The 121,896-nt window shown below is 38.4% G+C and overlaps 11 protein-coding genes across 12 annotated transcripts; 7 read left to right on the top strand and 4 right to left on the bottom strand.

The window, feature by feature from the left end:
• Positions 1 to 527: 527 nt before the first annotated feature.
• LOC141658468 (histone-lysine N-methyltransferase ASHR2-like) lies at positions 528 to 3,101 on the bottom strand. The gene is made up of 2 exons (XM_074465415.1): positions 2,898 to 3,101; positions 528 to 1,803 (listed from the first exon to the last, which is right to left on the bottom strand). The coding sequence occupies exon 2, from the start codon at positions 1,755 to 1,757 to the stop codon at positions 681 to 683; it is 1,077 nt and encodes a 358-aa protein (XP_074321516.1). The 5' UTR covers positions 1,758 to 1,803; positions 2,898 to 3,101; the 3' UTR covers positions 528 to 680.
• A 1,646-nt stretch (positions 3,102 to 4,747) lies between these two features.
• LOC141658467 (transcription factor DUO1-like) lies at positions 4,748 to 7,575 on the top strand. Its single transcript, XM_074465414.1, has 3 exons — positions 4,748 to 5,066; positions 6,005 to 6,251; positions 7,034 to 7,575. Exons 1-3 carry the CDS (start codon positions 4,816 to 4,818, stop codon positions 7,457 to 7,459), a joined length of 924 nt encoding a protein of 307 aa, XP_074321515.1. The 5' UTR covers positions 4,748 to 4,815; the 3' UTR covers positions 7,460 to 7,575.
• A 4,049-nt stretch (positions 7,576 to 11,624) lies between these two features.
• LOC141585966 (uncharacterized) lies at positions 11,625 to 15,037 on the top strand. The gene is made up of 5 exons (XM_074407052.1): positions 11,625 to 11,712; positions 11,948 to 12,183; positions 13,590 to 13,704; positions 13,916 to 14,034; positions 14,671 to 15,037. The coding sequence occupies exons 2-5, from the start codon at positions 11,960 to 11,962 to the stop codon at positions 14,720 to 14,722; spliced, it is 510 nt and encodes a 169-aa protein (XP_074263153.1). The 5' UTR covers positions 11,625 to 11,712; positions 11,948 to 11,959; the 3' UTR covers positions 14,723 to 15,037.
• Positions 15,038 to 15,550: 513 nt separating this feature from the next.
• On the bottom strand, positions 15,551 to 17,638 carry LOC141585965 (transcription termination factor MTEF18, mitochondrial-like). Its single transcript, XM_074407051.1, has one exon. The coding sequence runs from the start codon at positions 17,488 to 17,490 to the stop codon at positions 15,766 to 15,768; it is 1,725 nt and encodes a 574-aa protein (XP_074263152.1). The 5' UTR covers positions 17,491 to 17,638; the 3' UTR covers positions 15,551 to 15,765.
• A 4,981-nt stretch (positions 17,639 to 22,619) lies between these two features.
• LOC141586871 (homeobox-leucine zipper protein HAT4-like) lies at positions 22,620 to 23,873 on the top strand. Its single transcript, XM_074408268.1, has 3 exons — positions 22,620 to 22,936; positions 23,102 to 23,181; positions 23,585 to 23,873. Exons 1-3 carry the CDS (start codon positions 22,649 to 22,651, stop codon positions 23,871 to 23,873), a joined length of 657 nt encoding a protein of 218 aa, XP_074264369.1. The 5' UTR covers positions 22,620 to 22,648.
• Positions 23,874 to 23,914: 41 nt separating this feature from the next.
• Positions 23,915 to 26,090, bottom strand: LOC141658466 (nucleoside diphosphate kinase 1-like). Of its 2 annotated transcripts, none has more exons than XM_074465412.1 (4): positions 25,976 to 26,090; positions 25,640 to 25,688; positions 24,807 to 25,038; positions 23,915 to 24,173 (listed from the first exon to the last, which is right to left on the bottom strand). In XM_074465412.1, the coding sequence occupies exons 1-4, from the start codon at positions 26,024 to 26,026 to the stop codon at positions 24,038 to 24,040; spliced, it is 468 nt and encodes a 155-aa protein (XP_074321513.1). In that variant the 5' UTR covers positions 26,027 to 26,090; the 3' UTR covers positions 23,915 to 24,037. The 2 variants fall into 2 exon arrangements, with proteins under 2 accessions (XP_074321513.1, XP_074321514.1); XM_074465413.1 differs by having other exon boundaries at positions 25,640 to 25,790; positions 25,900 to 26,063.
• Positions 26,091 to 30,017: 3,927 nt separating this feature from the next.
• Positions 30,018 to 43,889, top strand: LOC141585964 (protein ARABIDILLO 1). The gene is made up of 12 exons (XM_074407050.1): positions 30,018 to 31,632; positions 31,839 to 31,997; positions 32,091 to 32,171; positions 32,276 to 32,407; positions 32,834 to 32,961; positions 33,187 to 33,274; positions 38,774 to 38,868; positions 39,544 to 39,607; positions 39,940 to 40,115; positions 40,967 to 41,182; positions 42,302 to 42,386; positions 43,158 to 43,889. The coding sequence occupies exons 1-12, from the start codon at positions 30,232 to 30,234 to the stop codon at positions 43,332 to 43,334; spliced, it is 2,802 nt and encodes a 933-aa protein (XP_074263151.1). The 5' UTR covers positions 30,018 to 30,231; the 3' UTR covers positions 43,335 to 43,889.
• A 1,969-nt stretch (positions 43,890 to 45,858) lies between these two features.
• Positions 45,859 to 55,610, bottom strand: LOC141586859 (uncharacterized). Its single transcript, XM_074408255.1, has 12 exons — positions 55,233 to 55,610; positions 53,417 to 53,533; positions 52,540 to 52,604; positions 52,245 to 52,350; positions 51,408 to 51,479; positions 51,002 to 51,061; positions 50,754 to 50,900; positions 50,093 to 50,277; positions 49,868 to 49,995; positions 47,887 to 48,029; positions 47,227 to 47,467; positions 45,859 to 46,586 (listed from the first exon to the last, which is right to left on the bottom strand). Exons 1-12 carry the CDS (start codon positions 55,494 to 55,496, stop codon positions 45,967 to 45,969), a joined length of 2,148 nt encoding a protein of 715 aa, XP_074264356.1. The 5' UTR covers positions 55,497 to 55,610; the 3' UTR covers positions 45,859 to 45,966.
• Positions 55,611 to 57,029: 1,419 nt separating this feature from the next.
• On the top strand, positions 57,030 to 61,346 carry LOC141585963 (uncharacterized). Its single transcript, XM_074407049.1, has 6 exons — positions 57,030 to 57,222; positions 57,479 to 58,124; positions 58,675 to 58,988; positions 59,445 to 59,501; positions 60,287 to 60,690; positions 60,909 to 61,346. The coding sequence occupies exons 2-6, from the start codon at positions 57,700 to 57,702 to the stop codon at positions 61,173 to 61,175; spliced, it is 1,467 nt and encodes a 488-aa protein (XP_074263150.1). The 5' UTR covers positions 57,030 to 57,222; positions 57,479 to 57,699; the 3' UTR covers positions 61,176 to 61,346.
• An 863-nt stretch (positions 61,347 to 62,209) lies between these two features.
• Positions 62,210 to 64,793, top strand: LOC141586851 (G-type lectin S-receptor-like serine/threonine-protein kinase LECRK3). Its single transcript, XM_074408247.1, has one exon. It carries the CDS (start codon positions 62,210 to 62,212, stop codon positions 64,697 to 64,699), a length of 2,490 nt encoding a protein of 829 aa, XP_074264348.1. The 3' UTR covers positions 64,700 to 64,793.
• A 13,080-nt stretch (positions 64,794 to 77,873) lies between these two features.
• Positions 77,874 to 80,790, top strand: LOC141586846 (G-type lectin S-receptor-like serine/threonine-protein kinase LECRK3). The gene has a single exon (XM_074408233.1). It carries the CDS (start codon positions 78,108 to 78,110, stop codon positions 80,595 to 80,597), a length of 2,490 nt encoding a protein of 829 aa, XP_074264334.1. The 5' UTR covers positions 77,874 to 78,107; the 3' UTR covers positions 80,598 to 80,790.
• Positions 80,791 to 121,896: the final 41,106 nt, after the last annotated feature.

The following is a 121,896-nucleotide window of genomic DNA, read 5'->3' as shown; positions in this document are numbered from 1 at the left end:
ATAGGACAACTTAGATTACAAGCACATGTCTCGTTGCTGACCTTAGACCTGATATTCGTGATTCACATGCTATCTCGTATGTCCAATTAGTGCAATATCTAACGTTACAGGAAAATGTCTTTTAAATTGTTCAGTTTTCTCTTTTTATCAATCTATTAAGTGAATATGCTACACATGTCTCGTTGCTGACCTTAGACCTGAAATCAGTGATTCACATGCTATTTCGTATTCTCAAGGTCCCATTTCTTCAATTTATCAATTACCAATTGAATATGTTGTGACAAGGCAGTCTAATAACATGTTCAAAAGGTTTTCAAAACCGGGACCCATATCCTATCATTCGTTCTTGTTTGCTAGTCCAATGTTAGATTTGAGTTATTGAGTACCATTTGCTACAAAAACTAAGTTAAGGGGGCTTAATTGTCTAGTAGAACCGAACCTCTCAAATTCATTTAACGGTCCTGTGTTGTGAGATAACACCATATTGTAAGAGGAACTAAAACTCAATTTTCCGTTTCAATGTGCTCTTTATCAATAACTGATAACTCGATATAGTAAATTGAATAGTCAAATATGCTAAAAGCGTTAATATGCCAAAAGGTTCTCGATATGACATTTACCAAACAGGACCAAAATGTTTGTAAAACTACTCACAAAATGAATGCAACCATCCTATAGCCCTATAGCTTGTGATTCTTCAAACTGCCACAGTAGTTACACTCCATATAATCAGATGAACACCCATCAGCAGAAGTAGGCAAAGGTGCCAAAGTACCTCCACAGTTTTCCTTGTCACACACAAATTTCATACCGAAATCAAAACAGTTCGATTCATCTTGAGACGAGTTGGCCTCGACTTTACACCGGTCACAAACACAGACGAATCCAAAATACTCTAATAACCTCTTTTTCCTGTCAGAGTAAGTTCTATTGACCCGAACATAACTCAAACAAATTTCCTGTCCTTCAGGAACATCATGCATCATTCTGATAATTATATCAGTATTATTTCCGTCAGTTTCGCTATCAATGTACTCAAAACGACAGGCATTAGGCATGCAACTGTGATTGAATAACGAAACATTTGGATATAGAGCATAAGCTCGAATCCCCCTTTTCCCACTTTCCTGACGCGGCTCCATTAGATTAAAGGAGTTACTCATTTCCTTGTCCAGGAGACCCGCTGACATTCCTATCGACAATATATCAAATCCCTTTGGAAACGGAAGTGATGAGATGATCGGGTGAAGAAATGTCGCGATATCCATATACCTCGCTCCATTACCATGAAGCGACAGTAGAGTCTGAAAGGCAGAGGGAGAGATCATAGCAAGATTGTATGCTGTCACTAGATACCGAGCCTGAACTTGTCGTTCTTCAGGTTGATTATCCGACAACAAAGGACAATTTCTCAAGTAATTAAGCGATTCGCAGACAAACGGTGAATGTGTTGAACTGAGGGCTAAAGACTGACAGTTACGACTGCAGAAGCTGGCATAGTCAGGATGAGAACATGACAGACATGTCAATGCTGTACAGTCACCAGCAGTTCCGCTAACAAGGCTTTTGTAGCAATGAGCACAGTATCGGGAGTAAACTGAGCCGAGTTCTTGATGTTCAGAACGTTTCAGGGGATAGGCTGAGTAGACGAGTATGGGAGACTCGCGGAATATTACTTGGCCTCCCTTTAATGGCTCGGTGGCTACATATCCTCTTCCCTTTCCCTCGATTTCTACCAATCTCAAAGGGTGTGACATTGCTTCCCGAGTTTTGGGTACGCGGTTCACACCTTAAATATAATCACTGCAAAAGGAATAGCTCATGTTTCATGAAAACAACAGATAAAAGCATTCGACTTACATTTCCTAAGTAATTCTAGCCAGTGGCGGAGCCAGGATTTGAACCCAGAGGGAGCGGAAAATTTCAGCGGGGGTGAATGGGTTATGGTATAAGGGGAACTCGAATTTTTTTCGCAAATTTCAACTAAAATTTTTGCGATTTCCATCTGCCAGCGGGAGCGAGCGCCCCTGCTAGACCCCCTAGCTCCACCACTGATTCTAGCTGAAGCAATTCCTCTCACTTTCTTCATTCTTTCCATTTGTTATCCAAACAACGGATTTGGAAACCGTCTCTTCTTTTCCTCTCCAATTTTCTCTATGTAAGCAAAGTTTAAGGCTACAAAGACCAAAATAACAACACTAGTAGTCTAGTAGGGTACAATTGTACAAAGGTACTTGCCCCCTTGTTCGAATAGGGTTCAGATGTATGCAGCCTTAAACACGTGCAGTGAGTCATTTTACATTATTCCATCTGTTCCGAACACCCAAAGAGTAACGCGTTTTGTTCGGATAGGGTTCAGATGTTCATTTTACAATAGCATAGCCTAGACAAGCACTAGTACAAACAGTTCAAGATAAACACTTTCATCATCCAATGTTGTTTTTAATTAACACAAATTCTCATTTGTGACGGACAAAATCCGTCACAAGCTTGTGACATGAGAAAAGGGGCAAGTGGGAGGAGCAAGTGGGAGAGGGTTGTGAGAGGTCACAAGCAGACTGTTCAATTAAATCCACATATTTGGTCAAATGTAGTGAATTGGACCGAACTGAGGCAGACATCAATGAATGCCCAACATATTATCAACAAAAGATTTTAAAAATCTAAACGAGGATGTTCACCGACGACAACAGTCATTTAATCAAAGGTAAACACAAAGTAAAGGAACAGCAAAATAAATGAATCAAAGTATGTAGCCATAAAGAACATCAGTAAGTCTTGCTTGTGACGGCTCACAAACCCCCCTTTTTTTTAACATTATTTAAATCGGATTTGAGTCATCACAAGTTTGTGACCGTCACAACCAAGAATTTGTGGAACAACATGTTGACATTTACCTGGTACATAAAGCTACCAGACGTTCGTACGTTTTTCCTGTTAACTTTCAGGTGCAGTATTACTGTATTACTCCATGAGAATTTGTGATCTTCTTCTACTTTGTTAATGGTGCTTTCTCCATTATTTTAATATTTCAGTGCTTATCCTGAGATTCTTTGTTGACGGTGCGATCTCCATTATTGTTTTTTATATTTTGGGTTTTCTACAAAGTACCTCGTGTTTTTCCTAAATCTAATTATTTAAATTTGAGTTTTTTAATTTAATGGTGATATACCGAAGATGTCTGAGTCTAGTGGTTAAGACGGAGATATTGTGGATAATAGGTTCCAGGTTCGAATCCCCCTTCTCCTTTATTGTAATGCGACTTTGTGCGCGCTTTAATTGACAAAAAAATAAATAAATAATGGTGATATATTGTCACAAAAAAATGTACATTGATGATTAAATAAAGTTTATATTTATTGGTTTACGTTTTTTGGATGCGTAATCAACTAAAACCGTCCAAATATAGTACTCCGTATTTAAAATCGTAAAATTTCAACATTTTGGGTCTTTGTAGGACAATTTATTAAGTTTAGGGGTATTTTGTGTGATTTTGAAAAACCGAATGTATACCGCAGAATTCGAAAAAACACAGAGGTAAATCATAGAAAAACATAATTAATTTTATTCGATGGATATCATTTTGAGAAATAAGTTTGATTCTAAGCTGAGACAATAAATTTTTATTTTTACTTTTAAGTACGGAGTATTATTTAAATAAGTTTGATTTGTATGATTTTACCATTAAAATCGATCCGTCTGTCTAAAGTATTTTGTTTAGCTTTGATTAAAACTAATTACTTAAGACGTCCTTCAAAAAGAAAAAAACTAATTAATTAAGACGAAATTATTTTCTATTGTAAACTAGTGTTGGAACGAGAGGGTAACAAGGAAGGTCAATACCCGAGCAATGAAAATTCACAAAATCTCATTGAAGACGGCACGTATCTGTCACTTTGGAGTGACGGATACCATTTTCTCTCACAAATGACCCAAATAGAGGAGAGAGGGAAGCACATGGGGTGCCCCCACCTTGTCCCCCCTATCCGTTTTGTGAGTGACATTACCCGTCACTTGCTCCGACCCGTCTTCAGCAAGACTAACTGATGAAAATTTTGCCTTCTATTAAAATTTTGATTTTCTTTTCTATACTACTCGACTGACTATTTATCCGCCCTTATATATAGTTTCTTAACAAATTTAAGAGTACGGTGTAAAATTAACATATACGTGAACCGTTTTATATAAGATTAAGGTCCTGTTTTTTTGAATTGAAACTGTGTAAACTGAACTTTATAAAATTGAACTAAATTAAACTGAAGTGAATAGTTTCTTAACAAATTTAAGAGTAAAGTGTAAAATCACATTTACGTGAACCGTTTTATATAAGACCAACTCTAATTACGTTTATCTTTTACCCAAATTAAACTCGGGTTCCGTCACCTATTTTAAAATACAAAAACTTTTTTTGAGGAAAAAATACAAAAACTTTTGAGAGACCTCTCACATGATAAGAGGAGAGAGTTACTTAATTTCTATTTTTAATGTTATATTTCCCACTAATTTAGTGGAAGACGGTCTTTTACAACCTACCCATTTTAAAAAGCGTGGGTCTCAAGTCATAACCAAAAAAAAAATGTAATTGTATTTTATGGGACATGGGTAAATAAATGGTAAAACATTCGGTTGAAATGGGGGAGAAAAAATAGGAAAATGGGAGAAGTGACGGTTATTAGTGGGGTAATGGGGTAAAAACTAAAAGTTACTACTTAAATAACCGTCAAACATAACTTCCAACAACAAAAATTCCCCTAAAAATTTACCACCAAACGACAAAAAACACAGTGAAAACCCAAAAAAAGACAGAGAAGTTAGATGGAGGAGAGTAGTTACAGTAGCGGTAAAAATTACTGTTATGGTAAAAGTAAAAGAAGTGTTACTAACAATGATCAAGGGTTACTTAAGAAAGGTCCATGGAAGCCAGAAGAAGACCAAGTTTTGATTAACCATGTTAAGAAATATGGGCCTCGTGATTGGAGCTCCATTCGATCCAAAGGTCTTCTTTTACGGACCGGTAAATCGTGTCGTCTCCGTTGGGTTAATAAACTCCGCCCCAACCTGAAAAAGTAAGTTTTTACCAATTTTACCCACCGTACTTATATCATCGTGTGTTTTACTTGAGTCTAGTCTTAATCCTTTGTGTTACCACAAATTCTCATGTTACAAAATGTTATACATTGTGACTTGTTCTTATACACTATAATTGCATCATCGGATGTTTTACGTGAGTCGGGTTTTGATGTTGATTTTATGTTTGATGTTACAAATTAAATTTCGCGTTATTTATCATATTCGAGTCAGATAGAATTTTAAAATACAAATTTGCAATTGAGAGCATCAATGGGGTTGTCATGACGAAAATTTAGCTTTCAATGATTTAACTGCTAGTTTTTTTAAAAAAAATTAATTCAGTCATAAACATAAAACGAGTCAAATAGGATAAATGAGACGAAAACATAATTCCTTAAATAAGGTGTTATTATTTGACCTGCCTAAATCTTATACACCATAATTGTATCATCGGATGTTCTACGTGAGTCGGGTCTTAATACTTTGTGTTACATGCTTATGTCGCGAAATGTGATACATTGTCAACTATAATGGCCACCAAAATCTTTTGATGTTGATTTTATGTTTGATGTTACAAATTTCGCGTTATTTATCATATTCGAATCAGATAGAATTTTAAAATACAAATTTGCAATTGAGCATCTAATGGGTTGTCATGAACGTCCAAAATTTAGCATTCAATGATTTAATTGCTAGTTTTTTTAAAAAAAAATAATTCCGTCATAAACATAAAACGAGTCAGATAGGATAAATGAGAAGAAAACATAATTCCTTAAGTAAGATGTTATAATTCAACCTGTTCAAATCTTAAAACGGATATGTTCGCGTTAAAAGACACGAATTGTTCTATTTAATATTTTGTTATTTGAGATTTGAGACTCGTGTTAATATCGTATACTAACGATTTAATTTGTTGGTTGCGTTATATGCGAAGTGGCTGCAAATTTACGGCCGAAGAAGAAAGAGTGGTGATTGAATTACAATCACAATTAGGTAACAAATGGGCAACAATTGCAACACATTTAGTAGGACGAACTGATAATGATGTCAAGAATTTTTGGAGTAGTAGGCAAAAAAGATTGGCTAGAATTTTCCATTCTCAGTCGCCTCAACCTCGTAAGAGAATTAAATTGTCTTCTTCAAGTGATACTGCTCCAAGAAATCGTTCTTTCTTCATAGAGGTATTCCCCAAAAAAACTTAATATTATATGAGTTGTGTAAAATTATTATGTTTTGATAACACGTTACCTAAAGCAGATGTCAAGTTGTCAACTAGCTTAGTTGGTAAGACCTGACAAAAACAGCCCGACCCAATTGACCCGATCCGAAAAGACTGATTCGAGACCCGAAGTAACTCGAACTACATCACTCGAATGTGACCCGAAAACCTGAATTGACCCGACCCGAAAAGACTGATCCGAGACCCGAAGTAACCCGAACCATATCACTCGAATGTGACCCGAAAACATGAATTGACCCGACCCGGCCCGACCCGAGCTTTCTTGACCCATAACGGACCCGACCCGAAAATGACCCAATTCGAAACCACCAAACCTGAAAATGAACCGACAAAATATAACTCTAATTAAACGAAAAGACTTGAAATGACAATTTATCTATTATTCATTGACCTTAAGATGACCTGACTCGATACTACCCGACCCGCTTGACCCGAACTAGACCCGACCAACAAACCCGAAACAGACTTGAAACCCGAAATGACCCAGCCTGACCCGAAATCAATGAGAGACCCGAACTAACCCGACTCGTTTGACCCGAACTAGACCCGACCAACAAACCCGAAATAGACCTGAAACCCGAAATGACCCGTCCCGACCCGAATTAACCCGAAATCAATGAGAGACCCGAGCTAACCCGGCCCGAATTGGCCCGACCCGAACCCGACCTGTTTTGCCAGGTCCAGGTAAATTCATGAGACATGTTCTGTTCTGTTCTTAAGCAGGTTTCCAAGACTTCTTTAGTCACAGGAGAAACATCATCAAAACTGCAATGTTCTAGCTCCTCATCATCTGCACCAAACAAGGAGTTCGTGCTCGACGCGATTCCTCTAAACCAGTATCCATGCAACAACCAAGTGCACCTCGACGAGGTGATGTCGTTTCCTGCAATTCCTGCCCTGCAAACAGACCTTGCATTTCCTCCAGAAACACAGGAACTCATTGACAGGCTCGACTCCGGTTTCCTGCAGCCATTTGGGTGTACAGATGGGCCTGTATTTGCTGATGATGGGTTGCAGTTTTCTGGTCAAATGAGCGGACCATCAGTCGGTGTTATTGATAATCCAGTCACCTTAGACGGTTTTTTTGATGATTTTCCTTCTGATATGTTTGATCAAATCGAACCTTTACCTAGCCCTTCCAGCTGGTAGATTAATGCTAATTTGTAGCTGCTGTAGCTCATTAATCTAACAGATGATTTATGTAATTTGAGTAATTGATTAGTTTGTGTTGTAAGACATTTTATAATTAAGTTAACTCGGGTTCGACTTAATTCAAGTTCGCGGTTTTGCGTTTTAATCGGATATGTCGAAATAATTTTAATTTTGGTTTAGTTCATAGGAAAAAATAAGATTTTGGGTGCAAGCCAAGCTCGTCTTTGATTTCAATACTCCGTATTAAACCATATTTTGGGTATAACTTAACGAGTCGGGAGTCTCGAGAATTATGTAAAATGACGATCAGGAATGAAATACGGTAGTAGATGGGATATATACCATGTAATGTAGGTGGTAATTTGTAATAAACAAAATATAAGGTGCTATTTTGTAAAATACAGTAAATAGTAGGTGATAAATGACAATTTTCACTCAATTCTTATACCCTACGGCCTACACCCAGGTGTAGAGTACTTCATACTTCCCCTATTAAAATAATATAAAAATAAAAAAATAAAAACCCCCAACATTCCCACTATTAAGTAGTTACCATCTACCATAAATAACCATTCTTTTTCCTATTTCAAATCTACAGCTTCTATATTCACAAAATAAATTATGCACAAATTTAATTTTCCATCCATCCTATTAGTTTTGTAATCTCGTTTTCTGTTTTGATCAATTATTTAATCAGGTAAGTGTTGAAATTACGTTAAAACCCTAAAAATCGCATATACTATTAATTGAATTGATTTTTTCCGTTTTCTCTTTCATTATTCATGGTTAAATTTGTGATTTCGGGCGTGATATTTATCATATGATACTATCATATTCATTTTCAGTTTAGTGAATATGGTAATTTAGTTTGATGAATATATGTTATCTAGTGTGACTGTGTGATATTCATCATATGTAACTATTATATTCACTTTCAGTTTAGTGAATATGATAGTGTAACATAATGAATATGTATTAGGTACTATGATATTCATCATATAACACTATTATATTCATTTTGAGTTTAGTGAATATGTCAGGGTAATTTGATGAATATATATAACTTAGTGTGATATTCACCCTAAGACGCAATTACATTCACTTTAACTTAAATGAATATGATGATTTATTTTGATGATTATGATTCATAAACTTGATAAATTTGAGTACAAATAGATTAAAATTATAAATTTCATGAATTTGATAAGATTTTAGTAAACTTGTAAATTGAGTAATTAATTTAAAAAGAAGAACAAACGTGGTAAGTACTGTATATATGAAGATGTAGTGGGTAGTTATTATTTTTTTTTAATTTTTTTTTTCCCCTCTATAACTACCATGAGAGTATCTGCTTCCTACTCCTGGGAGTAGGATATAATTTACCATTTTCACTTTTTTTATTTATTTTTAATATATTTCGTATTAAACCAGATAATTATAATTATAAAAATTGAGAATCAATATATATATATAATAGAAGCTTTTTTCAGAACACGTGGTAGTCTCCAAGTTTTTAAAAACACAAAAAATAAAATTTTATCTTGAAAAAAAAAAATCAATCTTAACAAATATATAGAAGATAATATATTAAAAACACAAAAAATAAAATTTTATCTTGAAAAAAAAAAATCAATCTTAACAAATACTCCTATACAAAAAATAAAATTTTATCTTGAAAACAAAAAAAAAAATCAATATGGAGATATTAATTATCTTAAAAGATAATGTAAATTACAGTAACCTAATGAACACGTAGAAGACTGAATGACAACTACAAACCTATCCTATATAAGTACAAAATTAAAACATGGAAGAAAGGTAATTATAGAAGCATGGACATCTAAGGTCATTCTACTGCATTATCATACTGCTACTTCTACGACTAATGATGTTTTATTTGTTTGGTGTTTTTAGTTTTTTTTGTTGCTATCATCTATACATATGTACACGGATAAATCTTGAACGATCCGGCATCAAGCGGATTACACCATGATTCTAATTATTAAACTATTTCGTATTGTTATGGCAATTCATTTTGAACCTAACTTTTGGAGTTTGATTTTCATTTAGACAAGTTCTATGACTATTTGCTTTGTTCTCCTAAGTAAATATCTTGAGGTTTTGGCGAAGGAGAAGACATCAGCAGCAATTGCCAAGCTCATGGACTTGGCACCATACCTGAGGCAACAACATTGTGGACTCTTGACCCGAATGGTAATATCTTGACTGAAATTAAAAAAAAATCAGAAATTGTACTTTCCCAAATTGCACGGTTGGTTGAATCAACTCAGGCGGCTAAAGCACCTGTCCAGAAGCCTGATATTGTATATAAATTATTTAAAGAACATACGAATGTCCATTATCTGATTTCGAAGCCTGGTATTGTATATAAATTAAATGGGAAATTGTATTGTCTTTTGTTTCATCAGAGCACTTTAAACAACTTATTCTCAAAGCCTATAAGCAAAGTCAACACAAATTATGCATTCAAATAGTGGAATATTAACTTTGCAAACTACTCTTATTCTCTTATTTTGCTATAGTCCTCATTGTCTTTGTCCTTTTACTGATTGTTGTCTTGTTGTGACAATCCTTTCAGAAATTCTTTTTTGAAGTTGGTCAAAAGTTTCCACCGTCATACCACCTGGCCTTAGTGTTGATTATTACTATTATCATTTATTTCTATTGTATTTTTCTAATGTTCGACAGGTTCTCACCACATTAAGCCAACTGATTTCGAAAAGAAATCTATTATGTTATGGTACTCCATATTCTAGACTTAATTATCTGCATGTTTAATCTTATAAGAATCATAATTGGATAATACTTAACCTTTTACACCATGAGCGAGATTGTTATGCTGGGTTAATTTAAATGTGACGTTTCGTTATAGCTCAATAGATCAGACACAGACGATGAGCATGTATTTTCGGCGACCCAGTCTATAACTTACTTTTTTCTTAACAATTGTTGTCTTTTATTTTTTCATAGATCATATAGTCTGGTATATAAAACCAATTTGTACGTAGTATGCACACACTACATTGTAAATCATTAATTAGCTTAACAAATTACATGTTTTTCACTATCAAACACGACTCGATTTACAAAATACTTACTATAATACGTAGTAAGATATTACATAGTTACATATCGAGTATGTGCAAAAAAAATCAACTCAAAAAAATTGACACTACATATTTTCATAATCTGTACAACCAATAAATATAGCTTTGTAAAATGTATTGAACCATTTAACATTATTCATTTTATAGCTGTTTTTCATCTAAGAACTTTCACTAAGAGCAATAGCAATAGTAGTTCTTAACATTGGGGTTATCATTAAGAACCTTGTTTTTAAAGTTCTTCTATTGCATTGAAAAGTTGTTCTTATTTTTAAGAATAAAGTTCTAAAATGTGTATAAGCTTTGTAAAATGTGAAAAACACTCCAACATTGTTCATTTTTAAGTAAATTTCATTTAAGAACTTTTATATTAAGTTCTTCCATTGTAAACAAAAGTTCTTAAGTATTGAAATTGACGTAATATGACATGGCATAGAAAGAACTTTATATAAAGTTCTTCTATTGCTATTGCTCTAAGAATTTTATATAAAGTTCTTCTATTCCATTTAACATATAAAGTTCTTCTATTGTGAACAAAAATTCTTAAAAATTGGGGTTGGTGTATTATGACATGGTATTATTTACTACACTTATTTTCAAAGTCATTATTTACTTTAGGTAACAATAATACCCTTCTCACATTCAAGAACTTACTTATTTTACAACTTCGGTTAAAAATAAATGAATTTATCCTTCTCACATTCAAGAACTTACATATTTTACCATTCCCGTTAAAAATAATTATCTATTTACGTTTTTCACAAGTTCGCCTAAATGCATTATCTATTTACGTTTTCTACAAGCTCACTTAAAAACTGAACATTTTAAATACCCGTGCAACGCACGGGCACAAAATCTAGTAACTACTAATTACGTATATGTTTATGGCTAAAATTACTAAAAATAAATATACGGAGAAAAGTGTTAATTTGACTGATTTTTAACCCTATCCCGACTCAAAACCCGTATTAACATGACTCGTACAAATCCGAATTAAATATTACCCGTATTTTAACCGAATCCGAAACAGGTTTACAGTTGTACTTCTGTTGTTTGTCACAAACACAAATCATCTCCAAGTCTCCTGTGAAAAAAGATTCAAACTTTCATCCTAGAAATTAACAGGTAAGTCTCAATTCTTCATTACATCAAACCAAATTCATAAATTTAATATCTTTTAAACAAACAAAACCCTTACAAATTAGGATCGTAATTTATTACTCTTTTCGTCTTAGTCATTTGTTTACCTTTTACCTTCATCGTATTTTAATCAAAGGGTAAATAAACCACCGAGACGGTGTATAATCATAATGAAGGTGCAATTCAATTTAATTATATAATGGATTTTGTTATTTTGTAGAATTGAGAAAAAATGCAGTTTTTTGGGGCAACAGAGATAAACCCGTCACCACCAGCAATAACAGCATCAGGAAACAATGCACATATGATATATATATTCAACAGAAATGGTATTTGTTTACTTTATAGAGAATGGAATCGTCAACTTCACACTTTAGATCCTCAACAAGATCATAAACTTATGTTTGGTCTTCTTTTTTCTCTCAAATCTCTCACTGCTAAGATGGACCCCACCTGGTATCTATCTTCATATTTTTCTGAATTTTTTTGGGTTTTTTTTGTTGGGTTTTGAAGGAATTATGAGTATTTGTTTGATTTGATGAGTGTGTGTGATTGATTAATTTGGTTGGTTAGGGAATTGTGCTTAGATTTTTGTGTAATGGGGTTGTTTCTTGACGTAATTTTCATCTTGGGTTATTCGGAAATAAATAACCTCTTTATGTTGCTAACATAGAGGTAAACCTGCGTAAACCGCCCCCTCTCCCCTATCCCAGATTTGCAGGAGCCTTTTGAGGCATTGGGGTAATGTTGTTGTTGGGTTGTCATGTATCAATATGAATTTTCGGCCTAGGATCATTCGGATACAACCCCTTTATGTTGCTAGCACAGGGGTAAGCCTGCGTACGTCTGATCCCCCCTTACCCCGCAATTTGCAGGAGCCTTTGAGGCATTGGGGTAATGTTGTTGTTGGGTTGTCATGTATCAATATGAATTTTCACCTAGGATCATTCGGATACAACCCCTTTATGTTGCTAGCACAGGGGTAAGCCTGCGTACGTCTGATCCCCCCTTACCCCGCAATTTGCAGGAGCCTTTGAGGCACTGGGGTAATTCAGTTGTTGGGTTGTCAATTGTCATGTATCAATATGAATTTTGCTGGGCAAAGTTTTAATTTTTTTGATGATGAGAATTGTTGATTTTGGATGATTAGATTGATTAGGAAGCTCTTAGAAGAGTATAATATTGGAAATTTGTTAGAACGGAAATTAATTCCTGTGTCATCTTGGGTCATTCGGAAACAGCCTCTTTGTGTTGCTAACACAAGGGTAAGGCTGCCTACATCCGACCCCCCCCCCCCCGCAATTTGCGGGAGCCATTGAGGCACTGGGGTTGTTGTTGTTGTTGTTGTTGGAAATGAATTCCTGTGAAGGAAGTTGTGATGATGCTTGGTCTGTAAAGAAAGTGTTGATTATGTTTTAGAGGACGGTGTTGGCTTGTATGTTAGAACTTTCATATACCCTTGGGTTGTTGGTGGAAATTCGTTGTAGAAAGTTAGTATTCGCTTAATGTGAGAAAATCATGAAGATGATCTAATCAAGTCAATGTGGATAGTGATTTACACACGCGGTTCATTTTTACGCTCCCTTAGTGAGAGCATATTTCTCTATGCGTCTGTTATAAAGCAGAGTTAAGTGAAAAAAATTTGAAGGGATGTAAATGTTGCACTCCCCTTTTGTTTTTCACTTTTTCTTTTCTATATTTTTGCATTTTGAGGTGTGCGATCACCCATGGACGGTTCTAAAGGATGATTCATGTCAGCCGACCCCAAATCATTTTGGGATTAAGGCTCTAATGTTGTTGTTGTGTTGTTGTTGGGATAGATGGACTAATAATGATGTGTACGTTTTGTGATAATGATACAGTGTGGACAAGGTTAACCTTGGAGTACCTCAGTTGCCAGGCCAGGGATGTTCTTTTCATAGTTTCCGTACTAATACTTATAAGCTTAGTTTCATGGAAACGCCATCAGGGATAAAGGTTTGTTCTTCCTTCTGCTTCTGCTTCGTATGTACACTTACTTGTGCGTTCATTGATAGATACGTATCTATTTATGTACACCTTAATATGCTTGTAGATCAGCTTAACTCCTGATTCCGTCTTCTCTGTATAGCCTTCTATGTACCCATTACCATTACCCATAACTGGTTTCGCTTCACAGGCACTAACTCTCCTTTTTGTGTGCATTCAGCTTATTTTGGTCACTCATCCTAGAACAGGTGATCTAAGAGAATCACTAAAGTATATCTACAACTTGTATGTCGAGTACGTTGTCAAGAATCCTCTTTATTCCCCTGGAACTCCTATCCGGTGAGTTACCGACTCCAGTTTTCAGTACAAATTAGTATTCTGATTCGCGTACGTTTATAGCTTAAAAGGGCTGCCCAAGAGATGTTACATGATGAAATTATGCTCTATTGCTCTGTCAACTTCGCAATGCTTGAACTAGAGTACGCCTTTTCCGAATGTCATCCGTCACAATCACAAGCTTATAGTCTGCTAAGTGGTTTGTGTACCTACTTGCACGAGCTACGTTTGTCGTTCAAACTATTTGGCTATCAAACAATGCACATGAAATCCCAAGAGAAAATTCTTAGAGTGCCCGTGCTTCAGGCATACGTATTATGTTTCACTTCCCTTTTGTTTTCACTTTTTCTTTTCTATTTTTTTTGCATTTTGAGGTGTGCGTTCACCCATGGACGTTTCTAAAGGATGATTCATGTCAGCCGACCCCAAATCATCTTGGGATTAAGCCTCTGATGTTGTTGTTGTTGTTGCCCGTGCTTCAGGCATACGTAGTCTTTCGTATGGGCTCAAAACACAAACGAGTTGTATTTTCGTCATCAAATACTTATTCCTTTCCATTAATAGAATGCCATTTTTAATATTTTGTGCTATGAAGAGTCTTACCAAACACTAATTATGCAAATTTGTGTGCACTTGCAGGTGCGAACCATTCAACACCAACCTTGACCAATATGTTAGAGGGCTTGGCTAATTTTTCGAGACATTTTCAAGTTTGGTGTTGTGAAGCTATTTTTTTCCAATCAACAGCCTATTCGAGGGCATGTGCTATCTTGGCCTGTGTCATTGCGTTTGCGTGAAAGTCATCAAGCCGAGTTGATTCAAGAAGAGTTTTTGTATGGAAAAGGCAGATCAAGTGATAGAGTTGATATTCTGCTTGTATATCTGTTATGGTTCTTGTACTTGTCCCAATTTTCTGTCGATTTTTACGTTACTGCTTTAAACCGTATTATGTGATGCCAACTATCTTGAAAGAGTTCTACACGGAATACCAAATTGTTCACTGCTGTATTCCGCATGGTTTAGACTTTAGGCGTATGAATTATGATCGAATGCAGGCTTTGACTTGAACAGGTTCCTGAGTATTCCATGGCCATGGGCTAGTAGGCTGCCGAGTTTTTTTTTTTTTTTTTTTTTTTTTTTTTTTTTTTTTGATAGCAGTAAAGAAAGGTAAACCTACATAAAGTTCGGGCATACAATGACGAGTTAAGGGTGACTTATTGGGATCTATGCAAAATTCCGAAAATGCATTGTTCCCATTAATAGTCTTAGTTACATAAAGCAGTGATATTACATCCAGTAGTACCAGTACCCGTCCAAATGGTTCACCGCTCACCCAATGTGCCAGTATATTGTGCTCCGATTAACCAAGAAGCCACTATAATTCTCCGATAAGCCACTACAGAAATCAGATTCACAATACAACAACATCAGAGCCTTAATCCCAAAATGATTTGGGATCGGCTGACATGAATTATCCTTTAGAACCGTCCATGGGTAAACAAATCAGATTCACAATACATTTACAAAATTAGAAAACTCTATTAAAAGGCAATAATACTATTCATCTTACAAAATGTATACACAATGATTTAACTTTTGACAATACTAAGAAAATTGAATCCAAAACCAGTGAAGTCACCGGTTACTACATCAGTCTGATAAGGAAGTCGGAATTCCTTGAACAAGATGTTAGCAGCAAGAAAGAAGACGTAATGAATGGGATTTTGACGCTCCTCAATCTGGATTTTTAGTCCCATGTCGCTCCAGCCACAGCTGAGGTGCAGTCGGATGTATGCGGGAAAGTTGTGACAAGAAAACTTTATGACTAACAGCAATTATGCTTGAGAGAGTGTACTTTTTGGTACACAAGCCCTGCTCAATAAGCCACATATGGAATTTGTATCTGGGTTTAATCCGCTTTTCTAGATTATAAAATAAGTAAGCTGGGAAAACTTCCAAGTAGTCCAAAGAAAAACCTATTTCCTCGAGGTAGTTGATCTTTTCTGTAAAACTGTCAATATCCTGATTAAGTATTTTGGGTGCACGAATTATCATCTTACATAGCTTCGGAAACTTGATCCCTTTGTTCAGTAAAAAATCAAATCGCAATTGCAATTCACTTGGCGAAACATGTACATCAACTAAGAGCTTCATGGTGTGACCGTTTTCTCCAAATCCAATTCCATGAAAAAATTCCAGCTTACTAGACGAGTAAATATATGTTCTTCTACTTTTGATACGTTCCATACTTTGAACATATTTCTCATCTACACCATCGTCAGGGCTAGTCAAATCATAATTAGCAAATAAGTGATGATAACCACACTTCATTCTGTCGAAGAACCATTCATGAAGATCAATAGCTTTGAGAATATTTGGCAAATTAACCATATTATTCCGCCCAAATGCATATTTGTAGTTTTGTTCTACAAATTTTAATTTGTTCTTACACAAACCAAAATGCTCCAATAAGCTCGAAACTGAAATCACACGATCATGAAGTTGAATGCTCAATATCTCGGGATTGGAAAGAATCAACAGACCTACTTCCACCTTCTCAGAACCTAACCTAGAAAAGAACTCGACCTTCTTAACCAAAACCTCCTCTGAGAAGTCGGTCAGGATACTTCTGCCCTTAACCAGCAACTTCCCAACTTCCCCTTTCGCAACACCAAGGTCATAAAAAACCTTCATTTTTCTACAAACCTCAGACCAAACATCGGCATTCCTTTCCCAATAGCTCCCAAAATCAAAATCAACAAAAACCCTTTTCAAATCATCCAACAACGCACCATTTTCATCACTCAATCCTCGCCCTTCACCCTTCAACACACACGGAAACGTCAAACAAATGCCAACAATCTGCTGATTATCAAACCCTAACGAAACCAACCCATCTATTCTCTCACTCAAAAACTCCGCTTCCTTCCCAAAGATCGAAGCTTCCTCAAGATACAACCTCCCCAACTTATCCCAAGGAAACCCATACCCCGCAAGATAACAAGCAGCATCAAGCACAACACAATCCTCAGAGAAAAAATGCACATTTGGCTTCAAAACCCCGTTAACATCACCATACTCAATACCAATACTTTCAAAAAAGAACCCAAATTCATTTATTGGATTATACCTAAGAAACATGGAAAATTTCTTGCGAAAACTAAGCGGCGAAAAGGGCACCCTAGACATAGTTTCATAGAGACAATGTGTGGAATTCTTGCTTATAAGCTCAGCATAAGTAAAGGGCAATCCTCTAGTGCTATGTAGATAATCAGTAAGCGCTTCTCGGGCAAGCCGTGTCGCCCAAGGCCGATAGTTATATGGGACGCTCTTGATGAGATTGGGTAAAGTGTTAGCGCCTCTACCGGTATCGGAAAAATGCCGAAAAAACATCGCACGACTGAAATTCAAGGAGGAAAAACATCGTGCAAACGACGTCGTATACATGGAATTACGCATTGTGATTTCTAGGGTTTTGGGGGTTTAACTAAGCTTATTATAACAAGAAATGGTAAAAAATAAAGAGCATATTGTGTAATTAGCAAAGTAAATAGTAAATTAGATAGTAATTAATGGAATTAAAACAAGGTTTAAACTTGATTTACCCTTCGAATGGTATAGAGTGTGATTGCTTATGCTCCCCCACCTTGCCGCCATTGTTGATTGTCATTTCGAATGAAGGTTTCGATTAGGGTTTTGGTTTCGAAATAGATAAACCGCGGTTTTACCCAAAATTATTACAAGACTATTTTAGTCTTTGTAAACGACTTCAATAAGTCCACCACCGTCTTTTCAAAATGATGTCTTGTAAAGCAATTGGTCTCCCTTGTGACGGGTCACCATTTGTGGCGGATATTTTGTGAGTTAAAATGGTAACAAAATGGGTTAGTGGAGAAAGGGGACTACATGAATAGTGTTGCAGAGAGAGAAAAAATGGGTACTTTGTGAGGTAAAATGGTATCCGTCACTCCAAAGTGACGGATATTGTTGGTCACAAATGAGATTTTGTGCTTGTAAAGAAGTCTTTTCAAAATGACATGGTAAAACTGATCGATCCGAATAACCTAATTCAATAAGGCTGACTTAAAATCTAAAAATGACCCGAAATGTATAATCGAAAGTGACTCGATAGACCTGAAAAGATCCGACTCGAAAGCGACCCAACCCGAAGTGACACGATTTGAGTGACCCGAGGACCCAAAGTGACTTAATTAAGGCAAAATCATGACCTGAAATGATCCAAACAACCCAGATCGACCTGATCCCGAAGTGACCGAATAAACTGCTGGCCCGAAAATAACCTAATCTAAATGAGGTATAACCATAACACACCCACACAGCCCCCCTTGCAAAAAGTCCTTTTGTAGAAACGAAAAAGGCTACATTCAGCTCGATTCAATTTAGCTCGCTAGAGTTTAATTTAACTAAACTCGGCTAAGTTATACCCAATTTATATCAATTCTATCTAATTTAGTTAGGTTGGTTCAATTCAGCTAGACCCATATATATAGTGAACAATATATAGGCCCGTACATGTCCAATTTAGCACACTTAGGTTCAATCGTAGCTTGTTGCAAATATTGAGAAATTTCATTTTTTTTGTTTTGGACCAGTAATGTTATTTTTGTTGAACACAAACCTCACCTCCATCCATTATCTTTAATAATTGGATTTGTTGGTTAACTTATGAAAAAAAATTCGTTCTGAAAGCAGGAAGGTGGGTGTTTCAGTTTGGTTCAAATTAACAAGGCCAATTTTTAGATTTGTACAGTCGTATAGATTGTTATCTGTAAATATTTTACTTGACCTAATTTTTTTCTCGATAGTCGACTTAGTTTTTTAGTTTAATTTCACTAGGAAAGATATATAACAAATTAACAACACAATAACAATGCGATGGTAGAGACGTAGACCAATCTCTCCGACCAACGAAGCAGGGTCGAACATGACCAAGGCTATGAGCGACCCTACTAAACTTCCTACCAACAAAGGACCACTTAACCGACTCAAAACTACTACATAACGACAAGATATCACTAATGATAAGGTGAAAATCAATAATAATTTCATCATTATTGATTTACCATCTCAATGTGGACAAATATTTAACTTGTGCCCTCCACATAACAAAATCAGACGTTGGCAAAAAAAAAAGCCCAAAAATCATCCTAAGCCCATGTAGGCATGTGGTTAGGCCTTTGGCATAGGCCCGTACATGTTGCCCAGTCCGAACAACATAAGAGATCAACTTTTATGCTAACCCTTCCAAACACAATCCGGCCCGATTTATAATCAACTCTTACGCAAGTCTTTCAAACAATAAAATTCTTCGAGTTAATTTTATATAATTAAATACATGATATAATTATGTTGACTATGTTCTTTGAGTTAATTATATGTAATTAAATTCGTTTGACACAATGCAAATTAAATACAATTAACTCAAAGAATACTAATATTACATAGTCAACATAATTTGCATTAGTATTATAGAGATTTTTTTTTGGTAAAGAAGTATCATAGTAGATGATATCAAATGAATAAATCAATCTATTCGGAGCCTACACCCACCTTCAAGAATACTAGAAAACTAATTTTTTATTATTTGTATTCCGCTGATCTTATTCAAGACTGTTCTAACTTCAAACCTATAACTTTATTTGATTTTAACCTTTATTTTAATTGGGGGTAAAATCGCCCTAAGTTAAGACGATTTTAAATGAAAATTGGGAGATTTGGCATTAAAACCATAGTCATAATAGTGCGTCTTGTTTCATACGGGCCTTTTTGGTCTGAAATAATAAGACGGGATTTTGTAACCATTTTACAGTTAAATATGACCACTGTTGAAAAACCAGTTACATAAGCTGTAACACTGCCTATATCATTGTGGTTACATTTAACAATAAAATGATTATATATACCCGTCTGAAAAATAAGACGAAAAGTGTTCGTCTGAAACAAGAATTTGTGTAGTCATAAAATCTTACCCAAATCAAATCCAACTGGATTTTTAGCTTTCTCAGGTTCCCAAAAATGAAGCATTTATTGATTTGGAATCAAGCAACCTACATTTAATTTTGCTTCCTGGAGTGAAACAGCTTCCCACATACCTAAAAAAACTCAATGTTTCACTATTACTTGTGCTACTACTCGGCTACTCCTATGCCATTGTAACTTACAACTTTGACATTTGTAGTTAATACTCTTTTCATCTCCCGATAAAAACTCTATAACAATTTAATAATTACTCGTATTGTTTTAGAGGGTAAAATGATCTTTTTAACCGAGTATATAAAAACATTAAATAATGACATTTTACTTGATTGAAAAATCAGTAGATCGCCTAAAATCGATGTATAATATGCATGATTATTTAATAACTTGTACGTTGCATTCAAGGACGTAGCTAGGGTTGGGCCATGGCCCGGGGTCCTTTTTGAATTGTTATGTATCAGCAAACAGTAAATATAGCATAGTTGTTGGCTTGTTGCATTAGCACAATTGGTCATGGAAGTGGTCATAAAATGTCATGATAAAGGAAGGTCTACGGTTCAATTCCTTTTACCTTTTTTTAATCCTTTTTTTTCATCGATTAAGACTTTCCCACCCCATTGTTTTCTATTTCTTTGATTGTTTTATCCGCTGATACCATGAGTTTGACGCTACAATTTTTACAATTATTCATGTAATATTTCTTGCCCTTACACCAATTTTTTATTTGTTCCATACACATTCTTTATTAATTTCTAAATATTTTCCTATACTACTCATTTAATAATTTTTAATTTTGTATTTATACATTTTGAGACATATTTAGATAAGTGTTATCGAAAACTGATAACATGTACAATAAGAGATATGTTAAAGTATTTTAATTTCGTCGACATATTTAAGTCGAAGATGAAAGGATTAATTTCGGCCCCACCTAGGATTCGGGTTTAGCTACGCCCCTGGTTGCATTAATTATTAACAGCAACAAATAAGATATGAGTATAATCTATATTAGAAAATCGTTATATAACCTTGTCGTGTTTTATGTAGATTTGTGTAAGAAGAATGATATGGCAAATGTCGTTACAATTGTTATTCGAATTATGGTCATAACTAATGTACAAACACATTATTACACGACCACTTTCATTCCAAATAATTATTAATAAATGGAAAAAAAAAAGGGTCAACAAGTTTTGCTTATGACGATTTATATTAATGTAAAATTTTAGAGCGGCTTTTGTTTAAAAGTTTATGCATCCTATTGTGCATGACAATATCCCTTATTTGCCTTATCTACCATTTTGATTAAATGATCCTCCTATAATAAGTTTCCTTAGACCCAATACTCCAATACTTTTAACAAAACTATGGGTAGTAGTTACATCTAATTTCATTAAATTAAACTTATGGGTGTTTTAAACCAAAAACTGTCGAGAAGAAGCAAATATATGACTTAATTATGAGGTGAAGTTACAAGAATAATTAGTCAAATTAAGAGCTAAAGTGATAGGGGATCATGAATAAATGTCAAGGAAATAATTAATATACTTTGACCATAGGTTAAAATAATAAAGTTTGCATGCAAATTTCAGAACAAACGACACATTTTTCATTATGATTAGTGCTCCAAAAAACGTAGTATTTCATATTATATTAAATTAAATCTACCAAGATTCCAAAATATACCTAATAACTTATGATTGAATGTTTTATTTATTTTATTTAATAATATTTGTGATCACCTTATAAATATAAATATACTACTCATTTTTCTTACTATCTTCAACACTCATTTTCTTGAGAAAGTTTGAGTGTAAGAAGACAAATAAAATAAATAAAAATAGAGTGAAAAAAATGGGTGAGGAAGATAAAAAGAGTGATATATGGGGTTTAAGTTTAAGCTTGAGACCACCAATAAATATTACCAACCTTGATAATAAACCTTTGTGCAAGAGAGAAGCTCAATTCTCAATAGGTACATATATTTTCGATCGATTTTTAAATATCGTGTTTTTTACATATAGAATTGGTATAGTACATTATCTTTTTTTATTAGAATTATAGATATAGTTTTATATAATACGAGTTGTTCATGTATGCCTTTTAATTCGGGTCATTTTACAAAAGTGTTATTATTGTTTTTATACTTTGGAGTTTGAATATATATATAGCCGATTTTGATATGGAGGTGGTGACTCGTGAGTGTATCTTGTACGAGTATGTATTTTGTTTATGTATGTAAAATTGTTTTATAATTCAGTCATATTCCCGTGTCACATATCATTAGTAAAAAAAAAATTCTCCTTAATTAAAATAGAAGAACTTAACGAAAAATTTTGAGTCTTTTTTCCCGATTATCTATTATCATGGTTTTCTAGATATCGTTCTTCAAAGTCAAAAAATTGAACTCCAATTTAAAAAGGAAAAAAATTGATTTAATAGAAGATTATATGTTTGATAAACTTTATAAAAAATTTCCTCATCAAACATTTTTTTCCAAAGAAAATGGTAAATTTGTTGAATTAATCATTAATTAGTAAATGTATAAATATGTTGTATGTTTAATTATGCAGATGAACAAATCACAAAAATGCACAAACAAAACAAAAGATTAACGATAATGCCAAGGATGATGGAAATGGACGTAAAACCACCATTAATAATAGATTTAGAGGAAATTGAGACTAGCAAAGAAGACTCCCCAAATAGCACTTTATCAAGTTCTAATGCCAAAAGACTTGGTGGTGGTCTTAGAGGAGACAAATATGTCATTAGCGATGACGAAGAAGGCGGTAGTGGTGGTGGAGATGGCGGTGGTGAAGAAGGCGAGAGGAAAAAGCTTAGGCTTTCGAAAGAGCAGACACTGGTGTTGGAACAGGCTTTTCGGGAACACACCACTCTTAATACTGTTAGTGATCATTTCGTTCTTTTGTCTTATAGACGACTTATATAAGACTGTTCTATGCGTATATTATAATATTAGTGTCAGTTCAAGTTATATTTCTCATTTCACATTAGGGGTAACGGTCCATGTTATATATTTTTTTTTTTTTTTTTTTTTTTTGAATTTCAGAAGCAAAAGGTGACATTAGCAAGACAAGTGAATTTAAGGCCAAGACAAGTTGAAGTGTGGTTCCAAAACAGACGAGCAAGGTATGTACTTTAGAAAGACCAATCTGGATGTAGACTCAAATTCAAATTGACTCGAATCGACCAAAAAAAATGACCAAATTTAACCTGAATTGATTTTCGAACGTTTAAAAATGATCATAATTGATCTGACTCGTAACAATACCTAAAACGGTCCGTACCCTTACAACATGTAACCAAAAATGGCCCGAACGGGATAATTATTTAACATGCAATTAATTAATAAAACATCATTCAATTTAGGTATTAAAAAAAGAATTTATGGCAAAATTGCAAAAAAAATGATGCAATTAATAACAATATTAAAGATTAATTTCCTCATTTGACTTCTGAAATGGAGTACAACCCTTAGGGCTTAGGGCTGTATTAATCATTTCCCTTCAATTTATGGCTTGGTGTGTTTTAGGACAAAGCTGAAGCAAACGGAAGTAGACTGTGAGTACTTAAGGAAGTTTTGTGAGACCTTAACGGAACAAAACAGGAAGCTTCAAAAAGAGGTGCATGAACTTAGGGCATTGAAGAACCGCCCTAGCACCGCCCTCAACAAGTGTCCCTCATGCAAAACCGTCTCTCACCCTTCCACGTCTACTGCCGTGTCAGGCGTCTTGCACCGCCCTGTCCCAGTGAACTTGAAGAAGTTGTCCTTAACAATAAATAATAATATGATGTTGAAATCTCACCTTCCTCATGGATAGTGTGAATAAATTAATTAAATTTGGATGAGTGAAAAAAAATATAGAATAGTGTCGAATCAACGATTTGGCATTTCGGATACAAAATTTGAGTAATTTAATTTAACAAGCAATCAAGATTCATGAAGTATTTGAATTACTGCATACAAGCGTCGTCATTACGAAGTTTACTCGTAAATCCATGGCTGGAGGCTGCTGTGCCAGTTGACGATGCGTTCCTCCTCAGGGAACCAGAGAGCAATCTCATCTTTAGCTTCCTCCAGAGAGTCGCTTCCGTGTATGACGTTTCCATGTTGAATTTTCCTGAGAATATCGTCATTGATGAAGTGGTTTGATAGTTCGGAAAACATATTATCCGTAAAAATACAAATTCTTATCTAAGACGATTCCCAAGAATTACTAAATTGTACTCTCTGCGTTTCAGTCATTTGTTTATCTTTGATTAAAATATCGTTCAGGAAAATATAAAAATTAAACAAATGACTGATACGGAAAGAGTAATATTTCTCAAAACAAACTTGTAACATACTAACATGTACGAGTATTAGACATGTCAAATTCTGACCCGACCCGTAAACTCGACCCGACCCGTTTTTAGGGTCAAGACCCGAGAATTTCGACCCGTCAACCCGTTTGACCCGAATCTGAAATGACCCGGTATTTCAGGATCGAGACACGACACGTTGGGTCAAGGGTAAATCAAGAATTTTATTAAAATATATTATATTTGAAAAAATAGTTAAAAGAATTTCTATATTATATTTGAAAAAATAATTATTTATTGACCCGAACCTGACCCGCGACCCGCATGACCCAACATGTTACTGACGCGACACGTATTCCAATCGACTCGTATGACCCAACTCGCCCGACCCGTTTGACATCTAACGAGTATGGTACAACAACAACAACAACAACAACAACAGTGTATAATACCTGCCAATGTCGATAGAGAAATCGCCACGAATAGTGCCAGGCATTGTAGCTAAAGGGTCAGTGGATCCTATAAGCTTCCTACCGCCAGCAATAACACCTTTACCTTCCCACACCATGGCAACAACCGGACTCGAGATCATGTAATCAACCAACATGTCAAAATAAGGCTTTGCTATTGAGTTCTTATAATGCTTCTCAATCGTAGGACGGTCCGCTTTTGTAAATTTCAACCCTTAACATATACCATAATACACGCAGTATAAGTCCATTAGTCTTAAACCATACCATTTCTTTTTAGGAAAAAATGGAATCGGAGATGATTTAAGGACGGTCTCTAAACCCAAACTCGACTTCAAAAACAGAGTAAATAACTAATGGTAGTTATAACTTATAAATAAAAGAAAAATAGATCTAATAAAGCCGAATAAACAAACTATTTTAATAAGTTGACAATTTTTCACAATAAATTGTTCAATTCTTAAGACATTATTAACAATAAATTCAAACTAAAAGGCAATAATCTAAAAAATCAAGAGATTTATATTAGATGGGATGAAATACCCTTATTTTTTACAGTTTGTGTTTAACGCGACAAATTAAAAAGCGTAATTCTGTAATGTACATATAAATTTATTGGAAGAAGTTATTCTTTGATTGATTATATAAGCTCCAGAGGTCTTGGGTTCAAGTACTGTGAATACACCGCCGTTAAACCTAAGGTAAAACTTTATCGTCCCAATGGTCCTACCCAGCTGGAATATGGAAATTATTTGGCTAAATTAACCAAATACATGAATGCAAAAAAAAAAAAAAAAAAAAAAAAAAAATTATACCTCTAAGAAAGAAACCTTTCTTCTCAAACCTGCTAATGATCTCACCAACCTGCAAATTATTCAAAAACCGGGTCATAAACATTGTAACAAAAAGTAGTGATATACTCTGTTACCTTGTCTCGATGATTTGTTTACCTTTCATTAAAAACCGCTCATTTCAAAGTAAAAAACAGTACTAATTGTACCTTGAGCTAGTGATTAAGAGTTATATAACCTCTTATTACTAATGACCAAGGTTTAAACATTGGTACTCGATCAACCCTCAAAGTAAAAAACGGTAAATAAATGATTGAGACGTATCACGTATATAAACAAGTAAAAGAGTAAGGTAACAACCAGAGCTCTTTGAACACCATCAGGCTTAATTAAGATGAATGTCTGCTCCATTTTTATGAATTTTGTGAAAGTCAAAAGCACAAAAGTATGTAGAGAATAGAGATCAATTAGATGGTGAGATAATGAGATTCAACGAATATTGAGATTCCTTCCTCAAATAGAAAAAAATTGACTCTCTACAAGTAGACAAGTAGTCTTTATTATTATTATTATTATTATTATTATTATTATTATTATTATTATTATTATTACATTTCGGTCATTTGTTGTCTTATTTCATTTTGGAGTGTCTCAGTCAATTATTGTCCTTTCTATTTTACGAATGCGTTTGATGAACAACTTGATTTTATACACTCAATTTAGTCTACTAACAATTCACCTGAACGGAGGGAGTACGAAGTATTAACGTTTCCGTTAAAAAAAATTATGAACCAAAAATTATTATAATGAAAAATAAAAATTCATTTTTGAGAAGCGGGTCAAACATGTCGTAAATAAATTTGGCTGTTAATCCCATTCGAGCAAAAAATATTTTACTCCTCCTTTGCTAAAGATGTAGACCGATCAAATAATCTCATTTTTACATGAATAGTAACCCCCACCATTTTACTTGTTGTTTGTCTTATTATATAAGTGGTCACATATTTAACCCGTCTACAATAAACGAATAATATTCGTCTAAAGTTAGATTTTGTGCTCCTTTATTCCTTCCCACTCAACTAGTCAACTCCCCTTCACCGTCCTTCATGCTAGCAAAGCGGATTCTTTAATTCGGCCCAACTTCACTTAGGGTGCGTTTGGATTGAGGAATTTGGAGGAAAAGGGAGGGGAGGGAATTGGAAGGATGAGAAATCCATTGTTTGGTTAGCAAAATGAAGGTAGAAGGATTTGGAGGGGAGAGAAAATGGATCCCTTCATTTCCCTCCTACAAGGCAAATTATTTCCCCACCAACATAGGCATGATTTGGAGGGAAAATCACCTCCTCCATTCTCCCTCCCCTCCCCTTCCCTTCCCTTCCCTCCTTCCTCCTTCCTCCTTCCTCCTCCCCTCCCTTTCCCTCCTTTTTTCCTATCCAAACACACCCTTAGGGTCCGTTTGGATACAATTTTAGGAGGGAAGGGGAGGGGAAGGGAAGTGAGGGGAGGTGAAGGGAGGGGAGAGAAGGGGAGGGCTAATGGGATGTGGGTGTTTGGATAACAAAAATTATGAAGGGAAGTGGAAGGGGAGGAAGGAGGGAGATGAAGAATGGATGGAGGATTGAAGGATGTGGTGGTATAATTAGAGTCCAAATAATGTTTTCTTTCCAAATCTTGTCACCCTTGGAAAGATTATAGTTTGTTCTATAGAAGGGAAAATAAGTCCTCTCATTTCTCTCCCCTTCCATTTCCTTTCTCCCATATTTTTTATCCAAACAAAGGAAATTAAATCCCTCCTTTCCCTCCCCTCCCCTTCTCTCCAATTCCTTCAATCCAAACGGACCCTTAGGGTGTGCGTTTTGGGCCCAACACAAAAAACACTGAAAAAGCTTACTGTACCTGGCCCAATGTTCAACAAACAGCAAAAGGCCTTTTACCCTACTCGTCTTGGACAATGTGGTCGAACACAAATTTTCATATGAGACGGTTTAATATACGACTTCTTATATAATGAGTGGTTATTATTTCATAGTAACTTTTTATTCTATTCTTTGTTAGTTTTAAATGTGTTTAATAGTATACGCAAATTTAGTGTGATGGTGGTCTTCTAAGAGAATTACTGAATATTATTATTTTTTTGAATATATTTACGATTAAAATTGAGTAAATAAATTGTGTAGAGAATTAAATGAAAAAAAATTCAAAAATTCAAAAAGTTGTAAGTTTATGGAAAAAATTATGTTGGATAATGAATGCTAGTAACAAAATGTTGTATCTATATAACATTAATTGACCATCTTTTTATAAGAGAAAAGCATAATTGCTCTTTTATACTCCCTCCCAGTTGTTATATTGTTCCCATTTCATATGGGCACGATACTTAAGGAAAAATATTAAATATGAGTAAAAGAGTTGTGTGGGGTTGGTGATAGGAGAGAGATATGAATTATCAGTAGTTAAATAAAGAATTGTAGGGCCAAAATATAAAGGAAAGTAATAAAATAGGAGTAAAAGAGTTGTGTGGGATTTGGTAATAAGAGAGAGGAATGAATAAAATAAGAGTAAAAGTTACCAAAAAAAGAAATGAGAACATTAGTTGAATAATCCGTTTCGAGAAAGTGGAAACATTATAGTGACTGGAGGTATATGAAATACTAGTTTTACTCTTTCACGCATTTTTTTTTTTTTGGTAAAGCGAAGCGTGGAAAACCCTTACAGAAAATAAATAACAGAAAGGAAATCGAAATAAACTAACTACTAAACAACATGAGAAGGAACTAAACGAGGCCACACAACGCCACTCACGTCATGTTGCACTAGCTTAAACAGTTGGCTCGGCATGTTAGAAAGATCATAGCGGATCAACTGCTGGTTCTACTTTACTCCTTCATTCGCTAGCCAGTCCGTACAAATTTTTAAGAATACCCTTCATCAATCAAGCAAACTAATATAACTTTCATCCTCACTTAAAGCCTAATCAAAGTCCTCTAAATTATTTAAATATGGACATCATTTCTGAAATCTACAAGCATTTACTTCGTTTTTCATTCATAATATTGCTTGTTTAGATTAAGTTACTTTAATGATTTTTGGTTTAATTAGAGTTCAAACTTTTGACTAGAGTTTCGTGAATGGGTGATAGTATTGATAGTGGAAAAAGTGGTGTTTATGATGACAACCGTTGAGTCGGGAGGGAGAGGTCAGGTATGGGACAAGAGTGTGGTGGTTGTGAGTAAGAGGGTTGGTGGTGAGGGTCTGTATAACAACTGCTGATGGTTCGTGAAGAGACAGGGGTGGTTGGATCTAGTGTTGCGACTTGCGAGGTGGTCAGGTTCTCGATAGGGGAGGGAAGGGATAAATAACACATTATTTTGAAATTGTATTCGTTTTAAATATAAAAACGGGTCACAGATCTTATCTATTATATATTAATACAAAAGACAATACTCAATCCTCAGCGCGCCACGTCATTAATGCATTTTTTTTTTTTTTGGAAATTCATGTTATGATGGGACCCGTGAGTGTGCAATGCATTTATTTCTTCAGATTTTCGTCTTTTTAAACATGCGATAAATTCCGTCTTACAACAAATTCTATGAAATAATATTATGAAAAAATTATATGAATTAATATTATGAAATAATTTTATACATTCCGTGTAAATAAAATTAATAACATATACGCAGAATGAATTACAAATGCGAGTAAATGAAATTGAATTACATAATTTTTATAACAAAATTACATAATAATAAAATTACATAATTTCAAGAAGGAATAACATTTATATACGGGATCGAACATAAAACACAAATGAATTACATACATATGTTAGTTGATTATATTAGATTATATTTCTTTTATCCGGATGTAAAGTTTTTTATGTATGCAATTTTTATTTACAAGAGTAGATTACGTTATTTCCTTATAAACCAGTGTATGTGAACACGTGTTTTTAACAAATTTAAACATAAATTATGTAGATCGTAGATTTAGACCAACTAGATAAATACAATAGAAATGCAAAAACAAATATACATCCAAAAACATTAATATTGGCCCAAATACATACCCGTGCAATTTTGCACGGGTTTAAAACTAGTAGTTAATGGAATGAAAAACATAATGTTTTGAAAATGGCAAAAGATTGTTTCATTTAATAATGTCGGTTACTTAAACAGATATGACCGTCTTAAATGAGTTTACCCGAAAATATAACTACGCACAAAAGAACCAGCAAATCTCCCCTGTAACAGACATATTCATCAAAAATTTACGACGAGTCAAGTAGTACCCAAATACCGGTCACAAATGAGAATTTGTGCAAGAACATAGGCCTATTAAAAACACATGCACTTTGGACAGCTTTCCTTCAAAATCTCCATACACACTTGAAGGTCAATTCAATTCACTTCTCCACCACCTCCCTTCTCCTTTCTCCTTCTTCCTCCTTCACCTCTCTAAACCCCCACTCACCTCACTTAATCCCCTTTCTTAATTACATCATTAATCAATTAATCAAACTGAAACTAAAAATAAAAACGGTTTTTCTAACGCGTGTCCTAAAAACCGCTGTAATAATAATAAAATTAATAATTAATTAATTAAATAATAATATAATGAGCCGACGTGTCCGCCGGAAAATATCCAAAAAGGACAAAAACACCCTTCTACTCCCCGACATCTTTTCATCTACTACCGTCAGCTCCGCCGCAACAACCACCGTGAACTCCGCCGTCACCGCCGCATTCGACGGCGATGAGGTGGACTGGACTAAACTCCCAGACGACACAGTCATCCACCTCTTCTCTCTCTTAAACTACCGAGACCGGGCCCACCTTTCCTCCACCTGTCATACATGGCGCCACCTCAGCACCTCCACGTGTCTATGGTCAACTCTTGACCTCCGTCCTCACAAATTCGACTCCGCCGCCGCGGTTTCCCTCTCCTCACGCTGCTCATCGCTAACTCGGCTCCGCTTTCGCGGCGCCGAGTCAGCTGACGCGGTTATACTTCTCCGCGCGGCGAAACTCCGCGAAATTTCCGCGGATTATTGTCGGAAAATATCCGACGCTACGCTGTCAGTTATCGCGGCCCGACACGAGGAGCTAGAAATCCTCGTGCTCGGGCCGGATTTCTGTGAGCGGGTTAGTAGTGACGCGATCCGGGCAGTCGGTATGTGCTGCCCGAGATTGCGGAGCTTAAGATTGTCAGGCGTTAGAGAAATTGATTCCGAAGCGATTAATTCGCTTGGGAGTAATTGTGATGGTTTAATTGATGTCGGATTTATGGATTGTTTGAAAATTGATGAGGTTAGATTAGGGAATGTGTGTTCTTTACGATTTTTATCGGTTGCAGGAACGTCGAATTTGAAATGGGATTTAGTGTCTCATTGGTGGAGTAAGTTGCCTTGTTTGGTAGGGTTAGATGTGTCTAGAACGGATATTGGTCCGTCTGCTGTATCGAGGTTATTATCGTGTTGTCGGAGTTTGAGAGTGTTGTGTGTGATGAATTGTACTGTGGTTGAGCAGGATGCGGGTTTTGTGACGAGTTATGGGAATGGTGGGTGTTTTAGTAAGGGGAAGTTGTTGATTTCGCTGTTTAGTAATGTGTTTAAAGGGGTAGCTAAGTTATTTGTCGATAATTCAATGGAAGGGAGGAACGCGTTTTTGGAGTGGAGATGTTGTGAGAAGAAAAATAGGAATTTGGAGGAGATTATGAGTTGGCTTGAGTGGATTTTGTCGCATTCGTTGTTGAGGATTGCGGAGAGTAATTCACCGGGTTTGGATCATTTTTGGGTTAGTCAGGGTGCTACATTGTTGCTTAGTTTGTTGCAGAGCTCTCAGGAGGATGTTCAGGAAAGAGCGGCCACAGGGCTCGCTACTTTTGTTGTTATTGATGATGAGAGTGCTAGCATTGATGGGCAAAGAGCTGAGGCAGTTATGCATGCTGGGGGTGTGCAGCTGCTCCTTAGACTTGCAAGTTCGTGGCGGGAAGGGTTGCAGGCTGAGTCTGCCAAGGTATAATCAATCTTACTTGATTGTTTGCTACTATTGGTTTGCGGTTTTTTTTCCATTGCCAATTAAGTTAAAAGACTCATTACTCGTTGGTTCTTGCGTATGATGAACTAACTAAATTTGTTTCGTTCATAAATTGTGAAGTAGCAGTCGTTAGATACGATTTTTTATGTTAGTTTCATTGTGGTGCTGGGCTCATCTATCTGCAGGCAATAGCAAACTTGTCAGTGAATGCCAATGTTGCTAAAGCTGTAGCGGATGAGGGAGGAATTACTATCCTTGCAAATTTGGCAAGGTCCATGAACAGGCTGGTTGCGGAGGAGGCTGCTGGAGGGCTATGGAATTTATCAGTCGGAGAGGAGCACAAGGTTGTTTATCTTGATTCGTTTGCCCTGTTTCCATATTGGATGCTTTAATGCAGATGTCTTTAATTAGCTGTTTGGGAGCTTTTATTGTTTCAGGGTGCCATTGCAGAAGCAGGAAGCGTGAAGGCTTTAGTTGATTTAATCTTCAAATGGTCAAGTAGTGGTGATGGAGTCTTGGTTTGTGCTTCTGATGCTATGAAAAACATTACTCGGCCACTCGGGCTTCTGTGTGTATGTTTGCTACTGCACTTGTACTGAAGTTGTGGTATCTGGTCTTCCAGGAACGCGCAGCTGGTGCTCTGGCAAACTTGGCTGCTGATGACAAATGTAGCATGGAGGTTGCACTTGCTGGCGGTGTACATGCATTAGTGATGCTAGCTCGCAATTGCAAACTCGAAGGAGTGCAAGAACAGGTGATGCCAATATCCAGAAATATGATTTTAGTGGTAAAAGGTGTGTAAAGTGGATGGTATAAAGTGAGATAGGATATTGCCGAATTTCTGAATTAATAGGGATAGTGTGACAAGATAGACGGTATTTGTCTACGGTGTGGTGTTCATTTATGATGTTACGTCTTTGAGGGCTATTGGTGCTTTAAGGTATTCCAACTATGTTAATGTAAATCAATCTATATATAACGAGGAGGATTCTTTGTCCGTTTAGTTTCTATGCCAGAGGGGGTACGCTTACCTCCTCTATCTCTTGGCAGCTTCGTCCGTCCTTTCTCCCTAAGTTGAAGGCAAACATTGTGATATACATCTTTGACTAGTTTCTTTTCTTTTCATGCACTGCATCCAAATCCAGCTCATATCTCAGAAAGATTTTTGTTGGCATTCTAGGCTGCTCGAGCCTTGGCAAACTTGGCAGCTCATGGAGATACCAATACGAACAATTCAGCTGTAGGACAGGAGCCTGGAGCACTTGAGGCTTTGGTGCGACTGACATATTCCACTCATGAAGGCGTCAGGTTTGTTACCTTTCTCTGGTGAAGGAAACAAAAACACTTTGGCCAATGCCTGATACTGTGCCTTTTCACATTGCTGGATGAAGTAGACTCTAGCTTGTGACAATGTAGCTTTGAGATCTTGACTTTAAAGGAGTTCGGGCCTGATATTTTCTCATAGTTTCATGTTTGACAGTGAATTTGATTTCAGGATTTTTGTTTGATAGTTTTCTTTTCAACTTTCAACAGGCAGGAGGCTGCTGGTGCATTGTGGAATTTGTCGTTTGATGACCGTAATCGAGAAGCAATGGCATTAGCTGGGGGTGTTGAGGCATTGGTATGTCACTTTCCCAGAGTATCCCTAGTCCCTAATTTGCGTTTGCTGTTATTTGTTGGATATGAATATGATTCTGGAAAATTAGATTTTATCATTGTTGAAGGTAGTTGATATAAAATTTGAGTAGAATTGAAAGATATCAGGCCTCGTTTGATCTGACATACCTTTAGTTTTCTTGGCATGACTCCTATGTGAAGAACTACATATATGCGACAATGTGACCTAAAAATAATGAAATTATTTCTTTTTAAGTCTGTCGATGATCCATTTAAGATGTCAATTTTTGTGGTTGATTCTGCATTTAGAATTTGTTTGCCATATGCCAAGTCATGTTTTAAGTTTCAACTTATTTGTGAGGGTTCAGTAATTTGCAGTCCTCTTTTTGTAGGCGACTCTCGTCTTTAGGCTGGATCACTGTTTCACGGTCCTTTTGGTGATTCCATTGAAATACTTCTGATTAAACTTCTTGATGATCATTATCAGAACGTAGGATAAAATTATTAGTATTTGTGGTAACTACTATGAGCGTGCTGAGTGATGATCTATATTACTGAAAGAGACAGGCGGGGTTAATTGCAGATTCCTCCTTGCACTAACAATGAGCCTTATCTCATAGACGGCCAATTGTATAAACCCTAAGACTTTGCATTTACATGGTTCTTTCCCTAGCCAACAGTTCAGTCTCCTCTCCAAGGTTTGGTTGTCACGTGTATATGTCCATAGATTAAACCTAATTTTGGGAACTGGTACAGCCTTCTAAGCTTATTTTTCTGATTTTTTTTAATTGATTCTCCAAACCAAATTAAATAGCGGTTTAGGGCTCATTTCAAACTATTTTCTCCCAAAGTTTTAGGATAATTCGCTACTTCAACTAGTGATTTATTAGTTTATCTCTGTCACCAACTTATCTAACTTATCTCTGTAATTAATTGAGAACACAAACACCATTTTATATCTTGGTAGGGGGTAAAAGCATCCGCAAAGCTGGGGAACTTACCTCCCCAAATGCACTCTCTCATCAAATGGGGATCCTCACCATTGCACATACCTCCCCATAATATGAGGTTCCACCGTTTTTAGGGGAGGTCCCCAAAGAAAAAGTAAAGTTAATTTGTATACTTTTGGGGAGGTTTCCAAATTTTTAGGAGTAAATTAATATTGTTGGGGAGCCCCATTGTTGCATAGATGTAGATTTAAATTGGGGAGTGTAGATGGAAAAGTTAGTGGAAAATGAGGTGGACGAATAAGAGAAAGAGAGATAAAATATGGGGCACCTCAGCTTTGCGGATGCTCTAAGTCACTACTTGCAGTAGCGTCTTAGCCTTTTATATACGTAGTTGCTCATTCATGTACGACTTTTACTCAATCATGGACATTTATTCATAAAATTTCCATAAACTACCCTTCAACCTAACTGTTACTCCGTCCTAGCCTCCCTCAACTAGCGCTCACAACCCCGTTGACTCTACCCAGAATCAGCCATCCATCCAACCTATCTCTCCCCCGTTGCCGCTCGCGCTTCCCCCAACCACCGTTCGAACCAGCAGACCACCGTATTTCTATAGGTTTATCATAGTCGGATGCTCGTGGCCACAATTAGAGTCGCGATTCATGGAAAGGAATAAAAGGATTACTACTCGCTACCGCTAAATCGTAATCGTAATCGTAATAAAAGCACTGATGTAAATGAGAGGTTGATCTAATCGTTGCTCCATGGTTTCATGATTCATTTTCATTATTAATGGGAATTGGGATTTATTTGAAGTTTTTTAATGTTCAAAGTGATTGATTCGTACTGCTGCTTTTGTTTTCTATTTTCGTGCAAGGTGGTAAGGTGTGTCGATGTGAGTGGTGTATTGGTGTCCGTGGTGGCTGCGGGAATGAGTGAGGTGGTTGAGCGACGGCGAAGGGAGACGAGCGTGCGGTGGTGTATGGTGAGAGAGGATATCAGGTTGGGTTTTGGTGGAGGGAAGGAGAGAGAGAGGATAGCAGTTTAGAGAGAGAGGGTACGAAAAGTAAAGGGGTAAAATTGGAAATTACGTACATGATTGAGTAAAAGGCGTACATGAAAGAAAAGACACGTGACTAACCTCACTCCTCAATCACTCGAAAATAACCCGAAAAATCCCTAATTTTTTCTAACCCTAAAACTCGACCTCTTTGATTGTTTTTCTCAAATTTCGCCTACTTGCTAACATAATCTATACAACTTCGCCACAATCAAGTCCTCATCTTAACTAATCCAGAGGTACTTGTTATTTTAGTTGTTACAATCTTAATTATTGATTTAGTTTCTAATTTTCATTAGTGTAGATTATGGTTTGATTTTTGTAATTTAGTTGGTTGAGTTAGTGGCTTAATTTTTAGTAATCCCTTGACTTTAGTGGTGTGGTTATAGTAATAATAGAAGTAAACAATTACCCCTTAACTGCTGGTGGAATGATGAAGTAGTCGAAGATGGTGAGGATGTAGTATACAAAGGTGATTATGAAACCTTTATTAATAATAGTAACATAAGTTTTAGTGAGCTTAAGAGTGAAATAAATGATGCATTAGAAGTTGATACAAAGTTTGAGCTAAATGTGAGGATGAAATTTTCTAGTGTGAGAGGTTACTAATTGTGTTTGTTGAGTTATGATCGGGGTTTAAAAGCTTTATGAGCAAGTGGCTGGCAGTCGAAGCAGCCTTTATGGATTTGTGCATTGAGTTGGAACCATCAAGTGGAATTAGTCAAACCTCAGTGCACTCTACACCTTTCCCATTTACAGACATGCTTAGCCAGATCGAGAATCTCACACCGGCACGGCGAAACCTACAAATGTGGAAGAAAACTGATCCCTTGTAGTTGGTATTTAAGAGTCACCCAAAAGAAATGTGGCATGTGATGTTTTTGCTATTGTAACATATAAAAGCCCTCACAAAACATCTTGTGTTGTTCATAAACCATCTCTAAATCACCCTAATTTTAAGCGAGAGTCCATTAGCAGCGCTATAAAGCCTCTTGTGGATGCGGATTGAAAGTGAGTGTAGTAGTATCAGTGTACTAAGAGCAGCCATTACGGGAGAATTCAACTTCACGATCTCTTATGCTAAGGCGTGGTTGCTGATCTTTATTTGTGATTGGGAGGCATGTTTCCAGTATCTTAAATAGTCAAATCCGGGGACTTCTGTTCATTTTGTTAATAAGCCGACTACTCATCCTAACATTGAACAATTTGATCAATTTAATCGTGTATTTTGGGCATTTGGCCCGTCAATCAAAGGATTTCCATTGTAAGCCTATTATCAGAATAGATGAAACTCATCTTTAGGGGAAGTATTATGGTTTTTTATTGATTGTCATGGGAGTTGATGCGAATGATCAACTTTTTCCATTGACATTTGCAATAGTTTGAGAAAGAGAATACAATAGTTGGTGGTGGTTGTTAGCTTGCATAGGAGGGTTAGTCACATAAAGTCAAGGTATATGTGTCATCCAACCGTGTATACTAAAAATCCATGGTCGAGATGGGAAGTAGGTTGGAGGAGCCATATGCTTTTCATAGATATTGTATCCAGCACCATGCATCGAACATCAACACATTGTTCAAAGATAGTGATTTGAGAAATCAGAAAACCATTTACAAAAATTGCTTCCAAAAATCAAATTCAAAAAGTTGACGAAGGAATGGAGAGTATTGGGGCACTGAACATGCATGCTAAGGCTATGTTTATTAAGATTTCTGTTAGCAAATGGTGTTCATCGCACGATGGTGGCTTATGACATGGTTTAAAACCCATAAAACATGTGTGGAGGTTTTAATGGGGTCTTAAAGGGGGTCAGATTTTCCCTTATTCAAGCAATTGTGAAGGCCACTTTCACAATAGTGAACCAGTATTTTGTCGATAGGAGAGTGAACGCAAGAAGCCGGATGTCTAGTGGATTAAAATGAGGGGAGAAAATCAGTAAAGCTAGAGACAAATGATGAAATTGCCACACACCACGAGGTGACATGTTACAGTATCCAAGAAGGGATTTATAAAGTGATGATTAGACAAGGCCATCGTCACGGAAGCGCGGGTAGTTGTAGTCCTACATTGAATCTTTCAAAGAGAACATGAACAAGTAACAAGTGGCAAAGCCTCCATTACCTTGTGTTGTCATCTAATGGCGGTATATCCATTACGTTCGATCGACTCAAAACTGTACCTCGGCCCTTTGTATTCATGTGGGGAATACTTTGGTTCATATCGGGCAATTTTTCACCGTGTTCCTGCCGAGGGGTATTGTATTTCTTTTGCTAGAGTAATAATTGGTTTATTGTCAACATATTTGACAGACCTAAGCTAATCTGTAGAACTACAACCCCTTTTGTAACATTCCTGGCAAACTTCTGGATGACATCCTCATAGCTCATGTTAGGATGTTACAAGAGATGCAATCAATGTCTCTTCAATCTCTCCAAAAGTCCAAAACACTAAACACTAGACATGTGCATCTTCTCCAACAACAAGAGGTCGAAAATTAATTAATGGCTCTCCAATATAACTTTCGTCACTTGGAAGGAAAAACAACCCATGTACAAGAGGATGAAGCACTGCCGAGGGTTCATCTTCGCAAAGAAAGACAAAGATACACTCGTTAAGGGTCGCGTGTACGTTATTCGGAAGAGTGATCTATGAATTTGGAATCACTTTAGTTCTATGAATTTGTAATTCAAATACTTGTTTGTTATATGAATTTGAGTCTATTTTCGCTTGTTTTATGATTTTCAATTGCAAACCATGTGAATGTTGGTTTCCCATGTTGTTTGCAACCTTGCAAATGTCGGTGTTGTTGTGTTAATGTTTAATTTGTTGCAGCCGTTGTGGTTTAGATTGTGAATGTTGGTGTGGTGGTGTTTAGATCATTTTGATGCAGATTATACAAAGGAGTTCGTTACTTGAGTAGCGTCTTAGAATGATTTGCTACTCCAAGTAGCGATTTCAGCCCTTTGGGTATCCCCAACAACCAGTAGCAGTTGTGCTCAACAGAGTAAATCGCTGTTTCCAGTGCTGATTTACCCTAATTCGCTACTTGAATTAACGAGTTTACCCTGTCAGCTCTCACTTCCAGTATCTATTGGCTGTTGAGAGCAATATCCCAATGGGAGGAAATTCGCAACTTGGAGTACCGACTTACCATAACAAGTATAGAGTAGCGACTTTACCTGATATTTGCAAAAAAAAAAGAGAGAGAATAGTGATGACATGGACCCATTGGGGGAAAATAGTCTGAAATGAGGCCCTAAACCACTAATTACTTTGGTTAGAGTGTTGTTAAAAAAAACTGTTTTTCTCCTTGTATTTTGTGTAACTAAAGTTGTTGGCAACATATTTAGTGCTCTCTTGTAAGAAATGTATCAATAAGTATGTGTTGCTCATGACAATGTACGAGTAATTGATTTTCCATGATATCTAGCTCTGAATAACTGGTTCATTTTTGTGCTGTTACTCATTCTCGTGCCATATTGTGTTTAGGTTGCTCTTGCACAGTCTTGCACCAATGCTTCTCCAGGTCTTCAGGAGAGGGCTGCTGGTGCGTTATGGGGCTTGTCAGTTTCGGAAGCCAATAGGTAAATTGAGAGCTTGGTACACTATTTTGTAGTTGCAAGAATTCATCTAGGCGTGATTGTTCATTTGATTAACGTTTTACATTCAAAAGGACGTGGTTCATTTTGTAATTGAGATATACTACTATTTAGTGTTTTTGACTAGTGCTTATAAATAGAATTTGTTCGAGCAGTTTTTTGTGTATAACTTCCAAAAAAATTTTTGTCTTCAACTTTATAACTTTATTTGCAACTATCTTAGCTTGTAAAATTATTGAGTGGTGGTACTCACAACACGGGTTAGAAACCCGTTGGCATCAAAATTGCCCTTGTGACTCCAGTAAGGTTCACTTCATATGGTAATTTAAAACATTTGTTTTGAACAAAAGTCTTGTTAATGTTTCTTTATTTCCTGTGGTTACTTATATTGTAAGTTGTAATTTGTGGAATCGATACTGGTTGCATGACATCGTTTTAGTTGAGTTCAGATTAGATAAAATCCTAATAAAAAGTAGAATTTATGCAATAATAGAACTTAAAAGCAAAAGGTTATACTATAATTTCTTGTAAGTGATGCTGAATAATCTTTGTTGTAGAGCCGAGCACAGCTCTGTAAAGGCCTCTACATTGGTCTATGCTTCTGCCAACACTTATGGCTATTGAATGAGCTTATTAACATGCTATTATTCTCTCTTACAGTATTGCTATTGGACGGGAGGGAGGTGTTGCACCTCTTATTGCATTAGCGTGTTCTGAGGCAGAAGTGAGTTTGTAATATGCCATTATATATTCTTATGATATAGCTTCATCTGACTTAATATATCTTTATTATGGACCTCTAGTTCGATATGGTTATGGATTCAAACTTCGAAGTTTGTACCCAACCATATTACAACAAAAAGAACCACGTATTATATTTCTTCTACGCCTTTGCTTTACTTTTAGAATATGCAAAGGTGTGAGAGCCCATGATTGAAACAATTGCGAGTATCTTACCTGAAAGAAAGAAAGGTCCAGTTTCAGTATATTCTTGTAGAACATGCCATACATAAGATGCTTGAGTCAGCTAAGGTCTGAACTGCTGCTGTTTTCCAGGATGTTCATGAGACAGCTGCTGGAGCTCTTTGGAACCTCGCTTTCAACCCAGGTAATGCTTTACGTATAGTGGAAGGAGACGGGGTTCCTGCCCTTGTTCATCTTAGTTCCACTTCAGTCTCGAAGATGGCGAGATTCATGGCTGCATTGGCGTTGGCATACATGTTTGATGGAAGGTAAAATTCTGAAAAGAGCCTATCTAGTATCTTGGTAGATGTGCCCTTACATAACCTAAAATTCTACTCGTCTCTACCACCTTGTTCCAAATTAAATTCTTTCTGTTATTTATGGAGCTAAAACATTCGCATTCTTTGGTTCCAGATTACGATGGAATAGTGTAAAATGACTCACTAAAATGGTTACGCTTCTTTTCGCATGAAGTAGCAGCCGTTTGATGCAACTATTGGTGCAGTTTCCATTTTGGGTTATTTTTAAACAGCCTCCCTATATGAATTAGAAAAGGGTTCACCACAGGGTTACCAGATTCGCAATTCGTTCAATTCGCTTTCTTAATTCTAATTCGCGATTCGCTCAATTTAGCGAATTCAATTCGCTGGCGAATTACATTATTTTAAAATTCGGTAATTCGTCGAATCCAATTCGCAAAAGGATTATCCTTTTATACCAACAAAGCTAAAAAAAATCATCTTCCTGTCAGAAATCAAAATCAAATTAAAGCTAAATCTACAAATCTACAATAGTGAATCAAATCATTGTGCTTGGCTTCAAAGTTCAAACTTCAAAATAACCAGTATCTTGTCTATACTTCAATTTTTCCTGATTTTTTTTGGTTTTTAGCATATAATCATATAATTCGCTCATCTCGGTGAATAATTCGCGAATTGGGACGAATTAAGATGAAAATGAATTGCGAATTAATTCGTTCGAATTAATTCGCAATTCGGAGGGGGACGAGCGAATTAGGTAACCCTGGTTCACCATACCATCGGTTTCCCGTGTTTGGTGATGTTAGATGTTAGTTTTAACTTTTTCTATTAACCAGGATTTGTTGTGTAAACCTGTGCAGGATAGATGAAGTTGTGGGAAGTTCTTCGGAGAGCACGTCAAAATGCATAAGCTTGAATGGGGCAAGAAGACTGGCTTTGAGACATATTGAAGCTTTTGTGCTCACTTTTTCCGATCCACAAGCATTTGCTGCAGCATCATCATCTTCTGTTCCTGCTGCACTAACACAAATTACTGAAGCAGCTCGAATACAGGAAGCTGGGCATCTGAGATGCAGGTATGTATAAAGATTTAATGACATAAAAGAAAAGAATTGGGTACCATCTCATCTTCCTTTCATAGAAAGACAATAATACTTTACTTTTTCACGTTGCCTTTATTTGCTTGTGATTTCATAATATTTATGTGGAATGGGAACTGCCATCCTCCTCCGCTTGGTTTGAGTGTGGACTGTGGAGATGTAAATGGATAAATTCATAAGTGTCTTCTTAGCTCATGGCCTCATGCGCCCCACCCCCCTCTCCCAATTTCATAGAAGGTCTAAGCCGTGAAATTTTGGTGCCCAAAGACCATAATACAATTATAGCAATATGTCAGGCACTTATATTTATTAGCTTACATGATTTTTTGTTAATATTTTGGTTGATTTACTTGAGCAGATAATCTATCTTTTTTCTCTTCCTTAGTTGGTCAGAGAAATGTTGCATTAGTCTCTGCAACAAGATCAGACATTGTTGGTACTCTAGTATCTTTAGCTGCAAGACATTAAAAACTGTTATGTCATTATGTGTATGCTTCTTTTATGAAAGATAAGAATAGGAAACTTAATTCCTCACGTTACATAGGAAACAATGACAATGATTGTGGCCTTGTATGCTATAGTTCTCTAGTATTTCCAGCGTTATGCTGTGATCAAAATTTTGGTTTGCTACTTGAGACATAGATTTATGAATTTCAGTATCAGTTAATTGAATGACTGCGTTACACTTGGACTAGAGTGTGGGTTATCGCGACTTCTCTTTTTTCACTCTCATATTGGTGATTGGTCTATTATGGGTTTGTGTTGGTCATATATCAGTTTAGGATCAGCAGTATCACTAAGTATCATTAAAGTATTGGTCTATCAGTCAAATTTTTGCTTTAACGAGCACATATCAGCTACTCCTTATTATAAAAAAAGTCCTTCACGTATTGAAAATAATATGGCAGAAGGCAACTTTTACTACACTAGCTTTTGTTGGGAGTTAGCATCAGCAACAGAGCCATAAAAATGTTGCTTTTGTCAAATTATTCTACTCCGTAGTATTTATTTCAGGAAGCTCACAATGCTAGATTTTCACGCTATATTTGTTTTATTTCTATGAATCTTATGTCATTGATGGTTGCCCTTTGACAGTGGAGCTGAAATTGGGAGGTTTGTAGCCATGCTACGTAACCATTCTCCCATACTAAAGGCCTGTGCTGCATTTGCGCTTCTCCAGGTGAGCCATTACTACTTTTTTCTCCGAGTATCTTTAGAAATATATGTTCCAGTATCGAAGGAGAGCTCGCTAAATCGCTAATGCTCCTCATATAGGCAGTTATATCTTTTAATCAGTTTGAATATAGCAATGCTCTTGGGATCAACTTAGCTTGAGTATGATCAGCGATCTTTGCTTGGTCCAACAAAACTAACATGACCTATTTGATTTATCGTTTTAATTTATTTTTTGCTGACTATTGATAATTACCCGGTTTTTAAGAACAGAGCTAGAAGAACTCTTATTAAGTACTCCGTAATAAGCTGTAGACTTGTAGTAGGAGGAGGAACCTCATTTTTTGTTGATTGACTTGAAGCCTTCAAATATTAGCGACATTTGTGTCACGGTGTTCTGTATATGCTGTGTTCTTACATGGCTACATGAACGTGTAATAGACTAAGCTACTGGAGATTTTCAGGATTCAGGATATTATTGGTTGATATTTAAAGGAACTAAAATGAGACATCTGAAGGAGTTGATAGTACTACTCACACAAACAGTGTGTTTCTCGGAAGTAGTCTTAGGGTCCGTGATCTCTTGGAAAATTTTCCATGGTGTCCGCAAGTGGGTCAAAGTGCGCTCAAGGACCCATGTTAGTCTGTAGGGGTCAAAATGCACCCATACTCTGTAGGGTGACTAGGGTTACTACCTTATGGGTGTTTAGTTAACAGTTTAGACATCAGTTCAGTCTTTCATTGCCTATTTATAAAGCGCGGGTCTCTGATTATGCAGTTCACTATCCCGGGTGGCCGTCACGCGCTACACCATGCAAATCTCCTGCAGAATGCAGGAGCTGCACGGGTTCTCCGTGCTGCAGCCGCAGCAGCAACTGCTCCACTTGAAGCCAAAATATTTGCAAGAATAGTTCTTCGCAACCTTGAGCATCATAAAATAGAAGTTTCGCTTTAAAGATAGTCAAAGCGTATGGACCTCAGCCATTATCCTACGGTTAATACTTCCATGTTAATATCATAACAACCAAAGAAGACGATACAGTTGTATCGTTGGCAGTATGTTGCATATGAGAAGAGTCCAGAAGAAAAACCTGTAACATTGTGAAACCTGTAATTTTACCTTTCACATCCCGAACAAAGTTCTCAATGTGAGTTGTTGTAATAGGCCTGAGCCGAGCTTATTCCAGCAAAGCAAGTCCGTCAAAGTTGAAGCGCCACCATTTTTCATTCGTCCAAGTTGGTGGTCATGTATTATTCATTGTGACAATAGTATCATGTTTTTGTTGTTGAGACCCCGTCATGGGAGAGAGTTGATGACGATGAAGAATAACAAAGGCGCATTTGCCCTGTCAGTGTAAACTATTCATTTGGTATAAATCCTGTCGAATTTGTATTACTGAGTTTGTGAGCTTTGGCAAACTATATATAGAACCGAGCACCGGGTACATTTTTCAGATATCTATAGATGTAATGAGAATTAATCCTGTGGAATTAATTGTTTTTACAAGTATAGTTGTATGTAACTCTTCAATTATTAGCCAAAGAAACGTCAATATTGAACGACGTGACTTTAACAGGATTTATTCAATGCGCACCAAAGAAAGGGATGCAGGTCCTCACGTCAAAGTGTTGGTGAATGGTGGATGATGGACGACTAGTGATAAATAAAAATGAATTGTATCTTGGTAAATTAGTTCGTTTAGGTTTACATCAAAGCGTAGACCTAAACGACTAAACATGTATGCTTATGCAGTAATGCCCTATTTCAAACCTGATCGGTAGATTACGAAAGTGAAAGCGTTAATAGCCATGTCAAGTCGGGATGAATATCATGTTGGTACGTACGCTACATGCAGCCAAAATGAAATTTCGGGTAATTTCGGGAAAAAAAAAACTGTATATGCCAATTGCCAAGTTAAAAAAAAAATCTCTTCAACAAGAAAAAAACCGCATATGCCAAGTAAAAACAAATCTCTTCAATAGCACAAATTGTAGTTTGATTCAACTTCTTCAACATATTTAGCTACTCGTATCCAATAAGTCTTCTGAGAGTCCATCCCTCATTACATTATTAATGAGAAACAAACAATAAATACATTAAAAATTAATTAAAAATAAAAAGATAAAAATAAAATAAAAATATTAACTACTTATTATGGGAGAGGCCTCTCACTAACATTAATGAGACCATTTCTCTTAAGAATGATGATTAGCATAATTTTAGGAGGATCATTTATCTTTTAGCATTATCTTATGAGGATCTTCTAATCATAATTTTTATCTTTTTAACAACTAATCTTAGATTCTTAGCAGAATCTTGCAATTGCAAAATCCAATTAACAGAAGTTGATAATTACTTAAACTCTACAAAGATCACATTTAACAACACTCAAACACTCCCACTCGGAACACTATAAATACTCTCAAATTTACACTTAAAAATCATCAACAAAATTCACTACTCCATAAATCATAATCACACTCGAAAAACAAAAACATCGAAAAATGAAGACCGTCTTGGTTTTTCTCCTCGCATTCCTAGCCATATCCTCGCTTGCATTAGCACAAGAACAACAACAACAACAAAATGATGCTGAACAACAACAATATGCATTATATGCACAGCAACTGGCTAACCAAGGCGTGTCGCCGCAATGGTTCTTTCCACACCCGTTCTTTTTTCCACATCCATTTATCCGTCCACCTCATTTTCCACGACCACATTTCCCGTCTCTTCCACCAATGTCAGCACCTGAGTTTCCGTTCCATCACCCTATTAACCCGCCTAAACATCCTGACTTGAGTCCGTGTGTGGATGATTTCCGTTCGTTCTTGAAGAGTCATAAGCTGTCTTTAAGTTCTGGGTGTTGCTCTGTTCTTAAGGATGTCCAAATCCCTTCTGTTAAGGCCTTTGTTACCAAACAATGCTCTGGTTCTTCTTCCTAGTAAATGGGTGGTCATTACGCAACTCGGAAATATTTAATCTAGGACTTATTAGCTGAATAATGGGTGGTTATAACGCCACTCGGGAATATAGAATCTAGGACTTATTAGTTGAATAAATAAATCACTTAGCTTTGGTGATTTTGAGTAATTATTTTGTAGTTGCTAGACTTTGATGGCCAAAGTATCAAAACTACAAATATTATGTTTAATTTAATGCGTATGTTTAATTATTTATGTTTATGAATGTTATTTTCCTTTTTTAGTCAATTTTCGTATTCTATTAACAAATGAATTTCATCGTAAAATTAATTGAAAATAGAACAAGTAAAACAATTGAAATGATTGACTTTATATAACGATATGTGAGAGGATGGTATCGATCCTTGATACGACCCGATATTGCCCTAACATTATAAGACAATAACAATAGGAATGTCATATGTCAACCCATTATGGTAATGCAATAGTAGATGCATTTTATCATGGCAAAGGTAAACTGATTCCATATCATCACACAGGCAGAAAATGTGATATTTATAAAATGTGATATTTATAAAATGTTGATAAATTTAGTCAAAAATTATGCAGAAAATAAATACTCATTGTTCAGTACAAGGAGTCGCTCTATTAAAACCATCTACTCAATCCGAATCTGTATCTGGATCTGCGTCAACAATATCAGGAAACGAATCAGATGATTCGCCATCATCGTCTAATTTCCGTTTTTGTAAAACCTCGGAAGTATTAAAGGTAACGGCCTTTGCAACCTCAGCCCTTAGATCTGGTGCATCATTTCCTAGTGCCACATTATCAGACGAGGGATAGCCCGACACCACATGAGTGTCAACACGAAGTGGAACATTGCCGGACAGCGTCTGGACGGGTTCTGCGCAATGTGGCACATCTAGCATGACTAAATCCTTATGTCCATCTATTTTATCGTCAAAGCTCGATGGTGCGACCTTGTCCGACAAATCGTCTGAGACATTTGGCTCTCGGGGTTGGGAGATGTCTAGGGCTTCAGATGTGAAATCATCTTCCATGTTGGCGTAATCCAGAACGTCATAAACAACGGGATAAACTCCATGAACTTTACTATCCCAAGGAGTTGGCCTGTAATTTGAGCCACCAGAAGAGAAGCTATTCCCTGTTTGCGAGGGTACGTCTACAAGAGGAAGCGCCCTTGGATGTATAAGCACTTCCAAGGCTACAAGGGCTTGGGCACAAAATTCAGTAACCTTACTTCCACCATTTTGTTTACCTATTATACAAAAGTAAATATTAAGGAGTAACTTATAGTTAACGCTACGAGAGGATAGCTAATCCTCATTTGAAAAAGACAATTAAAAGAAGCCATGTAAACTAGACGTCCCAATACTGGTTTAAATTTCTTAAGAAATTAGAATACTGCGAAATCTGTCGGCAGTCTTATTAAGAATACAATCACTAAAACTTAGAAGAGACGGTCTTTCAATATATTGAGAGACTAGTTTTCCATACCTTTTTATTTGTATTTCGTGATACTTTTACGAAAAGGGTAGAGTTACACCAGGTGTAACTCTATCACCTTCCATACTTTTATTGTTGATCGTGACATAGTAATTTCGTACCTATTTACATAATAAATGTACCCATTTTATCCTTAATCATGATTTGTACCTATTTTATTACCTTTAGTACCACTTTTTCTAAAAATTGTAAAATAATCTCTCAATAAACTTATTGAGAGACCGTCTCTCAAAAGACCTACTCGGCTATTGAGAGACCGTCTCTCTGGAGTTTTTGTGATTGTTAAATCCATATTGACAATCCCAGCATCACTAGTTAGATGCTTTGAATCAATACGATAAATGATACTATAAAAATCAGAGATTTGAACAAATTTTCCACAGCTAAGTTACCTTTGAGAAAAAGATCAAGACCCTGAGCAAGGTAAGGTGGTCGAACACTGGCTGGAGAAAGGAGGGAAGCCAAGAGTGCACGTAGCGCCACAAGCTGGACATCCTCTGAAGCTCTCCTGGGCCCTCTCAGCAGGCTAGGCTTGCCAACAAGGTTCCCGAATCCTTTACAAGCATTTGTCGCAACTTCCATCAAGAGATGATCAATATCACTCCGCCAGCTGTCCGACCTCAAAGCACCCCCCTGGAGAGACACATCAAATACTGCAGGTTAGGTAGCTATAATAGGAAATCAACTGATGCTTCTTGTGTTACCAGAACTAAATCTTGCTCCGAACATTTCAAATTTAAGACATTCTCACAAATCATGTTATTAAATCTCTGTTTGAGAGAGTCCTCAGAATCGAATGTCGAGGTCAGCTCTCAGTAATTCCAGTATAATTGCCGCCAATCCGCCTCAAAATGGGGTCACACTAACGATTGAAATAGTGATAACTCGATACCACTTCGGTGCCGCGGCCCATATTAAATACCATGTACCCAATTAATGGATGTTTCCAAAAGAACCGTATATTTCTTTTGAATGCCTAATCTAGAGTAAGACACCTAGAGTAGCTAATCTGCAAGTCCGACATAACACCTAATAGGGATATCCACTGCTACCTTCTCAACCAAAAAGACACCTCCATAATACTTGAATCCCAATTCTTTTGAACATTTTTTACATTTGTACAGTATATTCCCGATAGAAGCAATATGACCCCTTCCCAACCCGGAATAGGAACACCAGATAAAAATGACCAAAGCTTAGCAAGCATTCCTTCACAAGAGAATCGATATCACACACTTGGACACTCAATGATGGCAAAGCATACAAATTAATTTTAAGCACTTATTTATCCATGAACGGTAATATTATATGCACATGATATGTAGAAATGTTGGTTCCAGGTTGAACCCCTCGAGAATTCTTTCAGAAACAGTTTAAATCCTACCACTGTCACCTACTTCCCTAATCCCTAATGAATAAAAAGGGAGGGAAAGGACATATCAATGATGCATTCTGCCGAAAAATCTGAATTATCAACATTATTGTCTGTCTCAACTTTATATCAGTTTCATGGAAAATACAAGGTCCACACTGATTATTACTCCATCTCTAAATCTTTAACAAGAAATGGAAGCGGGACCCCCAATGATATTGATGAAAATGTCGACCAAATATTATGCTATTTTCAATTCTTTACAGTTTTCAGTATTAAATATGCTTTCATAATGTCAGCCTTTTACATTTTTGCAAAGTCTGAAAAATCTTTCTAGTCAAAGTCAAAATCTTCTGGAATAATCAACAACCCATCTAATGATGGACAGAGGGAGTACTAGTTAGTAGTTATTGACTATTTTGTAGTTCACAGAGATTATTTGTGAATTATGATGTGGATGGACATAATGAAGAACACTTGTACATGAGAAATAAAATAGTACAACATGCCTATGGCACCGAGGGTTTCCTTTGTTGATCATGGAGGAATACTCTACTACTTATTTCGGCTTTTCAGCTATGAATTTGCAACTATAGGAACTGGCATTTTCTTCTCCCGGCAAACAATAACCTAGTGGGAAGCGACCAAGTTAGGAGAGGGATTAATATAATTATGCTTCAAAAAAAAAAAAAATTAAAAACTTAAAAACTTAAAAACAAAGAAGCAGAAATTCACCCAAAAGATAAATGGCAAGAACCCAAAGAATTGGCGGATAAAGTACAGTGGTGAAATCAAAGAACCCAAGAAGTAGATCACAAGCTGTGAGGAAAACATTGCAAAATACCCAAACCAGTTAGGAGGCTGGAGACTTGGAGAACAGAAAAGGTCCTTAGAGGCAGAGGAAGACCGAGACAGACATGGTTGAGAGTGATAGAGCACGATATGAGAGTTCTGGGGCTTGAGGAGAGTATGGTGACGGAGAGGGCACAATGGAGGGAAAGGATACATGTGGATTTTTAGTATTTGATGTTTTTGACAGATTTAGTGTTTTTTTATTCATTTAATTTAAAGAAATTAATTTATTTATTTTTCTCTCCTTTATTACACACTTTTTCAACAACCACTTTCTTATAGTTTTGACCTGGTTCATTCCGGATCCTTAACTCTATTTCGGTTTTTAAAAATCGCTTTAATCTTTTCTCTCGATTTAAATTTTAAGTTTTTATAAAAGAAAGACGGAATTCGATTTTAAAACCTCTAAGTTCACCTTGACTTTCCATTACATTTTCGTTCTCCCTTTTTGTTTTTCATCTTCCCTTTTTATTCGCATTTTGAGGCGTGCGTTCACCCATGGACAGTTCGAAAGGATGATTCATGTCAGCCGACCCCAAATCATTTTGGGATTAAGGCTCTGATGTTGTTGTTGTTGTTGTATAGGTAAAAGTTCCATCAACAAAAGAGAATCAATATCAATAAGTGACTAAGACGCATGCCCCCGTAAAGCTGGATATTAATAAAAGAGAATTAATATCACAATAGGTCCGCTTGTCTTGAACATCATTGGCAACTTGGACAAGACGATACTTTTGGTGACTCAAAGAGAAGAAGATAAACAATACATTCGAGACCAAATAGTTATAGTAAAACTTGCTTTAACCTACCTTCCCCCATTGAGATCAATAATGATTTAAAAATTGTGTAAGCCTTAGTCCTTAGCTCCGGCAGCTGGCATCGTTCAAAGTACTTGATTAAAAGCCATACAATTTCAGGTGCATGAGGTAACACTTGGCTGCAAAAAAGTCAAGGATACATGACAAACGAACATGACAAACAAGCATTAAGAAGTAAGAACATGAATGCCTAAACCATTTCGCACAATAGTTTACCTGTGTAAACCCATTTGAAGTGCATCAAGTATCCCCAACACATTTTGGTGTAGAGCGGGAAGGTGTAAGCAAACAAGCTCTTGTTGCATTGCAGTTGTGAATGGCTGTAAGGCTTCAGATAAAGATCCATTTACCATCAATACCCTTCCGACTATAGCCAATAATGGGCGAACAGGAACTACTACCTATGCTTGAAACAAGAGGAAAGGTGATGACTTACAGCGAGCCACAAATGTCTTAGGCAAGCCACCATACGTCAATTGGTGACTTCCCATAATAACGAGTAGAATATTATTCTTTTGATAAGAATATAACTCCCGTCATTCATTTAAATTCACTACATTTTCCATTTTAAGTCATTCAAACTACACTACATTTCTTATTTCAGAAAGTCATTCACTACATTTCCACTTTCTAAATATATCTTGACAGGAAAAAAAAAAAGACTATTGTACCATCCCAAAAGTATGTGGATACTACTATCCATTGACTTTCTTACTTGCACTAACCCTCCACTTGACAAATACTATACACTTTCGACATTTCAACTTGTCCTCATAAACTTGTGACAGAGAAATATCGTCACTCCAGATGAATGGAGGGAGGGAGTATAAATATATTATATACAGAGAAATATTTAGGAAAGACTAATAGGGGATACATACCTGAACCTGATACCTTCTTCTAGACCATCTAACGCACTATCAAAAAGAGCACTCAGGGATACTAATATCTTTTGCATCATCAGAGACCAGCTTTCTTCATCTCCCTTTGATTTTGGAAGTGATGCTAAGCAGCAAGCAAGATTCTGAAAAGAAATACCAGGAAGAAAGTAATTTGCTGTTTATTAAGTATAACATACAAAATAATCTGGTATCTTAAATAACAGCGAAATAAAAAGGTTGGCACCGTCAACAAACTGGAATGGCAGTTTCCAGACATGATTTTTGACACAATAGCAGCTTCAGCCTGCGAAATTGAGTGTGTATTGGTTAACACAATTCAACAAATATCAAACCAGTCTCCAAAACTACAGAGCAATCTCCTAGACTGAAATGAATTCTAACCCTGCTGCTATAACATTTTTAAAAGTTAAAACCACTTAAATGCAGATAATAGAGATCTCATGCTTTAATTCAAAACTTTTATGCCCTGATTCATCTCATACTTCGTAGCGAGTTAGTGCCTCAGTGGCATAGCATTGCCTTGAACATCAGCGGATGGGTAAGCAAAAAACTAAGCTCAGGCATGTTCTTTCTATATTAACCCAGCAATTGTCCTGCAAGAAGACTGATTCAGGATAAAGTGTGCTCACATTGTCATAACATCGATGAAATGAAGACGGGAAGTAGGTTAACACCGTGTATAGCAATTGGGCTGCTACTTCCTGCAAACAATATCAAATAAGTTTGGAAAATAAATCAATGTACAAATGCAAAGACAAACATTCACCATTACTGCTATAGATGCACGAGGAGGATCTCCTTTCACCAAGGACTATTTAAAAGCCTATACAAATTATGTTCCCATTCAGTAAAGTGAACAAAAAGGCCGACAATTCACATCTTGGCATCAAGCAATTAATCTCATTGGTTGGAAATTTGGATAGTGGAGTAGTTCCCCTGGTGGTGGTGGCAGTAGTGGTGGTGCTGATGAAGTTATTTAATTAATTTTAACTTTTCCTAATCTATAGCCCACTAGCCCTTTTTTTAATCTCCAATTCAGTGTTAACACAACCACCCTTCAATATCACTGTTGTGGGTTCATTACCATTCCAAAAAGAACTGAAACAAATTTGAAGTTCTTTTGTCGGCGAAAATAATAGCTAATCATTAGTTAGTCAGGAAGGACTCCAAGGAATAGGACTGACAAAACTGGCATTTTCTTCTCCTGGCAAACAATAACCTAGTGGGAAGCGACCAAATTATCTCCAATCGCTGAGGACGCATTTTAGGTCAAACCTATAATCCCCCCCTCCCCCCTCCCCCCCCCCCCCCTCCTCGTCTCTCTCTCCTTTCTTTGGAAACACTCACTTTAGTTATTTGCGCTTCCACTCATTCCAGAGTGACTTATGAGAAGCTCGAAGCTCAAAATTGCACTACAAATAATAAGATATTCAGCATTAAAGATGTGTGGAGCTCGAAATACTAACCGATATTTCCTGCGTTGCGTCCTCATTTAACATCTTTAGGATCGGCTGTACAAGTTTTCCAGCACAGGAGATCCCATCCTTCTTTATGTTAGAAAATCCCCCAAGCCTATGATCCAGGATAAGCAATCCAAGTGTCATAACTCATAAACATAACACTAAAGCATCATAAGAACTTTCAGGAATAGTCTTCCATTTTTATATACGATGTATAACCAAAATTAAAATAATGAAACATATGAATGCATATTTACAAAAATTCGGGGAAATTTTTTAACAAAGAGACACTAGCACCAACCTTGTCAACAGATCTGATGCAGCAGCGCAGGAAGCTACCCTCACAGTTTCCGAACCTCCAGATTGCTAATATCGACACCAATATCATTATATCAATATGTAAAGCTATATATCAAACTACAAATCCACTTTACGCCAACCAGTCAGTTAAGGTAGGTTCATATACAGGTGTTCTCATCATTCACACGAAACACCAAAATACACTACATTAATTGCTATTTTTTAAAAAAAAAATAGGAAAGGGTCATCATCCTTTTGATGAGACCCATATACACCTTAGTAGTTAGTACCTTACGCATAATTTTTTTTCATCGGTACCACAGGTCTAATCTAGATCTGGAACTTGGAATTTCCTTTTGCGAACATTAGAGAACCTTTTGAAAAGCAAACAGCACTACAATTAGAAAAAATGGTTTTTGATTTCAGCCTATGATTTTAAATTACAGTCAAGAGAACCTTCAAGAACGCAGGAGGCAATAAATTTGGTTTTTAGGCATGATTGGATTTGCTTCAAATAGATCGTTCGACTTTAAAATTAATTCAAACTGAACTTCTGATATTCTGCTTTTTAACTAAATTGACACCAAAATTATTGAATTTCAAAATTCAAGCAAAAGATAAGCGCGTTCAAAATGATACTCGTCTAGAAAAGCCCTTCGTCCAACTGTATAAAAAAAATTAACGAGATACAGTTGCAGTTCAAACTATAAAAAAAATCTATTTTAGAGAGCATATAAAAAAACTTGCCTTCTTGCAGTAAAATGAAAATCCTTCAACTCAAAAAGAAAATTTAAGTTTCTTCTTTCTTTGTAAGCATGTGCTTATACATGTTCTTCTAACATATTAGCGCAAATGTCATAACATAGTCAAGGCCATACCTGAATATGTGGTACGAGCACGTTAAACCAATCTGAGAATGAGGAAAGAAAGCGCTCTGAGCTACACCCGGTGCATGTCACACCCAACAGGCACACTCCAGCCCAACTTTTATCTGGCTACAAATGTTTTTTTTTAAGTCAATTAGATTTGAGGACATTACTCACTATCCAAAATACAGTGCTGAAGCCCTTAAAATATTCAAAGATCTATCTAGTTGAACTATATATGAGTACCATCTCCATCAATAATCCAACCCACTACTTCTCAACGGAATCAAAAGCATTAAATACTGGCTCGATGACGACAAAGAATCAACAACTCAAAGGCCCTTTTATGTCAAAACACACTGTCATATGGGCAACATGTTTCGTTGAATGTAATCAATAATCAAAATATATAACACAATGAATCTAATCTGAGCAAGAAGCGAAAGGGATAGATAAGAGTAGCATGTAGAGAGCGTAAACGTGCAATTGAGTATCTCTAGTCGCGGAATGCTGGTTACAAAGGTAAAGTTGACCATTGATATTGAATCAATTAACCTTAGCTACTAGCCACTCATATCTCTCCCTTCCATTTCCCGCCTTTATCTTTGCTAAACAAATACAAGCATTGTTACAGTGATAGCACCCAAAGGACCAAAAAAAACGAGTACACCCAACCAAACATAATGTCATAATCTATATAAGCTTTGCGGATTATAATTGTAATTACCGAAAGAAAAATCTTGCAAGAGGTTCTCACACTCAAAATTTATCTTGTCAGCTTTAAAGTGTCTTACCCATATAAAAACACGTGAATTTCAATTCTTCCACATATAAAAACACGTGAATTTCAATTCTTCCATAATGGAGGAAAATTGTTACCTAGCCCCCTATGTAAGTGGGAATGACTAAATGAATTACAATTCATTTACACAACAACCATTTCCCAAATTTCCATGAACTCTACATCATGTGATATATCACCTTTTAGGCATTGCAACTTACTATATGCAACCAAACGACCACTTAAACTGCATAGAGTAAACAGAAAGAGCAATCTATTAGGAAGACGCAACACCATTGTCATTTTATAACAGTATCACAGTTCAAGGAGGTTACTAATTCAGTTTCCGGCTCAATTAGTATGTACATTTACAATAATATTACCGTAAACCTATCTTATGTTTATCTCTTCTAACAGTTGGTCTACTCTTCTATAACACCATATATCCGACCTACAATTGTCTAATAACTGGGCTCATGCACCTCGTTTAATGATAGCAACATATAACGTGCATAATCTATACTAAAATCTCTCTTCTAACAATCGGTCCGGTCCTCTCTTCTGTAAGACTGTAACACCATATATACAACGCCCAATTATCTTATGCCCGAGCTTATGCACCTCGTTTAATGATATCAACAAATAAAGTGCACTCGCGGAAGTTTTTTTCTATAATTGTCTTACGACCGACCTAAATGCACCTAGCTGCGCATTAGTTATACTCCCTCCGTCTTGATCATTTGTTTAACTTTAATTAAAATATATCTGATAAACAATGTAGTTTAACTTTAATTAAAATATCTCTGATAAACAATGTAAAAGGTAAACAAATGAATGATACCGAGATTATAATGAAGGTGAACAACGTTTTCCGAGCATCAGCTTCGGAAATGTAAAAGGTAAACAAATGAATGATACCGAGATTATAATGAAGGCGAACGACGTTTTCCAAGCATCAGCTTCCGAAACATATCGTAAAATCAAAACCAAACAATACTGTAGAAAATTACAAAAACTGAAACACAGTCGAAAAACACAAACAATTACCGAATTAGAGCGAGCGAGAAGTAGAATACGATGAAGCCAGGCGTCAATGGCGGACTTCCATGAAGAAACGAGCTTCTGGTCTGAGGTAAGAAGTTCTTCGGAAAGTAATTGATGAGTTTTAATGGCGGAAACGACGTCGGCGATATCAGCAGGGTTACGAAACGGTGTCGTTTCGGTAGGGAGGTGTTCATTGACAAGGTTGCGAAGTAAGCGAGGTTTTAATGCGACGTCGTTTAGGTCTCGGATATGGTTGAAGGCTGCCATGAGGTAGAGAGTAACAGTGTTCGTGTGTGATGGACTGATGGTGATGGAGAGACGGCCACTTATGGAGTAGGAAGTGGGAAGTTGTGAACCGGTTTGACCGATAGGAGGGTTACGGTCTTGCGGATAGGGGTGGGCATAATCCGGTCCAAATCGAAAAAACGGATCGGTCCAGACCGGAATCGAGTGGACCGGAACCGGAATTAAAAATTCCGGTCCGGTCTCCGGTCCACCATTTTCCAAGATTCCGGTTTCCGGTCCGGACCGGAATGTCCAGAATTATTGTTATTTTCATTTTTTTGTTAAAATTGTATTTTTATTCCGGTCCAATGGACCGGAATTTTTGGACCAAAATTTGAAAAAGTGGGCAATTCTGGTCCAACCGGTCCGGTCCGATCTTAGACCGGAATTTTTCCGTAATCCGGTCCGGTCCCGGTCCATGAATTTTGCCTATTCCGGTTCCGGTCCGGTCTCGTCCAATTTGGGACCGGTGCACAGCCCTACTTGCGGGAACTCATTCTAAAGGCGAGTTTGGACTTAATTTCAGTTTTTATAAATTTAGGTTAAGTTCATTAAATTTAGTTTAGTACAGTTTAGATTATACCTTGTAAAATTAACCTGATTCGACACTCAAATTCAAGACCCGAACATGATTCGAACTCAAATTGACCCGACTCTGTATAACCTGACCCGAATGTTTATTGTTGCAAACTGACTATTATTCACAAATAACTTGATAATAGACTCGAGCCCGTGACCGACCCGACCCGACCCGAATCCGACCTGTTTTCCAGGTTAGTTCAGTTCCATTAAGTTTAGTTTAGTTTAGTTCAATTCAATTCAATTCCGTTTAGTTCAGTTAAGACTTGAGATAATTTCAGTCCAAAAAAATAGAGCCTAAAGCTCAGACGTAAATCTCTAACGTCCAAAATCTAAACATTGGTCTAAACGCAAATTCAAGCGAGGCTCATTTTAGTGAATTTTGGTCTAAAATGGTCTTTAATTAGACTCGTACACTAATGAGACAGTTTAATCAGAAATACTCAATCATCTAGCACTTCAACGTTTCCTTAGTTGGCCTTGTAAAAACAACAAGGTCTGATAAGGCTTAGGAAATGTGAAATTGAGATTTCATAAAAATGCTCACTCATAAATAGACCTGGCAAAATTGACCAACCCAAATGACCGACTCGAATAACCCAACCTAATAGCTGAACTTGATCCGATCCCGAATTAACCCGACTTTATATTATCCAATCCGAATATTCATTATTACAAACTTACCATTATCATTAAATAACTTAAAAATAACATACCCGAAAAATAACTATCCAAAATGACCCGACCCTCGACTTAACTTGAATTCTTGCTAACTCGTACTGGTCCAACTTGATTGACCCATTATCTAGATATTTTAACTTAAAATATACTTATTTTATTCCAATTCCAATTAATAATCAAATATCAAAACTTTACCCAAAAACAAAATAAAATTATCCCTTGAATTTTAATACTAATAAAAAATAATAAAAACACAAACAAACCATCATTAAGAACAACAAACATTTTGCAAAACAATAAAACTGGGATTTCTTCGTCTTCAAGCCTCGCGATTCTCTCTCTTTCTCATATTCATTTCTACTTCTTCAAATTTCCAATTATTTTGCTTATTATTCTCCCACTTTTTCGCCCTTTTTTCTGTCAAAAAAATAAAGATTTCATCTTTCAGGTATCTTTATTCTTCTTCTCTCTCCAATTAATTTAATTATATTTCCCAATTATTCTTCTTTTTTAATTATTTTCTATCAGTTGTTAATGAAACAATCTTTAATTCAATTAATTCAGTTAATTGTATGTAAAATTAGGATCTTTTGATTATTTTTTTAATTGAATTGAATAGTAATTTAGGGTAGTGATTGATTTTAATTGTGGGTAATTAATTTTAGTTTAATTAATTAGTTTTTTTGTGGGTTTTTGTTTTGCAGGGTTTGAAATTGAATTAATTGTTGGATGATATGAACCCAAGTTTAACTTTTTACTGTAGTTAGTGCATAACGAGTTAATTTGAGTAATTGGGTAGTGATTAATTCTGGGTATTAAGCTGGAATGCTATCTACATTGTGGTAAATTGATGTTTGATGAGTAATTTCGCGGTGGGTCGATAAATGGGCATTGGGCAGTGGTAGGGTAACTAGGGTTTGTAATCATGGGTTCTGAAATTGAGATTAGTGAGAAATTGGAGGATGTAATGGAGGTTTCTCCTAGTATGGTGGAAGATGATAAACCTTGTGTATCACCTAGGGAGGAATTGGGTAATTGCGAGAGTAATCGCGAAGATGATGTGTTTTATATGGAGGGTGTTGTAGGTGTGCATGATCATGGTGTGGGGAATACAGGAAATGGTGAGGATTTGGAGGTTGATGTTGTAGGAAATGTGGTTTGTGATGACGGTGAGGAGAGGGTAGCGGAGAGAGAATCTCAGGATGCAACGGAGTGTTCAAGTTCTTTCGGGTGTACAGATTCTGAAAGCGGCACTGTTGAGGCGTCTGGTGACATGGAGGTTGAGTCTGCAGTGCGTGATGATAATGTTGCTATGGGGTTTGATGGGTGCAGTGATTTGTTTAGAACACGGTAAGTTACTTTTGTTATAGCAGTTGGATTTGTGTTTTGTAATGTATAACCATTGCATATGTTGGATCATTTCAAAATTGTAGAGACAAATGTATTATATTGACATATTTGAGGGCTTGCGGTGAACTACCATGTTCCCTTTCCCACAATTTAATCTTACTGTTCTATTGTTGACTTTCCTGTTTAGAAGCCTTTAGAGACAGCTTGATGTCAGTACTTGTTAAGATTGAAGTATCTAAACCCGTTCCCATAGGAACTCGTCAGCATTGCTAGTCGCCAAAGGGTGTGGTAACACTTCTCGGTTCATCCTCATGTCTGTCTATCTGGCCAGTAATACATTTGTGTAGTCTGTATCCTATTACACTGTTAATGCTTCGGCAAGTTGGCAAGAGAGCGAGCCTTGTAGTTATTTGTGAATCTGCTTTACGTAACTTATAATATGCAGATATGTCTCTGTCTCTCATTTTGATAATTTTCACCATTAGACAACATTTTTTTTGGCATTATTTATTGTCCTATTTTGTTCTTTATTCATATGTTACATGCTCAGGAAGAAGAAATTGGCAGATGATTGGAGGAATTACGTGCGTCCTCTTATGTGGCGGTGTAAATGGGTGGAGCTTAAAGTTAGGGAACTGCAGTGCCAAGCATCCAAGTATGCTAAGGAACTAGCAGAATGTGACAAAAGAAAGCACTGCGAGTTGGAGAATTTTATAACTGAAGACCATGCAATTAAGGCAGCCCCTTACATCAATCAGAACCGGTCAGTAAAGTTGATGAAGAGGAAGAAACGGAAAAGAGTGGAGGAAACAGTCGACTTAGCTTCTTATACTTCATGCCATAGCTTGTTCTCACATTTTGATAGTACGTGACTTTAATTTTATAATCAGCGATAATTTGATAGTCAATGGTAGACGCTAGAGTTCTAAATGTCTCATGTTTGAGGGTTTGATGGTAATCACTCTTAATGTCATGGCCGAGGAGATTTTGTGAAGTTTGATTTATTTTTTACGCTAATCTAGAATAGGGTGTGGCTTTTCTGGTTAACCTTGCCCTCCCCGTGGCCCCCTGAGAACATATTAGTACTAGTTATGAAAAGGGAAAATTTGCTCTTTATAAGTGGGTGATAACGATTAGAGACGATACCCACCAGTGGTCAAGGTTATATTGCATGTGTAACCTGTGTTCTGTGGGTTTTGTGACTTTAAACACTGTTTCAGTCAACTTTCAGCCATAACACATTGCGAGCTTCTTGATTTGGGAAGTCGCATTTTGTTATTGAAATGACTCGTTTCTTATATGATCTATTTTTCTTTGCAGAGAAGAAGAAATCTGGTGCGGACACTGCTTTTGTAAATAATGACCACTGTCTTGCTGGTGAGAACCGAGCTTCATTTTATGATCTATACATGATTATACTTTGGTGCTTGCATCTGGAGATTTGCAAATCTCTTTCCTGTCAAGTTTCAGAATCCCTCTGTTTATGAATTCGTTTTCCATTTTGTATACGTATGTTTTTCTGGTATGTTACCTATGGTCATTAGGAATCGTGACCCCGTTCATGATCACACTACATCTTTGATCAACTTGCGCTTATTCATCCAAATCTTACTATGCTCCCTAATTTTTGTTCAAAACAAACAATGATGTTTATTAATTATTCATGATGGAGAAAGTATACTACAGCCTATGAGTTAGTCTTGCTCGAGGCCGTTTTAAATTTACAACATATTCATTCAAAGGTCTATTTATATAAACCATATAGCATTGAAATAAAATGAAGTTTAAGACGGTTTCAAATGAGAATTCGTAATGGCTTCACTACAAGCATAATGAACCATATGTTGGCTGTCATAGTGGTTCTGACTTCTGACTTCTGAGTAACCTTTTAATGGTTCTTCAGTATCTAATGTCGTGTTCCGTCAGAAACCAATTGTTCTTCAGTGAGTAGGTATCTGTTTTCATCCTTCGACTTTAGATAGTTTTATGATTAATGAGGTGATTTGGAGTCGGCGAATTAGATTGTACGGAAGTTGGAACTCTAGCCTCTACCATTATCTGCATTAGGTTTCTAGAGATTGTGTTTCTTGTTTTCGTTTTACTCGTTTTTCCTCATCGGAATGCTGCTAACTATAGCCTTTTAACTGGTACACCTCTCGCAGGAAACGTATCTTCTGGGAACGGTGAATTCAGTTACGATGACGAATTACCATCGCTGCATTTCAAGGATAGTGATGCTTTTGAAAGTATCCTTAGAAAGATTGAGGAGGCCCAGGTACATGTTCGCCAGTTGAGGATGAGAATGGATAAAGTGGTGAAAGAAAATGCTGGAAAGTTCACTTCAGAATTCTCGAGATCTGCTCCACGTGGCCAATCAACCAGCTTTGACCCAAATTCAGTGCGACCCAATGTAAATGGTGAAGCTCATCCTTCGGGGTCTATGCCTACCTCTAGTCAATGGTTATTGAAGAAGCCGGTCTTGCCTGGAATTACAGGTTCTATTTCAAAGGAAGTAACCCCTCCTGAGACCATTGATGACACAAAAATCGGGAGGAAATGTAACAAAGTAAGCTGTCTACATAACTGTCAATTGTCATCCTTGATTTTTCCGGCTTATCGTCTACATTATCTTGCATGTGGATTATGATGAAATAATGCCAAATGATCGTCTGAACTGGTTACACTTCATTTTATTGTGAAGTAGCAACTATGCCGTGAAATTCTTCAATATGGTTGCACGCCTCAGTTTTCATCTAACGAGTATTTTCAATTTTTTTTGTGTAGATTGGCAATGACATCCTAATCTGTAATCGACCTGTGAAGAAAGAGCGTGAGACGACTGAAGACATTCATGTTCAGCTTCCTGCAGAGTTCTCATCTGAACCAGTACGGAAAACTGAAATCATTGACCATGTTCCAAATCCCAATCTTCCCGGTAACATGAAAATGTCACAGGATCAACCAACTGTGAAAACAGAGTCCTCATCCAAGAAGAAGCGTGGTAGACGTAAGGCTCTAACTGGCAGGTGGAGCAAGCGATCGTCTGGATAGCACATACTGGCTTTTATTTTGAATCATATCGTAGATCGTAGATCGTAGATTTCTAGATGACATGACATAAGACTTGATGTAATTAGTGGACAAGGTGAAAAACAATGTCTAATATCTTACTGCATTTACCTTGAGTCTAATGCACTTGTACTGTTGTACATGCTTTTAGCTTATGTAAATGTATGGAGTAACATTTTCGTCCGAAACATTTTTCTTTCAGCATAATTTGTCGTGTCACGGGTTCAAGTCCTTGGAACGGCCTCTTGCCAAAATGGCAAGGAAAGGCGTGCCCCAATTACACCCTTGTGGTAGGACCCTTCCCCAGACCCTCGTCTAGCGGGGATGCCATCGTGCACCGGGCTGTCCTTATTTATAATTTGTCGTGTCTTGAATCCTTGCAAATTTCATTCGACGTAACTAAAAATAAGTTCCCACTTCGAAAACTTTAACCAATATTAACCGATATTTTATACAAATCATTATTTCATAGAGCATTTTTTTTTTGTGATATTTTGTTTCCAAATGTCCTCTTTACTAAGTATTTGAAATTTGAAATTATATTTTTGCATTTTTATGTAACCCAATGATTTGTATGCCTAAAATTGGCCTAAACACGAATAAGCTGTCCTGAAATAACCAAAAGCGTGCAATACAACAAAACTAACGTGTCCAACACTTCGTCTCAATAACTCGTTTATCAGGTCTAGTCCAGCGTACGCCGTGTGTATGGTGGAAGATGGGTAATCAACTATTCATGACGAAGACTTTATACTAATGCAAGTTGGCAAATTCTGTGGAAGAAGACTTGGAAAAGTCTCAACTCTCAAGTCTAGGCTCAAGTCCAAATAACACGGTCCGCTAATCCTCTGAATCAACAAACACTACTTAAATCTCAATTATTTGTTTACCTTTGATTAAAATATGTCATTTAAAGAATAAAAAAGTAAACAAATAACCATGACGGAGATAGTACTACATAAATCTTTCACTTATGTATGAGAAAATCGGCAAAATCTGAAAATACATGTTGAGAAATGGCTTGGCCTCTTCCTTGTACCTTCATCTTCAGCTTATCATCCTTAATCCTGCTTCAATCATCACCAGTTTCTTCCGAAAATGACGGGAAAATTTCAGTTAACCAACCTCTCTTAGCCACCACATCCACCACCAAAGCCACTTCATTGCTTTCGCCTTCAGGTGATTTCGCCTTTGGCTTTCATCCAATTCCCAACAACAGTTATGCCTTCCTGCTTGCCATTTGGTATGCCAAGATACCCGACACCATTGTCTGGTACGCTAATCAAGGCAACCCGGTCCCACAAGGATCGAAGCTGAAAATAACAGTTTCCGAGGGGTTAACCCTCACTGACCCTCAAGGGACTCAGCTATGGAATACCAGTTCCGAGTTAAATGGGGTTGGAGCTGTCAGCTATGGTTTTATGAATGATACCGGGAATTTTGAGCTCAAGAGTAGCGACAAAGGGGACCCACTTTGGCAGAGCTTTGATCATCCAACCGATACCTTACTTCCGACACAAGTTATGGTACAAGGACAGGCAATTTATTCTAGATTATCAGAAACTAATTTTAGTACAGGAAAGTTTCAGCTTAAATTGCAGACTGATGGAAACCTCATCCTCAGTACCCGGGACCTGACGACTGGCTACGCCTACAGACCTTACTATGCAAGTGGCACTTACGACTTTACCAACCGTCTAAGTCAAGGTCAAACCCTGGTTTATAATGAGTCAGGAGGCATGTTTATAGTTTTTGGGAACGGTTCCACTGTTGATGTCATTTCAGATAAGCCGGTATCTGTTAATACTTTTTACCAGAGAGTTACATTGAATTTTGACGGAGTGCTGACCTGGACCGCCCATCCAAAAACATCATCAGGCAGCTATCTTCTCCCGAATTGGTCTACGTCTCATTATATACCAGATAATTTATGCAGGGCGACACCATCGGATCAAGGAGACAGTGGAGCCTGTGGATTTAACAGCATCTGCAGGCTCGATGAGAATCATAGGCCGATATGTGGGTGCCCTACAGGGTATGCTTTAATTGATCCAAGTAATACTCAAGGCGATTGTTTACCAGAATTCAAGCTAGATGGTACTAACCAGGATGAATATAAGTTTGTCGAGCTTGAGGAAACTGGCTGGTATAATACCGATATTGATAATTATGAACAGCTCGATCCTTGTAGTGAGGAGCTGTGCAAAAGTTCTTGTCTAAATGATTATTTTTGTGCTGCTGTTGTTATGGTCCCAAATAATACCTGTTTAAAGAAGAAGCTTCCACTGTCTTACACAGTACAGGATAGCGGGCTTGGGATGACGACTTGGCTCAAGATCGGGAATATTAACAGTTCTGATGACCTATTTCCTGTGAAAGGTAAAAACAGGATTAATAAAGTAACTAAAGCCTTGTTTGGTAGCTCTGTAAGTGTTAACCTCATCCTTGTAAGTGCCATTGGTTTGATACTTATCTTCGTCTGCAAGAAAAAGTCTCGAAAAGGGGATTACGACCACTTGAGTCAGACTCTTCACGAATTCAGTAGCACCCATTGTTTTACTTACAAAGAGCTTGTAAACGCAACAAACGGGTTCCAGGAAGAGTTAGGAAGAGGAGCATTTGGGGTAGTTTACAAAGGAAAGATCCAAGCAAGAGATTCGTCTACTATTGTTGCCGTCAAAAAGTTAGACCGAATATCTCAGAGTGCAGATAAGGAGTTCAAGACCGAGGTGAATGTTATTGGCCAGACTCATCATAGGAACCTTGTCCGTCTCATAGGCTTCTGCAAGGAAGAAGATCAAAGATTATTAGTATATGAATACATGCGAAATGGAACGGTAGCAGATTATCTTTTTAAGGATTTTAAACCGAGTTGGATGGCTAGGGTTGGAATTGCTCAAGGGACTGCAAGAGGGCTCGCGTACTTGCATGAAGAATGCAGCACACAGATAATCCACTGTGACATAAAACCACAGAACATTCTTTTGGATGACAGTCATAATGCTCGGATTTCTGATTTCGGGTTAGCAAAACTTCTAGTATTAGATCAGAGCCAAACAACAACTATGGTCAGAGGAACCAAAGGGTATGTTGCTCCTGAATGGTTCAAGAACAAAGCAGTGACAGTAAAAGTGGATGTTTACAGTTTCGGGGTGTTATTACTGGAGATAATATGTTGTCGAAGGAGCGTATGCATGGAAATTATAGGCGAAGAAAGAGCTATTCTTACAGATTGGGCAGCTGATTGCTACCAAAGTGGAATGCTGGAGTTACTTGTTGATAATGACAGAGAAGCAATTTGTGACAGGTCTCGATTCGAGAGTTTTGTGATGGTTGCCCTTTTGTGTATCCAAGAAGAACCAAGTCTTCGGCCAACCATGAAGCAGGTCTCACAGATGCTCGAGGGTGTTTCTCAAGTGCATAGGCCTCTTCCTCCTCAAGACTCGCTTTCAGTTCAACATTCATCCTCGTCAGTCCTACAACTGCAAAAGAGTCCCAGCATCTGAAAATCTCAATTTTCCGCTTCTTTTTAACTTGCGTATTTATGCTTCTAGACATTTGCGTTTCAATTTGCTTATCGTATACAACACTAGCATTATGATTTACTACTGTAATACTGAAAGGCTGTGTTACTCAGACACGTGTCGGCGTGTCGGACACGGCTATTTGGGGTGAATTTTCCTGTTTTCTGGTTTAAATTGAAGTATCGAAGTATCGTGTCGTGTCGTGTCGGACACCGACACGTGTCTGACACGTGACACAGCAGTTAAGTGAAGTGTCAAGGTAACATAGCTGAAAGGTCTTACTGTCTCAGTCGAATAATCGATGCAGCCCGCAAGGGTGGAGTCTAGTGGTTAAAACTTGGGTGAAATTCCCAGGCAAGAGCAAAATCTTACCTGGTATACGTGATTTGCAGGCTATCACATACACCCGAGGGTTAACCCAGTGCGCACCGAAGTTAGCGGCTGCGGGTTCCCTCATCAACAAAAACAAAAAAAAAATTGATGTAGAGGCTATGTTACTCGGACTCAGGTTATAGAATTCGACACGTGTACATGTCCAAGCACTAGGTCTGATTATTTTATGAAAAAAAAAATTATATTTTGGGTATGTGAGATAATAAGCAGCGTCCGGGTGACACCCAAATTGGGTGTCTGAAGGGGTCCCCACTCACCCATGTGAGAGGGTGGCGCCCAAATTGGGTGTCACCCGGTGGCGCCCTTTCATTTTCCTTTAGGTCACAGGTTCGATTATCCCACAACATTGTACTGTACTGGGCACTGGCATGGTGCTCCCTTGACACCAAAAGAAAAGAGTAGTACCGCTTCCGTCTCCGGTAAGGTAAAGGGGACGTAGATTCTAGCAAGATTGTTTCTAAAAGACTCGATTAAAGATTTCAGCAACATTGCATCGACCCTTAGCTAGACAGTTCGATAAATCAAATGACGATAACACGAATAGTAAATCAACATAGCATAACGAAGATTCAATACACCAGATTAAAGGCAGAGAAGGTTTGGGTATAGTAATTAGCAAGTGAAGATTAATCCTGCCGTTGAGGACTTTTAACAAACAGTTGGTGTGCATACCTTGAAATGAGATGATAGCTCCACGCCTATTGTTTATTCAGTTAGTCTCCCTTATTGTCTACTACTCTAATTCTATACTCCGTATTTTCAGTGGACACGGATATTAAGGAGGGGAATAAAATAAGAGTAAAAGTGTTGCATAGGATTTGGTGATATGAGAGAGATGAATAATTACGAGTTAAATAAAGAATTGTGGGGCCAAAACATTAAGGAAATTAATAAAATATGAGTAAAAGTGTTGGGTGGAGTTGGTGATGGAAGAGAGAGATGAATAAAATAATAGTAAAAGTTTTCCAAAATAAGAAAGGAGAAGAAAACATGAATAATCCGTTTTAGGAAATAGGGAAGAAAATATAGAATAGGAGAATATCTGTACTTTGTATAAATCCGTCCATTTAAACAACTTAGTACTAGACTAAGATCACTTCGGTTCCATTTTCTAGTTGTAAAAAAATTGGGTGAAAATTGGAGAGGTTAATACGGAATTTGGGCTGAAAAAAGTTGAATACACTTGAGCTAAATGTAATGGAAAATTCAAATTGGGCTGAAAATATGAGTGGAATTAGATGGGCACTAACTATGTGAAAATAGAAATTTGGGTCGGGTTAATGCGGATTTTGGTTGGTTTCAAATCCTCAATTTGAGCGCGTGTCAGATTTGGATCGCGTTATTCTTCAACTTTGTTAGATTTAGGCTTGATAAAGTATCTTCAGACCGTAAGAGCACCCACAATAGAGAGGAGGTTACCTTCCTCTTATTTTTTCACTCACCCTCTATTTTTATGACACCTCAATATCTTTTCATTTACCTTATTTTTCATTATTATCATCCTCTTCCTTTATCTCCTCTAGTTTTTTTACCACAATAGAGAGGATACTCTTAAATTATTAATCTTACTTTAAATAATCTCATATTTGATAAATAAATAAATTATTAGACACAAAGAAAATAATGGTTAGTTAGTATTTTCTCTACTTTCCTCTAAAAGTAGAGGAAGTAACCATCTTCCTCTTGCTAAGAGGACATGTAAGTATGTAACATATGCCTTACAATGAGGATGTCCTCTTATAAGAGAGAGGGGGTTAAGAGGATACTCAATCCTCTCTATTGTGGGTGCTCTAAAGGGGATAAATAATACTCCCTCCTATTCCGAATAACTGTCCCATTTGCCATTTCCGTCTATTCACATAACTGTCCCATTTGCCATATTTGGACATGTTTTTTTTACTTTCCTACCCTTGGCTTTTTTCTTTATTTACCACCCAACCACCCCTAAACCATCATATTCAATATTTTTCATTATTTAACTCCTATATTCTTACCCCTATACAATACTTTTCATTATTTTAACTTCATTCCTTAATTTTCGTGTCATTGTCTAAATGTGACAGTTATTCGGAATAGGAGGGAGTATTAAATATACACGTTTATCCACATTTTAAGATGAAATGTCGTTTCTATGATTAATAAACTTTCATATTTGACTTTGTGATCCCAGAATTATAAAACTCGTGCGGTATATCAAATGAGTGAAATATTTTACACAAATTCTCATTGAAGACATGACATATCCGTCACAAGCTGAAGACGGATACCATTTTACCTCACAATGTACCCACTTTTTCTCTCTCTGCAACACTATTCATGTGGTCCCCTTTCTCCACTAACCCATTTTGTTACCATTTTATCTCACAAAATATCCGTCACAAATGGTAACCCGTCATAAGGGAGACCAATTGAATATTTTAACCTAAAATATGTGTTCTAGGTTAATTATTTGACCCGGTCATAAATTGTCATGGACTCATGGTTAACAAGCTCGACCTTTATATATATAGAGTATTTCTATAAAATAAAATATCACTTGTAAAATAAAATTATTAACTATGAAGACAATAAGAATAACATAATAATGCAAGAAAGTCACTCAAGACGACAACACGTGAGATTGAACATCTCGTCACCACCTTTGAATATGGGAAACTTTAAGCTGTTCAAAGATGTGAGCTACGTTGAAATAGTAGTGCATAAGGACGTAATATAAGTACGATAAGGTAATATGAGTAAGACATTTGGCATGATTGATTATACACAAATAGAATTATATATCCAGTTGTACCATAAGTATTGTATAACCAAGGTATAAGAATCCGAGTTTATATGTATTTTTTTCTGAGCTAATTCAAAGTTCATGTTTTAATGTGTAAATGAATGAGTTCAATACTTTCTAATAAAGCTCATATTATTTAACATAAAGCTCAGATACTTTATCACAAAGCTCTGATTCTACATCGTACAATATATACAACTGGTTGTATAATCCATGAATTGTTGATTATGTTCATAAAAAATTCTACGCATTCTCTATTTACTAAATGAATAGATGATTTTTATTATTTTTCCGTCAAAAAGCATATTCTAAAAAAAAAAAGAAACTCATGATAATTATGTTCATTCACTAAATAAGAAAACTAACAGTTACAATTTAATTAATCTGTTATGTTTTCATTAAAATTAATCTTCTCATCAAATTATATTATTTTCACTATTCGAAATTATAATATTTTAATTAAAATAAAATTATAAATTGCTAAATCTTTTATTAATCCTATTATTAGATGAAGAGTTGATCCATATTCTATATAAAACCAAAACTAGAAATCGTAGTTATTATTTTCGTGACAAAAAAAATAAAATAAAAATTAAATAACTTTATGCTATAAAAATGTTTTCATTAAAATATATTTTAACTCATTTCTCAATAATTCTCTTAACTAATTTTCGGTTCTAACTTTTATTTATCAAAGCAAAATTCAATGATGATAAATGTAAACAATTATAAGGTACCAATATTACTTTAAGTAATTTTATAAAAATATTAAACTTTAAGAACCGTGCATATAATGCACGGGGTCTAAACAAGTTTAAAAATTATCAAGTTAGGTTTTTGATTGAGTTGGTTATTTGATGTGATATCGAATCAATGTTGTTACCAATGTTGTCAGGATCGGGATTCTACTTTGGATCAATGGGGAGGGTAGCATCGAATCGGTAGAATCAGATCGTAGAATCATAAGATTCTACAAACTCACTAAATATAATTTTTTATTTGGTAAAAACATATAATTGAAAATCAAAACAACTTACACGAAATTTGGGTTTTACGGTATCATTATATAAACATATATATTAATTTTTTTTATTATGGAATCGGATCGTAGGATCGTAAAATCGTAGGATCGTATTATGATCTCATCTCTAGAAATTTTCAAATTAATAGGATCGTAAGATTCTACAACTATGATAGAATCGTAGGATCCAGGATCGGTCAATTATTTTTGGATCGTAAAATTGTAGAATCGTTGGATCGAAGTGGAATATTAACACAAGTAAGGTAAGGAGAGAAATGCATCGCATCCATACTCAAGCCCTAAAAACTAGGGGTGAGCAAAACCGTATACCCGATACGGTTTTCAAAACCGTATCGGGTATACGGTTTTAAAAATCTCAAAAATCACTATACGGATCCGATACGGTTTAATCGTATATACGGTTTTCGGGTACCCAGAAAAACCGTGTATACGGAATCCGTATATACGGATACGGTTTGGTGACAAATGCGCAATTAAACATTATAGTTATTCAAGAGATATTAATTACCTCTAACATGACTACCTTGGATGAAGAGCTAATTTTTATTTATTGAGATAAGTTACTAAAATAAGTCATAAAAAAACATTAGGAGTGGAAGTTGAAAGAGGAACTTTGCGTTTTTTTGGTTTTTCTATACAAAAACTTCAAACCGTGTCGAAAACCGTATATACGGTTTTGGTTTTGCCCGACCCGGATACGATACGGTTTTATGAAAACCTTATCGTATATACGGATTTTCGTATCGTATATACGGAAATCCGTATAACTCAAACCGTATACCGTATCGTATCCGTATTATAAAACCGTATCGTATATTTTTGCCCACCCCTACTAAAAACATTCGTACGAGGATGCATATTAGAGTATAGAATCATTTTTGGACCTTCAACTATGATTAGAGCATAAGAGCGGTCATAACTAGACTCAAACAAAAGCTTAATATAATGGATGCATGGTTGGAGTTCCATAACCGATTTTATATTTTAACAAGTTTAACTTTAAAGCACAACAATTTTACGTTAATCTTATACGTTAATTATTGATTGTCACAACAGGTATATTTTGTTATAGTTTGACCTGATTATTAATTTATTATTGAATTCTTTTTCTTTTTCTTTTTTGAAGAACCTCATAATGAGATCAATTTCCCAGTGGCGTATTTTTCCGAAGCTCAGTCTGTTAAGACGAGTAAAGATTTATCCAATCATTTCGCCAGCTCTGTTCGTCCATTCAAGAATGTGGTGGATTGTTGAAGTTGATATCCGTATTCAGTCGTCCGTAGGCCATCAACACACGTTTGTAACCCGATGTAGTTATTTTGTTGTATTAGGCTCTGTTCTTTTTTATTTAATTTCAGTTTTTATAAGTTCAGTTCAGTTCAGTTCAGTTCAGTTTATTTCAACATTAATAAAACTATTCTTAATTTATATTCTTACTGTTATCATTATTATTATATTAATCTATTTAATATTTTTATTATTATATTAATATATATTTATTATATTACTTTTGTTTTTATTATTATTTTTATTATTTTATTTATATTTAATATATTTATTTATTATTATATTATTATGATTAATGGCAATATTATTAGTATAAAGTATTAATATTTATTATTATTATTATTATTATTATTATTATTATTATTACTAGTATTTATTATTATTCTCAGTTCTCATCTAATGAGTATTTTCAATTATTTTTTTTGTGTAGATTGGCAATCAATCAATCAATCAATACTATATATTAATTCCAGAAACCAAGGGACTTCCTGTGGACAGCGGGCCGCCCACGGGGGCGCTTGGTGAGGAGCGAGAAACAAGCGTTTGCATTTTGTATGGAGTCGCCACCAATTTTTATGGGAAATTGGAACCGTTCGAATACCTCATGTCATGTCAAGACATAAAGTAGTGACATGAACACTAAGCAATCGTTACCCTTAGCATTCTATGTCTAGAATGACTCTCGTGGATGCCAATGAACACGGGTGCTCACGGAGATCTGGAGTAAGGGGTGAGGGTACGTATTAGGAAGCTCTTTTGATGGAACACCTAATCCCGCCCGCCTCGATAGCGGCCTCTACTAATGATTAGGGAGTTTATTCGTACTTGATATATCGTCGGCTATATGCATGCAATGCAACATCCATTGATTAATCCTAACATGTGAGAATTGGGCTAAGTCGGTGAGACAATTAATTAGGCATACAATTGGGTCGAAGTTGGATTTAATGCTCAATTACATGTGAAAGCATACAAATGATACAAAACAATAAAGATTACAATGATAGAAAATTACAATAATGAAAATTACAATAATTACCATGGAAAAGGCGATTTACGTCGAAAATACCTTTAAAACGGATAATTTGAGAAAAAGGAATGAAAGAATGAAATAAATGAACAAATCAGAAGGTGATATTACGGATATTAGTCAATTAATACATAGTTAGTAAATAACTAAGTCAAGGCAGAAACGGAGTTCAGGGACAGAACTCAGCCAGGAACAGGCGCAGCAGAGCTGCGTCCTTTGGAATAGGCGCAGCAGACGCTGCGTCTGTTCCTTGGCTCAGCTCTGGCTGTGAAGCCGTAATTGCAAGCCGTTAATGTCAATTGATGATTTTAAGGATGGATTAAATTATGTACTCGGATGAAAGTGATTAATGGGTTATTTAACATGTGAATGGGTCATAAAAACAGTAAAATATGAATGAGACGGAATTAAGATGAATTAATTACGTGAATGAACGATTAATACTAATTAAACAAATTATTTAGGTTAAATATGATGGATACGATGAACTAATGATGAATATATGACAAAAGACAGGTTAGAATGTATCAATGACGAATTCCAGAGATTCAATATGAATGAATCGAACCTCCAAAACCCGGATTTGAATTGAATGACGAAAACCCGCAAATATTGGATTACTTGGGATTTAAGTCGGATTTATGATGGATGAAACATGTGAATGAATGATAAATAATATACATATGATTATATGGTATGATGACGAATTAACAAATAAACATATGAAAACAAATAAGAAATACGGAAATACAGAGGACGAAGGAAGAAGAAAGGAAGCAGGAACTGCGGCAGCCTCACGAAGAGGCGCAGCAGGAACTGCGCTCCTTCGAAGAGGCGCAGCAGTTGCTGCGTCCTTTCTCTGCGTCTGTCTACTGGAAATCCGTAAAAAGAGATTTTTAAAGACGGTTTTAGAAATCGGTTTTAAGAGGTATTTTCGACATAAACCTTACAATAATGATACGATAAATAAATACAATAAATAAAAGAGAGATTTACACCCTCAGACTTACATGTTGACGAAACGAGAAGGACTAAGATATCGATTAGTGATGCTCGACGCGAATGCAAAGAGAGTGCCCTCGTAAGAGGAAAACGATTGATTAATTAAGATTGATTGAGTGTAGTTGGTCAAATTGGTCGGTCATGCAACGGAAAGGCTGGTACCCGGAAAGATCCGAGCTTACGTGGTCGGAAGTCCAAGCACGTAGGCGCCAAATAGTAAGAACGAAGTCTAGAATGCAAAGGGAGAAGAGAAGGGCGGACACTCGCGTGAGAAATATGAGGAACGAAGGCTCCTATTTATACTAATCACACGGAGGAATAGGGTTTCGGAGACTCTTTGGAAGTGAATCTCGGAAAGATATAAAAAAGATACGTAAATCATGCAAAGAAGGGCCTGGGAAGAGGCGCGAACCCACTGCGTCTCTTGGAAGAGGCGCAGACTGCTGCGTCTATTCCCGTGAGGTTTCCTCCCGCTAAGAAAGATTTCGTGTTTAAGTTATGGTAGGACGGAATTAATTCGATTATCTTTTGAATATTACGGGATATTATTTGCCAAAAGATAAAATTTGAGAAATATGGAATAGAAATATCCGAACGTTCGAACATTCTCGACTCGGATTTAACATTATCGAAAAATGGAGACGGTTTTTGACCCGGACTCCGAATGTACTCTAATTACCGCCAAAACGACCGTATCGGGACGTAGATGACAACTAAGAGGTTGACATTAATATTTGAGCAATCACTTGACGATAATCGTATTTAATCATCACAAATCGTTCCGCGAACCAAACATGCGGCCCAATCATCACCGGGTGGTTTGCGAGGGGTGCAGAAACGAGGTGTCTACACTTCCATGTAATTAAAGAAAGTTATACAAATTAATTATACTATATAGTTTTAAATCATTAGCACCGTGTGATGGACCTGATAAAGAGACCTCAATGTAAATATTATAAGTTTTAGTTAAAAGTATAATATAAAGATGTGTTGATGAAGAATATTTATGGAAATTACATAAAATTAAAGTAATTAAATTTAGAAAACACAATAATATAGTGATTTTCCTTAAAATTAACATGTCCCACTTATGGAATTAATTAGTATCATCATCCCCCTTAAACTAAAAGAATAAGAGATTCTCAAGTTTTCCCGCCTAAATGAGTTGCTCTATATTGGGCTTTGGGCTTCATTATATCCTATCTTTGACTAGGCCATACTGATTTATTTCATACAATAAATAATTCTATGACATTTAAAATGGGGATAATATTTTTTCAACTTGCATCCCCCTTTTTTTACTACTAAGAGAATAAAATATTTCAATAGTTTTCCCTCCAAAAAGAAGTTGGCTAAATAAGGAAACAAAACTCTATTTTTATTAAATTGTTATCTTTTAGTTAAGATATAATCTTTCATCATTATAAATTTTTTTAATTAAATTATAATTTTTTAATTTAAAAATAAAACAAAAATGGTATAAATCTAAAATTCGTATATGAAAAACGGAAAAAATTGATATTATTAGATTCACATAATTTTTTTTACCAAGTACAAGTATTTAGTTCGTATAAAAAAATTATGAACTCATATTATTAATTTCTTGACAAAAAAAACTATAAAATTATTTGAGATAATTTATAAACCCCCTTAAACTAAAAGAATAAGAGATTCTCAAGTTTTCCCGCCTAAATGAGTTGCTCTATAATGGGCTTTGGGTTTCATTATATCCTATCTTTGACTAGGTCATACTGATTTATTTCATATAATAAATAATTTTATGACATTTAATAAAAAGGGGATAATATTTTTTCAACTTGCATTCCCCTTTTTATTTACTACTAAGTGAATAAAATATTTCAATAGTTTATAAATTGAAATCATTAGTTTTGTGATGAAAAATTTCATTAAAATATACATTTCATGAATTTACTTAATTCTTTTAATTAATTTTCCATTTCAATTTTTTATCCTCGTATTAAAATATAAAAAATTAATAATACGTCAATTTTAAATCTTAAATAATACATTATAAAGTAAGTAAAAGATCTATGAATACCGCGCATGTATGCGCGGGATCCATAATCATATAATTATAAATTAAATTAAATGTAGTAAAAGTAATAGTAGCAGTAACGAGATTAATAAAATTAAACGGTATTAATGTGGGAGTAGTGACAGTTATAATAATGACAGCGGGAATAGTGAATGTAACAACGAATGTAGTGAAAGTAACGGTGGTAACAATGAGAAAAAGTATGAACAATTAAATAACCAATTGACTCAAAAAAATATTTTATTTATTTAAATATAAGCTGGATAAAATTAACGGGAATAATGAAATTAATAAAAAAAATAGAGGAATTAGTAAAAGAAACAATAGTAACCACGGGAGTAGTGAACGTAATGGTATTAACAAAAAATGTTTTAATCTCATTATAGACGGCATATCGTCTATAACTAAAAACGGGTCAAATACAATACCACATTTCTAATAGGACAAGCAACAAAGTGGGGTGATTGAGGCCAAAAATATCACCACTTTCAAGCTATTTGACCCGTCTTTAGCTATAAACGGATATATTCGTGATACAAAATAAAGGGTTTCCATAAACATTAGGACTAGTTTATTTCCTAGGTAATTAATTACTAGTTTATTTTATTTCCTAATTTCAGAATAAGAATAATATGGCAATCGTTCAGCCATATTCGGTTAAGGAAAGTCAATTTTAGGAAAATATTAACTTGTGAAGCAAGGCAGCACTAGGTCGTTTATTTTCTAGTATAAATAGGGAGTTAATTGTACTGTTTTAGACACAGATTGAGTTATTGAATAAAAACAGTGAGTTTTTCGTTTACAGTTGTAAACATCGGTTCGACGCGTTCGTTCCAAAATTGTTATTGTTTGACGCGTTTTCAAACTTTAACCTGAGTTATAATCAATAGGTCTTGATTATAGTTCACCATTGTTCGATCTATAGGTCTAGATCGCGCAAATTTCCCATTGTTTCGATTTCTAGACAGATTTCGAAGCAAATATCCCTTTTTAATTATTGTTCGTTATTCTTTAAACCGCTTCCGCTCAACTTTCGTATCATAAGTGGTATCAGAGCTTCGGCTCTTGATTTCCCTAAATCTAGACGGTCCTAGGCGTGTCAAAGCCAAGTTATTAGTTGAATTTCTGATTGCGATTGGAGTTCAAGGGTTAAACTTGAACATGTAGTTCGAGGGTTAATCGGTTTTGATCCAAGGAGCACGGTTCTAGTAACTTGCTACTAAGGCGTGAAGGTTGCAAAAAAAAAAAAAAAAAAGTTACTGTTCACGACGCGGTACTGTTCATCCGCGAAAAAAAAAAAAAAAAACTGAAAAAAAAAGGGGCAAAAAGAAGAAGACATGTCGGGAGTATTCTCAAGTCAAAGCATCTACGAGGAGAATGTTAAGTTTGATCCGAAATTGCCTCCTATTTTTGATGATTATAATGATGAAGAGACAATTGAGGTTAATGGTGATGTTATTTTTCAAGAACAAGATCTAGTTAATAAGTGCACCAATGGAAAATTATTTGGTAATGCTGAAGAGCATAATTATATTATGAACCGGATTCCTGTAGTTGACATAGGTGATTCAAAAAGACTAAAGCTTGATGTCGTGCAAGGAGGGTGGTGGGGTGGAAGACACGAGCTCATATGGGAAAAGATGGATAAGCTTGAAGACTGCATTAAAGATGACGAGCTGAAAACGAGAGCAATGATTTTCACGAATAACTTCATGTTCTTAGTCAATTTTGCATCTGAATTTGCTAGGATTGTATTCGATCCCGGTGGATTCCATTGTTCTAAGAATCGGGACTATTCTTTTGAAGAAAGGGAGTATGATACAAAATAAAGGGTTTCCATAAACATTAGGACTAGTTTATTTCTTAGATAATTAATTACTAGTTTATTTTATTTCCTAATTTCAGAATAAGAATAATATGGCAATCGTTCAGCCATATTCGGTTAAGGAAAGTCAATTTTAGGAAAATATTAACTTGTGAAGCAAGGCAGCACTAGGTCGTTTATTTTCTAGTATAAATAGGGAGTTAATTGTACTGTTTTAGACACAGATTGAGTTATTGAATAAAAACAGTGAGTTTTTCGTTTACAGTTGTAAACATCGGTTCGACGCGTTCGTTCCAAAATTGTTATTGTTTGACGCGTTTTCAAACTTTAACCCGAGTTATTATCAATAGGTCTTGATTATAGTTCACCATTGTTCGATCTATAGGTCTAGATCGCGCAAATATCCCATTGTTTCGATTTCTAGACAGATTTCGAAGCAAATATCCCTTTTTAATTATTGTTCGTTATTCTTTAAACCGCTTCCGCTCAACTTTCGTATCAATTCGTCTATAGCAAGACTAGCCGATAATATTAATAGTGGGGTAGTGAACGTGTCTCATATTAATAGTGGGGTAGTGAACGTGCCATGCCGTGAAATTCTTCAATATGGTTGCACGTTTCAGTTTCATCTAACGAGTATTTTCAATTTTTTTTGTGTAGATTGGCAATGACATCCTAATCTGTAATCGACCTGTGAAGAAAGAGCGTGAGACGACTGAAGACATTCATGTTCAGTTTCCTGCAGAATTCTCATCTGAACCAGTACGGAAAACTGAAATCATTGACCATGTTCCAAATCCCAATCTTCCCGGTAACATGAAAATGTCACAGGATCAACCAACTGTGAAAACAGAGTCCTCATCCAAGAAGAAGCGTGGTAGACGTAAGGCTCTAACTGGCAGGTGGAGCAAGCGATCGTCTGGATAGCACATACTGGCTTTTATTTTGAATCTTATCGTAGATCGTAGATCGTAGATTTCTAGATGACATGACATAAGACTTGATGTAATTAGTGTACAAGGTGAAAAACAATGTCTAATATCTTACTGCATTTACCTTGAACCTAATGCACTTGTACTGTTGTACATGCTTTTAGCTTATGTAAATGTATGGAGTAACATTTTCGTCCGAAACATTTTTCTTTGAGCATAATTTGTCGTGTCACGGGTTCAAGTCCTTGGAGCGGCCTCTTTCCAAAATGGCAAGGAAAGGCTTGCCCCAATTACACCCTTGTGGTGGGACCCTTCCCTAGACCCTCGTCTAGCGGGGATGCCATCGTGCACCGGGCTGTCCTTATTTATAATTTGTCGTGTCTTGAATCCTTGCAAATTTCATTCGACGTAACTAAAAATAAGTTCCCACTTCGAAAACTTTAACCAATATTAACCGATATTTTATACAAATCATTATTTCATAGAGCAGTTTTTTTTTTTTTTTTTTTTTTGATATTTTGTTTCCAAATGTCCTCTTTACTAAGTATTTGAAATTTGAAATTAGATTTTTGCATTTTTATGTAACCCAATGATTTGTATGCCTAAAATTGGCCTAAACACGAATAAGCTAACCCGAAATAACCAGAAGCATGCGATACAGCAAAACTAACGTGCCCTACACTTTAGTCTCAATAACTCGTTTATCAAGTCTAGTCCAGCGTACGCCGTGTGTATGGTGGAAGATGGGTAATCAACTATTCATGACGAAGACTTTATACTAGTGCAAGTTGGCAAATTCTGTGGAAGAAGACTTGGAAAAGTCTCAACTCTCAAGTCAAGACTCAAGTTCAAATAACACGAACCGCTAATCCTCTGAATCAACAAACACTACCTAAATCTCAATTATTTGTTTACCTTTGATTAAAATATGTCATTTAAAGAATAAAAAAGTAAACAAATAACCATGACGGAGATAGTACTACATAAATCTTTCACTTATGTATGAGAAAATCGGCAAAATCTGAAAATACATGTTGAGAAATGGCTTGGCCTCTTCCTTGTACCTTCATCTTCAGCTTATCATCCTTAATCCTGCTTCAATCATCACCAGTTTCTTCCGAAAATGACGGGAAAATTTCAGTTAACCAACCTCTGTTAGCCACCACATCCACCACCAAAGCCACTTCATTGCTTTCGCCTTCAGGTGATTTCGCCTTTGGCTTTCATCCAATTCCCAACAACAGTTATGCCTTCCTGCTTGCCATTTGGTATGCCAAAATACCCGACACCATTGTCTGGTACGCTAATCAAGGCAACCCGGTCCCACAAGGATCGAAGCTGAAAATAACAGTTTCCGAGGGGTTAACCCTCACTGACCCTCAAGGGACTCAGCTATGGAATACCAGTTCTGAGTTAAGTGGGGTTGGAGCTGTGAGCTATGGTTTTATGAATGATACCGGGAATTTTGAGCTCAAGAGTAGCGACAACCGGGACCCACTTTGGCAGAGCTTTGATCATCCAACCGATACCTTACTTCCGACACAAGTTATGGTACAAGGACAGGCAATTTATTCTAGATTATCAGAAACTAATTTTAGTACAGGAAAGTTTCAGCTTAAATTGCAGACTGATGGAAACCTCATCCTCAGTACCCGGGACCTGACGACTGGCTACGCCTACAGACCTTACTATGCAAGTGGCACTTACGACTTTACCAACCGTCTACTTCAAGGTCAAACACTGGTTTACAATGAGTCAGGAGGCATGTTTATAGTGTTTGGGAACGGTTCCACTGTCGATGTCATTTCAGATAAGCCGGTATCTGTTAATACTTTTTACCAGAGAGTTACATTGAATTTTGATGGAGTACTGACCTGGACCGCCCATCCAAAAACATCATCAGGCAACTATCTTCTCCCGAATTGGTCTACGTCTCATTATATACCCGATAATTTATGCAAGGCGACACCATCGGATCAAGGAGACAGTGGAGCCTGTGGATTTAACAGCATCTGCAGGCTCGATGAGAATCATAGGCCGATATGTGCGTGCCCTACAGGGTATGCTTTAATTGATTCAAGTAATACTCAAGGCGATTGTTTACCAGAATTCAAGCTAGACGGTACTAACCAGGATGAATATAAGTTTGTTGAGCTTGAGGAAACTGGCTGGTATAATAACGATATTGATAATTATGAACAGCTCGATCCTTGTAGTGAGGAGGTGTGCAAGAGTTCTTGTCTAAATGATTATTTTTGTGCTGCTGTTGTTATGGTCCCAAATAATACCTGTTTAAAGAAGAAGCTTCCACTGTCTTACACAGTACAGGATAGCGGACTTGGAATGACGACTTGGCTCAAGATCGGGAATAGTAATAGTTCTGATGACCTATTTCCTGTCAAAGGTAAAAACAGGGTTAATAAAGTAACTAAAGCCTTGTTTGGTAGCTCTGTAAGTGTTAACCTAATCCTTGTAAGTGCCATTGGTTTGATACTTATCTTCGTCTGCAAGAAAAAGTCTCGAAAAGGGGATTATGACCACTTGAGTCAGACTCTTCACGAATTCAGTAGCACCCATTGTTTTACTTACAAAGAGCTTGTAAACGCAACAAACGGGTTCCAGGAAGAGTTAGGAAGAGGAGCATTTGGGGTAGTTTACAAAGGAAAGATCCAAGCAAGAGATTCGTCTACTATTGTTGCCGTCAAAAAGTTAGACCGAATATCTCAGAGTGCGGATAAGGAGTTCAAGACCGAGGTGAATGTTATTGGCCAGACTCATCATAGGAACCTTGTCCGTCTCATAGGCTTCTGCAAGGAAGAAGATCAAAGATTATTAGTATATGAATACATGCGAAATGGAACGGTAGCAGATTATCTTTTTAAGGATTTTAAACCGAGTTGGATGGCTAGGGTTGGAATTGCTCAAGGGACTGCAAGAGGGCTCGCGTACTTGCATGAAGAATGCAGCACACAGATAATCCACTGTGACATAAAACCACAGAACATTCTTTTGGATGACAGTCATAATGCTCGGATTTCTGATTTCGGGTTAGCAAAACTTCTAGTTTTAGATCAGAGCCAAACAACAACTATGGTCAGAGGAACCAAAGGGTATGTTGCTCCTGAATGGTTCAAGAACAAAGCAGTGACAGTAAAAGTGGATGTTTACAGCTTCGGGGTGTTATTACTGGAGATAATATGTTGTCGAAGGAGCGTATGCATGGAAATTATAGGCGAAGAAAGAGCTATTCTTACAGACTGGGCAGCTGATTGTTACCAAAATGGAATGCTGGAGTTACTTGTTGATAATGACAGAGCAGCACTTTGTGACAGGTCTCGATTCGAGAGGTTTGTGATGGTTGCCCTTTTGTGTATCCAAGATGAACCAAGTCTTCGGCCAACCATGAAGCAGGTCTCACAGATGCTCGAGGGTGTTTCTCAAGTGCATAGGCCTCTTCCTCCTCAAGACTTGTTTTCAGTTCAAGATTCATCCTCGTCAGTCCTACAACTGCAGAAGAGTCCCAGCATCTGAAAATCTCAATTTTTCGCTTCGTTTTAAGTTTGCTTATGTATGCTTCTAGACATTTGCGTTTCAATTTGCTTATCGTATACAACACTAGCATTATGATTTACTACTGTAATACTGAAAGGCTGTGTTACTCAGACACGTGTCGACGTGTCGGACACGGCTATTTGGGGTGAATTTTCCTGTTTTCTGGTTTAAATTGAAGTGTCGGAGTGTCGTGTCGTGTCGGACACCGACACGTGTCTGACACGTGGCACGTCAGTTAAGTGAAGTGTCGGAGTAACATAGCTGAAAGGTCTTACTGTCTTAGTCTAATAGCTGAAAGGTCTTACTGTCTTAGTCTAGTGGTTAAAACTTGGGTGAAATTCTCAGGCAAGAGCAAAATCTTACCTGGTATACGTGGTTTGCAGGCTATCACCTACACTCGAGGGTTTACCCAGTGCGCACCGAAGTTAGCGGTTGCGGGCTCCCTCGTCACCAAAAAAAAAAAAAATTGATGTAGAGGCTATGTTACTCGGACTCAGGTTATAGAATTCGACACGTGTGCATGTCCAGGCACCAGGTCTCGTTATTTTATGAAAAAAAAATTATATTTTGGGTATGTGAGTTAATAAGAAGCATCCGGGTGACGCCCAAATTGGGTGTCACACTCTCACAACCATTCTTAATTGAAGGGGTCCCCACTCACCCCATGTGAGAGGGTGGCGCCAATGACAATAACACGAATAGTAAATCAACATAGCATAACGAAGATTCAATACACCAGATTAAAGGCAGTATAAGATCCATGCCTATTTGTTTATTCAGTTAGTCTCCCTTGAGTCGTAACTCGTAAGGCAGTATAATATCGGGGATGGGGGATTCGTATAATCGTACCCGAGACTTATTGTCTACTACTTCGTATAAGTCCGTCCATTTAAACTACTCAGTACTAGACTAAGATCACTTCGGTTCCATTTTCTAGTTGTAAAAAAATGGGTGAAAATTGGAGAGGTTAATACGGAATTTGGGCTGGAAAAAGTTGAATACACTTGAGCTAAATGTAATGGAAAATTCAAATTGGGCTGAAAATATGAGTGGAATTAGATGGGCACTAACTATGTGAAATTATAAATTCGGGTCGGGTTAATACGGATTTTGGTTAGTTTCGAATCCTCAATTTGAGCGCGTGTCAGATTTGGATCGGGTTATTCTTTAACTTTGTTAGATTTAGGCTTAATAAAGTATCTTCAGACCGTAACTGTCCCATTTGTCATTTCGTCTATTCATATAACTGTCTCATTTGCCATATTTGGACATGTTTTTTTACTTTCCTACCCTTGGCTTTTTTCTTTATTTACCACCCCAACCACCCCTAAACCAGCATATTCAATATTTTTCATTATTTAACTCATATATTCTTACCCCTATACAATACTTTTCATTATTTTAACTTCATTCCTTAATTTTCGTGTCATTGTCTAAATGTGACAGTTATTCAGAATAAAAGGGAGTATTAAATATACACGTTTGTTTATCCACATTTTAAGATGAAATGTCGTTTCTATGATTAATAAACTTTCATATTTGACTTTGTGATCCCAGAATTATAAAACTCGTGCGGTATATCAAATGAGTGAAATATTTTAACCTAAAATATGTGTTCTAGGTTAATTATTTGACCCGATCATAAATTGTCATAGACTCATGGTTAACAAGCTTGACCTTTAGATATAGAGTATTCTATAAAATAAAATATCACTTGTAAAATAAAATTAACTATCAAGTCAATAAGAATAACATAATAATGCAAGAAAGTCACTCAAGACGACAACACGTGAGATTGAACATCTCGTCACCACCTTTGAATATGGGAAACTTTAAGCTGTTCAAAGATATGAGCCTATGCCAAATTGCCAATCCGACAAGAAAACAACGTTGAAATAGTAGTGCATATTAGGACGTAATATAAGTACGATAAGGTAATACGAGTAAGACATTTGGTATGATTGATTATGTTCATAAATAATTTAACTATTATCAGTCTAAGCTTTTGATTGAGTTGGTTATTTAATGTGATATCGAATCAATGTTGTTACCAGTTTAACTCTCACCTAGAGATGGCAATCCGGGTCGGGCCAGCTTGGGCAGCATGAGTCCGACACGAGTCCGACACGGCCCGTAGTGAATAGTAACCTAGGCCGAGTGGGCTGATGCCCGGCCGCGGCGCGGAATTTGGAAAAACTTCGTGCTTTGGCACGGCACGAGCCCAAGTGGCACGAGCACGCACCTGACACGGCCCGTGAAATGGCATGTAGGAGAAGAAAACTAATTGTTTATGGTTGTTTTACTTAAGATCTAGCCGTCTTTCTTTAATATCGGTTCTTAATTATTTAACTAAATCGAATACATAAAATATACTGATGGGGCATATTCTGCACCGCTGACCAAGTCAACATATTGAGCAAGGTCAAAGATACCCACAGCAAGTCAACGACTTAGACAAATTTAGCCGTGCAACCCGTCTACTGTCGGCTGGTCTCGGATGGCAACCCGCAAAATGACACATACCCGCGACTCATATCCAAGACCCCTCGGCGGTGAGTCAACAGGCCCGCCGGCCGCCATAGGTCCCTCGGCCGAGGAGTAGATCAGTCTTTCCACCTGCTAGCCACTTGGCCACTTGGCCACTACGTGACAAAAGGTGAAAGCCTATAAATACTCCTCAACCTTCATTGAGGAAAGGATACACAACTGAACCTAAGAAACACTATTCATCTGGTATTATCTTCCTTATCTCTCTACAATATACATTCAGCCAAGTAACAACTTATCCCTTAAGTTTACTGACTTGAGCGTCGGAGTGAGTACGCTTGGCACAAAGCCAAGCCCTCGCCTGCGTTCATTGTTGCAGGAGAGGCCGAGAGGAACGATTAAGGAAAGAAGGATTCAACCAAAGACGACATTCTACAAGCTACGAGTGGTAACGAATATCCGCTCTGGAATTACACCCGAACAATTGGCGCTGGTCCATGGGAATATCGCTACTAGAAGCTAGTCACATTCATTCCCAAACAAAAAAAAAAAAAAAAACAAAAACCCACCCAAAAAGCTAAGAAGATGTCGAAACAACAAGACGCAGCCGTGACCGACGAAACCGCGTTCTACCAAGATGATACCTTCAACAATTCAGAGTCGTGCGGCCCTCCACCGGGAGTAATCCAACCGGAGTTCGGGATGCCAATAATACCAGACACGCTCGCCGCTAACCAACCAGGTCACCATCATGGGACATGTGGTTGACGTAGCAAACCGAAAATGCTCCCGACCTAATTAGTAATACGCCCGCTCACACCGTCACGCCGACAAGAGCGGCGAAACCGTCCAGAGACCAGGGCCCAAAATGTGACTCCGAGAAATTTGAACGGAGCACTAGGAGAAGTCGACCCGGTCAAGTCGCTGGGAGCCCAAAGTGGGCGTGGTAGACCTAAGTCCTTCCCGTACTCATGGGAGGACAAACGTCCCCGAAGACGAACGAGGCTTACCCCAAAGGAGCCAGAGGAGTCCGACTCAGCATAGTTGGAGAAAAAGTCCGAGTCGAAGAAGGAGTCCTTCCCGCTACGAGGGGAGGAGCCGGATTAGGAACGCGAGGAGCCGATCGCCACGTGTCGTTCGACACGTGGTCAGACAGCCCCTCAACGCCTACGTCCTAGAAGTCCAGGTGTCAACTAAGCTCAAGTTGCCACCCATATCATACAAAGGAGATAGTGACCCAGCCGACCACGCCGAGGCTTTCGAGTCTTACATGTCGGTATGGGAGCAGCCCGATGAGGTCTGGTGCCGAGTTTTCCCAACAACTTTGCATGGGATGGCTCAAAGTTGGTACAAGGGGCTTCCCGACGGCTCGGTATACTATTACGCCGACCTAAGGGACGCCTTTCTAACCCAGTACTCTTGCAACAAGAGGAGGGCCGTGGAGACGTCGGACCTCCTAACTATCAAACAGGAGGGGGGCGAGTATCTACGAAGCTATATGAAGAGGTTCGACGACAAGGTCCAGCAGATTCGAGAAATTAATCCCGAACTGGCGGCCTTCGCGCTGATGAAGGGCCTCCCAAGGGGAGACTTAAAAAATGAGCTCATCAAGTTCGGAGGCCTGGCTTGGATGCGCCAGAAGATGGCCGACTGGCCATCAAGGTAGAGGACTATCACAAGACCTGGGTAGGCCCCAGCGAGGCCGAGCACTCAGAAAAGAAGAGCCGCCGGGAGGACAACCGGGATGAAAGACGCCGTGACAACAACGGGTCACGGTCCGATGAAAGACGCCGTGAGAATAATAGGTCACGGTCGGACAAGTCTGCCAGAAATGTAACTCGGCGGATGCGGGAGCTCGAACGTACTACAAAAAACGGTACGATGATCACACCCCCCTAGTCGTATCGGCCGCCGAGGTCTTCGCGTTGAGCAAGAACGAGGGCCAGAAGTGGGAAAGACCCCCTAGGCCGAGGAGTGACGGTGACACGAGCCAGTATTGTGAGTACCACGGCCACACCGGACACTTAACCAACGACTGCCGACATCTGAAAAATGCCATTGAAGAACTGATCCGGAAGGGGAGCCTCGGCAAATATGTTGCCGGAGGCCAAAAACCGGATGCTTGGCGGGTCAAATAGCAAGTCCGTCTTTGAACGGATAGGAGTAATCCATGTTGTCATCAGGGGCAACGGAACGATGGGTCCGCTCACGGGCACAAACGGCACTGAATGAACCATATCGCCATCAACTTTGTGCCCAACACAACACCCCGCTCCCAACATCCCCGATATGACCATCGGGCGGAGGACTACGAGGAGTCATCGCTCTTCACAAATGACCCACTTACACCACCTGGACATAGCCAACCACTTGGTGAAGAGGTGCCGATTGACACAGCGCCTACGCGAATGTTATGTACAGAGAATGCTTTCTCGGCCTTGTCCGAGGGTTGAAGATTTGAGCCCCCGCACCAACCCGTTGTACAGCTTTTTCCCGGGGCCGGCCTGTACCCACGGGTCGGTCAGTTGCCGGTGAGGTTCGGCGGGGGAGGTGCAACCAAGAATGTTATGTCGGAATTCGTAGTCATCGACGGCACGTCCCGCTACAACGTTCTCATAGGCCGGGTCACTTTGAGCGAAATCGACGCCGTGATATCCATCCTGCCCCGACATTGATATACATCTCGGACCGGGGGGAAGCACATAAACTCGTCTCGAAGAACGAGAAGGATCCCGGCGTATGGGAGATACACACTAACGGCCCTTCCACGACGGATAGCTCGAAAGCCAGCATCGTTATTTTTAGCCCGAACGGAGACGTGTTTGAGCACGCCTTGAAGCTTACCTCCTTGACCTCAAACAACGAATCCAAGTACGAGGCGGTGATAACCGGAGTCAAGCTAGCCGAATCGCCGGGCGGAGCATGTCGTGGTGAAAACAGATTCGCTCTTATTGACCAACCAGATCAAAGGAGAGTACAAGGCTCGGGACTATAGGACGACAAGGTATCTAGAGAAGGTGAGAGCCGGCGCTTCAAAATTAAAATCCTTCCAGATACAGCACACTCCCAGGTCCGAGAACGACCGAACCATCGCATGGTTGAAGGAGCGAGAGACAGAGGAGGTGGAGATTGATCCAGCCGCACCGTAACCGTCGGTGTCAACCTGGAACCAAAATTCAGGGCCGAACTCCTGGACCTGCTAAGGAAGAATAAGGACGTCTTCGCCTACTCAGCGGCCGAGATGCCGGGTGTGAGCCGGGAGGTAATTACTCACAAGCTAAACGTACTTCCCACCGCTCGCCCCGTCAAGCAAAGGATGAGGAACTCCTCAGTCGAGAAAGATGAGGCCATCAAAGCCGAGGTAGATAAACTACTTACGGCGGGTTTTATTATGCCTTGCACTTATCCTGAGTGGCTAGCCAATGTTGTGATGGTAAGGAAATCATCGGGAGCATGGAGAATGTGTGTAGATTTTACCAATCATAATAAAGCATGCCCCAAAGATTGTTATCCTTTGCCTCGAATAGATAGCTTAATCGACGCCACGGCAGGCTACACCATGCTGAGCCTGCTAGACGCCTTCTCGGGGTATCACTGTAACACCCCTAATTTCCATAATATAATTTTATAATTTTATTTTCCCATATTTTATATTTTATTTTCGGGAAAATATCCGTTTGTCGTCTTTTGGGCTCGTTGGGCTCGAAAAACGGTGAAGATCCGTTTCCTCCTTGGGTCTCACGTGATTCTTAATGTTGATGGGTGAGTTTTGGGCCTAAACCTAGAATAAACCCATGAGCTTCTCTATAAATATGAAGGAAAACCAAACCCTTGCTCTTCTTTTCCCATAATCTCACAAAACCCTAAACCTAATTCTCTCCTCCTCTCTTCCTCCTCGTGCCGCGCGCCACCCTCACCTAGGGTTTCGTGCCGTCTTTCTTCCTCCTTCGTTCTTCATCGTTCTTCGTGCTTAGATCGATCCTACTTCTTGGATTTATCTATCTTCTTCGTAAGTTTTTATGTTTCGCGTAGTTTTTATAGTTTTATAGTTTATATATATATATATTAGTATATTTATTAGTTTCGTTATCTTTGGCACGTGGATGATTTCTATGAAGGCGTGGAAGTTGCTCCAGGAGAAGACGTTTATATCGTTGAAGACGATCTTTAGGGTTATTTGCTTAATAAGGTAACTAGGTGTTTTTCTTTAATTGTGTTTATGCCAATTGATGTAATTTACATGATTTAATAATTGATTTGTGTAATTGGTACGTGTTCGATTGTTTATTATCATGTTAATTATGTTTTCACATGCTTGTATATGTTTTAATGCTTTAATCATATATCATATATTGTTTACGTGTTTATTATGGGTGTCATGAGCGTAATTAGGGTTTACGAATAAACCCTAGTGGCGGCATGATAGGCGGCCAAGGGTTCTCTCCAAAGTTATAGCTAAAGCTAGTATAACATTGATGATGATTCAAGTGTTATGGCTAAAGTTAGTACAACTTTGGGTAGTTACTCTAGTTATGGCTGGAGCAACTATAACATTGAAGTACGAGTTAAGGTTATAGCTGGAACTAGCATACCCTGAGATTTATGGCTCAAGGTTATGGTTGGAACTAGTGTAACTTGAGGTTCGTGTCAAGGTTATAGTTAAGGTAAGTATAACTTCAAGTCGTATATATTGAAGTTATAGTCGAGGTTACTATAACCTCGCACCTAGGGTCTATGTTATGGTTAGGGTTGCTATAACATTGAGTGGTTAATGTTAAAGTTATAACTGAAGTTACTATAACATTGGTTGCTTATACTTGTTCACATGTTATGTTGTGTTCAGTTACTATATGACATTGTGTTTGTATATCTTTGGTTACTCTTGTTCATATGATAAGTAGGATGGTCAGTTATACTATCCTATGAGTTGAGTCGTGATGTTGTTCACGCATGTTAGTACAGTCGGTTATACTGTTCATTTATTTGTTGGCTAGTTTGAATAGATTACGGTAGTTACGGTTATGTGCTATCGGAATGAACCAAAGCCACCCGTTGATGCGGGATTTATTTGGTCTGTGTTCGGGATTGGGCAGAGGCAGTGGTTATACGCTCTGTTCCCCGAGTGTCGTTCGGTTTACCGAGAGTCTGGCCAGGTCTTAGACATATAGGCAGTGGTTATACGCTATACATAGTACCGTGGAGGCAGTGGTTATACGCTCCACACCGATGGAGGCAGTGGTTATACGCTCCGTCAGCTAGAGGCAGTGGTTATACGCTCCGCAAGTTAGAGGCGGTGGTTATACGCTCTAACGGGCGTTCACTCTATTCGCTATGCTTTGTTGCTAGCTTTGTGCCTTCATTCTTTGTGGATTGTGTGTCACCATGTTTGCTATGCTTCAATGCTAGCTTTGTGCCTTAGGTTGTTGTGGGTCGTTTGTTGCTACTGGATTTGTAAGTGTTCATGGTCTAGTGGTTGCATATGGTCTAGGTTTGCATGTTTGCATCCGTTTAAGATTGATTAAGTCATGGTAAGCTATGTTGGGTTTTCATGAGTATAGATGATCTCGCATGTTTACTGGTTTTACATTTCATTTGTTAATGATTGTTGATTATATTCAATTGTTGTAAACACGACTGGGAGAGCATCTAGTTACTCCCGACTGATTGTCGACCCCCTTCTCAGGTTGTTCATATTGTTGCTGTTTTGGATGATATCTTGCTGGGAAGTTCTGTGCGGCGAGATGAATAATAAATTAGGACTTTACTTTATGTTTTAAGAACCTTTCGAATAATGTATTAGTTTGTTTGGAGTTAGTAGCGAACCGGATTTGGGCTTGGTGTTTCCACCACCTTGACCCCTTCTATCAGTACCGTACTCTGATATTTACTTTATAATATGTTTTTCCTTTGTTTTATAATCCGGGTTGTTATAGTTGGTATCAGAGCGAACACGCTCCCAACTCTCGCTTAGTTGATGACTAAAATAAATGACCTAGTTAATGAGTGAGAGTAAATGGGGTAGAAACCAATAGGATTCGTTGGTTTTCTTATGTTTGTAAAGTGTATGAGTAGTTGTTTGAAGTGGTACTTAGGTTCTACCACTTATAACGAGACTTCGTTCTTGCAGATGGTGCGTAACGCTAATGGTGAGACCGATGCTGACCGCATCAGGAGACTAGAGGCCGCTTTGGCATCTATGGCCGAAGGTTTCACCAACCACCTCAACAACAACAACAACAACAATAACAACAATAATAACAACAACCATCCGCAACCGACCGTGTTTGATCGCTTTGATCGTCACCGTCCTCCGACTTATGATGGTGCGAATGATCCTACTGCTTTGGAGGCTTGGATTCGAGAGATCGAGAAGTTGTTCCTTGCTACTGGATGTCCTGATGATCAGAAGGTGGATATCGCCACCTATTATCTGAAGGACGAGGCCGACAACTGGTGGGCTCTTGCTAGAGCTGGTTTGGAAGTTCAACCAGGATATGGTTGGGCTCTTTTCTCTGAGGCTCTGAAGAAAAGGTTTTATCCTGAGGAGATGCGCTGGCAGAAGGAGCAGGAGTTCCTTCGTCTACAGCAGGGTTCCATGACCGTCGAGGAGTACACCAACAAGTTCGTGAAGCTTTCACGTTTCGTTACTTCTGTAGCTATGGACGAGGTTTCGAGGACTCGTCGCTATGAGAAGAATCTAGCTCCTAAGGTCCTGGATCGCTATGTCCGGCATTCCTTCAACTTCTTTCCAAAGAAGCTTATGATCGTGCTCTTAGCATTTATGATTCGGTTCTTGCTACCGAGGCCGAGGAGAGTGCAAAGAGTAAGTTCGTGAAGAGGCCTTATGTTGCTCCTCGCTTCCCGGGAAGAAGCGAAGTTCGAGGCTCGTCCGTATGCTTCCCGTGATCGAAACCGAGTTCAAGAAAAACGAATGGTGTTTTCGTTGCGGAAAAGCTTACCACCCGTGCGAGTTGTGCTCCTGGTACTCCTATCACATGTTTCACGTGCAAAGCTCCGGGACACAAGGCTGTTGATTGTCCCCAGAAGCCTAAGTTTGATACTCCTAAGGTTGAAGCCCCGAAGACTGGCCGAGTGTTCGTTATGAGTCGTGCCGAGGCAGATGCTAATCCAGATGTGGTTACGGGTACCTTTCTCGTTCACTCTTTATCTGCTTTTGTTCTTTTTGATACGGGTGCATCGATGTCCTTTGTATCCGAATCCTTTTCCGTCCGTCTTTGGACTCTCTTCTTCTTCATCCGTTCATACCTCTATATCCCTTCCTACGGGTGAGATTGTTTCTTGCTCCGTTCTTTTCAAGGACGTACCTGTCAATATCGCAGGGGCGATCCTTCCTGCCGATCTCGTCCAATTCAAACTCGGAGAGTTTGATGCGATTTTGGGTATGGATTGGTTATCTCGCTATGACGCTAGGTTCCTTTGTCGTGATCAGAAGATCGTGCTTAAGAGTCCTACAGGTTCGAGGGTTTCTTACCAAGGTGTTAGGGTTACACCTACGGTCAAGTGGGTTTCTGCTATGAAGATGGTTAACATGGGTAGAAAGGGTCATCAGATCTATTTGTGCAGTGTCCATGGTGTTTCAGTTGAACCTAAGCTAGAGGATATCCCTGTGGTTAAGGAGTTTCCCGATGTCTTTCCTGAGGATCTACCTGGTATTCCTCCTGAGCGAGATGTAGAGTTCCCGATTGAGTTGCTACCTGGAACTGGTCCCATTTCGAAAGCTCCTTATCGTATGGCGCCAGCTGAGTTACAGGAACTTAAGAAGCAACTTGAGGAGATGATCGATAAGGGTTTTATCCGACCAAGTGCTTCGCCGTGGGGTGCTCCTGTTTTGTTCGTCAAGAAGAAGGATGGTAGTATGCGGTTGTGCATTGACTACCGTGAGCTGAACAAGGTTACTATCAAGAATAAGTATCCTTTGCCGAGGATCGAGGATTTGTTTGATCAGCTTCGTGGTGCGAGTGTGTTCTCGAAGATCGATCCGAGGTCGTTACCATCGATTCCGATTTAGGAATGAGGATATTCCTAAGACTGCTTTTCGTTCGAGGTATGGCCACTATGAGTTCGTGGTAATGCCGTTTGGTCTGACAAATGCACCTGCCGTTTTCATGGATCAGATGAACCGCACTTTCAGCGAGTATTTGGATAAGTGTGTCGTGGTGTTCATAGACGACATACTGATTTACTCGAGAGATGAGGCTGAACACGAGAATCACCTTCGTGTTATATTGGAGATTCTGCGTAAGCAGAAGTGGTATGCTAAGTTCTCGAAGTGCGAGTTTTGGTTAAAGGAAGTTACCTTCTTGGGTCATGTGATATCTGGCGATGGAGTTATGGTTGACCCGTCGAAGATTCGAGCCGTGGTCGATTGGGAAAGTCCAAAGAATGTGAATGAGGTTCGGAGTTTCCTTGGTCTAGCTGGGTACTATCGTCGGTTTGTTCATGACTTCTCTAAGATTGCGAGACCGATGACTCAGTTAATGAAGAAGGAATCCAAGTTCATTTGGACCGAGGCTTGTGAAGCTGCCTTTCAGGAGTTGAAGAAGAGGTTGACTACCGCTCCTGTGTTGACTCTACCAGAAGATGGCGTCGAGTTCGATGTCTTTTGTGATGCGTCGAAGTTTGGGTTGGGTTGTGTCCTGATGCAGAAGGGTAAAGTTGTGGCTTATGCTTCCCGTCAGTTGAAGGTTCACGAGACGAACTATCCGACTCACGATCTTGAGTTAGCAGCGGTGGTGTTTGCACTTAAGCTGTGGCGACACTACTTGTATGGGGTCTCTTGCAACTTTTATACGGATCATAAGAGCTTGAAGTATATCTTCACTCAGAAAGATCTTAACATGAGGAAAAGACGTTGGTTGGAGTTGCTTAACGACTACAAGATTGAGCTGCAGTATCATGAGGGTAAGGCAAACGTGGTTGCCGATGCTTTGAGTCGCAAGGTGTGCCATGGTATGAGATCTGTGTTGGTGTTACCAGATGACTTGAGTCGAGAGTTCCAGAAGATGAGCCTTGAGGTAGTTCTTCCTGGTACTTTAGATTTGAGTGCGATGGTTGCTGAACCCGAGATCCTTCATGAGATCCGAGTTAAGCAAAGAGAGGATGAATACTTAGAAAGAGTTCGAGTCGCTATAAGCGAAGGACGTGCCAAAGACTTCGACGTTGGACCTGATGATGGTCTACGATTCCATGGTCGTTGGTGTGTGCCTAGCTGTGAGGTCTTAAAATGTAAGATTCTCAAAGAGGCTCATAGTACTCCCTATTCGGTTCATCCTGGTGGTGATAAGATGTATAAGGATCTGAAGCTAAAGTTTTGGTGGCCGGGTATGAAGAAAGAGATCGTCGAGTTTGTGAGTCGTTGCTTGGTGTGTCAGAAGGTTAAGTTCGAACATCAGAGACCTGGTGGTCTACTGCAACCGTTGGAGATTCCCACCTGGAAATGGGATTCGATTTCGATGGACTTCGTTATGGGTTTGCCGAGGTCGCCAAGGGGAATGAATGCGATTTGGGTCGTGGTTGATCGTTTGACTAAGGTCGCGCATTTCATTCCAATGAAGGAGACTTGGAGTCTCGAGGAACTAGCGAATGCTTATCAGCGTGAGATCATTCGTCTTCATGGGGTTCCTAAGGATATCATCTCCGACCGTGATCCGAGGTTTTGTTCTCAGTTTTGGAAGAAGCTTCAGTTGTCTTTGGGTAGTGAGCTTAAGATGAGTACGGCTTTTCATGCTGCAACTGATGGTCAGACTGAGCGTACGATTCAGACGCTTGAGGATATGTTGCGAGCTTGTGCTTTGGAATTTCAAGTTAGTTGGGAGAAGAGTTTACCGCTTGTGGAGTTCTCCTACAACAATAGTTACCAAGCTAGTATTCAGATGGCTCCGTTTGAGGCACTTTATGGAAGAAAGTGTCGTAGTCCTTTGTGTTGGGACGATTCTAGTGAGGCTGTCGTTCTTGGCCCAGAGTTGGTTCAAGAATCGATTGAGCAAGTGAGGTTGATCCGCGAGAAGCTTAAGGCAGCCCAGGATCGACAGAAGACGTATGCAAACTTGCGGCGTAGGCCGATTGAGTTTGAGGTTGGCGATAAGGTCTTTCTTAAGGTTTCACCGATGAAAGGTGTTAAGAGATTTGGACTTAAGGGCAAGCTTAGTCCTAAGTACATTGGACCGTATGAGGTGCTCGAGAGAGTTGGCGAGGTAGCCTATAGGTTGGCTTTACCTCCGAATCTGTCGAAGGTTCACGATGTTTTCCATGTGTCGCAGTTGCGTCGTTATCGCAGTGATCCTTCTCATGTTCTACAGGCTGATGTTATCGAGGTTGAGCCTAACCTGACTTATGAGGAACGTCATGTACGCATTTTGGAACGTCAGGAGAAGAGGTTAAGGAATAAGGTTGTACCCTTGGTTCGGGTTCTGTGGAGAAGTCAGAAGTTTGAGCAGGAGACTTGGGAAACCGAAGCGTCTATGCGAGAGAAGCATCCACATCTTTTCGAGTGAGGTAGTTCTCTTATCAAGTTTCGAGGACGAAACTTCTTTTTAGGGGGTTGGATTGTAACACCCCTAATTTCCATAATATAATTTTATAATTTTATTTTCCCATATTTTATATTTTATTTTCGGGAAAATATCCGTTTGTCGTCTTTTGGGCTCGTTGGGCTCGAAAAACGGTGAAGATCCGTTTCCTCCTTGGGTCTCATGTGATTCTTAATGTTGATGGGTGAGTTTTGGGCCTAAACCTAGAATAAACCCATGAGCTTCTCTATAAATATGAAGGAAAACCAAACCCTTGCTCTTCTTTTCCCATAATCTCACGAAACCCTAAACCTAATTCTCTCCTCCTCTCTTCCTCCTCGTGCCGCGCGCCACCCTCACCTAGGGTTTCGTGCCGTCTTTCTTCCTCCTTCGTTCTTCATCGTTCTTCGTGCTTAGATCGATCCTACTTCTTGGATTTATCTATCTTCTTCGTAAGTTTTTATGTTTCGCGTAGTTTTTATAGTTTTATAGTTTATATATATATTAGTATATTTATTAGTTTCGTTATCTTTGGCACGTGGATGATTTCTATGAAGGCGTGGAAGTTGCTCCAGGAGAAGACGTTTATATCGTTGAAGACGATCTTTAGGGTTATTTGCTTAATAAGGTAACTAGGTGTTTTTCTTTAATTGTGTTTATGCCAATTGATGTAATTTACATGATTTAATAATTGATTTGTGTAATTGGTACGTGTTCGATTGTTTATTATCATGTTAATTATGTTTTCACATGCTTGTATATATTTTAATGCTTTAATCATATATCATATATTGTTTACGTGTTTATTATGGGTGTCATGAGCGTAATTAGGGTTTACGAATAAACCCTAGTGGCGGCATGATAGGCGGCCAAGGGTTCTCTCCAAAGTTATAGCTAAAGCTAGTATAACATTGATGATGATTCAAGTGTTATGGCTAAAGTTAGTACAACTTTGGGTAGTTACTCTAGTTATGGGCCGAGCAACTATAACATTGAAGTACGAGTTAAGGTTATAGCTGGAACTAGCATACCCTGAGATTTATGGCTCAAGGTTATGGTTGGAACTAGTGTAACTTGAGGTTCGTGTCAAGGTTATAGTTAAGGTAAGTATAACTTCAAGTCGTATATATTGAAGTTATAGTCGAGGTTACTATAACCTCGCACCTAGGGTCTATGTTATGGTTAGGGTTGCTATAACATTGAGTGGTTAATGTTAAAGTTATAACTGAAGTTACTATAACATTGGTTGCTTATACTTGTTCACATGTTATGTTGTGTTCAGTTACTATATGACATTGTGTTTGTATATCTTTGGTTACTCTTGTTCATATGATAAGTAGGATGGTCAGTTATACTATCCTATGAGTTGAGTCGTGATGTTGTTCACGCATGTTAGTACAGTCGGTTATACTGTTCATTTATTTGTTGGCTAGTTTGAATAGATTACGGTAGTTACGGTTATGTGCTATCGGAATGAACCAAAGCCACCCGTTGATGCGGGATTTATTTGGTCTGTGTTCGGGATTGGGCAGAGGCAGTGGTTATACGCTCTGTTCCCCGAGTGTCGTTCGGTTTACCGAGAGTCTGGCCAGGTCTTAGACATATAGGCAGTGGTTATACGCTATACATAGTACCGTGGAGGCAGTGGTTATACGCTCCACACCGATGGAGGCGGTGGTTATACGCTCCGTCGCCTAGAGGCGATGGTTATACGCTCCGGCAAGTTAGAGCGATGGTTATACGCTCTAACGGGCGTTCACTCTATTCGCTATGCTTTGTTGCTAGCTTTGTGCCTTCTGTTGCTGTGGATTGTGTGTCACCATGTTTGCTATGCTTCAATGCTAGCTTTGTGCCTTAGGTTGTTGTGGGTCGTTTGTTGCTACTGGATTTGTAAGTGTTCATGGTCTAGTGGTTGCATATGGTCTAGGTTTGCATGTTTGCATCCGTTTAAGATTGATTAAGTCATGGTAAGCTATGTTGGGTTTTCATGAGTATAGATGATCTCGCATGTTTACTGGTTTTACATTTCATTTGTTAATGATTGTTGATTATATTCAATTGTTGTAAACATGACTGGGAGAGCATCTAGTTACTCCCGATCGATTGTCGACCCCTTCTCAAAGTTGTTCGATTGTTGCTTTGTTTTGGATGATATCTTGTTGGGAAGTTCTGTGTAAGTAGATGAATAATAAATTAGGACTTTACTTTATGTTTTAAGAACCTTTCGAATAATGTATTAGTTTGTTTGGAGTTAGTAGCGAACCGGATTTGGGCTTGGTGTTTCCGCCACCTTGACCCCTTCTATCAGTACCGTACTCTGATATTTACTTTATAATATGTTTTTCCTTTGTTTTATAATCCGGGTTGTTACAATCACCAGGTATTCATGGCTGAGGAGGACATGCCTAAATGCGCATTCATCACCGCTAACGGCACATACATGTACAAAATGATGCCGTTTGGTTTGAAAAACGCCGGCGCAACGTATACAAGACTGGTGGACAAAGTGTTCCAAAATCAAAAAGGGCGAAACATTGAGGCTTACGTCGACGATGCTATTGTGAAAAGCAAGTCTGACAGCGAGCACCTGGCCGATTTACACGAAACATTTTGTTCACTAAGGAAATACAAGATGAAGCTCAACCCAATGAAATGCAACTTCGGTGTCCGGCAGGTAAATTCCTCGGTGTACTTGTCGGTGCGGAGGCATCGATGCAAATCCGGACAAAATCCAAGCAATCCTAGACCTGCGGAACCAAGGAATCGAAAAGAGGTTATGATCTTGGCCACGGAGAATGGCGGCTCTCGCCCGTTTCATCTCTCGGTCAGCCGACAAGAGCACCCCATTCTTCAAAATATTGAAAGGGAATAAAGACTTCACTAGGGGAGGAACAGAGCACGGCTTTCAAGCAATCGAAAGCTCATCTTCGAGACTCTCCCAACTCTGTCCAGCCGATCTTTGGGGAGACGCTATACCTATACATAGCGATTACCTCGGCCACGGTCAGCGCCGTGATCATCAGGGAAGAAGACAAACAGCAACACCCAATCTACTTTGTCAGCCATACGCTGTTGCCCGCCGAGAGAAATTACCCACTAATTGAAAAAGCAGCCTTCGCCGTCGTCGTTGCCACAAGGAAGTTGAAACCCTACTTCGACGCACACCCCGTGACGGTCCTAACCGATCAGCCATTGGAGAAAGCTTTGGAAAAATTCGAACAATCCGGCAGGCTCATCAAATGGGCAGTGGAACTCTCTGGTTTCGGCATTCAGTACAAACCAAGGCCTTCGATAAAGGGGCAAGCACTTGCAGATTTCCTGGCCGAATGCACATATCAAGAAGAGCCAAACCCAGGCATATGGGAGGTTTATACCGACGGCTCCTCCACGACGAACAGCTCAGGAGCCGGCATCCTTATCATCAGCCCAAACGGGGACGAGTTTGAGTACGCCTTGAAATTCACCTTCTCGGCCTCGAACAACGAATCCGAATACGAGGCGGTGATAACCGGAGTCGAGTTAGCTAGGGCTGCCGGAGCAGAACACATCGTGTTGAAGACAGACTCACTGTTGGTTACTAACCAAATCAGAGGGGAGTTTGAGGCTCGGGACGACGGAATGGTAAGGTACCTAGAGAGGGTAAAGGCCGACATAGCAAAATTGAAATCTTTCCAAATCCAATGCGTTCCCAGATCCGAGAACAACCGGGCCGACGCTCTCTCCAAACTTGCCAGCTCAACCATCAAGAATGTCACCAACCGTGTTTGGTAGATATCAGGAATGCGAAGAGCATCACTGAGACCGTCGGCATGGTGGGCAACATAGAGACCGAGACAACGTGGATGACTCCGATAATGAAATACAAACTTACAGGTGAATTGCCGGAGGACCGCAATCCCTCGGCCAAAATAAAAAGGATCGCCGCCAGGTACTTGGTGTTCGAAGGGGAACTGTACAGAAGATCCGTAATAAGACCACTCTTGAAGTGTGTCGGTCCAGTACGACGAAATCGAGCATCGACAGAGATTCACGAAGGCATCTGTGGACACCACATGGGGGCAAGAACATCGGCCCACAAAGCTCTCCGAGCTGGCTACTTCGCCCACCATGCTTCAAGATTCCGAACAAAGACCAAGAAGTGCACGAACTGTCAGATGCATGCCCCGGTGATACACGCTCCCTCCAGGGACCTACAACCGGTGCTTAGTCCCCTTCCTTTCGCACAGTGGAGGATGGACATGCTAGGGCCGTTCCCAACGGCCTCCGGAGGAAGGAAGTTCTTAATCGTCGCCGTTGATTACTTCACCAAATGGGTCGAAGTCAGAGCGATCCCAGCGAAGACCACAACGGCCGTCGAAAAGGTAATCTGGGAAAATGTTATAACTCGCTTCGGGTTACCCCAAGTTATGGTATTTGACCACGGTCGAGAGTTTTGGAGCGACCGATAATGAATCGTTAAAAGAGCTTGGCATCAAGTTTGCGTACTCCTCCGTCTGCCATCCACGAGCAACGGGCGGCGGAGGCGCACCAACAAAACAATCCTCAACGGTTTGAAGAAGACGGTTGAAGACCTTAAGGGAAGGTGGGCCGATGAACTACCCGGCGTCCTGTGGTCCCTTCGGACCACGGAGAAAGAAGCAACGGGGTACACCCCCTTCCACCTAGTCTACGGTTCCGAAGCAGTCCTACCAATTGAATCAATGGTGCCAACATTCAGAACGGCTACCTTTAACCCAGTTGAAAACGAGGAAGGCCTGAAAGCCTCCCTAGACCTGGTCGAAGAAAGCCGAGATACAGCACGCCTCAACTTGGCCGTATATCAAAACCGGATGAAAAGAGCCTACAACCGAAGAGTCCACAAAAGGGACTTAAAAGTGGGAGACCTAGTCCTAAGGAAGTCGGCTGCCACCAACAAAGGAAATATTCATGGTAAACTGACGGCCAACTGGGAGGGTCCCTACAAAGTGGTCGAAGAGATGAGGCCGGGTACATACCGGCTGACAGACATGGGAGGTGTGCCTTTGATGAGCCATTGGAACACCGATAACTTAAGAAAATACTTTGTATAGCGGCGGAGGTGTCCAAACCCATTGTGGACACCCCAACGCACGATCATAACAAACAAATGAATCACCCAAGTTTTCCATCGAAGTGTTTGTCCCCTCCACAAATTGCCACCAGGCGGGCACTCAAAGAGAAGAATTGCTATCGAGCCATAACCCCGATTACCTCGGCCTTAGCCGAGAGCGACGGGGACACAATGACCGATACGCTAGAAGAATTGCTATCGAGCCATAACCCCGATTACCTCGGCCTTAGCCGAGAGCAACGGGGACACAATGACCGATACGCTAGAAGAATTGCTATCGAGCCATAACCCCGATTACCTCGGCCTTAGCCGAGAGCGACGGGGAAACAATGACCGATACGTTAGAAGAATTGCTATCGAGCCATAACCCCGATTACCTCGGCCTTAGCCGAGAGCGACGGGGACACAATGACCGATACGCTAGAAGAATTGCTATCGAGCCATAACCCCGATTACCTCGGCCTTAGCCGAGAGCGACGGGGACACAATGACCGATACGCTAGAAGAATTGCTATCGAGCCATAACCCCGATTACCTCGGCCTTAGCCGAGAGCGACGGGGACACAATGACCGATACGCTAGAAGAAATGCTAAAGACGTTACGCGGTTGAGATATGCATTCTAATTGACTCGGCCATGCCGACGGTAAAAACGAAGGCACTCAATTAATAACGCAAGAAGATAAGTAAAGGATCGTGATCAAAGTCCCGGCCAAGCCGAGGACCAAAAGATAAAACTTTATTGAAAATGATTGCAAGGAGAGTACAGACGACGGCCGTCCCCATAAGGATAGCCTAAACTCTACTTACCAAAGCTTTACAGAAAGCGAGGAAACAAAAAAGCAAAAGGTTACAGACTTGGGATTTGAAGCGCCAAAAGATGGCAGGGAGAGAAGGCTCAATAATTGGCCCCCGAACAGCTAAAGCTATCCGAGACGCCGGGTGAGTCTGGTGATAACCGCCCGTCTCCCTATGCCTGTTGCTGCCCTCCGTCAGTAGCAGCAGCATCTTCGGTGGCCGGCTCAGAAGAGGGCTCGACATTTTCAAGTGCCTTTAGCCTGTCACCCTCCTTCACCTTTGCATCATAGGCCGCCTTGGCCTCAGCTATCTGAGCCGCCTTCGCCGCCTCCGCCTTCTCTGCGCCTCCGCGCCTCCGCAAAGACATCCCATCTCGTCCAGAAGCTGGTCAAATTTATCCCACGGGAAAGAGCCCTCGGGGACGAGTCTTTTTATTGCCTCCCTGGTCGCCTCCTCGGCCTGGTCCCGGAATTGGGCGCACATTTTAGGGAGAAGATCATCTTGAAGCATTTCAATATCCTTCTCCTTTTGAGCAAGGGCAGCCTGCGCGTCCCTGAGCGCCTCCGCCTGGTTGTGGAACAGATCCTTCCACTTTCCCCCTTGCAACCACGGCGTCATAAGCACCCTTGTACTGTCCCGCTCCTCCATCATCTTGGCAAAGTGGCGGCATTAGCTTCTCAACTTTGGCCCTCTCGGCCCCTAGCAGCTTCTCAGTTTCCTCCACGCGCTTCTTGGCAGCAAAGAGATCCAGTTTAGCCTTCCCGGCTTCCCCCTTTGCGGCAGAGAGATCAAGTTTAAGCTTTGCGATCAGTGGCGCAGCTTGGCCCATGGTCTTCTCCTGCTCCAAGATGTAGGAGCCGGCTTGTTGGGTCCACTTGGCCATCCTCTTATATAATTTCACACCCTCTGCCACAAGCTCGGAGGGAGGAATCTTCTGAGCCGAGGAGTCAATGATGACATTTCTCACACCCGCCTTCTCAATAGCCTTCTCGTGTCGCTTCCCTAATTGCCGTTCGGTGAGAACGGCGGCCGCCGAAGGAGGATCTACAAAAATTTACACAGCATCCATGTCACCATGCATTGACACATCGTAAAAGCGGTCATCCGGGATGTCCAACGAACCAGCTAAATCCGAACCACAAGTTAGATCCGTACACCGGGACCCTCTTCGTTCGAGGGCGGTGAGTCGATCTTCTCCCGCAACGATGGAAGCGCAGACGGAGGCTCTTTTCTCTTCTTCGGAGGAGAAAGGGCCTTAGCAACGTCACCGCCCCATCGATGATTTCGATGACCTCCACGGACTCACGAACCACCGGGGTCGAAGAGGAGCCGCACGACGCCGCCGCCAACCTGGGACGCCTTCTTTGTTCTCTTTGGCACGCCCCGAGAACCCTTGCAGGCCGCCGCGGATCCGGTGACTTCACCGCTTATCCATGAGTTCGTTGGGAGACGGTCTACGATCACGCAAGTCGGTAGTAGGATGTTTGTTTAACGACCTTCCCGTCCTTGTCAAGCCCTAACCTCCGCAAGGTCCTCTCGCATGATCCTGGCCAAACCGGTCTGCAAGAAATCAAACAAAGGTTACATAAAAGAAGTAAAACAAAGCCCTGAAACAAGAGCATAACAGTAAAGATGGGCCTCACACCGACCCCACTCACCCCGGGCCGAGGGCCGGTATGAGGCCGACGTGGCGAGCGGCTCATCCCTCAAGAATAATCGAGTCGGGGCACCATCCCTTCTCAAATCAAACAGCTGATCGCCCGCTTCTCATCATCCTCGATAAGAGGGACCATCAAAGCGTCCATTTTAACTTTACCCCGGGAGGTACACTCCTCATACTCTTCCCGGTTCTCACACCGCAAGTAAACAGGGCTCGGAAAGACCGAGGCGGGGGTAGTCCTCCGGCACTTGAACATACACCCATCGCCGTTGCCAGTCTTTGCAAGAAGTAAGTTTGGACACGGAGACGAAGCCTGGCTCCGCCTGCATGCTATACCAACCCACTTTGCCAGCAATTGACGGCCGCAGATGATGAAGGCGGCGGAATAAGTTGACCGTCGGGATCTCCCTCCTAAAAAGACAGAGCCACACAAAGCCAACTATCGTCCTCATGGCCAGCGGATGTAGTTGGGCCACAGCGACGTTCATAGCTTTGATGATGGCCATGACGTATTTATTCAGAGGAAACCGCAGCTCATACTCCAGGTGCCTGATGTACACGCCGGTGTGACCCGGTGGAGGGCAACAGACCGCCTGACCCTTCTTAGGGATAACGATCTTGTACCCCTCACCGAGGGAGAAATGGCCTCCGAAAAGTGTCTCGCCGGAACAACTGGCGAACTTATGGGACCAAGCACGGTCAAGACCAGTCGTGCAGGGCTCGCCATGATCCGGGATAGACAGCCTCCCACTATCAGAAGGAGTCCCCTCATCCTCATCACTCATCAGCATCGTCATCCTCATCCTCCCGTTCCTCCAAAATTGGTGGATCGACTACGGGAGAAGGAGACCTAGGGCCCCCAAACCTTATCGGGATGGCGTCTAGTATCCCCTCCCCATCAAGACGCGACGGGGAACCCTCCGGCGCAGAAGTGCTAGTTCCGGCGTCGGCGAAAGACATAGTAGCAAAGAATTATTTAACAAAATAAAAAGTGAAGAAATTTGTTTGTTTACCTTGAAGAAAAACACTCGCCGGAGTAACAACTCTGAAAATTAGAAGACAAAGAAGCCCTTGAAAGTTTAGAGAGAAGAAAATTTTGGAGAATGAAATTGGTGGCCAATTTCACGGAATAACTGCCCTATTTATAGGGAAAAGCCCATGAAGAAGGACCAATCGAGAACAGACCCATGAAGCGTCATCCAATCGGCGAATGTAGAACACGTGTCGGACATGCAACCACGGGATGTCAATCGTCGCAACAGTTGAACGTCAATCAATGCAACAGTGACCAAGCGTCTTCAACACGCCCATTCATATCTCTCCGCCTATTCACCTTCCTCAACAAATTCTCAAGCATCTGTTCTCCGCCGGCCACATGATCAACCGAGCTAAGTAGCGCCGGCCGGGGGCAATCAAAAACAACCGGCACTCTCAACCCTGGTCTCGGCAAGCGCCACTTTCTTTTCCACATCGGATGCCCTTTACACATCCATGTGGAGGGGGGATATGGTACGGCCTAAGAAAGACCAGGCCGAGGTAAAAGAAGCCGCCGCAGAAGAAGCCGATCGAAAATTTTTACAAATTACTTACGCAGAATATACGCTCAAACGTACATCGGAGCCCATACCACGGCATAGACTACGGCTGGGGCAAATTGATGGGGCATATTCTGCACCGCCGACCAAGTCAACATATTGAGCAAGGTCAAAGATACCCACAAAGAAGTCAACGACTTAGACAAATTAGCCGATCGACCCGTCGGCATCGGCTGTCGGCTGGGTCTCGGCATGGCAACCTGCCAGCCGGGACACATACCCGCGTACTCATATCCAAGACCCCTCGGCGGTGAGTCAACAGGGCCCGCCGGCCTGCCATAGGTCCCTCGGCCGAGGGGTAGATCAGTCTTTCCACCTGCTAGCCACTTGGCCACTTGGCCACTACGTGACAAAAGGTGAAAGCCTATAAATACTCCTCAACCTTCATTTAGGAAAGGATACACAACTGAACCTAAGAAACACTATTCATCTGGTATTATCTTCCTTATCTCTCTACAATATACATTCAGCCAAGTAACAACTTATCCCTTAAGTTTACTGACTTGAGCGTCGGAGTGAGTACGCTTGGTGTCACGGTCCGCTACTTTTGCCGGACCGTGGCGCGCACCTTTGCCCCTTCTCTAGGCAAGATGCAAGCGACAAGGCTCTTCGTACTAGTGAGGGATCGCCCACTAGCACGATACTCGGGTCTCGGGGTGTGAGTCGGGATCCTAGTGTCGATCCCACAAACACGGCTTGTTAGTAAAGTGAAGGCTAAGAGTCGTTCACAACAAAGCAACAACAAGCAATACGAAGGCAACAAGGTAGGAAGTAGATTTTCATTCACTAGTACTCCCTAAAGAGGGAAATTTGATATTTACATCCTGGTAGCAGGAAACATTGATTTTACAAGTTTAGTTCAGAATAGCGATATACCTATTTATGGAAACCTATTCTAAAACTACTAAGAAAATACTTACTACAAATGTACAAGGAAAATGAAATTACATAAGCCTAAAATAAATCTAAGGGCTCAAGTGTGCGGATCGTCACACTCTCCCCCACCTAATCTGTTGCCGCCCTCGGCAACACAAAAATCTTGAACGGTGCTTCAGTGAGACATCCTCGGTGAGCTCACGATGTCCATGCAAATGTTGGGGATTGGCTTGTACAACTCGGCTTGAATGTGCGCTTCGTCCCAAACAATGACTGGCCTCTTCGTCCCTTCAAGGATAGGCTGGAGTTCCTTGACATAGAAGCTGCCGAACGTCATGTTCTCCAAGTTCACCACGTGCTCCTTGTCTCTCGGGAACGCCCACTTTGCCGCTGCTTGAAAAGTGCTCTCTCGGGCTTTCTCCAAGTACTGGCCCCAACGGACCTTCGTCTTGTCTCTCGTCACTTCAGCACCTGCATTCAAGGGAATGTGAGATCTCCAGGGCCGAATCGCATTTCGGCGCGGCCTGATGGTACGAGGCCTTCTCTCTTGGGTCGACGACCAAAAACCAGACGTCGATTCAACACATCGACGCGGCCCCCTGATGGTACGAGGCCTACTTCTTTGGGCATCTCGGCCCTCATTGTCTACTCCTCGGTGAGGAGGTAGACTCTTCTTTCGTCCCCCAGGCCACTTAGCATCGTAGTTAGCCTGGGTCTTGTTCGCCCTCGGCTCCACCGAACCTTTAGGCATTCTCCAAGGTCGCATCCCGTGTTTCGGCGTCGGTATCACCCTCATAGCCGAAATTCGATGCTGCTCCTTGTCTTCGTCGTTGTCTACCGTCTTCACTACGATAGACCCCATTAGTAGCATCGATCCGTCACTCGGTTTCAATACCACCAAGGCTTTCTGAAAGAACTGCATCCCGAGTACTAACTTGAAGTCATCCAGCGGAACGGTGGTGAAGTCGAGCTCCCCTGCCCACTCACCCACTTGGACCGCGACCTTCTTAGCCACTCCTTGGACGCGTCTCATTTTCCCATTGACCGCTTTTTTTTAGGCGGTGTTAGCATCCCGCAGAACTAGCCCCAACCGATCAGCTTCCTCTTTCGTAACAAAGTTGTGGGAGGCGCCCGAGTCGATCAAGGCTCGTGCTTGCTTCCCATTCACCATCAAGTCCACATACATGAGCCCGTTGGATTTCTTGGCGGAGGAATCTTCGTATTTCCCCATCGCGCTGATCCGTTGAAGTGAGCCCATCCGTGGTTGGTCTTCACCATCACTCGAGTCTTCGTTACACTCTTGGTGATAGTTGGCCAACGCCCCATCAAGATGTTCTTGAGCCCCTTTCGGCATCTTCTTGAACATGGCATTGAACTCCGCGTTGTTCGGACAATCGGCCATCTTGTGAGGACCCTTACACACAAAACACGCGAACGGTCTCTTCGTTGTGGAAGCAGTAGAGTTTCCCACCTTAGAAGACGAGCTTGAGGGCGAGTTTGTAGTGCTCGCCGATTGGGCTTGACTTCCTTGCGAGCGGAACCGACTGTTCCCAACTGAAATGGCGCTGTTTTGTGGCCTTTGTCCATTGTACCCACTTTGTGATGCACCCATATTCCCCGTTGGTGCCACAACTCTTGGTGCCTCTCGCTCTCCGTGAAAGTCGAGTAGGCGCTCCGCACCAAATGGCCAAGACAGAGTTTTGGGATTCTGCCTCATGACCTCTTGTTGTGCCCACCTCTTCAACCCGTCAATGAACTCGAATGTCCTATCCGTCTCGGACATTTCGCTAATCTCGAGCATGCACGCTGAGAATTCCCTCACATATTCCCGGATTGATTTGGTGTGCTTGATTTCCTTCAACTTCTTCCGAGCAACAAACTCCGTGTTCTCGGGGTAGAAGTGATCCTTCAAGATCCTCTTAAAGTCGGCCCACGATGTCACCGTAATCGTGCCCGCATCGATTTCCTTGTACCTAGCCCTCCACCACATCTTGGCATCGTCGACTAGATACATGCTTGCCGTGACAACTTCCGCGTCTTCGTCGAGCCCACTTACTCGGAAGTATTGCTCCATATCGAAGATAAAGTTATCGACCGCTTTCGAATCCCTCGCCCCATCGTAGGCACGAGGTGGAGGGGCCTTCACCTTATGGCTCCCACATTTCCCGTCATTGGCCACCGCTTTCACGAGCGTGGCACAAGTGTTCTCTAACATCTCGACCTTTCGATGCAGATGATTGATCTCTTCCTCCCGATCGTCGGGGATCGCACCACTGATCGCTTGGATGCGGGAATCCATCCCGTCCACCTTCGTCTCAAGGTCACAAACCGTCTTTTGCAACTCCTCGAGGCTCGCAGCCATCCGCATAACGATGTCCTCGAGTTTGGGAAGCTTGACGTCGATTGCGTCCTCTAAGGCATCCACTCGGTCCTCGATTGTTTCGCCCATTTTCTCGATCTCGATAAACAAATGCGGCTCGCAGACGCCCGTCCGAAGACCGGGCTCTGATACCAAATGTCACGGTCCGCTACTTTTGCCGGACCGTGGCGCGCACCTTTGCCCCTTCTCTAGGCAAGATGCAAGCGACAAGGCTCTTCGTACTAGTGAGGGATCGCCCACTAGCACGATACTCGGGTCTCGGGGTGTGAGTCGGGATCCTAGTGTCGATCCCACAAACACGGCTTGTTAGTAAAGTGAAGGCTAAGAGTCGTTCACAACAAAGCAACAACAAGCAATACGAAGGCAACAAGGTAGGAAGTAGATTTTCATTCACTAGTACTCCCTAAAGAGGGAAATTTGATATTTACATCCTGGTAGCAGGAAACATTGATTTTACAAGTTTAGTTCAGAATAGCGATATACCTATTTATGGAAACCTATTCTAAAACTACTAAGAAAATACTTACTACAAATGTACAAGGAAAATGAAATTACATAAGCCTAAAATAAATCTAAGGGCTCAAGTGTGCGGATCGTCACACTTGGCACAAAGCCAAGCTCTCAGTTCGTTCATTGTTGCAGGAGAGGCCGAGAGGAACGATTAAGGAAAGAAGGATTCAACCAAAGACGACATTCTACAAGCTACGAGTGGTAACGAATATCTGCTCTGGAATTACACCCGGAACATATACAATTAATCAAGTACATTAATATTTAATAAAATAAGTATTTAAATCATAAATATTTATCGGTTATTAGACAAAATATACTAAAAATATACGGAGTAACATATTTTTAAAACAAGAAAAAAAACTGAAGGCTCATAGGCCGGCCCACGTGCAAGGCGCGATTAACCCATGGGCCAGACACGGTCCGAGCACGAAAATGGGCGTGCCAGGAGCGGGCCGCGGCGGGGGCTGGGGTGAATGGGCCTGGCACGGCACGGCCCGAGAAGCCCAATAATCGTGCCTGGACCGGGCCAAATTTGGGGGAAAGCACGATGGGCCAGCACGCGGGCCGGTCCATTGCCTACTCTACTCTCACCATCCATTCCTTTTGAAGTGGAATATTAACACAACACAAGTAAGGTAAGGAAAGGCATGCATCGCATATTCGCATCCATACTCAAGCCCTAAAGACATTCGTGTGAGGATGCATATTAGGGTATAAAATCATTTTTGGACCTTCAACTATGATGGATGGTTGGAGTTCCATAACCGGATTTATACTTTAACAGGTTTAACTTTAAAGCACAACAGTTTTACGTTAATCTTATACGTTAATTATTGATTGTTACAACAGGTATATTTCGTTATAGTTTGACCTAAATTATTAATTATTATTTTTATTTTTTATTTTTTTTATTTTTTTTAAAGAACTCCATAATTAGATCAATTTACCATTAAATCAGACGAAACAATACAAGCAATGTGTTGCAGAAGGTCACCATGCCAGAACCTTCTGCCTACGACCCAAGTGTTTACCGCTTCTTATCAATACCCTACGAAAAATGTTTCAAACCATAAGAAAATGTCAATATATTTAATATTTAAGCGTATATATGAACGTAAATTCAATTTGGCATTAAATAAGTTCACATAGAAAAAAATACTCGTAAATAATAAGTGTGGAATAAAAATACTCGTAAAGTTGTGTATGTTGCCTCATACTGCGTCATACTATTGAATGCTACAAGTACGTATGAAATCTCACAGCAAGCCAAATAAATGACACCCTTATTATGATTATAGTAATGTCGTCGAAGTCTCTTTTCATGCGTGTCGTCGTGTTGATACATTATTCCACATCATTAATTTATGGGTAATGATAAATAAAGCCCTTAGCTGTATTTAAGAATTAAATTACTTCCCAAAATGAAATTAAAATAGGAATTTATGACACAATTACGCGTAAATTAATGTCATTAATGCTTGATTTAAGCTTTTCTTTCCTTTTTTGGTACATTAGTATTTAACATTTTCATTAATTTATACTTACTGGTCTACTTTTTTTATCATCAATTAATTTTAGGGTGAAATTTCACTGGCTACTTGTAGCCGATCTTATGTTTCTATAAATCCGTTGCGGAGAACTCGACTAATTTTAATTTAGGAACTTTGATTAAGCAATGAGATTCAGTTTGACAATATTTGTCTTTCATTTTGGGTATGTTGACTCATATGGTCCGACATATTAAATTTCTTCATTCATGAAAGGGGTATAGCCGGGTAGTAGGGTACAAATATTAGGCCTTTGTCGAATTATAACTAATTTAAAATGTGATAAAATTTGAATTTGGAAATGAGTATATCATAGAATAAAAGATGTCATGTACATATGAAGCACTATGTTTGTGTAAGTTTGGTGTATATTGATTTATATGTTCAATGTGCCCACGTATAATAAAATATGTACCGATAAGGCGATAATATTGGACTAATGGTTAAGATAGAGGTCAGTATAGTCGACATTAGGTTTTAGATTCGAATTCTCATTTCCCCATATATTGCAATGCCCTTGTGTCTCATTTGAGAAAAAGAAACATATACGAGTAAAAAAAATGTTAGTGACGAACATATAAGATATACATATGTTGAAATGTTAAAAGTAACATCGAGAGTTATGTGTGAATTGAACTAATAAAGCGGAGATTGAATATAAGTTGAAAAATGAAATTAGATTTGAAAATGACAATTATGAGGAAGAACTCGTACATAATAAAATCGGTATTTTTTTTAATTGAATTGATCGATTTCTTAAAATGTTTAATAGCATAACTGGTAAAGACATAATTAATAGTAACATATTTAAAATGTAAAGTTCAAAATCCGTCGATATCTAGCAAACGGACTATGACCCGATTTATGTAACTTATATTTAATTATTCTTATACCCAAATTGAAAGAGCAAAAACGAAGCAAAATTATTATTATTATTTTTTTTGGTACTAAGGAGGGGCAAAGCCCCGAGTTTAACTGCTAGCTATTACACGGGGAATAGCTACCCCAAAAATATCTTCCCGAAGGATAAAACGTAACTCATGAAAAGGATAATCTAAGTGAGTAATAATAGTGCTAGATTGGACTCCTCGATTAGCTAACATATCCGCTGCTCTGTTAGCTTCTCTATAAGTATGCTCAACTTTGACTATCCAACCGGCTTCTCGGATCAGATCTTTGCATCGCTTGACAATAAATTTAAGACTATTAATGACAAGCTGGTCTTCGTTAATAATATCGACACAAGGCGAATTATCCATATGTATAATAAGCTTGGTGAAGTGAAGAGATTTTGCTCTCTCTAACCCAGCTAACAAAGCTAGCAGCTCCGCCTTCATGGAAGAACAATTACCACACGAGAAATAATAAGCTGAAATAAAGTCACCCGTCTCATCCCTGAAAATACCCCCTCCCCCTGCTGTACCTGGATTACCTTTTGAAGCAAAATTATTATTGTTATTATTCTAAAGTACCTAATATTAGACCGTTGCTTTCAAAGTTTCTAAGTAAGGAAAGTGGCAAGAAAAAAACAATAAAATTATTGTTAACAAGAATAAATATACTTCAAACTTGTTAGCTATGCGGGTCGGACTTGACTTTCTTGTACAAGAAGGACAATAATGTCCTAATCAAGGAAGACATATGGACGACTATATATATTCCATGCACATACACCTTAGTTTTCTACAATAAACCTCAATAATCTCAAAAAGGTGACGATTATATTAACATCTGATAAAATTGAAACGATACAGTAATACAATATCGTCATCTAACACTCAAAATTCTTATAATGAAGGATCTTATAGGAAAGCTAGTAAGAAAGAAAGATCAATATTCATCATCTTCAATGTCGCCTTCTCGATATTCAAAATTGTGTTACGACGATAATTCGAGCCATGATAAACATGTAATTAGAAGAGGGTATGTGCCAATTATGGTGGGAAAGTATGAGGAAGAAGAAGAAAGGTTTATGGTTCCTACTAAGTTGATTAAGCATCCTTCAATTGTTGCTTTACTTCAATTATCAGCTAATGAATTTGGTTATCATCAAGAAGGTGTTCTTCATATTCCTTGTGAACCTCATTTCTTTAGAGAAACTTTGTATCAAATTTCATCCAAGAAAAAATAATGCAAAATTTTATGGTTTTTAATCATAAAATCTTGGTAGTTTGTTCATTAGGTATATACAGGAGCGCTGCCAGAAATGAAATCTTCGGATAGGCAAAATATTGTTATTAAGACCGCATATTTAGAGGTATATAATTGGACTTTTTTGGAGACGTTGATCTCCTACTTCTGTTTTAACGATAAATAAATGACGGAGACAGAAGTAGTAAGAAGTTATGTCCATTTGTTTTAGATTGTAGATTCTTGTAAATGTGTAAGGAAGGACACTAATTTGTGTTGTAAGTATGTGACAAGATAGACACATCACACACATGGTCTTTGTAGATTTGGGATAAATGTGAAAGGGCTACTTTTGTAATATCACTCAATATTTCATTTAATTTTGTGGTACTAATTAATTTTATTGGAGCTCATAGGTCAATCATATATTATACTCCGTAATTACTAGTATAGATCTTGCGCAATGCGCAGTATATATATAGCATATTTATTTTTTAAGGTGTTATTTATAATGAAAAACTAATTAAAGAGAGTTGAGTAATAAAGTTATAAATTTAAGAATTTATTTTATAAATTTTCTCCAATTATTTTAATGATTTTTTTTTTTTTTGTCACAAAGTTAATGGTAAATATGTATCAAGTTATTCTCTAAAATTACAATTATTGTATTTAATGAAAAATATATAGAGTGTCATCTACGAGTTCAATATAAAGGGAACGAGAAATTCATTATGTGAATCTGTTATTGTTACTGGCGTCTTAACTATTAAACTAAATTAAAAAATTCCGGTAATTGTAATGGGTGAATGAAGCACGTCATTGTGATTAAGTGACGCGATATTAATTTTTTTCGGTTGTGCTTTATACATTTATGTTGTTTAATTTGTTAACAATTAGAGACTTAAGTTTACTTTCACGACTCTTAGTCTTAATGACAATCTTTATCAAGACTTGATAAGGTCGTGACGTCGTGTTACAGAAAATTTGTAATCCCATCTAATTGATTGATACGAGTAATGTCCAAATTGCTTACTAAAATTGGTATTGTTTGTAAATTCTTCAACTGTCTTGTTTAAAATGGATAATCTCGTTGTGCCGCGATTATGAATACTTGCATTTACCTCTACAATTTCTTCGTTATTTAGATTTGTTGAAAAAACTAGTATCCAAGAAATAGTAGCGGAGTTAGGATTTGAACTCGGCAAGGGCAAACAGTGATGATATAAGAAATTTAAAAAAAAAAAACAAATTTGCTATCCCCTTAACTCCGCCACTACCCAGAAAGTTTGTTAATGTTATAATAATAATAATAATAATAATAATAATAATAATAATAATATCTACTCGGTAGTTTACTTGTGTAATATGGACCTATAAAAAATGCTACATATTTCATATCACTTTGGTTAGGAGAGGAAATTATGTGTTGTATAGGGTAGTATTGAGTGTCAGTACCACCATCCTATTCACCCACCATTCCTCGAAACTAAATATTGATTTCGACTCTTTTTGTGTTATTCTAAGATGAGGGTTATTTTCTATCCAGTTCATGAATTTAGAATTTAACTGGAGCAAGTGGTTTAACTTGAATTGATAACTATTGATTAGAATGTGTTGATTAAGATAGTTCTTCACTAAGTTCAAGTGGGTACGTTTGCAAACTTTCAATGTTGATTTTTGTAAAAGTTTTGGTCTTATTTTGTATCCAAAAGTGCCTTCTAGATGGATGGGGAGTTTTGCTTGGTTTATTTAATTAGCCACTTGATATACGGAGTAGTTTATATCGATGTTTCATTTTCTTTAAGGAGAATACAAGATCAATAGAATTATTACTCTGTAAATAAAAAAGAATTCAAAATAAACTACTGATTAGTAATACATGTCACGGAGTATTCTATATCCCAGTGCTAAATTAACAATGTTAATTCTGTTATGTAATATATCAATCTACTATTTGTTTAAAATGTCCGTGTTGATTAGTAGAGATACGGAGTATGTATTAAATCCTAAAAAATATCAATGTGGTAGAAAAATATCATCGTTGGTTGGCGCAGTGGTAGCATGGGACTGCGCTTGGTAGGGAGGTCTGCGGATCGATCCCCCACAACTGCGATTGGGAGAGGTTTAAATACCGTAATCCTTGGACACGCCCCGAAATCCGGATTAGTTGGTCCTGGTTCGAATTATCGGATGGTTTAGACAAAAAAAAAACATATTAGTATAGATTATTATATAATGATTTATATTAGAATACAACATTATTATTATTATATCAAATTAATTATTTTGATGAAGTCAACATTTAAGTCAACTATACAAAATCTATGTCAATCCCTCAATGGTGAGTCTTTCATTTGACCACTCATCACCATTTGATTGATTGCTTGTTTCGTGGCCATCATGGGTTTTTGACTACTCTAAAAATCAACTACGGAGTACAAAGCATGCATGTTCATAACATAGAGCACTCAACATGCATTTTATATAATTAAATACGTACAAACTTTCGCAAATTTTACTTTCTTTGTTATTTATTACTCATAGTCAACTTTTTTAAAAGTTGAAAATATAATGTATCTAAAGAAAAACAAATATAATACATTTGAAATTATTTTTAGCATGTGATTATATCATCTCATTGTACTTTATCTTTTGACTCTAATTATGACATTGTTATAACGGTAAAGAAATCGTTGTGGTCCAAAGGGAGTATATTCAGTTCCAAGACTATACAACTGGATGTACAATGAGCATTGTACATCCAAGGTTATTTTAGTCTTTTTCAAATATTTTTGAAAAAAAAAAGTAACGTAATTCAATTTTCAATCTAATCCTCATTCTCTCTCTGCCTGTTTTCATATTTTTCTAACTTCTCTTCATCTTCCTTCATTATTCAGTTAATAAATCATCTTCTCCCACTATTATAATTAATTGACTATGCGGAACTGAGCATCATCTTGAAGGAATTTTTTTATTGAAAATTTCTAATGCATGAAAATAGTTGAAGCTCGTATTATTTTTACACTAGCTCGTATTCTTATCTGAATATCTCGTATTCTTATGTGCTCGTATTTTAAAGTTCATGATCATTTTAAGCTCGTATTCTTTTTACATTAGCTCGTATTTTTATCTTAATAGCTCGTATTCTTATGTGCTCGTATTTTTAAGCTCATGATCCTTTTAAGCTCGTGTTTTTTTTTACTTTAGCTCGTATTCTTATCTTAATAGCTCGTATTCTTATGTGCTCGTTTTTTTAAGTTCGTGATCTTTTAAGATCGTATTCTTTTTATATTAGCTCGTATTCTTATCTTAATAGTTCGTATTCTTAGGTGCTCGTATTTTTTAGTTCGTATTCTTTTAATAATAGTTCGTATGATTGGTGTAGAAATTTAGCTCAAAGTATTGTTAGATGCATTTTTCCTTCCTGATGATGATATAAATTGCTCCCCGTTCACGAAATATTGTTAGATGCATTTTTTCTCTTTGACGATGATGTAAATTGCTTCCCTTTCACCATTTTAGAATCAAAATTATGGAGAAGAGAGATTTGTCGACTGTCGTTTAAGAGAAATTTAGAGAAGGGAAAGAAGAGGATTTATCGACTGGAGAGAAATCAGAATTAGGGAAAAAAGAGATGCGTAGAATTTATTTTTATTTTTATTGGGCTTAGATAGATATATATAATATATGGGCATGTTGTACAATGCTACTGTACAACATGATGTAGGATCCTATTTGTGGAGTATATTATATATATATATATACAAGTGAATACAACCCAAAATTCGAAGACTCTAATTTAATTTGCTCTGTGCAATGCCTTAAAAAAATAAAGAGATAAATAGCACTCCTTACTATACTTTGTATATGATTAGAAAAGAAAAGAAAAAAGACTCAAAGTGACATGCCCTTAATAACCCATTTGCTAGGCCTAACCATGCACTGGCATAATACATCGATACTTTGTCGACGAAGACTTTATACATCTGAGTATAAATCACCATTAAATATCATGGAATACGGAGTATATCACTAATTACTAATTAGCCTCCCTAATTTGACAATGTCAGGATTTAAATAAAGTATAAACACATGACTATCAAATTATCAATGTATTTATACAAACTCCTACTCCGTATTTAAGAGGACATTGTCCTAAATAGTAAAACGGGTCAAATATATGCATGAGATAAAAAACAGATTGTCTCAAGAATAGCAAATTGTTATCCCATCTATCTATATAAGTAGTATTTGGCACATTTTTTTCTTAAAACAGGGTATATCGGTCTTAAGAGAGATCAACTAAAAAATACGAGTATATTTTAGAGATTGCAAAAGTTGAGAAACTTTTGACTAGATGGAATAAATGTGGATAGTGAATGGTTCAAGTTGCGAGCTCAATTGTAAGAAATTATTGACACTAGCGTAACCATAGTCTATAAAGATAAGAAAGCTACTTTTTATATAGAGATTGAACATTTAATCTCAGTCTTTCATGTATTACTCGTACGAGTAATCCTTGCATGTAGATTTCACTTTATTTATACAATATGTCAAGTTGCCATAGGTTACATCATATGGGTTGTTTGATTGACTATCTTCTATGAGACGTCTCACGTAAAAGATATTTTAAAGTATAATAACGTAGAATAAAAATATATAAATAATTACGGAGTAATAAAAAGAAGAAAAAATGAAATAAGAGAATGTAATAAATTAGGGAGTCCTTATTATATGAGAAGTTTGTAGAGTAATAAAATTAATGTGTGACTGTCTCATGTGAAATAAAATTAACGGAGTAGCATTTTATTTTTATTTTGTTCAATTTTTCATTAACTAATCTTAAACTAGTCTTATATACGAGTACTTACTTTTTTATTGCGTTAATTTTAACTATATTGAACGATAATTACAACCAAATGAAATTTTGTTGAAAAAAAGATAATCATATGAGATCAATGATCCAAACACCCATTTAGCGAAATTCAAAATAATTGTGAAAATATATGAATCTCAATTAAATTTTGATCATTAAATTGTTATTTCTAGTCAAAATCGAATTTTAATCAACTGAGCCAATTTATTACTCCCTCTGTCTCGGTCATTTGTTGGCTTATTCTATTTTGGAGTGTCTCAATCAATTGTTATTCTTTCTATTTTAAGAATGGACTTAATAAGCAATTTGATCATTTACACTCAATTTGGATTACTTGTTATTTAATAATTATATTGGTCTCTTTCTCTTTTCTTGATCTTTGTGCCAAATCAAAGGACAACAATTGAGTGAAGCTGAGGGAGTATTTAATTGAAATTAAATAATTGTACAAGTGGCAACTATGATTGACCAATAGAAAGAGTCGTCCGGCGTTTACTAAATAAGCTAGAAAAATGAAAGTGGTCACAATAAAATCGAATGGAGGTGGATCGTTTTAGTGTGAACGTCGGATGATACCAAGGCATGCAGCCATGCAGATATAATTGATAACATGTCATAAAGTGCACAAATTCTAAATTCAAAGCAAACAGATATTGACTATTTTAATGGAATTGGATCATCAAATCAACTAACACAAATTATAAAGTAAGACGGTTTTATATTATGACACGATCCACCAGGGACGTAGCCAGGATAGAAAAGAGGTGGGGCCGAATTTTAAGCGTTACTCCAGAAGTTTCATATTGTAGTCAGAGGCACGTTTTTAAGAGCGAAATATTTAATAGTACGACTATCGATCATCTTCTATGATGCTAAAATTTTTAATTTCTTACCCGCGCCCGGCCTATTTCGGCCATAACGTAGCTATGTCCCCTGCGATCCACGTTTATATAAAAATAGTTATTAGTATTTACTTTTAAATAAATGAGTTATCTTTTTACATACTAATACAATAGTTAATGCATTAACGGATATAACTTGACAGTTGATTTTTGTGTTAAGTGGTGGCTCGCGAACAGCTCGAGATTAACTAGGTCAAAGCTTGGGAATGGTTGAAAAGGGGTGAATTTATTTGGCAAAATGGGTGGGATCAATATTCAAGATTTCAGAAAGCGTTCTTCAATGATTTGGGTTTTATTTTAAGCAAAGTTGTAAGATTGTGAGCTTGACCATGATCTTTATGAAATATTAGTGGTCTGCTGTCAAATGTCAATAACTTCTAGATTAACGACATAAATAGGTTGGTCTATCTAATAAAATACGGAGTATATGTTTATGTTTATAATATCCTGTGATCACTTAGATCTATTGGTAAGTTATTTTAGTTTAATTAGAGATTTCGTGTTCGAGCCCTTAAAATTTATGAGAGAGAGGTTTATCGCTCTAATAATTCTACCCAGCTCAAATTCAGACTAAACCTGATAGTTTACACCAAATAATTAACAATTAAAGACAATTACTCTTGCCTCCTATAACCAACTCACATAAATCATGGATTTATGGTATTTGATTTACTTCGTATAAAGTATATGGGAGAATGATATCGAGTCTTGATATTATTCTTGATGTTTTATCATTGCATGCATGATAATGCACTTACTCTATAAGAAAAAAAATTATCATTTTAATCATCTTGATATTCATAAAATTGTTCTAACAACTCTTGCTGTAAAATCGGTCTTCCAATAAGACAGGTCCAAATTATGATAAACCTACAAATAAATTACTTTGTACCTATAATGATAAGACATCATTTTAAATAAATCGGTTTTTATTACAAAGTATCAAACTTTTGATAGAAAATAAAATAAAATAAAGTAAGTGATAAAATTTAGCTTCGCTTATTATTGAAGCGGTGTGATCATAAGCCAGTCATAAGAAACAATTTGTTAATATTTATATCAGTAACTGTATAATACACGGTTTTCGGGATTTTAGGGTCCCGGAACAAAAATGTCCGTAAATCACACAGACGGTTTCACGAATTAGACAAAGTGGACTCAAATTTTTTGATTAGCAACGAATGACATTTGAGGCTGTTGGTGTGCGATAAACCAGTATCGGGCGAAAATCGGATACTCGATAAAATTGGTTTAATACTTGTTATTTGGTGTCGAAACTGAATAAGGTAACTCCTGAAATGACCCTGGGCACGTGGTAGAAAAACCGTGAGAGATAAGAACACGAGCCAGTACGGCCTCCCAAACGCCTCAAAATGAATTGTATATTAAAGTGTATAAATACACGATTTTCGGGATTTTAGGGTCCCGGAACAAAAATGTCCGTAAATCGCAAAGACGGTTTCACGGGTCAGATAAAGTGGCCTCTCAAATTTTGAGGAATAACGGATGACATTTAAAGTTGCCGGTGTGCGATAATCAAGTGAGAAACGAAAATCGGATACTCGTTAAAAATTGTTTAATACGGAGTACTATTTATTTGGAACTTAAATTGAATAACGTAACTCCCGAAGTGACCCCAGACACATGGAATGACCTGTAACACCCCCATACTCCGAGTGCCTTACCAGGACCACTCAGGTATGAAGACATCACCATCTCGGTCGCCCGAGGTATGATAATCAAATAGACAAAACAGAAACAACGTTTATTATAAATAGTTTAAGTGATTACATTACAAAACCAACTGTAAGCAAAATACAACTGTTCTCAAACTATAAACCAACTGAAAGGGACTGTCCTAACAAACACAGCGGAAGACTAAAGACTACGATATGTGATGACTCCATCCCCGCCTAGATCCCACGCGTATCCAAGATATACCGCTAAGCAATCGCTCACCACCCCGAATGGATCACCACGCTTTTAAAACATTTAAACGGGGTCAATACTAATCACACAACTCAATATACATCAACAATAAGATAAACAGACAAATTTAGCCGTCACACACACACACACCACCAACCAATTCCCCATCATCTCAATACCGATCCCTCCACTGGACCCGACCCACGCCAGCTGGGGACCGCAGCCGTTCCCACCTAAGCCCCGCTCATCATACCGAGCGATAACCCTGTCCCATTAATGTGCACATCCCCTTTCGTGGCGGGTTCCACGAAGGGCGAAACTAGGGCGTGAGATCACTCCCGCAAGTGACCCCACTCAGCCGAGAACGCATCTCGAGAACCATCACAAACACAACCACAATCACAATCACAATTACAATTACAATCATCATATCAATCAACTAACTACAAAGACATCACCAATATCCCATTATGGGACTAATACTTTGAGTAGGAAACCCTACCTGAAAAGCACAACACGCAGACGGTATCTACAGCTGTCTCAAAACGCCTCTTCTATGAACTCTCCTCCTACCATACAACACATAGATACTACTTTTCAATTACTATTCATAAAGACCCCCAATTCCTAAATTAGGGTTTCACTAATCTTAACAAAACATTATATAAATTACATTAAAAGCTTACCCTCGACGCAAGGAATCCAACGACACAAACTACGATGCAAACCGACCGTCTGAACTCCGGAAATTGTCAAGAACGCGATTAGGAAGAAGAACTAGTTGCTTTCTCTCTTAAACAGGTTTTAGGTTTTGTAAAAAGTGATTTAGAACAAAGACGAATTGGTTTAAATACCTTAATCGCGTAATTAACAAAACCCGAGAAAACTCCCCCGTAAAACCGAACACTCGATCGAGTACCCAAGGTACTCGATCGAGTACCCCCCTACTCGATCGAGTGCCCCAGCTACTCGATCGAGTGCCCAACAGGTCAGAAACTATTTTATTCTGCAACATACCCTTACTCGACAGAGTAAGGGCTACTCGATAGAGTACCCCCAAGACCATAAATACGGAGTATTACAGTCTTCCCTCCTTAAAAAGAACTTCGTCCCCGAAGTTCAACCCATACTCTAAAAACAACCATACTAACTCGACCAAGACACAACAACATAACTAAGAACTCAAAAACTCGACCAAACATGAACTCGTAACACCAACTCCACTAACTATTCCTACCTCCACAACATGGCTCACGATATCGTATCAACTCCACATATATATATCTCTCACGACACCAACTCCATACATAACCAACTGCCATCCTCTAACGCTGCTAGCTCCATAATATCATCCACTATCAAGTCCAAAATCAAGACACTCATAGACATCAAACGGGATGTTACATTCTACCACCCTTAAAAGGAACTTCGTCCTCGAAGTTTACTCAGACTCATAACATCATCCTCCAACTGTCAACATTATATAAAATATTCTCATACTCTGAAGCATCACAGTACTACAAGCACGGCCATGGCCTTTTATAAGTATCATCCACAAAACAAATCCCTCCTTTACGCTACGCTAACACTCTACTTCCAAATATATTACCATATGCACACCCATCAAAATCTCTTTTATCACATCCTACTCCTCTTAAGATAAATGTTACGTCCTCGTAACTCACTAATACTAAATCCTAGATACATCTCATTACTCTCTTTACCACCACATGTGTAAGATAACCGTTTATAAACCAAACACTTACCATGCATATATCCAAGGCTCTCTTACTTAAACATTTCTCATAACTCAACTCATTTGGCATATCACCTAACCTATACCATAAAACTCGTAGCAAAATCACCATACTAACTCTCCATTATTTCTGCAAAACAACATACCTCTCTATGTAAGGCACTTATCTCCCAGAAGCATAACTCACGATCCACACTCGTTATGTACACGCACACTAGATCATCAAGTTCTTTCTTCCATTACCGCAAAACTCATACACAACTTAACATGACACTAATTCCCAATACCCTACACTCACTGTCTCAACAAAAGATTATGAACCACCTGCATCTTTCGGGTCATTACCACACATGTTATACGACTCACTTGCCATTACCATGTCTACTGAAATCTTAACTAGAACAAGATCATAATTATTGTAACGACCTCTCACAACCGTGTTCCATTAACAGAATATCACTATACCATGACAACAACGAAGACATGTACAACTATATTCCACATCATACTCTACCCTCATTCTCAAACTGAAACTTGTAAGAAATATCAAAGAAACAAAACAACAGTTTATGTATAACTGGTATGTACTTTCGAAAACTCGTATCATAGTAATCTCGCCTACTCCACCACAACAGTGACGACATCGCAACACCACCACCAACACCGCATCGCGATGCGAAAATACCCGCATCACAACACTAAATATCGTGCCGGATCACCACCCGAGGCACCACAACCACATCAATAGACATCACAACAAATGCATACGATTCCCATAAACACCGACCGAGCATAACTTCTCGGACAAGAAAACTTACTCAAATCCACTTTATTAAATCACCACGCAACACATTATATGGATAAACAGATAAGCATCTCATGAACATCATCTCTACCATTTCACGGAATACACATGTGTTATTAATACACATAAAATTATAACTAGCCATGTCAAATTAATCAAATTATTACCTTTTTGGACATCATTCAATTACATTACCGTGTCCAACATATATATATTACAGAACATTCAGATAACAACTTATAATTATCACACCATACCATTTCTTGTGAGGTCACAACCTCACACAAACATTTATATATATGACATAAACCCATAATCACATCCAACCAGTCCATCCTGATCACGTAAGTTACCCCTCGATAAAGGTTACCTGTCGCCCGAGTTTAACTCATATGCCCCTCATAACATATTCCCCCATTCACACAACCATCACTTCCTGCCAAATATAACCATACCTTTACTATTCAACTATTAGCATCCGCCTCATCTAACCACATCTTATACCCTCTTACAATCATACACAACAATCAGGTCCCTACCAAATCAACCTCCTTAGAATTGCTACCTTTCTAATATACCATCACTCTTAACCACTAGTGATAACACAACAATGCCACCACTGCTCGTATGTCAAACCTCTTACACTCATATCAAAATAACATGGTTTTTCTCCTATCTTTGGTTAACATCCCAAATAACGAACATCAAACCCATCAACAAAATTACCTCAACATTATACCCAATACTGTCTTATTTGTATTGTCATCCAACTCTCCACCAAATATCTCGTATCCCGCCAATACTCCACCAACTTATTACTCCCTTAATTCCTCGAAACTCATTATCAATCATTTTGTCCTGAAACTTCTATATAATCATTAACTAATATTCTCATGATAATATCATAAATCTCGACGATTCCTTACTTTTATGTTACATAACTCCAGTGAACATTTTTTTTTTTTTTTTTTTTTTTTTCAGCTTACTTTTATCCTTCTTTTCTCTTTATACTCAACAATACCATTAATAGCTCAACTCCTTATTCCTTCTAGCTAACTCTTTAGTAATCCAGTTACCCTTTCGTTGCTCCAAAACTCAAATTCCATTATTTTCTACCGACCTCATCTCACTCTTTCTTACCATGGATCTTCTCTTATTATGCTATCACTCACTCACACTTATCACTAATCTATCCATAAAATCGACGTTCACTGTTTAAACAATTGCATCTCCTTTTTACATCTCTAGAAATCAAAATTCTCTTTTTATACCGTTAATTGCCCAAGGAAATCACACATTAGTTTCATCTCTTAATAAACCAAATCTTCCAAACTCACTCACTGTCTACAAACCGAGCTCGCAACATGTCTCCATAAAGTTCACTATATACCGCTCTTGTCAACCTCT

Source organism: Silene latifolia, chromosome 6, assembly GCF_048544455.1.
Source record: "Silene latifolia isolate original U9 population chromosome 6, ASM4854445v1, whole genome shotgun sequence".
Taxonomy (NCBI): Eukaryota; Viridiplantae; Streptophyta; class Magnoliopsida; order Caryophyllales; family Caryophyllaceae; genus Silene; species Silene latifolia.
This window is presented reverse-complemented; position numbering and strand designations above follow the sequence as displayed.

Excerpts from the sequence above, each read along its gene's own strand:
- LOC141658468 (XM_074465415.1), bottom strand. The coding sequence starts at position 1,757 with ATGTCACACCCTTTGAGATTGGTAGAAATCGAGGGAAAGGGAAGAGGA.
- LOC141658467 (XM_074465414.1), top strand. The coding sequence starts at position 4,816 with ATGGAGGAGAGTAGTTACAGTAGCGGTAAAAATTACTGTTATGGTAAA. Across the intron at positions 5,067-6,004 it reads CTCCGCCCCAACCTGAAAAA|TGGCTGCAAATTTACGGCCG; the intron begins GTAAGTTTTTAC and ends TTATATGCGAAG. Across the intron at positions 6,252-7,033 it reads ATCGTTCTTTCTTCATAGAG|GTTTCCAAGACTTCTTTAGT; the intron begins GTATTCCCCAAA and ends GTTCTTAAGCAG.
- LOC141585966 (XM_074407052.1), top strand. The coding sequence starts at position 11,960 with ATGCAGTTTTTTGGGGCAACAGAGATAAACCCGTCACCACCAGCAATA. Across the intron at positions 12,184-13,589 it reads GCTAAGATGGACCCCACCTG|TGTGGACAAGGTTAACCTTG; the intron begins GTATCTATCTTC and ends ATAATGATACAG. Across the intron at positions 14,035-14,670 it reads TCCCCTGGAACTCCTATCCG|GTGCGAACCATTCAACACCA; the intron begins GTGAGTTACCGA and ends GTGCACTTGCAG.
- LOC141585965 (XM_074407051.1), bottom strand. The coding sequence starts at position 17,490 with ATGCGTAATTCCATGTATACGACGTCGTTTGCACGATGTTTTTCCTCC.
- LOC141586871 (XM_074408268.1), top strand. The coding sequence starts at position 22,649 with ATGCCAAGGATGATGGAAATGGACGTAAAACCACCATTAATAATAGAT. Across the intron at positions 22,937-23,101 it reads AACACACCACTCTTAATACT|AAGCAAAAGGTGACATTAGC; the intron begins GTTAGTGATCAT and ends TTTGAATTTCAG. Across the intron at positions 23,182-23,584 it reads TTCCAAAACAGACGAGCAAG|GACAAAGCTGAAGCAAACGG; the intron begins GTATGTACTTTA and ends GGTGTGTTTTAG.
- LOC141658466 (XM_074465412.1), bottom strand. The coding sequence starts at position 26,026 with ATGGAGCAGACATTCATCTTAATTAAGCCTGATGGTGTTCAAAGAGCT. Across the intron at positions 25,689-25,975 it reads ATGGTGTTCAAAGAGCTCTG|GTTGGTGAGATCATTAGCAG; the intron begins GTTGTTACCTTA and ends AATAATTTGCAG. Across the intron at positions 25,039-25,639 it reads GAAAGGTTTCTTTCTTAGAG|GGTTGAAATTTACAAAAGCG; the intron begins GTATAATTTTTT and ends GTATATGTTAAG.
- LOC141585964 (XM_074407050.1), top strand. The coding sequence starts at position 30,232 with ATGAGCCGACGTGTCCGCCGGAAAATATCCAAAAAGGACAAAAACACC. Across the intron at positions 31,998-32,090 it reads CAGTCGGAGAGGAGCACAAG|GGTGCCATTGCAGAAGCAGG; the intron begins GTTGTTTATCTT and ends TTATTGTTTCAG. Across the intron at positions 33,275-38,773 it reads CTGGGGGTGTTGAGGCATTG|GTTGCTCTTGCACAGTCTTG; the intron begins GTATGTCACTTT and ends TATTGTGTTTAG.
- LOC141586859 (XM_074408255.1), bottom strand. The coding sequence starts at position 55,496 with ATGGCAGCCTTCAACCATATCCGAGACCTAAACGACGTCGCATTAAAA. Across the intron at positions 52,351-52,539 it reads GCATCAGATCTGTTGACAAG|GCTTGGGGGATTTTCTAACA; the intron begins GTTGGTGCTAGT and ends CCTGGATCATAG. Across the intron at positions 47,468-47,886 it reads GTGTCTTTTTGGTTGAGAAG|GGGGGTGCTTTGAGGTCGGA; the intron begins GTAGCAGTGGAT and ends GTGTCTCTCCAG.
- LOC141585963 (XM_074407049.1), top strand. The coding sequence starts at position 57,700 with ATGGGTTCTGAAATTGAGATTAGTGAGAAATTGGAGGATGTAATGGAG. Across the intron at positions 58,125-58,674 it reads AGTGATTTGTTTAGAACACG|GAAGAAGAAATTGGCAGATG; the intron begins GTAAGTTACTTT and ends TTACATGCTCAG. Across the intron at positions 59,502-60,286 it reads TAATGACCACTGTCTTGCTG|GAAACGTATCTTCTGGGAAC; the intron begins GTGAGAACCGAG and ends CACCTCTCGCAG.
- LOC141586851 (XM_074408247.1), top strand. The coding sequence starts at position 62,210 with ATGGCTTGGCCTCTTCCTTGTACCTTCATCTTCAGCTTATCATCCTTA.
- LOC141586846 (XM_074408233.1), top strand. The coding sequence starts at position 78,108 with ATGGCTTGGCCTCTTCCTTGTACCTTCATCTTCAGCTTATCATCCTTA.